Raw genomic sequence first — 144,179 nt, 5'->3', positions numbered from 1 at the left:
TTATGTGATGTTTATCACGCGATTAGATCCTCTAAAGAGCCTGCTGGTGTCTTTTTTTTTATTTATGCCTAAGACGGGGGACACGGGGCTTCCGCTAGACGTATAGTGCCTCCTTCATGCCTCATTCAAGAGCTGTTTGGTCACATCTGACGCTCCGGCCTCTGCTGTATGTGCTGATGGATCCGGGTGTCCTCATATCGTAGGTTCAGGTTTACAAAACTGTGTCTGTATCTGTGTGTGTGTGTGTGTGTGTCTGTTCGCAAGGTCATGGTGGAGCCACACGGTCATTAGAAGTTGACGTGTTTACCTACGCTCGCACGTCATCCAGGACGGGTTACAGTATTTTGATGTGGAATCGTGCAGGAAGTCCCACCTGTAATTGGACTGTATTGAGACGTAAGGTCATATCTAGATAGGAGAGCTGCTATCTAAGCAGCTGTTTGGACCCCAGGTTCTCTTTTATCTAGGTTCCCTGTCTTTAGGTTTGAGGTATCGTAATGGTATCTAGAAATCATGTGCGTGCTTCTGTCTATCACACCGAGGACTTGGTAATCACCTAGACTCCTAAACCATCATCTGATCACCCGGGCATCTAATAATAATCTGAGCAGCATCTGGGTATCGTAAGATCACATTCTGACCCGTAGGTTTCAACTAGGTGGTCAGGGGATTAATCCACGCACAGACTTCAAACTAACCCAACTGTCCCCCCCCCCCCCCTCTCTCTCTCTCTCTCTCTCTCTCTCTCTCTCTCTCTCTCTCTCTCTCTCTCTCTCTCTCTCTCTCTCTCTCTGGTCAGCCATACTCAGACAAACTTGCTTTTCTTTACCGCCCGCGGGGCAGTCCCCGACAAGAACACATCCCCCAGCAGAGGGAATCCTTGTGTGACGCGCTGGTCAGCGTACCAACATTACAGATAAGGTCACGTTTCTATACTCATCATCCTTGTAGAAAACCATAACCCCCAAGACCCCCTGGTTGTCTGACATAACACCAAAAAGTTAATTTAAACAGAAAAATCTGAAGATGATATGAGATACAGACGAAACTTGACGTGAAACTTGGATCAAGTGAATTGACGAAGAATATGTGAGAGAGATATTGAGGAATGTTAAAACCACTTTTACTGTACTCGAAAGGCATGCAAAGACGCTGGTAAAAGGCAAGTGCCCTGGTGAAATGCGAGACCCCCTTTTAAGAGTCAAAGATCTTTGTGACTCCCAGGATAGAGAAGCTCGCCGAAATTCAGTAAGAAAGAGGAGGCTGGAACATGTGTTTTAAGAGACGCAGTTCCTCTTTGAGCGCCCGGAGTCGCCGACTTTGGCCAGGAGATGAGGATGTGTGTCGGAGGTTGGCGTACCATCTTCTCGTTTCGTCTTCGTTTTCTGGATGGGATATTTCACGGAGTTATTTTGTGTGGGTGATGTTCCGCGGTCGTTAGTGCAGTGAGTATGTTGCCAGTGACGTGCTCACGGCTTGCTTACGAGAACGACCTTATGAACATAGGAGGTTAAAGCACATCTGGTATATATATATATATATATATATATATATATATATATATATATATATATATATATATATATATATATATATATATATATATATATATATATATATATATATATATATATATTGTCCCTGGGGATAGGGGAGAAAGAATACTTCCCACGTATTCCCTGCGTGTCGTAGAAGGCGACTAAAAGGGAAGGGAGCGGGGGGTTGGAAATCCTCCCCTCTCGGTTTTTTTAATTTTCCAAAAGAAGAGACAGAGAAGGGGGCCAGGTGAGGACATTCCCTCAGAGGCCCAGTCCTCTGTTCTTAACGCTACCTTGCTAACGCGGGAAATGGCGAATAGTTTGAAGAAAAGAAAGAAAAGATTATATATATATATATATATACATATATATATATATATATATATATATATATATATATATATATATATATATATATATATATATATATATATTGTGTGTGTGTGTAATTGATAGGGTTCTAAGAAGAGCAAACAAGATGGTACCTGAATCAAGAGTCCTGAGCAACAGGGAAAGGTTGAAGGTTGCAGATCAGTCCACCGTGGGGGAGAGAAGAGACAGGGTGACCTGATTAACAGCTTTCCAGTTCATAGATCAGCTTTTCACAAGGTGCAGTACCAAGATATCTAGAAGACACGATCTTCCCCTGAGGGAAAAGGCTGATCAGGGAGGAGGGTGCAAGGATAAACTAGTTCAGCGTAAGGGTGGTAGATGGGGGGAAACGTGTGAGCAAGGAAATGGTGGACACCAGCAGCTTTAAAAAAGATTAATCTGTCTTTTTGATGGTATAGAAAATACATGAATCTCTCTCTCTCTCTCTCTCTCTCTCTCTCTCTCTCTCTCTCTCTCTCTCTCTCTCTCTCTCTCTCTCTCTCTCTCTCTCTCTCTCTGCTCGTAATGTGTGACTAGGTAATTACAGAATGGTAATTATGCAACGTATGTATTTATAAGGTTTTTGTACAAACGAATCTTTGAGATGGCTCAAGCAAGCATAGTGCGTCGTGGTAATCCAGGATCATTAACGATGTAAAAAAAAAAAAAAAAAAAAAAATAGGAACAAGACGAGTGTTTGGGAGACTCAAAAGTAAGTCAAGTTCGGAAGGTTGATACGCCTCCCGCTGACGCTGGACAGAATCACGCACCTCTCGAGGATGTCGAAAGAAACTGTGTAGAAAAAGAAAATAAACCTCATCCGTCTCAGAATGTAGATAACCTGAATAATGAACTTCTCTCTCTCTCTCTCTCTCTCTCTCTCTCTCTCTCTCTCTCTCTCTCTCTCTCTCTCTCTCTCTCTCTCTCTCTCTCTCTCTCCCCTCTCCGTGGAGAAGGAGAGTGTGCGAGGTGCCCTCCGGCGTTTGGCTCACGGCTCACGACGGTAAGTTTCCAGTCGCTGGCTGGCTAGCTGGAAGCCGAGGAATGTTGGTTTCTGGAGTGGCTCTTGTGTGGCAGCCCAAAGGTGAACTGCGGGTCCTGAGAGCACGGCTGTCTGCAGGGACTGGCTGGAGGGAGGGAGTGAGGGAGGAGAGATGATAACTGACTGACTGGCTGACTGACTGACTGGGGAGCACAGGGAGAGGCACCGCTTGACTGGAGAGTGTTGAGAGGAGGCAACACACAAGAATTGTAACCGACACTGTCGTACAAGTAGGGAAGGAACTGGAAAGGACAGGGACGTCTGTGATTATGAAGCGATTGATAATGCTTACTGATGTCCATGTGAAATGGCTTATTGGACTGCAAGAGAAACATGATGAATACGTTAGAAATGACACCACTGAAGTATATGTGTCACTTGTCCTATGGATAAAGTATGTGGAAACATCCTTGAATGATTTTGTGTTCACGTAAAACACAGACGTCATGCTTAAGCAAGATCGAAAATGTGCCGAACCTGCGTTGTGTTAGAGTTCCTTATTTCGCCCTCGTCCTCTCGCTACTTCTGCTGTGCTTACCACTTCCCCTCACACCCACTTCCTCTGCATCAACCACTTCTTCTCCATTACTCAGTTTCTTTCCATCACCCACTTCGCGGCCAACCTCTCCTTCTCTGGCTCCTTTGTCTTTGTCATTGGCGGAGATGTTTCCGTAATCTTCATTTTCATCAGTTTTATATTACTATTGCGCCATCGTTACTGTCATCTCTTATCATTTCTGTCGCTTCTATCTTCGCTGTCATTGCTCTGCGATCATCACCTTTTCTCGTCGCTCTGTTAATCATTTCTCTCATCTTTATTCCCTCACCAATTCGACCCCACCTCCCTACTGTGCCGTGGGTCCCACATACCTACCTCCTCGACCCAGATAGGAACCATTGACGTGGAAATTGAGCTGCCGAATGAGTATGATAAATGGGTTTATGGTGCCTTCGGTGAATGAGACTTGAGAACCACTTGTCTAAGGTGCCGCTGGGGAAGCTCGGTGGACAGAACAACTCGGAGACAGACTCAGGCCTAGCCAGAGAGTAGGCTGTGTGTGTCTTATGTGTTCGTATGTGTTTGTATACGTACGAAAGTATGTCTGTCTGTCTGTGTGTCTGCGGACGTTTTCATATTGCGTGCATGACCACTCACACGTTATTCTTTCCCTCACCCGTATGTCTGTTTTCATCTGTGTTTGCAGTGCACCAAATACTCGGGCATTTGTTGTTTTCCCACCACTTTGAGAATGCGAGTCAGTTCATTAATTGTTTTGAATTTGGTTCAGTACATATACACAGCTGGTGGGTGAAACACGTGTGTGTAACAAAAGTGTTTATGGGGGGGAAAAAATGAAAAAGAAAGAAAGGCAAATACTTCACGATTTAGTTTACGAATACTTTGTATTCGTATAACGTAAACAGCAGCAACGAATGAGCTCTCTCAGCCAATATATATATATACACACACACACTTGAAATAGGCAGTTGTATACACAATGATCCACAATAAACAATAACGTAAGAACAGTTAAGTTACACCAGCGTCTAGCGAGTGGTTGCATTACACTAAGTTCCTTTTTTTTTTTTCCTCTTCACTAATACCATCGCGTCACATCACCAGTGGAGTCCATCCAATGTTGTCTCCTTGGTTACTGCTGCCACTATCCACAGGGTGTGTGTGTGTGTGTGTGTGTGTGTGTGTGTGTGTGTGTGTGTGTGTGTGTGTGTGTCGCATCCCCTTAATAAGGCAGTCCTCGCTGTCGACATTTGTGTTCTCGTTGCGACTTCCTGGGATTTATTGTCATCACTGAAGTCTCTTGGCGACGTAGACGACGGCGACTTGGAGCCCCAACGCTGAGGCACCCACCACCAGGTCCACCGCCACTACAAGGGTGTCGCACAGCACCAGGGCGCCCATTACGTTGTGGCTTAAGTAACGCATGTCTTCCCCAAGACACACCATGTAAGCCGATAGTCCCAGCCATAGGGTTATCGCTGAGGTGGCCACGCAGGCGCAGTGCAAGGCAAATGACTTGAACCGGGTTGCTATTATGCCGCACAACCCTGAGAGCGCGGCAGCAATGCCCGTAGTCATCACCGGGGTGTAGCCGAAGGTGTCGTAATAGCTGATGCTGGCCGCTCCCAGGATGAACACCAGGGTCCCGGACAGGATTCGAGCGAGGTGGCACTTCATGATGAGGCGCTGAAGAGTATCAGGGAGCACAGCGTTATTGAGGTTCATCGGCTCCATGTCTCCGGTGAGGCAGAGGTGCGCGGCGCCTTCTGGTTCGGCAGGCTTTGGAGTGGGCGTGTGTCTGTCTCCCGGGAAGGAGTGAGGTGCGGCAGAGGAGGACGGAGTCGCTTCCGTCGGCTTTTATACCCGGGGGTGTAGTGTCTCGCCCAGTGCTCTCATGGCAGAGATAACGTTGCTGATACAAGTCTTTTTTTTTATATTCATAAGTACCGTCATCGACGGCAGGACATTCCACACGGTATGCAGGTATCTGTCTACAACCGGCCGTTATCATCATAAGGACCTTTCTAAGCCGATCCCTCTGGTCAGGACGAGGACTGTAGAAGAGGATGACACGAAACACGGAAGGTGTTCCCGGTCGAGTCATCATTCTCAGATTTTACGCGGTCGTTTTGACACGGCTGTTCTTAGCAAGTCATTTTTTATTTATCTTTTTGTCCATTTCTGCATTTATTCATTCAAAAGATGACTCTCAGTGGTCATGTTTCCCCCATCGATGGTAATGTTGTCTCCCGCTGAATTTGTAGTTATGTACTGTGGAGAGGCGGTAGGAGAGAGAGGAAGACTGAACACTGTGGCAAGTCCGGAGTCTAAGGAAAAATCTTTTGTCTCACTGGGATTAAAATGTTGAATGGGATCCATCATTACTTGCAGGTCTTAGTCGTTCTCGTAATTTATTGATCAACATGTTATTTATTGATTGAAACACGATATTTTTTGCTTCTCGGGAAGTAAAGGTCATTCATTCACGGCGTGTGTGTGTGTGTGTGTGTGTGTGTGTGTGTGTGTGTGTGTGTGTGTGTGTGTGTTTGTGTGTGTGAGTGTGTGTGTGTGTGTGTGTGTGTGTGTGTGTGTGTGTGTGTGTGTGTGTGTGTGTGTGTGTGTGTGTGTGTGTAACGCTGTAAAAAGAGATTTCACATCAGGAATATCTTCTGGGATATCATGTCTGTAAAGTTGTTCTGGCTGGATTATTTCGTTCCTAAGCTATCAGACTTTTGATATCCAATGAAGGTCGCCCCTGGACATCAGCACTCATCAACAAGCAGATTTGCTGCTGGGGTAAAACCTTTATGAAGAATAAATTAATTTCATCGTTTTTTCGAATTATATCAAAGCTTTCTCTTGACATAGCTAGGCTGCCCCTGTAGGGTAGGCTGACCCAACAACCTCCCATGTTACCAGTTAGCCTTGAGGAAGCAGCTGTCCTCCGACGTCAGTGTTCGTCGTGGATGACCTGGTGTCTGGCTGGTGAAGTAGTACGTACTTCGAGCAGTCAGCCAAGTGTGCCATACGTTCTCCCTCCTCTCCCTTCCTTCCTCTCCCACGGGATGCTGTCGCCGCTACGACTTTCGGATACCCTTTAAATCAGGGCAAGACAAGTAATCCAGCGATAGCAGTTATCTGAAGCTAAGCTTCTTCGAGAAGGAGAAACGTAGAATAACGTTTTAACTCTCAAGTTTAACTTTTTGCCTCCCCCCCCCAACCCCACCTTCATAGTTGAGCCTCCTACCTGGAGAATTCCTCGATGATTAGCGATGTAAAGTGGTTTTCTCCATTCACCTTATTACTATAAAATCTATAAAATGTTGGTATACCGTCTGCTTCTCAACCCTCATTCTTAATTCATTTCTCCGCCGGCCGTTCAACTCTTTGAGGGAGTGAGTGGGTGGGGTGGTGCCCTCTGCTTCATCAACGTGTTTCCGTCACAGATGGATCAGGAAATTAGGATACTGTGTCGATCCTCCTCGTTATCAGGGTTCCTGTTATCAGACCTTCACACATACTCCCATCTATTGTCTCACCCCCCAGCAGATAACCTCGTCATATACCACCAGGTCTCGTGTTATCGGTCCTTCTGTGCATTGCCGCCACCCCCTTCTCATGGTCTAATCTTGAAGTTTTATCGTGAGGAAAGAGGTGATAAGTGAACCCGAGTCACACACACACACACACACACACACACACACACACACACACACACACACACACACACACACACACCACAGGATGACCCTACCCAACGGTTCACGAGGGACACACCCAAAATGTAACATAATTTTTGATATTTATGGTGTTACCGTGATTGGCCCCAGTCGCAGGCAGCGTGCTTAACAAGACTGGGTCTTAAAGAGAAAGACTGAAAGGAAAATGGATGTTTTACGAGTTTCCGTGTGCTGACGTCATGCGTTTGTACGATGATGTATGACAGGTAACGATGTATCACGGGTGTATGATGGTGCTGTCAGTCACAGCATCCTTTATCATCCCCAGGTCTTTGCATGTCTACTGGTGGGTGTGTTATCTAAACACAGGACGTCAACAGTCACACGTAGCGACGCCCATGGTGATAAGTTGGCGCTCACGCTCCGCGCGTTACCAGAAGGGCGTCTCTGTCGCCATCAGAGGCTTAGAAGGCGAGAGTACAATGCACGTAATACGAGTAATTTTTGACTTCATTTTGATTTTCATACGATATCGTTCCGTGTGTCATTTACGTTTACTCTCTAAACACACGAGGCAACTACCTCGGGTATGCGTGCGTGACTTAACCCGACCCCTTGATTAAAGGTGTTAGCGCCATCACGCTCAAGGGTTGGCTGTGAAGTGGCGATTGATAACTCTGTTGTGGATGGTTGATTGGCCGTCGGAAGACACCGCACGTTGCTGGTGATGATACTTCCGTCAGATATCGGTTTTAACATTTCTGGCTCCCAAGTGGAACGTAAAGTTAATCCAACGCCGCCTTTGAGAATGGGTTTCTTGTGGATATTTCCTTCGAGTAGCTGTTCAGAATTGTCCCATACGGAGGGAGAGATGCTTCAACGCCCGCATAGCCTTTTGTCTCGCCTCTTGATCTCGCCTTCGTGGACGGATAGCCTCAGCCTCACACACAAGAAGCATCTGTCTCACAGTTACCCTCTCTCGTGCCTGGGAGGCGCCTTATTTGCACGTGCGAATTTGCGTGCGTCTCATGTGCACGTAGCATCTGTCCCTCACACTTGAGCGTGGTGGCCCCGTCGTCCCCCCCCCCCCCCCCCCCCCCACACACACACACACACACACACACACACACACCCACCGCCCACATTAGTGGTCATCCGGAGATCGTCGGCCGAGGCACTCGTTGCCCAAGAGCCTGCCAGGACAGGAGGAGGAGGAGGATATGGTGACGAGTGCGACCGAGGGACAATGGCACTGCGTGACCCCCTGGGGGTGGGCGTTGACGGCCACCCTCGTCCAAGCACGCTCGGATAACATTCATTGTAAACAATGCGTATCGTGGGGGTGTAGGTGACGCCCTAGGCATCTGGCACCGATAACGCTTATCACGTCACTCTCTGCTGCATTGCTCGCGCCGCCATCTACTTTCCCTACACACACACACACACACACACACACACACACACACACACACACACACACACACACACTTGTAAACCAGTGGCCGTGGTCTCAGTGGTCTCAGGTTGAATTAGAACCGAAATAGATATATCTGTGTGAAGGAAAACCACAACTCTCTGATGTGCGAGTCATTACGTATCTATCTGTTAGATTCAGCAAAACTACCACAGTCTTTTCCATAACTCAGGACTGCAGGTATCCCGCTGAAGGCCTTCCTCGGAAGTTAAGATCGGGGCGTCGAAGCCTATGACTCTCGAGACACGAGCGTCGCATGTAGCTTAACTCTGGGACACAGTTGATGAAGACTTCTCCCCGCTGGCTGGCGTGGCTATATCGCATCTCCCCTGAGCGGCGGGGGGGAAGTGTTGCCAGGCATTTCCCCGCCTGTGCCGGGATGTGAGAACGTGCGAAGCGAATCAGGATTCAATTATGTAAATATGACAGGCAGGAGAACCATTGTTACGATGGCTGGGTGAGGCGAATGAGAATCAGGCATAAGGAAATGTAAGGTCAGGAAAGATTACGTACGAGCAAGTGTGGTAGGAAAGATTATCATCATAAATGTGTACGAGGCAAAAATAGACTGAAGAATGTTTGAGAAATCGGGGAATAAGGTTTAGGAGTGGGTGAGAAAACTGAGAACGAGTGAAGATGATGTGTGAAAAAATGAGTGATAACAATTAGGACTGCCTTAGCATGCATCATATCTTCATTATATCATACGTAGATGATATATTTTAGATGTATGGATACTTATTTCCAGTGTAGCATTACATTTTACATATCCCCTCTCACCCTCTCTGCCTCTTCCATCTTATTTTTCAGTGAATTTTAAAATCTGTGTATTATTGAAATAAATATCTTTCCTCTCGGAGGAGCTTATTGCTTATTATGTGAGGGATGGGTAAGTCGGCTTGGGAGATTGAGTTGGGCCGAGATATGAGGCCCGCCCTTCTGTAAACATACCTCTCTCGGCCGCCTCACCTGGAGCCAGCGGCCGTGCAAGGGGTGCCCGCCCTCTCCAGGCGCATCACATTGCGCCTCCAGCCATGTGCATTCAGGTCGCGCGAGGAGGATGAGAACCACCAACATGGGATCAGATTAACTCGACAACAGATGGCGGATTCTTCAAAGATGCCCGAGCACGTTGGAAGAGACACCAGGCGCTCCTCCACATCACGGAAGCTCTCCCTCAGTCGACACAAATGACCCACAGTCAGCCCGCAAAACACCAGACGAGAAACTCTTCAGCAATCAGAGGTGAGATCTTTAGTAGACTGACAGTGTTCTACATCAGCTGCTTGCCCGACGCCAGCTGCTTGCCCGACGCCAGCTGCTTGCCCACCACCAGCTGCTTGCCCGACGCTGCCACTTTCGCGTCCGCTTAGCGAGATGATAGGGGCTGTAGGAAAAATCCATAGACTATCGATAAAAAGGAGTTATTCCCTCGCTGTTTTACTAAACACACACACACACACACACACACACACACACACAGTGCTTCATATACGACGGCTGGCAGAGTTAGGAGAGCGGGCAGCACCTTGAGTAAACAGGAATATTAATATTCCCTCCTGCAGCCGTTGGCCCGCGCCTCGCCCGTGTCAGGAGGCGATGATGATATGCAAATAAGTGTGTGTGGTCTGACGTGCTGGGAACACACACAAACGGTCTTACCGACTGCATTGTTGAGGCAGATAGCTATAAATCCCGTTACTGTTGACTCCTCGGCTATATAAACATATTCCTTTCTTAAGGGGTCTTCTGGCGTTGTGGCCTAGTGACCATGGCATGCCTAGAGCACAGCGGAAACATTCATCTCCGTACGTTCAGTGAACTCAGAAGTAGACGAGCAAGCACAGACCACCTCCCCTCCTCCTCACTCCAGTCTTCTGTGAGCTGCTGAGACTTGCTTGTACCCCCTCACATGATACGTGACGTACGTGTTGCGTCACTCTGAGTTGGTGGGCCTCGCCCCGTACACCGGCTCACATCTGTGACGTGACTCACATGCCGCGTTATCTTGTGAGGTTATGAGTCATTATCATAACAGCTCGCGTAGGACACGGTCGTTTGTGAGTTGCGACCATGGCGGCTCACAAATGGTACCAGCGCCGTCCAGCGGTGCCAGTTTCATCAGGTGATGTCATCACTCCGCGTTTGTAGTCGTTGTAACGTTGTTGTGACAGAAGAGGTACGTCACAGGCCAGAACGCTGTTACTATCAGTCTGCGTTACGAGACAAGCAGTGGGTAGGTAACATCCAGTAACCCACGGTCAGACTCCGGCCGTCAGGTCTCAACGATATAGGGTCAGGTATGATTCTGATACACACACAACAGAATACGGAGTCAGTCATACGTTTAGTCATGAGAGGACCGGAGACATTCTGGGAGATGTCTCAAATATCCTACCACCTAGCAGCATGAAGTCAGATATTCTTCTACCACCTAGCTACGTGAAGTCAAATATTCTTCTACCACCTAGCTACATAATCTCAAATATTCTACCACCTAGCAGCATGAAGTCAGATTTTCTTCTACCACCTAGCTACGTGAAGTCAAATATTCTTCTACCACCTAGCTACATAATCTCAAATATTCTACCACCTAGCTACATTATCTCAAATATTCTACCACCTAGCAGCATGAAGTCAGATTTTCTTCTACCACCTAGCTACGTGAAGTCAAATATTCTTCTACCACCTAGCTACATAATCTCAAATATTCTACCACCTAGCTACATAATCTCAAATATTCTACCACCTAGCTACATAATCTCAAATATTCTACCACCTAGCAGCATGAAGTCAGATATTCTTCTACCACCTAGCTACGTGTCAAATATTCTTCTACCACCTAGCTACATGATGTCAAATATTCTACCAACTACGTACATGTCAAATAATCTTCTACCACCTAGCTACATAATCTTAAATATTCTACCACTTAGCTACATGAAGTCAAATATTCTGCCAACTAACTACATGATGTCAAATATTCTACCACCTAGCTTACATGATGTTCAATATTCTTTTACCACCGAGCTATATGACAGAGTCAGTCATATACTTAGTCATGAGAGAACCGTAGATATTCTGGGAGATATACCATACACGAGGAAATGTATAACCGTTCTGACGATATTCAGATATTCTCATAATATCAACGACACGAGATATGATCAGCTTATCTATAATTTTTTTTCTTAAAGGGGCGTAGATATTGGCCAAGGGCAACCTGATACAAGTGCGAGCGCTAATGATGTCAGACTATTTAATGATTTAATGTATTTATCATTATCAATTAATCCCAAGGCGGCATAGTCGGGGGTCAAAGAAACATCGTCATTTTGTTCAGGATTGAACATGTATCAGCAGCCACTGGGACATGCCTGCAGGTGCCATCGCTCGACTTACAGTGAGTAAGCCAAAGCTTGTGTGATCCAGAGGAGGCAGGACGACACTCCTCCTCCACCCTCCCACGTCCTCGTCCTCCACCCTCCCACGTCCTCGCCTCCTGAGGGCATTTCAGGCACCTGGATTTGTCTGCCTGCCTCGAGCAGGGTCAATGTGCCTGGCGGGGTTGGTATGTATGGGTCAAGGTTCAGTAGAGATCTGTCACCGGATGTCCGCTCCGTTCTTTGTGGTGGGCGCTGTGGTGTCCTTGGCGACACACACACACACACACACACACACACACACACACACACACATTTCTCCCATCTTTGTTCATACGAAATCAAAACCTTTTTTTCCCCTATAATGAATTGTTTCATATTTCTTGTTGTTTCACGTAACTTACAAACACAACGACCTTCTCTACGGGATTTTCACATTTTCTATGAATTGTTGTATTGGTCCATAGTTTCATTAGGAAAGGGGGGAAAAAAAGACGTATTGGGAATATATCCTCCACGGCGTGTCGTAAAATTCAAGGCCTGTACGTCATTCTGAATTAAAGAATTATAGAAAAAAAAAAAAAGAAAACGGGCCGCGCCATAACTTTATCTTCTTTTTTTTTTTTTTTTTTACATAATTTCAAGAAAACGGATTGAGATCAGATGTTTCTCGCCGTAGTTTTTTCCAGATCATTCGAGAGAGAGAGAGAGAGAGGAGGGGGGGCTGCTGGGCTGTCGTGGCGTGTGTGGGGAGGTCACAGACGATGATTCGACCACCAAGCCGGCCGGCACATGACGTACTAGCCTCCTCCCGGATCGCTCAGTCTCCTCACGGGTCTTCTTAACACCGTGGTGGCCGGTGTCGTGTGGTGATGGGTTCCCTGCCACCTGAGCATCCCACACACACACACACACACACACACACGTCAGGCGAGGGTGTGTGTGGGAGGGCCAGGCTAAAGCTGCTTACTTAACTAGATTAAAGAAAGAAAAAAAAGAGATGGAAAGTGGGAGGGACATGAGGTTTTAGGATAGTTCTTTTTGTGTGTGTGTGTGTGTGGGTGTTTGTATGCGCGTGCGTTCTGGTGTGTTCTTAGGATATATATATATATATATATATATATATATATATATATATATATATATATATATATATATATATATATATATAGATAGATAGATAGATATATTTGCGCCATATACCTAACTCTAAAGGAGGGGAAGGGGGTGTGAAGACGGTCATATAGATATTCAGCCGTCATGAGCTGGTCTCCGGCCACGTACACACCCGCGTACACTCCCCCACTGTACACTCCTCTTTGTCCCTGACGCACATAACCCCCCTCCCCCTCCTCCTCCCCTCCCCTCCCCCCGGTAGAGCGGTAAAGACTGAGGACGAATTGAAAAAGGAAGGAGTGAGGGTTAGGGAAGCGAAGGGTTGATGAGGACGAGATCGGCATGTTGGACTCCGTCGTTGTCATGTGTGGCCAACTGTGTGGCATCCCTCCGCTCTCTATGGCTGGGTCAGGGAGTCTCCGTCTTCCTGACCGAGGAGTTCCCGAAGGCCTGGCGGAGCCCTGTGGGTTGTGGATTTCTAAGCCTCGCTACGAAAGCTCGGTGTGTCAAGTGGTTTCTATATGCCCTTCGAGCCGGGTGGTCTGTTCTTTGGATCTTCCAGACCCTGGTGTTCTCTCCACGGGCCAGCGTAAATTTAGAGGTTCTTCAAAGCAAAGGGGAAACCCTTAGAAAATCTTCTTGAAATTGAGCGGAACTTTACAGCCCAGCACAGTTGGTGGGTGACCTTCCCTGACAAGATGAGGTAGAGCATCGACACCAGTAGATCCTCAACACACATGCCTGACGAACGCCGAGGTGGACAAGTGCTGTCGCACCCCAGCACAAGCTAGGGGGCGCGGGACTGTTGCGACGGCTATTGACAATTTCGCTGCAGAATAAAAAAAAAAAAAAAGAATAAAAAAAAGAAGAAAACGGGATCCATGGAATAGAATAAAGCAATAGAAAGACAGAGTAATGCGGTTAGTTGCTGCACCTGCCTCTCAGCTTGGTTGGCACACAAACAGGGACACGCGAACAAAGGCCCAAAGAGAGATACTGAAATACGCTTTACTACAAGGGAAGATCAATGGAAGAGCTGCCTGCCGCTCATAGATACGAATCTAAATGTGGTGATGGGATGGGACGAGAGGCGTTGGTGGAATATTCATATTGTCTTTGGTGCATTTGAAAAAGCAGACCCAGAGATGACGGTGTTTACCTCCGTGCCGTTTCAGTGATGGAAATTAACGTCCCAGTTCATTGTCCTGCGGTGAAATGATGCCACTGGAAGCAGAGGGTCTGGTGCGTCTGATCTACGCTTCTGAGCGGACCCAGAGGCACACAGCTGACGGCCAGTACGTCGCCCCTCGCAGCTCAGCTGTCCTCCTCCTCCTCCCCCAGATGGGGCGAGGTGGGCGTGGGGTTAAGCTTAGGCTGAAGGAAAGGGAGGGCTTGCGTCACCGAGAGACGAAACCATAAAAAAAAGAATATCAGCAAAAAACATAAATACTTCCACCAGGTGTAAGAATATTCACCGCTCATTCATATCTCGGTAAAAATAACAAAAGATAATCCAGTATAGTTGCTGGGACTGATAATATTGATATTATTATATGTAGGTCCATATCTTCGCGACTTATCTATATACTTTACTGATCGGTAAACCTTGTAAACATTTTCTGCATAGGGATGTTATACCATATATATATATATATATATATATATATATATATATATATATATATATATATATATATTATATTTTTCTATGCATATTTGCCATTTCCCGCGTTAGAGAGGTAGCGTTAAGAACAGAGGACTGAGCCTAAGAGGGAAATATCCTCACTTGGCCCCCTTCTCTGTTCCTTCTTTTGGAAAAGTAAAAGCTGGAGGGGAGGATTTCCAGCCCCCCGCTCCCTCCCCTTTATGTCGCCTTTTACGACACGCAGGGAATACGTGGAAAGTAAGTATTCTTTCTCCCCTATCCTCAGGGATGATATATATATATATTTTTTTTTTTTTTTTTTTTTTTTTATACTTTGTCGCTGTCTCCCGCGTTTGCGAGGTAGCGCGAGGAAACAGACGAAAGAAATGGCCCAACCCCCATACACACGTACATACACACGTCCACACACGCAAATATACATACCTACACAGCTTTCCATGGTTTACCCCAGACGCTTCACATGCCTTGATTCAATCCACTGACAGCACGTCAACCCCTGTATACCACATCGCTCCAATTCACTCTATTCCTTGCCCTCCTTTCACCCTCCTGCATGTTCAGGCCCCGATCACACAAAATCTTTTTCACTCCATCTTTCCACCTCCAATTTGGTCTCCCTCTTCTCCTCGTTCCCTCCACCTCCGACACATATATCCTCTTGGTCAATCTTTCCTCACTCATTCTCTCCATGTGCCCAAACCATTTCAAAACACCCTCTTCTGCTCTCTCAACCACGCTCTTTTTATTTCCACACATCTCTCTTACCCTTACGTTACTTACTCGATCAAACCACCTCACACCACACATTGTCCTCAAACATCTCATTTCCAGCACATCCATCCTCCTGCGCACAACTCTATCCATAGCCCACGCCTCGCAACCATACAACATTGTTGGAACCACTATTCCTTCAAACATACCCATTTTTGCTTTCCGAGATAATGTTCTCGACTTCCACACATTTTTCAAGGCTCCCAAAATTTTCGCCCCCTCCCCCACCCTATGATCCACTTCCGCTTCCATGGTTCCATCCGCTGACAGATCCACTCCCAGATATCTAAAACACTTCACTTCCTCCAGTTTTTCTCCATTCAAACTCACCTCCCAATTGACTTGACCCTCAACCCTACTGTACCTAATAACCTTGCTCTTATTCACATTTACTCTTAACTTTCTTCTTCCACACACTTTACCAAACTCAGTCACCAGCTTCTGCAGTTTCTCACATGAATCAGCCACCAGCGCTGTATCATCAGCGAACAACAACTGACTCACTTCCCAAGCTCTCTCATCCCCAACAGACTTCATACTTGCCCCTCTTTCCAGGACTCTTGCATTTACCTCCCTAACAACCCCATCCATAAACAAATTAAACAACCATGGAGACATCACACACCCCTGCCGCAAACCTACATTCACTGAGAACCAATCACTTTCCTCTCTTCCTACACGTACACATGCCTTACATCCTCGATAAAAACTTTTCACTGCTTCTAACAACTTGCCTCCCACACCATATATTCTTAATACCTTCCACAGAGCATCTCTATCAACTCTATCATATGCCTTCTCCAGATCCATAAATGCTACATACAAATCCATTTGCTTTTCTAAGTATTTCTCACATACATTCTTCAAAGCAAACACCTGATCCACACATCCTCTACCACTTCTGAAACCGCACTGCTCTTCCCCAATCTGATGCTCTGTACATGCCTTCACCCTCTCAATCAATACCCTCCCATATAGTTTACCAGGAATACTCAACAAACTTATACCTCTGTAATTTGAGCACTCACTCTTATCCCCTTTGCCTTTGTACAATGGCACTATGCACGCATTCCGCCAATCCTCAGGCACCTCACCATGAGTCATACATACATTAAATAACCTTACCAACCAGTCAACAATACAGTCACCCCCTTTTTTAATAAATTCCACTGCAATACCATCCAAACCTGCTGCCTTGCCGGCTTTCATCTTCCGCAAAGCTTTTACTACCTCTTCTCTGTTTACCAAATCATTTTCCCTAACCCTCTCACTTTGCACACCACCACGACCAAAACACCCTATATCTGCCACTCTGTCATCAGACACATTCAACAAACCTTCAAAATACTCATTCCATCTCCTTCTCACATCACCACTACTTGTTATCACCTCCCCATTTACGCCCTTCACTGAAGTTCCCATTTGCTCCCTTGTCTTACGCACCCTATTTACCTCCTTCCAGAACATCTTTTTATTCTCCCTAAAATTTACTGATAGTCTCTCACCCCAACTCTCATTTGCCCTTTTTTTCACCTCTTGCACCTTTCTCTTGACCTCCTGTCTCTTTCTTTTATACTTCTCCCACTCAATTGCATTTTTTCCCTGCAAAAATCGTCCAAATGCCTCTCTCTTCTCTTTCACTAATACTCTTACTTCTTCATCCCACCACTCACTACCCTTTCTAAACAGCCCACCTCCCACTCTTCTCATGCCACAAGCATCTTTTGCGCAATCCATCACTGATTCCCTAAATACATCCCATTCCTCCCCCACTCCCCTTACTTCCACTGTTCTCACCTTTTTCCATTCTGTACACAGTCTCTCCTGGTACTTCCCCACACAGGTCTCCTTCCCAAGCTCACTTACTCTCACCACCTTCTTCACCCCAACATTCACTCCTCTTTTCTGAAAACCCTTACTAATCTTCACCTTAGCCTCCACAAGATAATGATCAGACATCCCTCCAGTTGCACCTCTCAGCACATTAACATCCAAAAGTCTCTCTTTCGCACGCCTGTCAATTAACACGTAATCCAATAACGCTCTCTGGCCATCTCTCCTGCTTACATAAGTATATATATATATATATATATATATATATATATATATATATATATATATATATATATATATATATATATATATATATATATTCCTACTTTAGAACGTGATAATACAGGAGTAGAGGATTTCTGAAACTCAGCTCCCACCCATTTTAGTCGCCTTGTCGAAACTCATTATCAATTTTACTGCCAGGAATAATGATAATTATGAATAGATACATGGATAGAGTGACTGACAGACAGGTATATACAGTATTAAAAGTTGCATTGAATTAATCAAGATTATTACTTGATAAAGAGCTGATAAAGGAAGGAGAGAATGTAACTTTAATTGAAAGTTAGTTATCATATGATAAAAGTTATGTCAACAGAATTAAAACTTTTAATGACATCAGAGTCTTATATAATTAATAGATTAAAACTCTTGATGGCAAACTGACAAAAAAAAGAGCCTTTTTTTGTTCATAATGTTAGAATTTTGCTGAGGTAGAGTACTTTCATTTTCAGTTACACTGGTTATACCATATATATATATATATATATATATATATATATATATATATATATATATATATATATATATATATATATATAATCAAGAATGTAGGACACGATGTGAATTCCTGACTCATTTATTCAGTGATGTGTCTATTACTGTCGCTTTAGAGGCGCCGGTATGTAAATTAGCTCTAACCTCGTTACTTCTGTTAATCATTTCGACTAATATGTGGAGGGGCAAGGCCAGGGTAGGTGAGGTGGAAGGAGAGGCAGGGAAATGCCAGTATGTTTACCTCTTGGCCTCCTCATATGATACTGTGTATGTGTGCTGTGTGTGTGTGTGTGTGTGTGTGTGTGTGTGTGTGTGTGTGTGTGTGTGTGTGTCTGTGTGTGCGTAAGGGGACGTACATGCAGTATCCCGCGTGAATACCGTCTACTTACATTACTTACGACTTGAGAGAACGGTCGGTAAGTGATCAGAATGAGTCAAGCGGTCGACAGTATCCCCCCCCCCAAAAAAAAAAAAAAGAAAAAAAAAAAGACCCTCGCAAGGAAAAAATGAATAGATCTCATATGGAGAAAAAGGAGAAAAGAAAAATCTCTCCTTCCTTCGAAATCCCTTATTTACCTGAGAAGTGCCGTCTCCCCCCCTCCCTTTGGCGGCCTCAGGGACACCGGGCGACGCACCTCCTGAACAAAACCCGGAGATGAAACATTTTTTTTTTCCAGAGAGAGAGAGAGAGAGAGAGAGAGAGAGAGAGAGAGAGAGAGAGCAAGCACCACGGCTGCTGCTGATGCGGCGCTGAACTGGCGAGGCCGACATGAAAGGCTGGCTAGCTGGCTGGCTGGCTGGCGACACACGCACGACAACACCGGCGTAAGAATGGCGGCCGCTTCATCTTTTGAGACGGGAAGAAGCTGGGGAGAGGGAGAGTTCATTATGGCGGAGGGGTCGTGGTGGCTGGCTAGCTGGCTGGCACCTGCCTCGCGTACAGCATCAGGCGGCTCGTGTGGCGCGCGCTTCTGATACCTGCCTGGCCTACTGCAAGCAGTCTGTGTGTGTGTCGCGAGATGGCACGTTTCTGACGCCTGTCTTTTCTCTCTTTTTTGTACCGCAGGCGGCTCTTGTGTCACAAAGCGGTGTTACAACCTCTGACAACTGCTTGTCGTAGCGCAAGCTGGTCTTGTGTCCTGACGCGGCTGGCGGAGCTCTGTCGTCAGGAGGGAAAATTGGCCCTGCAGGAGTTAACCAGAGCCGGGTAGTGTAGCTGAGGGCACAGCACAGCTTACATCCGAATGACGAAACAGCAGATCACATGTGAATATCATTTACATGCAGAGGAAGATCTCTTACTGAAGTGTGTAAACTCCAGTTCTGAGCGTGATGGGGACCTCGCTTCTCACTCGAGTGCATGATGATGCAAGAGGACGCTTCTAAGATCAGGATCTGTTGGCTATGTCGGCACTTGTCCATCACAAGGCATGAACACGCTTAGCGGTTAGGAGTAACACATCTTCTGTTATTCCCGACACCTACCGTTCGATAGATGTAGGTGCCGTTATCACCCGTGGTGAAATGCTTCCTTGACCTTTAAATCCCTCATCCGGTCAAGCCTGGAGGGTCAAGTACATAATTCTCTTTGTTCGCTTTGTTTAAACTTGTGGATGAGACGCACAGGATATTGCGTGAGTCACAACATCATGGCCTGGCGACGCTCAGACGCTAGTGCAACTGTTGTCAGGACGAAAACATTCTCCTGCTCGGCAGTGCACTGGCTGTGTGGATGTTCATGGTGGACATTTGACTTGCGTTAGCTCAACCCCGCCTGGACGCATGGGTAAACCGAACAGGCATCGGCTTTATGCGCAACAAATTAAATAGTAGTAGAACTAGTAGTAGCAGTAATGATAACGATGATGATGATTATGATGATGATGATGATGATGATATCAATTGGCGGTATCTATAATCGTTGCAGTCGTAGTTTGAAGATATACGGTAAAAGAAATGCAGTATAGACAGGGGTTTAAAAAGTTGGGGAGGCGCGGGGGGTTAAAACAGACATCGAGGTGTCAGTATACTGGTGATGTTCGCACCAGCTGGGATGGAGCTGTTCTTATACCGGGCAGTGCGAGTTCGCATGGGTTAGTTGCTGTTGTGGTGTCGAGGTACAGTTCGGGGACGAGGATCTCAGGTGGCAGGAGGTGAAGGTGGCGAGAGCCATACAGTACCTTCATCCAGCACAGTTAGATGAGGTCCGGGAGAGGGTTTAGGGGGACTGCTGTGTTGAGACTAGCTCGACAGGTGGTGGAGGAGGGACCGTGGATGATCACACGCAACCTCATTATGCACCTTTTCGTTTTGCTCCTCTTCTGTGGCGGATGAGGAGGAGTACCATGCGGGAGAAGCACGGGTGAATTTGGAAAACACGAAAGTGTTGTTGAGAGGCTTCGTTTCAGGCGTAGGGAGTCCAGGTACTGGGTCCTCGGAGAATGTAGAGAGAACGGCTGCAGCATCGTTTGATGATGTGGCTGACGTGTTACCCTCCAGCTTAGTTTATCGTCCTGAGTGACACCGGTAAAACTAGGTGGACTGAACAGCCCGGAGGTGTTTTAAACCTGGTAATGTAGTAGTGAGGTGGTGTGTGTGTGTGTGTGTGTGTGTGTGTGCTCCATGGGACAAGGTAGTCGGAGGAGATATTGTCGAGGTCGACACCAGTGTTAGAGTGGTCAACGTACTTCCCTCGAGCACACACATCCATCAAGGGTTCATTGATGAGGATGGGGAATCACAGAGGGGGGGAGGAGGGCCCTATATTCGTACCCTGTTTGAGGCACGTGTGAGAGACTGGAAGGTGGATTCCTCCCACGAAGCACACAACCTGAAGACTCCCACTTGAGGAAGTCTGCACGCCATGGAATGAGACTTGGCAACCTAAGGCTGATGGTGATGATTGCGTGTCATCTTTCGCGAGTTCGAAGGTTACAAAGTCAACGGTGAGACCTTTAGAGGTCTCTCGCCCGTCTGTTGTGGCATATCATTGCTAGGAATTTGACGAAGCGGTAGTGGGTAGAGATCGTCATATTACCCAACTTCTGAGGGACTACGGAACTTGTAGTGTCTGTGTAAACCTAATTAACCAAAACTTTCTCAGAGTTAGCCGAGGACCTGGCTGATGGCAGTGGATCGTAATTTAGAGATTGTAGGCGTGTTGACTTCGGCATGGGAGAGACATATGAAGTCCTGCCAGGCGTTTTAACTAATGGATGAAACAGAGTTGGGATGGCTGGCTCAGGTGAGAATTCCCTGAAGATTTTCGTAGTTAAAGTCTGTTGGTATCGTGAATGTCTTGTAACCGTCTTTCGACTTGTAAAATCACGTAATAAGAAGAGTGTTTGGGGCTGAAAGGCATTGAATGTGTGTGTGTGTGTGTGTGTGTGTGTGTGTGTGTAATTCTACAACTCGGAGTAGATGTAGCTGGTTCCTCGGGTCTATGGCGGTGTTGACTTCAATATGGCATACGGGTACCTCTGACTTTGAGGATGTTATAAGTGTTCCGAAGATGGTTTTCACCAGTGTACCACCGTCGTTGGGGGAGCAGGTGGGCGATACGCTATACGATTCCCCACCAACGCTACCTCCTGCCTTGTCCACTAGCATCACCCACACACCCGCACTAATGACGACATACGAACGGCAGACGTACTTCCGTGAGACAGAACGGGACTGTGTCCCCACCACACGCCCATTGGTCCTCCATTCACTATGTCTCAGGAAAATAACCAACCGGGACTCAGTCATGGCAGTAAGGGCGACCAGCCTCAACAGACGTGATATAGTAACGAGCTGGTTCATCCTGGTTGAGAGAGACGGTATGTTTGATAGAAGCGCCGGCAGGCCACACCACGGTCGGGGAAGTTTAGTGATGATGAGGTTCAATGGCTCTGCGTGAGTCAACTCATGTGGGGACCAAAGGGTGACTGGCTGCACAGGGTGTAAGGTTAACAGTTAGACTGTTATACGCAACGGTAAACTAACAGATAACTGTTGTGGGCATTGGAATTGAGGGTTATGGGCTGCACGAGTCAACTGACCCGTTTGTCGGCTATACGTATATTCAAACTGAACTGTTTGTCTTACTATCATCAAACTGTAGATATTCAGTTTAGAGATGAGATTCGGAGACAATCACGCTCTTCACTGTTTCACTTAAGGCCCTTGAGCACGACTGGAGGACCTTTGGGCGTGACTGTCACTGCACTGAGGGTTTCGAACCATCGTCCTCAGGATACGTCCCGTCGTGCGCCAGGATCGCACCTCCTCGCCCAAATGGGGTTCATCTCAACGGCTTCCAGGGAGTAAAGAAAAAAAAATGATGCAGGAGGTGGTGGGTCTTGGTGGCCTCATATACCTAGCGGAGGGAGGTAGGTGTCAGGCCTGGGGCCAGGCAGGAGAATAACAGCGAGTGCAGGAGGACGCGGCCCGGGCTCCTCCGACTCGCACAATGGAAACACCAGACGAATATCTTTGTTCTCCTGAATTCGGAGTTTGGTAAAGGTTGTCCTTTGTTGTGAGGGGCCGTGTCCTGGGGTTTTGTTTTCTGGATATTTTGCATCTGTTTGTTTGGCTTTCTTATGTAGCGCTTTTTGTTTTGTTTTTCTTTGTAGCGTTCTTTAACGTGTTCTCTCTCTCTCTCTCTCTCTCTCTCTCTCTCTCTCTCTCTCTCTCTCTCTCTCTCTCTCTCTCTCTCTCTCTCTCTCTCTCTCGTTTCTGTACCCTTTCATATACTTTTAATTGTCAATTTCTTTATCATCTTGTTGCGCCTTGAGGAGCAAATGCTTCACTTTGTATTATATTGTGTACCCATGTTGAGGGCTGTGGCAGCACATGCGCGTAGTGTTACACTGATGGATGGTGTATGTTGGCGCGTCGTGCCAACCCATTTTGCCGTCCACATTAAGTAAAGAAGAGAGCCTCTCTCACTGGTGAAAATAACATGCTTGATATCCTCTCTCTCTCTCTCTCTCTCTCTCTCTCTCTCTCTCTCTCTCTCTCTCTCTCTCTCTCTCTCTCTCTCTGATCCGATGATGTAATGATGACGATCACCAAAGCCATAAACTTCCCTGAGAGCCGTACTCCCAATAACTTCAGCAGACCTGTGCCAGTATTGGCCATCATCGTTACGTGTATTTGACTTCTTCTAACTTCTTGTACATGACGTTGCAGTTGTCAGTGATAGCCATATATATATATATATATATATATATATATATATATATATATATATATATATATATATATATATATATATATATATATATGGAGAGTTCCCTGTGACCATTTACGTTCATTGATTTTTGCCCTGAAATATAGTAACTTAACCGAACGTAGCATGACGCACTGTGAGTCGCTCTTTAAGACACGCTTAAGACCAGAAGACTCGGTAATGTGAGCGCTTATGGAAGGAGGAGTTTTTTAGGGGGGGGCAACATGAGTTTTGAAATCATGTGTATCATCCTTCAGGAACTGTAGGGCGGTAGGTTAAACAAGATGTTGGTAGCGTTGACTTTGGTTAGTCAGACCTCAGAAATACGTATGTGGAGTCCAACATCTCTCACTCCCTCCCCCAGCTTGATGGATGGTTGGTTGGACGTTTGAACCTTTTTCCTATCGACTGCCAGGGGTCATTAACGCCGTCACCGTTAAGGTACAACCACCTATAAAAAAAGCCTTCAAGAGTTCAAGTTCGCACGACATGCCTCACCTAGCTTGTTTATCCCATGCCATTTTGCCGTTTAACTGAAGCAGTTCCACTGTGTTTCAACTAAAACCCTTGAACACGTCGGTATAATCTGCGGGTGTGATATCGTGAACTTTGACCTGACCTTTGAAGGTCAGGTTAGAGGCCAGGCTACCATACCCAAGAGTCATACAGTCGTGCCCAAGGCTCGCATCGTCGTGCTTAAAATGTATTTAAGTTTTATCTATTTTACTATAGTTATACTTAAAACTTCAGTTATTTTCTATATTTCTACTTCAGAAAATGTGTAAGGTAGACTCATGTAAGGTGTACTGGTGAGAGTGTCGACATGGGAGCCTATATTGAAAAACAAATTGATAGAAACACATGAAAGTTAGTATGAATATATCTCTAAAAGAGAAAGAGAATTGATAATCACCGAAGCAAGGCTTGTTGCAGCCAGTGCCATCCATCTCATGCTTCTATGATAAACTATGTACATTAGACGTGGATGAAATGTTTAAAACTGTCTCTTTAGATAAGTTTCTTGCCCGACAAGGCACTAAAAGTAGACATTACCCCATTCTTGGGACACGCCCGTAGGAGAACGAAAGACTGGACTCGTAGATTTATTCCAGAAATTTGGGATCAGAAGGACAGACGAAGAATGGGATACAAATAAGTGACTGGAAGGTACAAATAAAGGGAAACAGAGAGGGGAAGAGAAGGCATGAGTGGTGCTGACGGTACGTGAGATTCGTAGAATACTTCCATATGCACTTTCGTGCATCAGCTTGTAGGTACAAACAATAGGATTTGGTTGTTAATCATCCGCTTTTGTTGTTCATCGCCTGTGGGAAATGAGGAACAGAAATCATACAGGGAAACTCTCTGTTGGTTAGTTATTTTTTATTCGAACAAAATGTGTGAAACGAACGGTAATACAGATTTCTAATTATGGTCCTTAATAATTGCATGGTCGGAGCCAGATAGATAGCAACAAGGAAGCCGATTTTTGGTCATGTCATTTATCTTTAAGCAATGCGAATAGGCAATATTTTTGAGTTGTTGCATAATTTTTCATATATATATATATATATATATATATATATATATATATATATATATATATATATATATATATATATATATATTTCTTTTTCAAGAGAAACAAGCTAACATGGAACAGACGTTATAGTTAGATCATTAAACACAACTCGACATTCATCCTACTTGGAAAAACTAGACTTCCTCATGTTTCACAGCGTAGGCACGGTTACATGCGAAGGAAATAATAACGGTGGTATCAGTGTGCCTCCACGGAGCAATAGCCGGATAACGTAGGTGTTAGTTATTGATAGCTCTTGGCTGTCGTGGCGAGCACTCGGGCCGTCTCCTCCGTTCCATGGTCCTATGGTATACAGCAGACCGTGTATGACGAACAGGCAATGTCGAGGTGTATGTTTACCAAAGGGCAGTTGATCGCTTCGGTGCAGAAGCCACCTGCGTCCTCACATTCCGATTGCGAACCTGCGTTGGAGGAAAAAGGTAGTTGAAAGATATTCACGATTTGGACGCGTTTTTTTTTTTTTTTTCATCTTCTTCGCCAGAGGACATGAAAATATCCGAGAGAATCAGACAATCCCTGGACATATCCCATAATAATAAAGGGCTGTGGCAGCGAACCATATTTACACAATGCCTCACACTGCCTAGACCAAGGTTGGTGCATTTCAGACAACCAGAGGTTATTGGTGTGTCGTCAGGATGAACATATAGATGACTGGTGGTACACTACAGGTGGTGAAATGTGCCAGTGATACAGAAGGCTCCCAGCTGGTGTGGAGCCTAGGTCCACTCCTCACTGCATCTGTCTGACTATTCTATCTGATCTCTCCCTGAACCAGCTGTTCCCCAATTCCTAAGCCAGGAGTCCTCCCTTCCTCCTTAACCAGCAACCCCATCTTTCCAAGGTCACTGTGACCCTAACAAAGGTCATCAGAGAGTAAAGGTCCCATGACCTAATGCGACCATTTACAAAGGTCATCAGAAACTAGGGTTTACCCTGTGCTAATGTTACCTACCATAAGCTCATGACATCATATGCCTCGGTCGCTATATGCCAAGATCATCTTCCATTAAAAATCACCATGCAGTAAAGGTCATTAAGGTCAACGTGGAGTCCGGTCAAGATGCACCACAAACCCCACATACTTACATATGTACTAAAGTCTCTGCAAGATAAGGTGGATCTAACACCATTCACTAAGCACTGGCGTCTCCATACGTTCATGCCGCTCACCATACAGAAGCCTCACTATGTAGGAAGGTCACGGCATACGAAAATCACCATTGGTCACTGTTTGCTAAGGTCATCTTTGACCTGCATCGCCATATAACGGTCAGTGTATTAGTATTTGACGTATAAAGGCCGCCCTAAGGTTAGGTTACAAATATTCTACGCATAAAAGGCTACCCTTGTTAGCTGTTAAGGATAAGTTATGGTGAAAAGGTCACACCGCGTACGAAACTTGTGATGACCTTAGGTCACCATTTGCAGACTACTACCGTTCACCAAGTTCAGTGGAAACTTTGCACTTTCGCCATACTCAGAGCACTCACCATTATTACCAGTATTTGAATCATTCACCAGGCGGCGAGGTTACGATGTACATGGATCTCCTTGTACGAGGATCAGACACCGAGTAATAAGATCCTTTTCCAAGTTATAAGATCAATTTATTTTTTTTTTTTTTAACTAAGATAACTTTAGGAAGTACCAAAGTCACCATCCACTGACGTGGCTCGGGAGAAAACAAGGCTCCTCTATTCGGATTACCACGAACAAAAGCCGACTTTAGTAGACCAAGATGGTCCTCATAACACTGGTCATTCACCATACACGGAGGTATTCACCGAGCACAAAAACTCCCATCATTTACTCTACTCTTAAACCCTGGTCCTGTAAATAATTAAGGTCGTTAGTCCCCTTGGTATTAAGGTCCAGGGGAACATTAAAAGGCATACTAACCCTGCACGAAGGTCGCCATGAGCAACACCAGCACCAGCAGCGTCAGCAAAACGATGCACTTGTTCTCCATCTCCTCACGAGCTGTTGAAGGTGGCGATGCGGACGACTTCACGAACGAACCAACGGCTTTCCAGACAAAAAGATGCCTTCGCTCGGTTTCTGTTTACGTGAGAGGAAGAGGTAACGGTGAGAGATGATCCAAGGTACAGCATGGGGATCGGAGGGACTCAGGGTTACATACTACACACACACACACACACACACACACACACACACACACTCTGTAACTAACAAGATTTTCATAATACATAGTTCAGTACATTTCCAGTTTATTTGTTTTGATTGTCAAGGAGGCTCTGTTATGTGGGTTCCATTATGGTATGCAGCTGATGATGATGATGATGTGTGCTAATTGAGTCATTCTCAGTTCGTTTCATATTTTTCTCTGTTTTGAGTTGTTATTTTTTTTCTATGTCAATAGGGGAAAATCCTACCATTCTGTCATTGGGTGAAATCAAAGTAATCATTAGCTGATAATTATTTCTGAACCACCGGTTCTAACCGGTTGGCTTACCGGGAGTGACGATAAATGAAAACTAATCTCTACATACAGCGAGAAAGGAGTCGACGGTTCTCAAGTTGCAGACTCTTGGTTTAGATCCGCTTATTTGAATTTAGTAGTATCTTGGGCCATCATCCCGCTACTTTACTAATGGGAATGTATTCAGTACAGCAGGAAACTACTTCTATTCCAGACCAGTTCTTCATAATATATATATATATATATATATATATATATATATATATATATATATATATATATATATATATATTATTGTCGCTGTCTTCCGCGTTAGCGAGGTAGCGCAAGGAAACAGACGAAAGAATGACCCTACCCACCCACATGCACATGTATATACATACACGCCCACACTCGCACATATACATACCTATACATTTCAACGTATATATACATGTATATACACAGACATATACATATATACACATGTACATATTCATACTTGCTGCCTTCATCCATTTCCGTCGCCACCCCGCCGAAACCACAGCTCCCTTTCCACATCCAGGGCCCACAAAACCTTCCATGGTTTACCCTAGACGCTTCACATGCCCTGGTTCAATCCATTGACAGCACGTCGACCCCAGTATACCACGTCGTTCCATTTCACTCTATTTCTTGCACGCCTTTCACCCTTTTGTATGCTCAGGCCCTGATCGCTCAAAATCTTTTTCACTCCATCCTTTCACCTCCAATTTGGTCTCCCACGTCTCGTTCCCTCCACCTCTGACACACACATCTTCTTTGTCAATTTTTCCTCACTCATTCTCTCCATATGTCCAATCCATTTCAGTATACCTTCCTCTACTTTCTCAACCACACTCGTTTTATTACCATACATCGCTCTTACCCTTTCTTTATTTACTCTATCAAACCACCTCACCCCACATACTGTCCTCAAACATCTCATTTCCAACACATCCACCCTCCTCCGCACAACTCTATCTATAGCCCACGCCTCATAGGCTCCTAGATACATTTTCCTGTACTGCTTGATAGAGATCTTGCTAAGGCCCTTAAGGGTATCACTAAGTATTAAATGAAAAGTTTTTTACCAATATGTGAGCAACAGGCACATTATGATCCGTTTTTGTACCTTTGGACGTATAGTACGGGTTCTGGCTTAGTGACCAGTTAGTTGATAGTAAATCCACCACACAGCTAAATTGAACCCTACTTGGCATTAGAGCACCAGGTTCAAGGACGGGGATACATAACCGTCCTACTCCCCCGCCCCGCCCAACCCTCTCGTGATCACAGTCCTAAAAACCAACAAACTTCTTCACAGGCCAATCAGCTCCTGAAATCCGATATCAGGATGATCATTTATAGCTTTTGCTGTAGTCACCAGGAACTGGAAAGTTTCCACATTAATTTGTTCATTAATGTTTACTGTGTCTGTAAGTCACCATCGTCGGAGGTCAGAAAAATTGTATCTACATATAAGATCATCCCTAGCGTAGCTCTGATCACGCAGAACTGAAGTATAGGCAGACGCTGCATCATCGAAATACCTGATGTTCAGTCAAGCCGATTAAAGGAGGTTGTAAGACTTTCAATTGAATATCAAAAGCAGGATCTCCAAATGTAAGTAGTAACTCTAGTTTTCGCTGAACCAAGATTATACAATTTCGTAAATGCAAATGGAACCTTCCACGTGTAACTCCTAAAAACTCAAGTAAAGCACGTCCAACTTAACACTCGTGAAGTTAAGGAACACGGATTTACACATTTTTCCCAAGTCTAATTATATTTTCCTCTCTTGAGCTCGACCATGCAACCCTTGGGAACTGTGGTGTTGATCTTCGACCTGATTTGTAAAGGTGTGGTCATAGGCCAGGTCATTATCCTCATAGGTTCGTATCGTCGTGCTCAAGGGTCGTACCATAGTGCTTATGGGACAAAGTGACGTACCTTTGTGATGCGTGTTGTTGTAAGTTTGGCAGGGTAGCGACAGAGCGGTAGGCGGAGGAACCGCTCCCATTATTGAGTCAGGCTGTGTTGACATGTGAGCATATCCACTTCTTTATTATAAACTGTATTATGTGACATTTTGCGTTAAAAGAAAATCTCGCAACTCGGGAAAAGAATTTAATATTTTGTCTCCCTGAATTCCATGCTTGAAGATTGTATAATTCCTGTGAATTATAGTTAACATAGAATTAATTATCCTAGGTGGTACGTGGCATCAGTATCCTGTGATATGAGACTGACATTACTGTACATTTGTTCTAGTATGTTCTAGTAATCCTAAGAACTGATACCACGCCGCGCTGACTCACACAGTCAGCATAATATCTCTCTCTCTCTCTCTCTCTCTCTCTCTCTCTCTCTCTCTCTCTCTCTCTCTCTCTCTCTCTCACACACACACATATGGCTAGGACGCCATTTGGTAAACATGTTTACCAGATGGCGTCCTAGCTTCGTCTCTTCGATGTATTATCAACTGACTGTTATATCTCTCTCTTGTGTCTCCCCTGATGTGATTATTACACGAAAGTGCACTTGGGAACTTTTCGTGTTTCATTTTCCCCGTGGACTCATAGGAATATATATATATATATATATATATATATATATATATATATATATATATATATATATATATATAATTATCATGTATTTATTTATAGTTATCTATTATACTTAACTGCCGTCTCCCGCGTTAGCGAGGTAACGCAAGGAAACAGACGAGGTAAGACCCATCCCACACGCACAAATATATACATATACATTTCAGTGGATGCATACATATACATACACAGACATATACATATATACACATGTACATATCCATACTTGCTGCCTTCATCCATTCGTCGCCACCCCGCCGCACACAAAATAAATCACCCCCCCCCCCCCTTCCCTCCCTCCAGCGAGGCAGCGCCAGGAACAGACAAAAAAGGCCACATTCGTTCACACTCAGTCTCTTGCTGTCATGTGTTATGCATCGAGACCACAGCTCCCTTTCCACATCCAGGCCCCACAAAACTTTCTATGGTTTACCCGAGTTGCTTCACATGCCCTGGTTCAATCCATTGACAGCACGTCGACCCCAGTATACCACATCATTCCGGTTCACTCTATTTCTTGCACGCCTTTAACCCTCCTGTATGTTCAGGCCCCGATCGCTCAAAATCTTTTTCATTGTACCCTTCCACCTCCAATTTGGTCTCCCGTTTCTCCCCCCCTCCACCTCCAACACATATATCCTAAAGCTTTGTCACTCTTTCCTCAATCATTCTCTCCATGTGTCCAAACCACTTCAACACACCCTCTTCTGCTCTCTCATCCACACTCTTTAGATTACCTTGCATCTCTCTTACCCTTTCATTACTTACTCGATCAAACTACCTCACACCGCGTATTGTCCTCAAACATTTCATTTAAACACATCCACCCTCCGCACAATCCTATCTATAGCCCATACCTCTTTGTCAACTTTTCCTCCCTCATTCTTTCCATATGTCCAGACGATTTCAACACACCCTCTTCTACTCTCTCGAAAGTCTTTTTATTTCCACACATCTCTCTTACCCTTTCATTACTTACTTGATCAAACCACCTCACACCACATATTGTCTTCTAACATTTCATTTCCAATACATCCACCCTCCTCCATACAACCCTATCTGTAGCCTATGCCTTGTAACCATATCATATTGTTGGAACTGCTATTCCTTCAAACATACCTATTTCTGCTTTCCGAGATAACGTTCTCTCCTTCCACACATTCTTCAGTGCTCCCAGAACCTTTGCCCCTTCCCCCATTCTGTGACTCACTTCTGCTTCCATAGTTCCATTCAGTGCTAAGTCCACTCCTAGATATATATATATATATGAGTGTGTGTGTGTGTGTGTGTGTGTGTATAATAACCATAACCTCCCCTCCTACTCACTCATTGTATTATCACAGACTGTAACAGCTGGCTTCTTTCATTGGTTGTTATTGTGCAGATTTCTTCCTCTCTTTACTTTAATATTCACTCTTTACACATTTCATCCTATCATGTCACTGTTCACCACAATCAAGACAGAATTGATGCAAGTAAGAGATAAAGATCTCCAACAAACAGCATGACTTACTGCTGTCAGATTAGAGGGTAAATTCATAAAATCTTATGGCCTCTTCAACATATTTGTGGGTTGATCTAAAGGATTCAAGTGATTTCTAAGACCATATTACATATTACTTTATCCAAGCTCCAACTCACCACCACCCTTGACCACCACATCCACCTATGCCTGCAAATCTGCTCCTGGTGAATGTTTGTTACCAAAGTACTGTTTGTACAATTAGAAATGAGTGATAAAACTAGGTCTTGGGGTGGGTGGGTTGCAAGTCAGGAACTTGTATCCCAGTGTTATAGTGCTGGACAGCTTTTAAATCAAACTTAAATGCAATACTCTTTGTCCTATTTTTGTTTGAATAATTTAATTGATAATGTTCCTAAATTTTACTTTTGTTTCTTGACATGTTATTCACATTTTTGTATGAAAATTAGGTTAGATATCTCCTCAGGAATGTAGTTCCTTATCCCAATGATCTCATAGTAAAGTGTGATTCACAATCAATTTGTGTTCTCCAGAAACAACCCCAGTGTTGAGTTGAAACTAAGTGAAATGATGTCATCATGAAAAAGCATCACAATACCTGTATGTAAATGAAAAGCATCTTTATTTGGTAAAGTGTATTATTGATTTTTTCTAGTTGCAAAAAAATAGTGAGATATATTAAAGAAGATACAGAAGATAATACTTAATTCCATTTCATGAAAAAGATACTATGACACTGATGTAATTAAGAAAATAAGACAAAAGTTATGATGATAATATCAAACTGGATGTGAACTGCTTAATCTTATGCCTTTCATTGAGAAGCTCCCCAGAATTACCTTCCCCAATGCAAAAAGAAAATTCCTCAAAAACATGTCTGTATCGTTTCTCATTGAATGAAATACCTAAAAAAGTAGTATCCTTTCTTCTCTATGTTGATGTGAGTGCTGAGTGAACAGATGGCAGATTATGTCACACTATAATTTTTATTCAGGGATGATTTCACACTTCCCATATGTACAATTTATGTATTTTTTACATGTACTTTTTTATTAATAATATTCATTATTTATGTTTTTATATGTTTATTTACATGAATGAATGAAGGCAGGAGCCAATAAAATGTCACTTGACTTGGTGCAGTAGTACTATAACTTATATGATGCATGGAGCAGTGAAAGCGTTAACATGCCTTGCATGACCTCTTCAGTCTCATATCGGCATCAGTGCTGACTGACATCAATAGTTCAGTATATATTTTGTATTATAAAGATAGAAAAGGAAATGCTCAGATAAGACACCAAGTGCTCAGCTGCTTCCTAGTACTGTATTACAAAATATTTAATGCAAACAAATGTATTTTGAAATTTCATAATCTTTAATTTCCAATATAGATAACTATTCCACCAAAAATAATGCAATTCATATTTTTTCTGTATGTGTTAGCCTTTTTCTGCCTCAGTGAAGTAATATTTAATGTATACGTTAGCCTTTTTCTGCCTCAGTGAAGTAATATAAAGAACATACGACTAAAAGAAAAGGAAACATCCTCACTTGCTTCATCATCTGTCCAAGTTTTAGAAAGAGATATGGAAAGGAGAATCTCCAGTCTTGCCATTTCCACACTTAGTAAATGTAACATGCTGGATATACATGGGTAATGTCATTATCCCCATTCCCTGAGAACAGGGTGCAGACTCAGATGTATTGAAAATTTTTCCTGTCACCATTCTGTGTGATGTCCCTTGGAAATTAAATGTATCTTCCATGATGATGTTAAGACCTCTGAAGAGAAAGAAGCTTGCTAAAACCAATGAGTGATGATACCAGACCAAGGAATCCAACCTGTTGGGAGAATGTGAATATAATGAAATATGTAATTTACAGTTCAATGGATAGAATATGAAACATATGAAAGACAGATTGCCAAATGAAATGCTCAGATAAATGAAGGCAATGGCTATCTCTACATACCCTTTCCCTATAAGCTTTAGCAATGGTTCATACCTATGAACAAATTAGTGGTGTAGATCACAAGTGCAAAAGCACATCCAGTTTATGTTATACCTGTGCATGCACAGTCTGTTTTTTCTTTTCTGTAGTAATAAAATATCCAACCAGAACTAGTGGTGAGCACGTAAAAATAAAGATTGCAGTTGTCAGAGCTGTTATTCTCTTTCTGTTATCACATAATATAAGGAGATCCAATACCTAAGTAGTCAGCTTACCTTCCATAGAGGAAAAGGCTGATGATGCCAAGGCTTCCACGTGCATAGTGACCTTACCTGCCACACAGGAAAAGATTTCTTCCATGGCCTATGCGGGAGCCAGTTTAAGGCATTCAGAAGGTCTGCTGCTTGCATAATCACTGTTAACAGCTCTGCTCTGTACAGTGCTTCCACTTTTTCCCTATGGAAATCAAAACTCAGTTTAAAATCATTTTCACCAAACAGCAAAATGTGAACATTCATTAATATATTCTTAAACCACTATGTGAATTTTCATATCTGTGTCATCTGTAGCACTTAAAGTATCTGCTGAAAAACTGTGTATCATTGTGTGACAACTGTAACAGTGACCTTTCGTTTACATGACAACCATACACATCACTAAGTTATTTCCAGTGTGATTAAGTTGATAATGCCTTTTCAATATTAAAATGCTTTATGATTATTCACTACACACATTAAGCAGAGTAATTAAGGGAAACTATAGCTCTAAGAACCTTCCACTCATGCAGACAAAATAATCCATTACACACAGTCACAATCATTCATACTGCATTCTCACTTGCACTGTAATTCATCCCAAGAAAATGGACAGGGTATTACACACATCATGGAACATTCAATTGTAATTCCATTATTCTTGCTTGAATTAGAAAAAAAATTTAATTTCCACAACAATTAATTCTTCTTCATGTGATTTTGTTTAATTTTTCCTTCATTTGTTTTATATCCATACAGCAGCATTAGTTGCCCAATCTAATCATTGTCATTTAATAAACAATAAAGGCAGTGATAATATTGTGGTGCAAATATGAATGCAAAAGTTTCAGCTTAGACAAAAACTTTAGTTAAAACAGGTATTTAAAATTCACATCTAACCATTACTCTATCCATATCCCAAAACACGTAGTTTGATACCTTTGCTAGTTGAGTACCAGCATATGTGAAAAGTATCAAATTGTCCATCTTTCTGATTCCACAGTGTATCTCAATGATTTTTCACTCTATGAAGCTGGTTCAAATGCAATCAGTTATAAGGAAGGTGTGCCTTTTGGTATCTCTTTGTCCCATTTCAACAGATGTGGATGGAGTTTGAGTTGGAAGATACTTGTGGCTCAGCCTGGCTAGATGGCACTCTAGCACCATTTTGCCTTTGTGCTGTTGAGCAGACAGGAAGATGGCTGCAACCTCAGCATGTTACATTCTTTAGTTCCTTCTTTCTTCAGTAATCATGTTTAATATATACATGTACAAATGAAACAGAAATAAGTCAGGTAAAACATTCAACAAATGTAAGGAAATTGGTTGTATGCCATGTCTTATTAACTGAACATCTCCAGCATTGACAGTATCATACAAGGATGATCTCTCTATATGGTACTTTCAATCCTATGTCACCTTACATTTATTAAATGTTTTTATGATGAGTATAAACAAACACACACAAATAAATTTACAGTATATGTAGACAAAGATGTATAAGCAGACTGATGCATTCTCAAAGCCAGTACTAGGCATGCCATTTAGGTATAAGTCAGTCACAGTGTGTGAAAGCAAACTGCACATCCTTTCTTGTTTAATGACTCAAATCTCAGGAATCATAATGTGTAAAAAGAAAATCTTACTTTTCTTTAGTGGAAGCTCTTGCAGTTGGTTGCTTCATCAGAAATATATGACGTAAAGACCTGCAAGTAAATACTGTACAGGTTAATGAGCTTGATATAAAAATTACTTTCATAGTGTACATGGATGTGGATGTATGGTTAGGTAAGTGAGCAAAGGGGTTTATGTGGGATGGGAGGAGGCAAACATACAGATGAAGAGTGTTTGCATATGTAATCAATTATCCATTTATCTGTGTGTAAAGTACAGGGCATTTACAGTTTCGTCATAGTTTATTCCAACCATCTATCACCCTTACATTAAAAGTATTTCTCCATTTCCTTTTTTTAACATTTTCTTGCCTAGCATCTTCTCATGGTTATCGTGACATTGCACGTCACAAAAAATTGCACACAAACAACAGTGAACACATTCAGAATCTTGAAGGTTGTAATCAGATCACCTCTAACCCTTTTCTCACCTTTTGTGGGTAAATATGTAGTCTTCAACTTCTTATTGTATCTAAACTCTCTGCAGTCAGGTACCATTGTAGTTGCTCTTGTTTGGGCTCTTTTGATTTCATATATGTATTTCTTTAAGTTTGGTGACTAAACCTTAGAAGCATAGTCCTAATTTGGTCTATCACATGTTGCGAATACATTAATGAACATTTCAAATATTTGCCAGCACTCAGTTTCACAGTCCATGTGTATTTGCTTGTTGAATTTACCAATTTCTTCACAACATGGAAGCAGTGTTACACTTTATAGATTCCTTCTTTTACATATCTGTACTTGCACATAACTTATATATTTTAAAACTCTGTATGTATTTTTCATCCCTTGACTTATACCATTCATTGACCACTCTTTTACTATTCAAAGAAAAGTTTCTAACTCATACTTTGTTTAATTTCTTGTGACATTTAATTTTTACTCTGATTAAAAACCAAGTCACTGCTTTAATATTCAAACCAGTTTTCAATCTTTAAAGTTTTTATAATAATCTTCTTGGCTGGGTGAAAGCAGTCTCTGTTCTGTTGAATACTGTTATGGCAATAGGAATGAGAGTAAAAGTATCTGCAAGATCTGAGGGAAAGAAGCCATCTTACTGTGACACATATGTTGTATTACTAAACTGTGATTATTGCACAGATAACAGAATCCTTTTGAAGGAAAAAAAAAAAATGGAAAACATGAAGATGGTCAAGGGAATGTAGTTAAGATTTTTGCTTTTGAGCATTATTAAGAATAACGTTGGTAAGATGACAGTGTGGGTGAATGGGATGACTTTAAATATAGAGTGCACAAGAAGTTTGTATGGTGAAAAACACATCACAAATCTGATATGTGGATTCAAAACCCTAGTTTGTGTAGATCAGGATAGGTGAAACAATAAGACCAAAGCAGATGGATATTCTATCCTGCATAATTTAGTTAGAATCAGGATCATACTGTAACATAAAGAGTGAAGATATGAAGATAAGAAAGATATAGAGTAAATAAATCATAAGAAATATGCATGGATGAATGTCACATAAAGTGAATCATAGATACAGGGATGGTCATGAATGAATGCAGAATGCAGCTGAAAGTACATGGAGATGAGGTAGACACCTGAAGAGATAGTTGGTGTATGGGAGTTGATTATGGCTAAAGGTATTTAAGATGAAGTTAGAGGAACGATTTGTGATTAAATTCAATGGCGTGTGTAATAGTGGAAATGTGAATGAAGGCTTTAGTCTCAAGTGGTGAATTCAATTAGTATTTAACAAAAAAGGGACAAGAATGTCTTATACTGGTGAGGATGATGATGATGATTCACTTTAGCACATTGAACATAGGTTCTGTGTGGATATGTGCAAATAAACTGAGAGGTTGTATGCAATTTATTCACTCAAGTATACAGGAACAGAGATAAAAGATATTAGATAAACAAAGTATTGTCATCAGTAGTTAACATGAATTATCATAATAAAATATATAACTTATTCACTTAAGCAAATACACATATTGAAAAAGTGAAAACAAGTAAAGCTTAGAGTATATGTCAATTGCACTTCAGCAAAGACAGCAAAGTGCGACGGCACAATGTCATGCTAATATACTTTATGAAGCCTAGAGGATTTCTTCTTTATCATTAATCATAAAATTAGCATCTAATTTATCAAACAGAAGATAATGTAGGAAAATATTTATCAATTAAACAAGCATTTGCAATATTCAGTTAGGGACTAAATGCTGATTTAACATATATTGAACTTACTGCTCCTTTATCACAGTTGTAGTTAAGTACAAAATAATTTTCTCTTGGTGGCAAAATTATATGAACGTTAGGCTGATATTAAATGGGGAGTATGTGCAACTTCACAAAGAAATAATTATATCAGGTTTGACCTGATTTAAGATCTAAGCACCTAGATTTAAAATCTAAGCTTCTAGCATCTTGTCAGTCTCCTTGTTTAATATCTGTTCTAATATATAGGAGGTACCAAGTTGTGTGTAGACCATGGGCATTGACCATACAAGAAAAGTGTGGATGACATATTTTCTTATGTAATCACTTATATTGTTTCTATGACTGAATATCAGCTAGCCTTATATATATATATTATGATTGTCAAAGAGAGTGAAATGCTCACACACACCCTTTTGATCCTCTATGAGCAAGTTTTCTCTCCCATGCTTACAAGGCTCAGTGTGAAGGAAAGATAATCCTTTTTTATGGGCAAAAACCACAAATTTTGATAATTTTATTACATTTAGTCATAAACTGACATTTTATTATATTCAATCCTATCTCATTTATTAATGATGATGCCTCTCATCACAGGCTGGACTACTAGCAGAACAGAAGCAGGCTATTTTATCTCCATCTTTTATATTGTGTGAGTGAGATGGGCTTATGGAAGGTGCTTAAAAAATTTATGATTAGTCTGTCCAGTCACAGCATTTTACTAGGACCTTTACTAGGAAAGGGAGCTGTGGTTTCGGTGCATTATTACATGACAGCTAGAGACTGAGTGTGAATGAATGTGGCCTTTGTTGTCTTTTTCTAGCGCTACCTCATGCACATTTGGGGGGGAGGGGGTTGTTATTTCATGTGTGGCGGGGTGGCGATGGGAATGAATCAGGGCAGACAGTATGAATTATGTACATGTGTATATATGTATATGTCTGTGTGTGTATATATATGTATACGTTGAGATGTATAGGTATATATATTTGCGTGTGTGAACGTGTATGTATATACATGTGTATGTGGGTGGGTTGCGCCATTTCTTTTGTCTGTTTCCTTGCGCTACCTCGCTAACGCGGGAGACAGCGACAAAGCAAAATAAATAAATAAATAATAAATAAATACAATACAAATGCAACATTTTATGGATAGGCCTAGGACTCCTATCATGAAATTTGAGGGAAACTCTGGATACATTGAATCTCAGCCAACAATGGGAATATATGTTCCCCCATTCCTCACTGATCGATGTCCATGGTTCACACATTACTTTTGATTTACTTCTGATTTCTTGGATAACCTCTAAGGTGTTACCATGCATTTTCTCACATAAAAGTGAATGTGCAAACTTTCCATTTCCCTATAATCTCACTGAAGCTGAAAACAGATACATACCTTAATATTGTTAAAACTAGGGAAAGCCCCCACAGGAGTACAGAGACATTCCAAAGTGTCTTAGAACTCCCCCTGAGTACTTTAATATCTCGAGCCCAGGCAATATGTTCCACAGGAAAGTAAAGCTGGTCCACCAAAGTGTTCACCACCTCGAGATACTTCAGAATTCTGTCTTTACCCTAAAAGTAATATCTTAAGTTATCTACTATCTATAACATCTATCCATGATTCTATTAATCTAAGTTTATTATGTTTCACTACAGAGCAAGGAGTCAAATATAATTTTTTTTAAACATTGTCCTCACTATTGCTCTCTCCACATATATCTTGTTTTACTCATGTGCCTAAAACATCCCTTGTGTAGGATTATTTACTCTTATTTGAATTGATGTAGTGTACAAAGTAGTAGGAGGTATATATATATATATATACTATTATATACTATTATATATATTTATCCCTGGGGATAGGGGAGAAAGAATACTTCCCACGTATTCCCTGCGTGTCGTAGAAGGCAACTAAAAGGGGAGGGAGCGGGGGGCTGGAAATCCTTCCCTCTTGCTTTTTTTTTTTTAATTTTCCAAAAGAGGGAACAGAGAAGGGGGCCACGTGAGGATATTCCCTCAAAGGCCCAGTCCTCTGTTCTCAACGCTACCTCGCTAATGCGAGAAATGGCGAATAGTATGAAAGAAATATATATATATATATATATATATATATATATATATATATATATATATATATATATATATATATATATGACATAAATGATGACATTAAAAATGTGTGTGTGTGTGTGTGTGTGTGTATTACCATGTGGAAGTTACCTTTGGTGTGTCCAGTTATGTTAAAGACCTTTACATTTCAAAGGAATCACCATTTCTCTGCTACTGAAAGTAGTACAACCCTGAGCTGCACGAGTCTCTGGAAGGAGATCCTGGATAACACTTGGACTCTTTCTTAGCAAAAGAGATAGATAGATAGATAGATAGATAGATAGGCAGATGGACAGACAGACATAGAGAGAAAGGCATGTATGCAGTGTGTAAATGGTTAGGGATGGGAGGTTTGGGAGGGAGTCAGTTGTTGTGTTTTGATGTCATGGTGCTGGTGGCATATTTGAGTAAGACACTGCAGAAGCTGGTGTCTGAGTTTGGGAGAGTCTGTGAAAAGAGAAAGTTATGAGTAAATGTGTATAAAAGTAAGATTATTAGGTTTCACAGTGAAAAGAGACTGGCTAGAGCATGTGAAAAGAGAAACTTATGAGTAAATGTTTATAAAAGCAAGGTAATAATCTTTCAGTGAAAAGATACAGGTTAGTTGGAGTGAGTTTGAATAGAGAGTACCTGAGGGATGTGGTATGTTTGAGAATGTGGCAGCAAATTTTAGCTGAAGTGAACCATAGAGTGAATGAAGGGGACCTAAGGTCCCATGCATATTTATGAGTGTAAGGAAAGAGAAATTAGAGCAAAATTTAGGTACATTTAATGATACAGTAGTCCTGGGGCTTGTATGAATGTGAGGCATGAGCTCTAGACAGAATTATAAAAGAAGATGAATATGTTTGAAATGAAATGTGGTATATGGAGGGGTGATCAAGTAAGAAATGATAAGATCCAAGAAATGTATGGTAATAAGGAGAGTATGGGTGAGAGAGCTGAAGATGGTGTACTGAAATGGTTTGGACATATGGAGAGGATGAGTAAGGAGTTGTTGACAGAGTACATGTGTCAGAAGTAAAGGGGACAAGAAAAAGGGGAAAACTGAGTTGGAGATAGATGTATGGAGTGAAAAAGGTTTTGAGTACTCAGGATGTGAACATGCAGGATGGTGTAAAGTGTTCATGAGATAAAGGGAATTAAAGTGATTTGGTATATAGGAGCAATACACTGCCAATGGACTCAACAAGAGCATATGATACAGTCAGAAGAAATAATAGAAAGGTCTGTAGGGCTTGGTTGTAGACATAGGGCTGCACTTTAGGTGCCATTTGTGGAAGATATATGTACGTGTGTGTGTGTGTGTGTTACTAGACTCTACTTGCTTGAGCTTACACTGCAAGTGAAAAGTCACCTTTGATGAGGCCTTATCATTGTCATTTGACAAATAAGCATACAGTCTCATGAAAGAACTTCTCACTTCAAGGGATTCTGCCTGTCCCTGTTACTTGGCCAGCTTTTTGAGTGCTGCAGAAGGTAAAGGGTTCCTAGGACAAGAAAGTAAGTAAATGTACAGCATGATGAAGCAGAATTCATGTTAATTGATTTAATGTGCATAGTCTCATTGGGAGTTATTCAGATAATCAGGATCAGGATGATCAAGCATTTGGATGTACAGAATTATGGTGTGCACAAGTGGGAATTGTGAACACTGTTTCATATACAGTGGACAGCAAAAAAAGAAAAAAAAAAAAAGCTATAACATCATTCAATTCAAATCTGTATATCAGAAATCTAAGTTTAAAGTCCCTCTGTACTTATTGATAAGTGAAACTAATAAGAGGGTATAAATTGTGAAGAGGTAGATGAAAAATTGCAAAATGGCATTAAGATATGAGAACATTTTAGGCCTCATGAGTGGCATTTATTATTTATAAATAAATACATATGGTGATTTGTAAACAACCTTCTGAAAAAGAATATCATAAACTGAATATGAACACACCTTACTGTTCCTGATACAACTTAGGGAATACTGAAGCATAGGTAGATCATCAAAAAGTCTTAAGATGACTCTAGCAACACCCAGTTGAGAACTAACAGTCTGAAGTGCCTTTCTGAAAGGAAAACAAGTATGTTGATATTGACTGCTCAATGGATTTAAGTTCCATGTAAGTATAGAGAGACTTTTTCACTTTTGACATGGCTTAACTGACAGAATTCTATGACATTGTTACTGCTTCAGGGTTAAGGTTTCCAGCAAATTTTTTATATGTATATGTAATATAGGGACAAGAGTTTTTGCAGATTCTGAATTATCAACCTTTTTCAGCTATAAAAATACCTTGGCGAGTAAACATATATAAATTTTTTACCATTTTGCAGGTTATCATGAAGGGAATCAGGCATATATTCAGGATTTTGTCAAGAGGCAACTTATGAACTTGCCAAGATACAATATTGTACGGAGAATTTTGGACATATCTATGAAATCTACTTTAATGGGATTGGTTAACGAGTACAATTTGCAGAAAGTAAAGACAGAAGATCTGAAAACCATACCTAACATTTTCCTTGGCGAGTGGGGTAACAAAGAGTAGGCCATATTGCACTGTGCGCATTGTTTTTTCACGGCCCCTGTAGGTTTCTAGGACAGTTACAATATCCTGTAGTGTCATGACTGATTTTTTCCAGTTTATCTGTACCTGAAAGAGGAGGAATAATTTACACTCTCAATTCAAAGTGACCCACATATGATGGAGTATAAAGGATTCATATCATTAACTAATGATTAGAATGTTATGGCATTGCATGTGAATGAAAAGAAACTCTTCCTAAAACTAGAAAGTAAAAGTACTCCCTTAGAGTCAATTCCTTTAGTGTAGTTTTGTGGGGTAGCTTACCCTAACCTGGATAGTCTGTATATAATAAATAGTATGCTTTGGCATTATATCACTTTTAGAATCAGAAAGTAAAGGCAGAATGGCAAAGATAATAAGTAGTATCTATTAGTAAGTATTCTTTCTATAAGCATGAGACACATTATGAATAATGAAAGGGCACATGATTTTACTTGTTTCATGGCTACATGTCTAATTTCATTTGAACATAATGCTTGAAGAAAAACACCAAAGTGGAACTCAACTAAATGAAAGATAGTTATACTTCCAGGATATGAAAATAGGGGTAAAGGCATGAAAAAATTTCATCTGTGGATAAATATAATAATTATGGTTATTAACTCTATGGCCAGGAGACTTGCAAGTTACCTTACTTGCAGTTGCCAATCATCATTGTTTTTCCTCAATTGGAGGTCTAGTAGGTTGCAGCCCACTCATTAGGTTAAGGTAGATTATATTCATTAAATAGATGTAAAAAAATATGAAGGTTTTCATGATTATCATAGCTATGTCAAGTCTTGCCCAATCCTGTACTGACCCTCCAACCCTGTCATCCATCCATGGCTTACCTACTCTTCCTGTCAAGCATCATTCCCGTCTTCAAGAAGCCCAGTATGAAACTTAACATAAAAATTACATTCCTAAACCTCTAGCATCGGTTCCGCAGAGATTATTCCCAAAAGCATTTGCAGACTTGTAATAATACATAAAATCTATGTCATTAATCTTTCATGTACTTACAAGTAAGAGGCTAATGGTCTGACCGTTACTGATCAAGCATTATCTCTTTTTGGTAATATCAGTACTCGGCAAGGTGCATTGCATGAGCTGAGCATTCATGAATTCCCAGTATATCCCTTGTCAGGCCTGTCTGCTTTCAGTGTCTCGCCTAATTTTATGCAAAACCTTTATTACTCTAACGTCATATATATATATACTAATTACATGTAATCAGATGTTGTAGAGCCTGTTCTTAGTTAAGATACAGCAGAAATAATGTCTAGCCAAATATCAAACATTGTCTAGGTTTGTTTAGACAATATCAGCTGATTCGAGGTGCGCTTCGACGAGATAACTGCATTAGGATTCAGATGAAAGTAAATGATGGCCAATGTTGAGAGATCGCCTTGATAGGTGATGTGCAATCACATGTTCTGATTTTTTTTTTCCTTTAGGGAAGTGGATCAATGGAGATGACTGTAACCCATGACCGTCATCACTTACTTAGTAGTGATATCTTGAATTAGATGATATTTAGGGAATATAGTGTTAATAACTGACTAAAAGATCCAGTGATTTTATGTGTGTGTTTCCCTTGAAGATTGGGAAGAAAGAATGCTGCCCATGTGTTTCTTATGTGTTGTAGAAGACAAAAGGGGGCAGAAAGGGACTGGAAATCCTCCCCTCATGCATTCTTTCCACTTATCTTGCCTAACTTCCAACCTTTGCTTCCAACTATGCGTTCTTGTTCTGCATTCTGTGGTAAATAACTTCAAAGAACTGCTTTGTCATCGTCGTCGTAGCTTCTAAGGAATTTATATTTATTTATTTTGTATCCCCTTGTCTTTCTAGATCGAAAGATTACCTTCTCTTATTGCAATTTATTTCAATAATTTCTTGTATCATCCTTGCAGCTTTCTCTTGAACTGCTTCAAGCTGCTCTATTTGGCAAAGGTTAGGAGATCACATAGTGGGGGTATTCTGCATTACACCTTCAACTAAATTTTACAAAGTAGTGCAGTTATAAAGTTAAGTGATGGGGTCCGAGTGATTAACACCCACACTACTGTGCAATTGTTATTTCATATGGGGCCTTGATGCACATATTGCATGACAGTGAAGAAATCTCTTTCATCATTCTAATGTTCAGTGAAAATGCTGAACGGGAAAATGAAAGGACAACGAAACAAAAACCAATTACAGTTAATGTTACAGCAGAAGGGGAAATCCTGTCCTTCTTCAGATTGAGCACATTTCCTTTCCTGAACATTGCCCTTACTCCGCCTCCCATCCTACCTGCCTCAAGAAAGTAAAATATATGTTAATGAAATTGTTAGGTTGTTTCTGTTTGTGGAGTTTACCAAGTTAAGCTTTGAAAAACAAAAAAGAATTAAGTGTAACAAAACAGCGGAAGTCGAACTAACCTTTTAAGAATTCAAAATAAGACTATAGAACAATGGTTTGAACATGGTAAAAAGGTTAGATAATATCAATGGTAACCACTCTAATGTCAGCTGAAAAAAGCCAAAGATTACAGTAATAAGAAACTGTCGTTTTTTAACTTAGGTCGAATCCGGATTCATGGTTGTTGTCTTAGGGGGAGGGCGACTGTGGCACTCTCCAGCTGGCCCTTGTTAGCCAGAGTGAAGGTATGTGGTAAGATATTTTAGGTGACTTGATTTCCATTGAATGGCTGATGGTAGGTACGTCATTTTGATTTCATCGGTTTTCCCTGATGCATATTGAGTACATTAAAAGCCCGTGGTGTCGTGCATGTGAGCAGGGGTGTAGCTTAAGAGGTGATGATGGAACCTAGTGTTGCATTTGTTGAGTGGAAGGGGGAGCCATGTTAAGAGGTGGGGTTATATAAATAACGTACTGGTAATACATATCGAGAAAATTTCCACCTCTTGAGTAAACCTAGGCTGTATATGTTTACAACATCTCTATTTTATTTTTCCATTTCTCAGCATCTTTCACCCCAGAACAAACCCAACCCACTTGTAAAAAAAAACTATGTGGTTAATAAAAGTTACGGTAGGAAAAGTTTGGAAGGCAATGTCGTATTTTCATAAATATGTAGTTTTAGGACAACATAGAAATAACCTATTTGAAAGAAAGTCATATCAGTACACTCCTAACATTTATACGTGCTGCAGAAGAGTGCTGACTTGGCAAATGACATGCAATCTTTTGATGAATAAGATAGTGGGGAGGTCTACGAATATTAAGAAAAATGATTATTATAAAAGTCATAAACAATCATGGAAATCAATAGTACGACTGGAAACCTCACGTCTCTTAGCAGCCATGATTTACCCAGATTTTCGATGGTGGCCAAAATTAAACAGTCATTAGTGATGTATCTTGCTTCCATCCATATGGTGAAAAATGTTCATTGGGATAGTGTAAGCTTGGCTGGATATCAAAAGATTCCCCACTCCCACTGCCCACACATACTTCTTAAGATGGCCCCTCTGGCAGCACATAATCAATGTCACACGTGCACAGGTAGTGGTCAAAGTCTAGTTTAGCTCCGCATTACTATTAGATTTGAATATTAAGTAACTAGGAAAGAGAATTTTTTTTTTTCTGCTGTAGTAGCATACTTTTAAGACACTACAGTGACAATGTGAAGTCATGAAGCACACAAAATATTAGTGTAAATATTGTAGATAGAATTAGGTAAAATTCTTTAGCTCTGCATCAGTTTGGCTTTGGATACTGAGTGGTTTTACTCTTCAGTGCTTCTTCAGTGTTTAGAAAGTAGACTGACATATGCCGGCGAGAAGAAAGCACAAAAGGTCCAAGGTTAGAACGATTAAGACGAGCATTAGACAGGTTGCAGACTTTAAAGAAAAAAATGCCATAACTTATTCGGTAAAGATGAAATATGTCAAATAAACTGAAGGACAAATGTCAATAACTCAAAATATCATACGGAAGTGGAAATGGAAGAAGAGGAGGAATGGGCGAAGAAACAACGCATGACGGCTGATAAAGAATCGATCGATGTTGCGAACGAGCCGAGCTATAAAGGCAAGCTTAAGCTCAACAGACTTCGAAGACCTTAAGCTAATGCTCGTTTCCTTGAATTGCTGAGGACGTTAACCTGATGTGAGCATTATTTCCCTCAAATGTGCAAATTACGAGGTCACATGCAAGGTGTGTTTATTTTTAGATAAAACCTTTTTTTTTTTTTTTTTTAAGAGTGTAACGTAACTCACCATATGTAATGATTTGCACTAGCATTTAGCCAAGTTTTTTTTTTTATTTTATTTCACAACCAGCATATTTGTTTAGTGATCATATATGATTTACAGCTAACATGTACTAAATCTTCGTGTGTGTGTGTATATATATATATATATATATATATATATATATATATATATATATATATATATATATATATATATTATCTTTATGAGGCATGTAAGTCACAACATATGTTAAACTTCACGGCTATCGAGTGTTCATTTTGTCACTAAAGTATGAATTGTGCATACAAATTAAACATACCTGTTTCCTAAAAATGATAATGTTCTATAGCTTATGACTTGGCTGTTGGAACCGTACCACTAAACTGGCCGTTGTGGCTTCCAAAGCTATCTGCCATGGATAACGTGCTCAAGGAATTTGTAAAAGATAAGGTGCTCAGGCTGCGTGTCGCACAGCAGTGAATTTGAAGGAGGCTGTACGTCTTGCATTAGTATTCACCTCTCCAGCTGTGTTTTGTAAACTGTCGCCGTAAAACATGTTGGCGCATTACTCTGTGATAAGGAGACGGTACCCACGGACGGAATTAATCAGGGAACACGATGTTGCAAATGACCTTGTGATCAATGTAAGAATGTGACTGGTAATGTTATTTTGAGAAATACGGATTCAGTATTTCCGCTTTCCAGTGGGTGAGACCAGAAGATGACGATAGTGAGACTGTGCAATTTATATAGTATATGTAATATTGAACTGTGTTTCTTCGTGTAAATTATTCGCTTAAATTTTTCATTTCCTTCACATGTGAAATAGCAGTAGTTTATTGAGTAGATGTTAAGGTCTTAATGAATATCAGTGGCTATGATTAGATTATCTGTAGATGTAAAAGTATGGCAGTATTATTGTATTCCCGGCGATATTTAGGTAAGCGTCAGTATTATTATTGTCTAGTCAGTTTATGGTTAGTATTGGTGATGTTTACAGGTTGACTGATGGTGTCAAGTGGGCAACACTAGCGATATTGTCTTTCCCTGTGTATATGGTACTGGTATATATATATATATATATATATATATATATATATATATATATATATATATATATATATATATATATATACTGGTATATATATATATATATATATACTGGTATATATATATATATATATATATATATATATATATATATATATATATATATATATATATATATATATATATATGGGGATGAGAGAGCTTGGGAAGTGAGTCAGTTGTTGTTCGCTGATGATACAGCGCTGGTGGCGGATTCATGTGAGAAACTGCAGAAGCTGGTGACGGAGTTTGGTAAAGTGTGTGGAAGAAGAAAGTTAAGAGTAAATGTGAATAAGAGCAAGGTTATTAGGTACAGTAGGGTTGAGGGTCAAGTCAATTGGGAGGTGAGTTTGAATGGTGAAAAACTGGAGGAAGTGAAGTGTTTTAGATATTTGGGAGTGGATCTGTCAGCGGATGGAACCATGGAAGCGGAAGTGGATCATAGGGTGGGGGAGGGGGCGAAAATTTTGGGAGCCTTGAAAAATGTGTGGAAGTCGAGAACATTATCCCGGAAAGCAAAAATGGGTATGTTTGAAGGAATAGTAGTTTCAACAATGTTGTATGGTTGCGAGGCGTGGGCTATGGATAGAGTTGTGCGCAGGAGGATGGATGTGCTGGAAATGAGATGTTTGAGGACAATGTGTGGTGTGAGGTGGTTTGATCGAGTAAGTAACGTAAGGGTAAGAGAGATGTGTGGAAATAAAAAGAGCGTGGTTGAGAGAGCAGAAGAGGGTGTTTTAAAATGGTTTGGGCACATGGAGAGAATGAGTGAGGAAAGATTGACCAAGAGGATATATGTGTCGGAGGTGGAGGGAACGAGGAGAAGAGGGAGACCAAATTGGAGGTGGAAAGATGGAGTGAAAAAGATTTTGTGTGATCGGGGCCTGAACATGCAGGAGGGTGAAAGGAGGGCAAGGAATAGAGTGAATTGGAGCGATGTGGTATACAGGGGTTGACGTGCTGTCAGTGGATTGAATCAAGGCATGTGAAGCGTCCGGGGTAAACCATGGAAAGCTGTGTAGGTATGTATATTTGTGTGTGTGGACGTGTGTATGTACATGTGTATGGGGGGGGTTGGGCCATTTCTTTCGTCTGTTTCCTTGCGCTACCTCGCAAACGCGGGAGACAGCGACAAAGTATAAAAAAAAAAAAAAAAAATATATATATATATATATATATATATATATATATATATATATATATATATATATATATAGGCTTCTTTGGAAGTAGAAGTTCTTTGACGAGACTATGCTTTTCAGACAGCCTCGTCACACGTACCATAGATGGTATGTGTGGGTTGGACCGGGATGGTCTATCAGCCGCCCTTTCCCTCCCAGTCTGGCGGGGTAGAGGAAGAAGAAAAAAAAGGGGGGGGGGGTAGGGGAGGAGGGGTTAGCGGAGTCACACTCCTGTCCCAGAGACAATAGAGACACTGGCTGTCACGGAACGTCCCAAGGGCATCACCTGTGGCGGACTACGTTCAGAGGTTGTCTGGTGCAGATCTCTCGCGGAATGGTCACCACCCCCTCAAAGATCCCACCCCACCCAGGCATAGAGGTCAAGCCGACACTGGCGGCGGTATGAACCGTTAATAAGAATGGACCCGTTTATGCTGTGAATGCCACATACCTTTTGTATGTTCTTGTATTGTGATGAAGAATGGCAAGGGTAACATCTTTGTTCAATATAATTACTTGTTATTTAACAGGCTTCGTCATGAAGTGAACTCGACCGCTTAGTAGATATCTTTGCTGCGATGTCAAATATTTTTCGTACACACACACACACACATTATATGAATTTTATGTATATATATATATATATATATATATATATATATATATATATATATATATATATATATATACTCAATATTGCTGTATAACTGCTGTGGCAAAAGTCATCTAGGATATCATTTATATAGAATGTACATTAGTCATTTATGTTATTGTAATAAGTGGATAAAGACATTTTGTCAGTTCATTTTGGCGAAATTCACACCGAATATGGTTCTTACGAACTTCTCACCGGAAGAAAAACTGTAGTGACAATGAAACAAAAAAAACGATCATTCATATAAAACCTATATTATGTATATCAAGGAGCGACATAAGATTCGCATATGTTTTGCGCAGTTTCCGAGATAAGGATATTAAATGTTCGCCATTATATATATATATATATATATATATATATATATATATATATATATATATATATATATATATATATATATATATTTAAATATTTATATATATTTTTTTTCCCAAAGGAAGGAACAGAAAAGGGGGCTGGATGAGGATGTTTCCTCAGAGGCCCAGTCCTCTGTTCTTAACGCTACCTCGCTGACGCGGGAAATGGCTAATAGTATGAAAGAAAAAGAAAAGATATATATATATATATATATATATATATATATATATATATATATATATATATATTCAGTTTTAGTAGAATATACGAAGTAGACAAGCTGACTGTGGAAGCCAGGAAAAAGGTAATCAAGGTTTAAATAGCGCTTCTTCCCGCTAGCGAACAGTTCCAACTGACATACGGAATGATATATGCTGCGAACACTTGAGCTGGTGCTTGGTTGGATCACGTTAATTTATAGTCTGGTACTTGGTAGCATTGGTCTGTATGAGGTACAGGTGTGCTGTTCCTGTCGCGTGTAGGGTGTGATGTTTAGGGTGGATTGCGCAAGGTTGGCAGCAGGTGTTCACCAGAGACGTGCTGAAAAGATGCGAAAGGATCCTGGTTCATGAAAGGTTTTTCTCTGTACGTCTGACTGACGCCCGTTCCCTGCGGGAACTTCATCATGGGGGATACGTAGGTCTGATGGAGTGCAACTTGACGACCCACAGAAGTGATGGCTCACCACGCAGCTGTCACTAAACCCTCCAGTACCCGGTAATATTTTTCTTGCCCCATAATGCACAAAGGGGAGGGAGGGAACGATGGTAGGAATTAACGTGCGACCATGTCAGTGTGTCGCAGAGTGGGTGAGATAGACCATGATTTTTCATTTGAGAGTCAGGCGGCTTCATTGAAGTAAGTGCTGACGTCACGGACCTTTGTTGCCAAGCGAGTGTAAGTCGAGCATTTTCTCCCAGATAAAAGGAAGGTTTGAATGCATATCCCCCCCCCCCCCCCGTCACTTTGTTTTTATGATGAACTATTTTATTTTTGTCTTGGGTCTGCTGCACATCTAGCCCGGACGGAGAATGGCTTTCCGTTGACGTACGAATGCCACGAATCCGCTCTACTCACCCTGGTCGGGTGGATCGCACACCCAACCAGTTTACATATTGAGCCCTGAGCTGCGGACTCTATAAACGGGGGAAATTCGCCTTCAGTAGGTGACATTCATGATGTAGGAATAATTTGAGGGGGAGGTGTGAGCGAGATTAAAAAACTATATCGCTGTGTTCATATATTACATACGGAAATGATGTTTTTATATTGGTGTGTGTGTGGGTATACCATAGATGTAATTAATAATTAAGGTGAGGGAGTTTCACATATGTAGGACATATATGCGTGCGTGCATGCACGTAGTACAGTCGCCGACGTATAATTTATTGGTTGCTTTTGTGATGTGACAACTGATCCTTCATAATATTAAAAAGAATAATTACTGCGGTTGGTGAACATGTTAAGTAGACGTCCAAACCAAGTTTGATCTGGAACCTGTGGTATCCTTGGGCCGAACTTATCATAACATGCAGCAGAATAAGGTGATTAAATCTTTATCACAGTATCTGAGCGACGGTTTGCGATGTCAGGCCTCATCAGGCGTACCAACTGAGACAAAGGCGTCAGGCAGATGCGCGTCGGAGGGTTTTGATTTCTTCCATCAATAGAGAGAAAAGGGAGGGAAAGGACTCATGGCGCCGACAGTTGGTGTGTATGTATGTTTGGTGCATGCGTTCATGCATATGTGCTTTGAGTAAAGACATTTACTATGCCTGTGAACATGCACGTGTAAAGATCTTCACATTTGTGCTTGTAATTACCTATTTGTATAATAGTCGGTAGAGTATTGGGAAAGTTTTGCTCTCGTAGCAGCCTGTCTGTTGAATTTTTTGTACCTGTAATAAGGTTTTACTGTTAGATAGGGTTAGGGCGTGTCGTTCACAGGAAGGAAATTAAGAGTTAGGATTGGAAAGTCGTGTAAGTTAGATGCTGTGTTGTGTTTTGTGTCTGTATATGCCATTACGTGCATACAAGAGCACTGATATGTGAACGTCGAATTTTTGTGAATAGTTGTAACGATTTTTATGATTCATACATTATTCGGTTTGGATGTTATGTTGTCTGCGGTTTTAACGTTTGGTCAAAGTTCCGCAGACAAGTTCAAGTCATCAGGCAATCGCTTATTTTCATAATTTCCTGTTTTAAGGAGCTCTAGAAGTCCTCTTGCTGTTTAATGCAATGTCCGTATTTAACGGCATGTTGCTGGTGCCAGGCACTCAGCCGTTGTATCAGGTTGATGACAGGACAACGTGTATCTGTGCCACTTCAGTCAGCGTATTCTTTTCTTGGACTTCCCTTGACTTTTATTTTTTTTTTCTTTTCTTTTGATGTTAAAGGCCCCAGTGACGGACAAAAGTCCACACGAGGCCGGGCTTTGACTGAAATACAGAGAGGAATGTGAAAGGGAAAAAGGAGAAACAAGGAAGAATAATTTAATAAGTTTAGAGGAGGTGGACTTTACACGTGTGTACATTACAATTTGAAGATGCTTTCCAGTAAATTTACTATTTTTTTCGGGATATTTTTTTTTATCCCTAAGAAGACATGTTGATGGCTTACAGCGAACGCATGACCGATGGCGACCCTTGAGGCTTAGTCGCCGCGCCACTGTATCTAAGGGTCGTACCGTCATGCTGAATAGAGAGAGAGTTTCATCACGAACATATTGAATCTGTCTGAGACGTGTTTTTGGGCTTTGCTTCACAGATGCACTCCGTCATGTAAGACTGGTATGGTGTGTTTCTCACTCCGTCGAACAGAGGTACGCGAAATGTTCTTAACGCTCTTTAATAGTGCGTAGTGCAGCATTTTTAAAAGGATCCCGATCCTAATGTGAACTATTGAAAGTAATTTGCTTGAAATATCGGGGTTACGCAAAGTATACAGATTATTTCGAATTCATAATCCCTTTCTCTGAATCATTAAATTAAAGGAAGCCAATACATATGATTCTGTATTTACAGTTTTCACATGTCTTTTTAATGCTTGTAGTGATGATCGGCCTTTGATTGAACATGGACCACTCCATTTATTCCGTTGAATTCTTTATTTATCATGTAAGTAACTGCAATGATTTTCTTAGAAAAGAAATGATGTTTTCTGAAAGGTATGCGTCTTTGGCTGCCGGAAACTCTCGGCTTCCTATTTGATAATGTTTGTAAAATTAGAATATCTTAGGAAATCACGTCTTGACGGCTGTCGGAAACTTACCGAGATCCACCAGCGCTAACTGAACGGAAACCAGAGATGATAACGGTGAACGTGATAAAAGAGCTTACCACCGAGTTAATATATATATATATATATATATATATATATATATATATATATATATATATATATATATATATATATATATATATATATATATATATATATTATGTGTGGGTGTTGCTGGATTCCACCTGCATGAGGTTGCACGTCGAGTGACAAGAAGTCCACCTTTAGCGAGCAGTATCATGTCGGCGAAAGACTATCACAAGACCGTGGCTTCAAACGTATTCAGCTTATCATTGATATTAGTATAGCGCATCCTGGGAGCTAAAGGGACCCCTGAAATGGGGGTGTCTGAGTCGCGTGATAATGATAGCAATGATGATAGTAATTATAGTGTGTATGTGCGTTAGTAGTCGACATAGTACGAGAAACCGTCTGTCCTAATATTAATAATCCATTTGCGATGAAGGGTTAAAACACCCAGTCTGTCTTAGTATAATCCATTTGCGTTGAAAGGGTAAAACACGGAGTTTATTAGATAAGGCAAACTTCCACGGGAATGAAGTTGAAACTCGGATTTTTTGCATTTTGGCATCTGTAAGACGATTAATACAAGCGAACATGGGACAGCAACAGCTAAATTGCAAGAGGCTGTTGTGAATTAGAAGCTTTTGTGTAAATCTGCTAAATGCATTTCTTGTTCTATGTTGGAAGAAAAAAAAATAGCTTTGGTGAGATGGGAGACGCGGATTGGATCTGATGGATACAAGTACAGATATTTTAATGCATACGAAGGAATTTGGATCCTGCTTTTCTAACCACCGAACCTCACTGGTATGCCTTTGATTGGCAGGTATATTGTCTAGTCTATGGCCGTCATAGACTGGAAACACATGTTCGGCTCAGATACACAAGATTATTTCGGTGCGCGGAACCTGTGGCTGGATGTTAAGGGGAGGGGGGAATATTCTCCACGTGGGAATTCCTCTTGAGGGAGGAGGGAGGGGGGTGCTGCGTGAGTGGAAACGTTGTCTTGATGCCTGGGAATTTCCCCCAAGCTGTCGCGGCGCACGTATGAAAGTGTACGTGTGTATGTGAGTGTGCTTGTATGTAAAATATGCTCATTCTCCAAGAGGAGGGAGTTCTGCACTTGCGGGGGGGGGGGGGGGGGGTCCTCATCCCTTGGACTTTTTCCTCAATTATACAACGTTTTTTAAGCTCGTTTATGCTGTCAGTATATACAGTATACTTTGCTCTCTCTCTCTCTCTCTCTCTCTCTCTCTCTCTCTCTCTCTCTCTCTCTCTCTCTCTCTCTCTCTCTCTCTCTCTCTCTCTCTCTCTCTGTGCGTGTGTGTCGTATGCCTGCTGGGGGTGATCTGTGTACGTGACACAGGCAAGGCAAGACTCCTTGCCCCGGGGATGCCCCGTTGCCTGCTGGAGTTTCCTCTGAAGAATCTCGCAGTAATGTAAGACAAGGGAATGTCCTGGGCCAGCCAAACCTCCCCTCCCACCCTCCCTCTCTTTCACTCTCATTCTACCTGATTCTTTTTTCTTTTTTTATGTTCTTGCACCACTGATATTCTCTCATGTTAGTCACACATACACACACACACACACACACATATATATATATATATATATATATATATATATATATATATATATATATATATATATATATATATATAATGTTTTCAGTAGTTTGGCCAAGACTTTTCATTTTTACCTGTTTGTATGAGCTCGTGTGGTGCCGAACTCTAACGCTGGAACGAAGTAAGGCAGGTGGAAGGAGGTGCGAGCTGACGAGGCTGCTGCATAAGTTCATCCCGAACTCAGATGTGGTCCAGCTGATGGGTAGAGACAATGGAGGATCACGTAGAGTATTAATCGCCTTTAATATGGGATTAGGAGGGACCGATGATGATGTAGATGCATTTTTATTCCTGGCTGCCCCCCCCCCCCCCCCCCCCACTCTCGTGTGGTGGTAATGGGGGAATAACTGGCTGGAGGAGATTTGGGTGAGTTTATGAAGTTCGAAAGTCGTGTAGATTGGTGAGGGTTCAGGTTGACTAAGAACGCCAGACACAGTAAGGTGAAGGATTTGATTATGGGGCTGGCGTGTCTCTCCCGGCTTTGTGTTGACGCCCAGAGTGACAGTGGGAAGCTGACGAGGCAGCGATTGGTGGAGATCTGAACACCACTAGACTACTGGGGGTCAGTTGAAGCTGTGTGTTGTAGGTCAGTTAAAAACCACGTTCGCAAAAGAGGTCGGGGATCAGGGTGACGGCAGTTGATCCAATGATCATATAGGTGTTGGAGAGACGAGATTTCCTCTGATCAACGGAGCTCTGTGATTGCTAGAGGAGAGCGATGGTGATAGCGCAGAAGGGCAACACTCCTAGTAGAGTTTTAGAGCCGAAAGCAGTTGGTTACGGAGCAGCACCTTACCTCAGTGTACCTAGCTCTCTGGCGATGTAGATTCATGGTCTGACCTGGAGAGGGTGAGGAAGGGCTAGACATATTGTTTTGTTTTCCTGAGACTCAAGTCGCGGACAAACGTCCACATCAAGGTTGGGTCTTAATGAGAGATAAAAGTAGAAATGTGGGAAGAATTCTTTATGAATTTTGGAGAAAGTGGAAAACCCGGCTTTTTAAATGGGTCAGGTCATAATTGTGAGGAAAGATGTGGCGAAGTAAAGTGTTCCGAAACTTCGAGGTTTACCAAGGAAAAGAATCAGGTATCGAAACTGCTCAGTCTTAAGTTGCCACCGGCTACACACTAATTATGTGACGCAGTGGTTTATGGAGTATTACGTGGTCTTGCTAATGGTAGGGGCACACAAGCAGCCGGCTTTCGGGAGTAGAAATCATATCAGTATCCGTAGAAGAGGAAAAGTGAACCTACATTGCGGCGCAGGGCAAGTGGAGTAGTGTAGATTCGTTAGCGTATGAGCGCATTTTGTTATCTGTTAAAGAAAGAAAGCTGTTGATAAAAAAGGAAGATGAGTGTAGGAGACAGAGCAGAACCTTGAGGGACGCTTGACAGGGAAAGGGAGAAAGGTTGATTTGTCTAACAGCGACGGAGATCGATCGACATAACGCAATCCACCTCCTTGTACCAGACTGTTTCCTCGTACTGTACATCCTGTGGGAAGAAGGTATGGCAAGATGTTCTTCCATGGTGGTGCCGGTGTAAACTTCCCCATCCCCCCACCGTCATCAACGCCTTCCAGGATGAGGCAAGTGGCAGTCTCTGATGATAGGTCGTGGTGATGTCCTTGACGTGGCCAGCCAGTCATACTTCCATGAAGCGTCTTGTAAGTGAGGGATGTGGGGGGGGGGGAGAGGTTAAGATCAAATCCTTGGGGCAAAGTTCGACCACCCAGGAGAATGGCACGGACTCTCGTGTGTGTGTGTGCGTGTGTGTGTCAGTGTGTGTTTGTGTGTGTGTGTGTGTGTGTGTGTGTGTGTGTCAGTGTGTGTGTGTGTGTGTGTGTGTGTGTGTGTGTGTGTGTGTGTGTGTGTGTTTTAGCGCAAGTGTACTTCCTTTCCGATTGTGTGCGTTTTTGCTCTTGTGCCTCTTGCGTTTACATATTAGTTCATGTCCAAGTTTTTCGTCATGTGCTCCGTCAGTGGCGAGGAAGTATTGTGCATGATAAACATACTGTGACTGTATTGTAGAGACATGGGAAGAACATGTAACAAAAGGTCTGATGCTCCATGACGTGGTTATCTGCCGGAGGGCACTAAGCTTCCTACATATCCTAATCAGTGTAGATGAAGATGGAGACAGGATAGTGAAGCACAGGGCTCTTCCCCACCCATCAGTGTAGATGGAGACAGGACAGTAAAGAAGAGGGCTTCTCTCCACCCATCATAATATATGGAGACAGCTCAGGAAAGCAGAAGGTTCCTCCCCACCCACCACTATGCATGAGGACAGGACAGCAAAGCAGAAGGCTCCTCCCCACCCACCACTATGCATGAAGACAGGACAGTAAAGCAGAAGGTTCCTCCCCACCCACCACTATGCATGGAGACAGCTCAGGAAAGCAGAAGGTTCCTCCCCACCCACCACTATGCATGAGGACAGGACAGCAAAGCACAAGGCTCCTCCCCACCCACCACTATGCATGAAGACAGGACAGTAAAGCAGAAGGTTCCTCCCCACCCACCACTATGCATGAAGACAGGACAGTAAAGCAGAAGGTTCCTCCCCACCCACCACTATGCATGAAGACAGGACAGTAAAGCAGAAGGTTCCTCCCCACCCACCACTATGCATGAAGACAGGACAGTAAAGCAGAAGGCTCCTCCCCACCCACCACTATGCATGAAGACAGGACAGTAAAGCAGAAGGTTCCTCCCCACCCACCACTATGCATGAAGACAGGACAGTAAAGCAGAAGGCTCCTCCCCCACACGTATAAAGGAACGGTGAGCGTTTAGTGTGGGAAAGGTTGCTGCGTGTGGCTCACCATATACCGCCGAGTATAGTTTAGCATTACGTGAGTACGTGACGTAAATAGAGTTCCGGAGTTCTTACTGGGCGACGTGAGGCTCACATCGTATCTCCAAGCCCCTCCGTTACGGTCTGGAAATTACTACAAACACACACAAAGATATGACGTTGAAAGGAAAGACTGGGAAGTTTTATCCTCATTTTGCGGGGATTACCAGTGTTTTTTTGGGTAGCTAAGAAACGGGCATGACACGGATACGTATATGCACGCAAATACATTATATATATATATATATATATATATATATATATATATATATATATATATATATATATATATATATTTATATAGCCACATTGAAAATAAAGCACGAAGATCCGAGCGCTGTCGTGATAATACATATCTCCACCTCTGTATCCTGTGAGATGTTAGTTATTTGGAAAGTTCTTGGATCTTCGTTTTTCATTTTCCCCTCCCGTTTTTCATTTTCCAAAAGAAGGAACAGAGGATGGGGCCAAGTGAGGATATTCCCCCTAAGGCTCACTCCTCTTTTCTTAACGCTACCTCGCTAACGCGGGAAATGGCAAGTATATATATATATATATATATATATATATATATATATATATATATATATATATATATATATATATATATATTGTTCGGAACACTCGGTTATATAAAGAGGATATTTGCAGATATTGAGTCTTGTAGAGTACTGAACTTGGGCATGACCTGGAGCAAGACTTGGGTGCGCCCAGTTGGCTAATGTTACAGGAATTTGTATCGGTAGTGTAGGAAACTGTGTTCTCCAGTGATGGTGCCCTTGGCAGTCCAGTCTCTTTTCTCTTGGGGAAGAGAGAGAGAGAGAGAGAGAGAGAGAGAGAGAGAGAGAGAGAGAGAGAGAGAGAGAGAGAGAGAGAGAGAGAGAGAGAATATCTCATTGAATTATTGTATTTTTTTTTCATCACAACCATCATACCCAAGGTTGTATGAATTAATTGTACTGAGAAAGAGTAAACGTCTAAGTTCCTGGGTCATGTCGGTAATTTTTGCCGTGGCATTTAAGGAATTTTTTTTTTTTAATAGAATTCTGTGAGAAGCTGAGACGCTTATATATATATATATATATATATATATATATATATATATATATATATATATATATATATATATATATATATATATATATCTCATTTTGCAATATTTTGAGGGTGAGGCCACTAGTCGTTATTGGTGATCTGTTCAGCAGAGTTTCTTGAGTCATACTTCCATGAAACATGGGCGGAGAAGGAAATGTTTAGATGAAGTCCGTGTGATCCTTTTGGCCTCGCCCAGGTGATGAATGGTTTGGCCTCCATACTCAGTAGTTGGCCACCATTAGACAGATATGTTGGAAGCGAAGACGTTTTAAGATTATTTTTGCAACCTTCGTTGATGTGGAGAGAGAGAGAGAGAGAGAGAGAGAGAGAGAGAGAGAGAGAGAGAGAGAGAGAGAGAGAGAGAGAGAGAGAGAGAGAGAGAGAGAATTAGGGTAGTTTTCATCCCTTCGAATAGCTTCAGCTTTTTCACTCATTATATGTGAATAGATCAGAAACGAATCCTGTATATATCATTTTCGTAAGATTGACTTGACATGCTTCAAGTGTCGTGGGTAGTAGTGGATAAGTGTAAGCGCATAGACGCGGTTGAAAAGGGAAATATAAGTTTTTGACATTTCCCGGCAATGCTTGGGTGGTTGGTGTGTGTTTGGGAGCCTCGCATACTAAGAAATATGAATCTAAACAGTTGATACTGGGTCAAGACCTCCCACCTTTACAAACTAAATTTTTTTTTTTTTTAGGTAACCAAATTGTTTTACATGTCATCCCTTCCAAGGCATCTTTAAAAGATTTGAGCCTTAAAGAACTTAAATACCGTTGCTGGCAACATGTGTAAGATGATGAACCTGATCTAGGAGTAGGGTTTATCTTTGTGGTTGATAATGATGTCATTTTATGCCTCGTTGGGTGTCTTTGGCATTTTACGACACTCTTTAGTCATGTTGCACGTTTCTTTTCGTATTATCCATTTATTCTTTTCGTGCCTCTCTTCAATTCTTGAACAGAAAATGTGGGTCGTTGTACGTAGAGCGAGATCACTTCAAGTGGTCTGTTTGTTTTGAAAATAAGCGAAGTTTAAAGATAGTGTTGCTCTTTGTGTTTGAAAGGGCGTTGAAGTACATGAAGTGGATAATAGATATCTCGGATTTTTTTTTTGTATTTTGTATTTTGTATCCCCTTTGCTTTGGACACAAAGTGTGTTACGGTATTTAATGCGGAGACGTTGCTAACCTCCGTTGTTCTAGATGCGTTACTTTCATATGATCATAAGTGCTTTGTCTTCGTATAATCAGAGCCTTTTAAAAAATGATTAAGTTAATCATATCACCACTCCTGAAAACTCGGCCACGTAAGCATTCCACTCCTTTATCTTAAGCTTTCTGGTCTCCACGTCTTCATCCCTCCTCTGTCAATGTATCCGGCTCCAACGAGACCACATTTCACTATTGCCTTCAGTCTGGCGTTTGACCTTTCAATCCAACCCACCATCGCGCCAGCCACCCCACTGTAATGATGGGTCCGTGTCTTGACCTTTTGTTCGTACTTCCCTAACTCCCACTCCCACGCAGTTGTGTAGGGTAGGATAGTATTATGTAGTTAAGAGAATGTTAATGAGAAGGGGCTTGGGTTAAACTAGCGCATACTTCAAAGAATTTTAACGTAATATCTCTCAACGAAAGTATATATATATATATATATATATATATATATATATATATATATATATATATATATATATATATATATATATATATGGATATATGCATGTGTATATATGTATATGTATGTATACGTTGAAATGTTTAGGTATGTGTATGTGGATGGGTTGAGCCATTCTTTCGTGTTTCTTTGCGCTACCTGGCTAACGCAGGAGACAGCGACTAAGTATAAAAAAAAGAATATATATATATATATATATATATATATATATATATATATATATATATATATATATATATATTATATATTATATATATTATATATATATATATATATATATATATATATATATATATATATATATATATATATATATATATATATATATATATATATGGGTTGGTGTCGGAAATCAGTCATTTGGTTTCGTGGATTTCAGAGATCTGGTATATATTTTAGTGACCCGTCTTGCATGCATAAGATTGCTTAGTTAGGTGTGGATGTTCAGCTAGCATGCAAGGCATTGACAGGACTAAGAATGTTTTCACATATTTGATATGTTTTTGATATGTCCGTTAGCATGTTTATATGAACTCTGCTTTTATCTGATGTTCCTAACAGAAAGGCAGATAAACTAGGTGGTGGCATTCTTTTAGCGTGTTTACATTGGCAGCTTTCTCCGTGGCGGCCGAACCGAACGCGGTTATTTGTTTAGCCTCGTGACCTCTCTAGATGTGCAGGGTTCGTTCTAAGTGATAACCCAGACATGATTTGGCGGTGGAGTAGGTGTAACTTGATTAATAATGCGTAGGGTTGGTTTATGCATGTGTGTGTGTGTGTGTGTGTGTGTGTGTGTGTGTGATAGTTGGTTTAACCGAATAAACCTGGCGATACCACCACCCTTAGGTATGATGATTCTGACCATTCAGGTTGTGGTCAGAAACCAATCCCTCATGTCCATGTGTCGTGCTAGAAGATTGTACTATTGCTGGAATTAACAAGTGGCTTCAGAATGGAGAAACTAGTGAAATTATGGAACGATTCCAGCTTTCAGGTCGCTGCATAACTGGGAACAAAGATTTATACTTAGAATGTTATTATTTTCTTTTTGTTGGAGTCAGATGTTGCTGTTTTATTTTCAAATGTCACTTAGACTTGAAGAAATATGTTCTTAACTTCACAGGCGGACATATGGTGCTTCATGTAGCTCTGGGAACGGATTTGTAAGAAAAAGGCTTCGGAGGAAAGCATAAAGCTGCTGATCAGTGGGTATATTCGAGGTTCTTGGTGATGTAAAGTATTAGGTGTAGAAAAGCACACCGATGACAGGGTAGAGCACCAGTAAACTTGTATGCATAAACGGAAACGCAAGTAGTCAGTCATGGACATTGAACAGTAGTATTCGCCTAGCCTAAATGTTAAACATATCCATGTTGAAAAAAAGTAGCTTGCGTCTAGTGTGTTTATTCTCCAGACTACCATCATCCTCATTGCAGTTTAAAGTCAAGATATTCTGCAAAAGAATGTTTACTTAGTGTTGTAATGCATCATTTATTGATTTTTGGTATTGTTGATGGCTTTTACTCGGACGTGTTATGCAGGGATGTATGTTAATGTATGTGGTCTAACTATAGCAGGACTCAGTTGTGCCAGAAAGTGGCTGAAGTCACCGTATTTCACTTTATAAGAAACTTTCCATATATTTGGAACATTCGAGGTGCTGATATGGAATCGTGTCATTGCTGGTCGCTGTAAAGGTTTTGCCATGGACCAGTCCTCGAAATTCGGTTTTATGTACTCTATTTCCTGTTGACCGTAAATTGGACATTTTTAGTCGTATTAGCTATTCCAAACTTGATAGATTCGTGTGCTTTCGTGTCGTGTTGTAAGTTTTATGGTTGTAAGATTGATGTGTGGAGACGAAACTTGGCAACCCTTGTTTCAAGGAGTCCGGGAGACGGCTTACATCACGAAGTCCAGCCAGTATCCGGAAGGGTAGGCGAGTCATGAGGTTGTGTAACTTTACCACGTAGTGTTGAATTTCCCCGTGCTCTATCCTGTCTTAATTTGCTATATATACCTGGGGTTGTGGTGAAAGGAGTTCAGTATTCACCCAGCAGCTAAGGGTAAGTGACGTAGTGATTTAAAAGTACACGGAGTATGGACAGTTTTCTTTTATCATTTTTATGCTGTGAATATAATTTAGTTTTATGTAATTAGTGCGAAATCATCAGCTTTAATTTGCATGAAGAGGTATTATGATAAACACTGATTCTGTACTGTCAATAGGTGAACGTTGATTGAACTTGCACAGTACTCGAAAAGAGAAACTTCGATAATTTCTGCAGTGGATTTGATCATTACATTGTGGAATTGAAACGTTTTCATTTTTACATTAAAACTGATTTTTTCCCCCAGTGAATTTGCTTGATTTTGAAACTAGAAATGTTCTTGTAGGAATTGAGTACTTACAGTTGAGAAGTGGAATACCAGTGACGTTCCACACGCACTTGCTCTAATTTATTGACTGTGCTTTATAATTTGACAACATATTGGTCTCTAGGATGAACATCATCTTGTATAATTATTCCGATCTTTCATATTTAGGATTTTTTCCGGAAACATTCACTCAGGTTATGATCATGAGACTAAAATTTATGATCGATCAATCTATGTCGGTCACTATTTTAGCAGGGTATGTTGTATGCGAATCTACATTATTGATCTTCTTATAAGAAAATATATTATGATAATTTTAGTTGATCAAACAAGGACTCTACTTATAGGGTTATTGATTATAAGTGGTTTGATTTTTTTACCAACTTGAAAAAGGACTGCTCATTTTTTCAGGGTTAATTTTTTTTAGGCTCTTTTGTGCTTCATTTGATTTGGAAATATGTAGTTGTTGATCGTTAGATTGCAGTAGTAAATAATAGCACATATGATTTGCGGTAATAACTTGGTGTAGTAATACACAATTGCTCTAAGATATTCCATCATCCTTTTATGCACGATTTTCAGTTGATAGGACTGTTTACATAGGCTATTTTAGGACCTAGTCCAAATGTTTTTGAAATACTATAATCCGAAACGTATTGTATTTCTGTATAAGGTGGCTTTACAGTAGTTAAAGAGCTAAACTGTTACATTGTGTTTCCTTTAAATCATCTTAAATAAGCTGACATACGCATGGGGAAGCTGGCCTGCTTCCAATCCCTGAAGTGCACTTTGGCTTTTTTTTTTTTTTTTTGTCATAAGCGCTTCAATTTTTTTTTTTCTCATTCTCTGTCTCGCCTTTATGCATTCCTCCCCATTGATTATACCCTGCATGGTACTGCTAACATTTATCTTATCTTGTCCTCCCCAGCAGCCACTGACTGTGCGGGTACATGCGAGGATGAGTCTGTCTGTAATGCTCCCCAGCTGGCCCTGGCTGGTGACAGGGGCCCTAACGGGCTTTGTTGCCTATTGTAACATGCCTTTGTACTGGAGAGGGAATCCAGAGGAAGCTACAACAGGTTAGTATGGATTATTTTTTATTTTTAAATCAGGGAGGAAATATGTCTTCTGCAAAACTTGATATCTCTGTTAAGCGTCTTTGATTACATGATTTTCTTTTCTATAGTCAGTTCAGTAGCTTAATTACATGATTTTCATTTCTATAGTCAGTTCAGGAGCTTGATTACATGATTTTTCCTTTTTTTTTAGTACAGATCAGTAGCTGTATGATAAAGTTGCTCCCTTGAATTATTCTTTAATTCATAATGTATGTAGTTGTTTTTAGTTAACATCCTGCATCTTAAGTTTTTGAAGACATAACAATAGCTTCTTGCTCCAGCATTATCAAAGCAGTTGCTAACTGATTGTACAGAATAATGTACATGGAGAAATGAGAAATAGGGGTGCCTCATAATTAAGGAAAGATGAAGAGATGGAAGTAAGGACAACATTTTAAAAGAAGGGGCATAGGAAATGGTAATCTTTGAATAATATTGTAAGACATTTTGTGTGTCAGACCACAAGGTAGGCTACAATATGAATTGGGCCTAAAGGGAGACCATTAGTAGGTGTGAGAGAACCCCTTCCCTCCTTTACATGACAATGTATTTGAGGCCAACTAGTCAGTTGCTGTGTTATTATTTTACAAGATATCATGAATCAAGGTATTTCCAAGATATAACTATAGACCTGTCCCATTGATGGTGAAACATAGGGATGGTATATGTGCATTTTGGTTAATTATTGATTTTAGTGAGTATATCATTGGGTTATTTGCAGCCCATCTTATTTTGGTTATATGAATTGATTGTTATGAAGTATTAAAGTATATATTTTTTTCAGAAACTGTAAATACTTGGAATAAAAAAAGTGTGCTTGATCAAGATATGGGTGAGTAGGTACAGGGGAAAGTAGAATGACTGATAGAAAGAAAGCATGAGGGCATACACCAGCATTCAAATAATCTTGTTTGTCAATAAACTGGCACCCTAGTAGTCTGACATTTCTTACTTGTGAATGAAGGTCTTTATGTAGAGTCTGGCAATCCACTTAGATGATCCAGCACTGTGTAACAAATATTCAGGCAGCTGGTCACCCAAAGACCAAAGCTATTTTGAGCCTGCTTATGCTGGCCAAAGGGTTCTGCTGCAAATGAGCTGAGCTGTAGCTTCCCAGATGTCTTCTGCATAGTATTAACTTTGGGGGTATGCCAATGTAGTGTTGCATACCATATTTTGAGGGGTAAATGTTAAATTGGAATGAGTTGTGTCAGACTGATCAGAAGTTGCTGTATGTAGGGAAGAGGGGATTGAATGTGGAAATGTGGAGAAATAGATGGTTACTGTTTGTTCAAAGGTATTTCATTTCCTACATAACCTTCCTCTTCCTGTCCTTTGTATTCATGACCTAATACTTGCAACCATACAACACTGTTGATACTACTTTACCTTCATCTGTACTTATCTTTGCCCTTGTAGTTGCCAACCTCTCTTTTCTCATGGGAACAGGCATCAGATATATATATCTGATGCCTGTATATATATATATATATATATATATATATATATATATATATATATATATATATTCTTTCTTTCTTTTAAACTATTCGCCATTTCCCGCGTTAGCGAGTTAGTGTTAAGAACAGAGGACTGGGCCTTTTTTGGAATATCCTCACCTGGCCCCCTCTGTTCCTTCTTTTGGAAAATTAAAAAAAAAAAGAGAGGGGAGGATTTCCAGCCCCCCGCTCCCTCCCCTTTTAGTCGCCTTCTACGACACGCAGGGAATACGTGGGAAGTATTCTTAATCCCCTATCCCCAGGGATAATATATATATATATATATATATATATATATATATATATATATATATATATATATAGATAGATAGATAGATAGATAGATAGATAGATAGGTGACTTATTTGTTGCTTTTTATATGCAGTTGGAAATTAATTTTTGATGCAACACTAACATTGTCAGAGTCTTTATATTCATATTTATAAGCTATGCAACTTAATGTTTGTGTACTTTTTTCAAAAAATTTAGTAGTTTCACCTAGATTTGGGTAACACTTCTTATTTTATTTGTTCCATATTAGAATGGTTAGCTGGAGCACCACTGAAACGACTTGATGAGTCAGAAGCATTATTGTCAGGTGCAGATTTGTGGCGGGAAAATGGTGCTGTCATCATGGCAGTGAGGCGACCTGGATGATCTTTGTGTAGGGAGGTGAGTATTTTTTGACAAGAATGGGAGATTAATGAATGTAGTATGTAGATACTACAGGCTGTTCATATAATAGATTGTATGGCAAATATATTTTATTTTTGGGCTTTGAATATTAACTCGTTCCAGTAAAGAGATAAAGCTAATCTACTAAATGTGTATTTTTGAGACTTAACAAGGGTCTTTATGCTAACATGCTGTGAAATAAAGAATTACTCTATTATGAACTTCAATTAAACTTAGTATAGTAATGAAATAAGGGTGGATCTTGTTTCGTGTTCAGCACATTCCCTAGGAAGGCAATTAATGTGAGTTTGATTTCTGGTGGTCATCATTACGTTTCATTCATTGGAGGACTCTTGTGTGGAGCTGATAGCAATGCATGTGTTTCTAAGGTACCAATTGAAGTGAGAAAATGGTATTAGAAACACATTTATACTACAGAGGTGAAGAATAAGACTGCTGGCAAATAGTTAAAAAGACTGGATTTGAGGGAGCAGCAGAAGTTACAGAAAAAATTGTAGGAATTGGAACTTTCCATAAATAAAGAATAATTTTTGCAAGTATATGTGAGAGAGTTTGGATTAGACTAGCAGGATTGGTCTGAAACAGTTGATGAGGGGAAAGGCATCTTGTGTTAAGGCTGTAAGAGGAAATTTGTTTGTGAACTCCAAGACTTCAGAGGGAGATACTGTTAAAAAGATGGGACATTGTAATGTGTTTATCAAGTACATTGGTGTATTGTCAGAGAAAAAGTGATGTGGGAGGCATAACTGTGCAAGTATGGTGAGTAACTTTGAACATCCTGGGATATGAAAAGAATATTTAGTGAAAGACAATGTTAATGCAAGTGATTAGTGTAGTGTGAAAGGGAAAAAATTCTGTTATGTATCATCCTTCCAGTTTTGATGAAAAAGTATCATATTCTTATTGTAATTGTGTGATGTTACTTAGAGAATATTCAGATATTAATGGTTTTTAATGACAAATATTTTCTCATGGATGAATTTGTTTGACATTATTGACATGCTCCCTAAAGATGTTCCTCACAACTTAAGGCTTTATTTTAGATATGTTAGCAACTTTAAGTCTGTGTTTAACTCTGTAAAATGATCTGGTACTTGTTGCCTGAGACAGTCCAGAGCAAAGTTTAAAGATTCTGCTTGAACCACCCCTCTCTGAAGGCAAGAAATGAAAGTATGTTATGCTGTGGTAAGAGAAATTGTGTTAATGTATTGTCATTTCTGATTGCTGAGCTTATTTGGTATTTGTTTATCCTTTGACAGGAGGCACAGGCGCTCTCCAGCCTCAAGAAACATTTTGAGGCTAAGAATGTGTCACTCTATGGCCTCCTCCATGAAGAACTGGGAGCTAAGGAATTCTCCAAGTACTTCCAGGGTGAGCTACTGCTTGATAAGAGCGACGGTTTTATGGTCCTCAGGAACGCCGTATGCTGTTGACAGGGATGTTAAGATGGAGTGTATGGAGCAATATTATGAGAGCCAATAAGAAGGGCGTTGATGGTGATTTCAAAGGGGATGGATCATTGCTTGGAAGTGAGTTTTGATACAGTACTGTTGATTTCATATTTTTGCATTTCCTCTTGTCTACTTTAAAACTGTATGTCCATTTTACATCAAGGTTTTCCAAGAACATGAGTCAATATTTGAACTGATTTTTTGTGGATCACTCCATGTCTTTTCCACATTTAATCTTAATTTGATAATAAGGGACCATCAAAAATTGCCAACATTTTCATAGACGTGTAAACCATACAATGAGTGTATTTGTGTTGCCTGTCACTTTGATTTGCTGTACATGCTATTTGGAAATTTCAATTTTATTATTTACTATTAAAGAAAAAGAATTGTAAAGTACTGATTAAAGGGAGGGAATGCCCTTATAATACTGTACCATGATGCTAATAATTTTGGATGGTTCCCAAGTGAACATTTTCATCATGATCATTGACACCTATTGAAAGCATTGATCTCCACATATTGTGAACACTGTCTTTGTGTAAGAAACATTAAACTTTTTGTTCATACATTAAGTGACACAGGAAGCAAAACTGTGCCAAAAAAGAGGACTGCCTGCATTTTTCATACCATTCAAAGATTTCATCTGTTAGTTCACCATATACTTTCTGCTTAACATGGCTGTTTTGCAATTTTTTTTCCCTGGATTTCTTCGTATAATATTTTTCAGCCTATCCCTTCCATATCCCACAACACTCCAAATCATACCCTGCAGTAAATACTTGTTCTCCAGAATGTTAATGCTATCTTACCTCTCATAAGCCCATAGCTTAGGTGTAGGTAAAGAGTAAATAGATTTTCCCATTCTGGATGTGGAACTTTTTTACTTAGGGTTACATTTTGTGATCAGCTTTTACATTTATCATTCCAGTTTTCAAACATTGATTTTTTTGTGATGGTAGTAAATTGGTTCTTCCATTCTCTGTCTTTTTCCATGTCTTAGTGATTGTGAGGGTCTTTTGAAAATGGTTAATTATAGGAATATGAATGGTGTTTGTGTTCTAATTTATAACTAACTTTCCATTTGCAGGTGTTTTTGTGCTTGGTCCAGGGAACCAGGGAATATTGTATGAACATCGAGAGATGGAGTTTGGAGACCACTATGATGGCCCTCTGCTTTTGAAAGCTCTAGATAAGATCCCATTGGCAACTAAGGAAACATAATTTAGTAGTAAGGTGTGTTAGGTATGTAAATATGTCTATGGGCAGTTATGTAAATAAATGTAAGTTTGGGCTGTGATACTGGAATTGGATAAGTACTGTTCATTTTTATCTAGTGTTGCTGAATTTGGAGAGAAATGAAGTGTTTATCCATAACCTTATAAACAAACAATACCAGCAGCTTTCTTGTAATTGCTGTTTTTACCTTTGAGTATTGAGAAAAAACATATGTAGATTCTACACCATAGACACTATTCTTGGATGGTTAATGTGTAGATACATTTAAATTAGTAAATAGTGTTAAACCATTAGTTATGCATGGAAAATGGTAGTTTGAAACAGCAATGTACCTATTGTATGCACAGCATTTCCACAGTTATTTCATGGGTGTCTGTGCTATGGTATTTAGTGAGATTAGAAAGAATTTTTGAAAGGATTTCATAACGATACTTTCTGACTTTTGTTAGTTATAGTTGAGAAGCTAATGTTTAGTTTGTACCTCTGTTGTAGGCCACAAATATTAAACTTTAGATAATAAGAGAGTTTGTTTCAGGGTTGTATTTAGTAACTGATAATGTTGGAATGTCTCATAAGGAAAAGATTGTTTTTTTAATTTCATTTGTGAATAATGTTGGAAAAGTTATAGATACTTTGTTAAACCAAATTTAAGGTTTTCTTGTTTGTTCTGTTGTACTCTGTATATGAAATAGCATACATAGGTACATTTAGTAATTTGTAATGAAGTGATCGATGTACTGTGAAAATAATTTACGGATATTAAGTATAAGTGTTGAGGATTGATCATCTGACAAATACAGAGCTTAAAATGATGGTATGTGCCTAAACTCTGGTTGAGTAGCATAAACCGGATGATGCGAATGCTTTGCACATGACAGTTGTATCAATCCTTGTGCTTATGCTAAATATTATATGTTATTGTTTTGCCTTAAGTTGCAGTATTCAGGGATTATGTTGACTAGTTGTAATTTATTTATAAAAACTTTTCTCAGGTTTATGTAGACTATGATTTCCCTTATGGTTAGTTTAAGTGTTTTTTGTGAGTTCATAAGAAGAGTATGGCTGAGAGAGCTAAAGATGATTTGCTGAAATGGTTTGGACATATGAAGAAGTTAACAGTGAGGATATGTGTGTCAAAAGTGAAGGGGACAAGGAGAAAGGTAAGACCAAATTGGAGATGAAGGGATTGATTGAATGAGGTTTTGAGTACTTGCAGCATGAACATGTAGGATGGTAAAAGTATGCATGGGATAGAGTGAATAGAAGCAGTATGCTACAAAGGGGACAATGTTCTGTCAATGACCACAGTACTAGTACTCTTTAATGACTAGCATTGGACCATACTTCTGTTGGACCTCTCTTCTATTCTCATTGCCTTATTCTATGCTTAGCAAGTTACCATTCTCTTGGTACTGTACCATTACAAGTTTTGGTAACAAATTTTAGCTAACTCACTCAACTGTCTCACATCCACATCATGAATATTACTTATTATACTTTCTTAACAAAAACATAGCATTTGATCTTTCTATCCAGTCTTCCCAGTGTCTGTAATGTGTGCATTTATGAGTCCATTTTGAAATATTTTTAGTACTCATGCTTGTTGAAAACAATTTGCATATTCTTATCCAGTTGTCATTTATACCAGGGACTTTGTGAACAAAGCACCAGCTAGCTGACCACTTAAGAGCCTAATAAGAAACACACAGCTAGGTAACCACTTAAGAGCCTAGTTAGAAGCATACAGTTAGGCAACCACTTCAGAGCCTAAAAAAAGCACACAAAAAGGCAACTCATGGGAGTAGGAAGCAAAGTACCAGTTATAGATGAAAGGCTACCGTCAACTTGATGTAGGGGAAGTTGAATATGTGGCCAGACTGCGAGAGGTAAGTTGAATTCCTTTAAACTTTGTTAAGTAGAACTTTAGCTGCCCAGATGTGTGAGCATTATTACATACAGAGACCAGTCATTCCTTTAAATTAATGGAGAAAACAATCAGGAGAGCTTTGGGCATCTGAGCAAGACCCAGAATTTAAAGGCATGCAGCTCCTTGTGTATGTGGTAATTGAGGTAGATGTTACTAACATGAATTTATTACATTGAACTTTAAAACCATGGAGTCATCAAATGTTGAGCTTTGTAAGGAAAAAAAAGTCTTAGAGATGTCATTTTACTGGTTTACATCTGACTTACTGGGAATTGCTATTCAAACCTGAATGAATAGATGTGCTGTGAGAAGAAATATGGATGGAGTAAGTGAAGTATGAGTTGATGTGTAAGAAGTGGAAAGATGGAGAAATGTCTTCAGTTTATAAGGGAATTGGGTAATTCAAATGAAGTTAGGTTGCTAAAAGTAGGAGGAAGAGAATGGAAGACAGGACAACTCTGAGAAGCACTATAATGGAGGAGAGTTTTATGCATTATCAGAAATGGACTAACTAGAAGTATTGTGAATGCTAACATTTTTGTGTCAATAAAGTGTTTCTTTACTTATCCTAACCAATGCCTGGGGTTTGATGAAAAGTAGCATTGTGCTGCATAGAGTTTCATCAACATTAGTTGATACAGAATGTATTAACATCAAAATATTTCCATTTTTTGGAAACTTCTGGCCCCTCTAGAAGACTAAATGTGGTTTTCACAAAGGTATCAGCGTTATGTGGAAAATATGAATTGCATTTCTGGTGGGATGGAGATTAAGACTGAGTTGGGAGGGTGACTTTTAGTGTTTGATGTTTTTTTCATTATGTATGTCTTCTTTCATTATCCCTGGGGATAGGGGAGAAAGAATACTTCCCACGTATTCCCTGTGTGTCGTAGAAGGCGACTAAAAGGGAAGGGAGTGGGGGGCTGAAAATCCTCCCCCCTCGTTTTTAATTTTCCAAAAGAAGGAACAGAGAAGGGGGCCAAGTGGGGATTTCCCTCAAAGGCTCAGTCCTCTGTTCTTAATGTTACCTCGCTGATGTGGGAAATGGCGAATTGTATGAAAAAAAAAATGTCTTCTTTCAGTGTTTTATGATTGGGGTAGGGTGATATGTGAGAGGTTGATGAAGTGTGAGACAGGTTAACTTTTACTTCCGGTTGGGGGCTGGTGGTAAGTTACTGCCCAGAGGTGAGTGCCAATCATGTTTAGGCGGGATTGTATTAGGAGAGTCTTCATTTCATTGGTAGGTATACAGTGTGTGTGTGATGGCTAGGCAGCTAGTGGTTGCTCTGAGAGCACTGTCTTTGGTTTGCACATTTGTATGAAAAAATCAAGATTGCACTTTTTAATTTTTTTTCTTATGGATGAGATTTACATGTGTTCCTTTTTCATGAAATATTGGGTAAACCCCTCATTAGATCCATAAGATTTTTGCTGAGTAAAGTAATCATAGCTATGTGAGTGATATTTTGTCAGGAAAAACATTAAGGATCTAAACAAACCTGTAAAGAAATTGAATTTAATTTGGATCAGTGGGTCCTCTCTGAGCGACAATACCCGTGTTTTAAGAGGCTGTGTATGGATTATTTTTCAAGGGTTGATTGCTTCTGCATGCTTTCCAGAACTAGGGCAGATCCTGATAGCTCTCTATGACCTTTCCATATCAAGTATTGACTACACAATAAAAGTAGGAATTCTTAAGACTTGGTAACCTTCATCTCTCCTGGCTGGTACATAGCAGAAAATGTAGTGCAGGACTCCCACAAGATTTTTAGTTTTCCATACAGCATGGTCATTCTTAAATGCTTTAAGCAAAGTGAGGATAGTATATATATTTTTTTTTTTTTGCTTTGTCGCTGTCTCCCGCGTTTGCGAGGTAGCGCAAAGAAACAGACGAAAGAAATGGCCCAACCCACCCCCATACACAATGTATATACATACACGTCCACACACGCAAATATACATACCTATACATCTCAATGTACACGTATATACACACACTGACTCATACATATATACCCATGCACACAATCCACACTGTCTGCCTTTATTCATTCCCATCGCCACCTCGCCACACATGGAATACCATCCCCCTCCCCCCTCATGCATGCGAGGTAGCACTAGGAAAAGACAACAAAGGCCCCACTCGTTCACACTCAGTCTCTAGCTGTCATGCAATAATGCCCGAAACCACAGCTCCCTTTCCACAATCAGGCCCCTCACAACTTTCCATGGTTTACCCCATACGCTTCACATGCCCTGATTCAATCCACTGACAGCACATCAACCCCGGTATACCACATCGATCCAATTCACTCTATTCCTTGCCCTCCTTTCACCCTCCTGCATGTTCAGGCCCCGATCACACAAAATCTTTTTCACTCCATCTTTCCACCTCCAACTTGGTCTCCCACTTCTCGTTCCCTCCACCTCCGACACATATATCCTCTTGGTCAATCTTTCCTCACTCATTCTCTCAATGTGCCCAAACCATTTCAAAACACCCTCTTCTGCTCTCTCAACCACGCTCTTTTTTATTTCCACACATCTCTCTTACCCTTACATTACTTACTCGATCAAACCACCTCACACCACACATTGTCCTCAAACATCTCATTTCCAGCACATCCACCCTCCTGCGCACAACTCTTATCCATAGCCCACGCCTCGCAACCATACAACATTGTTGGAACCACTATTCCTTAAAACATACCCATATATATATATATATATATATATATATATATATATATATATATATATATATATATATATATATATATATATATATATATATATATATATATATATATATTTCCCTGGGGATAGGGGAGAAAGAATACTTCCCACATATTCCCTGCTTGTCGTATAAGGCGACTAAAAGGGAAGGGAGCGGGGGGCTGGAAATCCTCCCCCTTTTTTTTTTTTTTTTTTTCTCCAAAGGAAAGAACAGAGAAGGCGGCTGGATGAGGATGTTTCCTCAGAGGCCCAGTCCACTGTTCTTAACGCTACCTCGCTGACGCGGGAAATGGCGAATAGTATGAAAGAAAAAGGAAAGATTTATATATATATATATATATATATATATATATATATATATATATATATATATATATATATATATATATATATATATATATATATATATGATAATACTATTTTCTTTTACATGGAAAACGTAGCATTTCCCTAAAACTAAATACTTGTACAAAGTATCTCGTATTTTTTCGAGCATTTCTGTCTATGCAAAATCGCCACCCGGAATACACTGGTTGTGGATATTTCACTTGAAATCCATAAATCAAAATTGAAGCAGAGTCACAGATTATGAATGATCGGTCTTATGGAATGATGTTGCCAAATATGCTCTGGTGATTGCATCACAAAATACCACGCACGGCTGTGCACGTAAAAGATTCGCCAAGACAACTTGACTGGCTCTTGTCACAGGAAGCCCGCTGTCGGCTGTGCCATTATTGGCACAGCGCGTATGTGCTCGGAGTTCTATTACTGTTGCTGGGCGGCCCATATGAATGATCCTGTAGGGTAACGGGCTCTTAAATGAATGTGAGTGGTGTCATTTGTGATGAATTGCTTCATCCTAAATATGACCAATTCGTGACCATTAATGATCCTCACAGCTTCCAGGGTTTATAGTTTTGAGTTTTTATGAAGGTTCCTTTGGCTTCCCATAATGCATCATCTATAAATACATATATTTTATAGGACTTAAGGTTCCTGAAGCAAATTTTACTAACTACACATTGATCCAACTTATAAGAAGTATATAGATTATTTCGTTATAATACTTAATATTAAATGAACCGTATATTTTAAAACGGGTAAGACACTATTTTATCTTGTAATAGATATTGTTCGTGGAAAATTCTAATGTTTTTTAGCAAATATACCCACAAAGACTTGCATTATTTAGATTCAGACATATAAGCCACTTTAACCATTTGTTTCGTCAGGACGAAATATGTCGTCACACACTTATTTCCGTGAATTAGGACAAACAGCCCTACTCCATTGGCTTTAAATAACCCCCCTTCCCCCTTCTCCCTAACCTACATCTTTGAAAAGCCCGCCATATGTCCGTGTTTACCCCCTGTAGGAGGCTGGTGCTTCCGTCAACATCGAACGTAATGTATGTAAACAAATACCTTATGACCGGCCACTTGGTAAGACCGCTAACAATTTTTCTTTTTCAACGGTTTTGCCTTTGAAGTGGCGTTTAATAATTCACTGGTAAATGTTACATGTTATATATGATATTATAGTTGAAACTTTGATATCCTATTTTATGTATGGTACTTTGTGATAAGCTTCAAAAGTGACTACTCGTCGTGTTTACATTTTTTCCAGGTGGTGTATGATGATTGGGCTTGCATTTTCCAGCTTGGCAAGTTACAGAATACTCAGTGTTCTGTGATATTCAAGGAGATGGTTTATATCCTTTCATAAGGAGTATTAATCAAGTTACGATCGGTGTAAGCTGTGCAGCGTTTAGTGTTTATGCTAATTCGAACATGGGACTGATTATACGGTGAGTTGGTAGCTATTTAAGTCTCGTGTCGTATAATTAGTTATGGTTACGATGATATTGAAATATTAGTTTACCAAGTATTGACTACTGTACAACTGTCTTTCTATACTTTACCATGCATGGTATGGTACAAATTACAGTATGAAATCCTAAACTATGATTGTGGTTATTTCCAAAATGTTTCATTATGATAGCCTGTTTTTTGTTTTTTTTAGAAAACGCACGCTACCTCGTTAGATAATAAGATTCTACGAGATATCTGCAAATCTATATTATTAATGTGTAGAGATGATAAAGGTTTAGGATTTTAGGTGTAACATCTATAACTCCATCTGTTTGGATTTTTTGTAAAGTGGGCAGGGCTTTGAAGTAAAGGAAATTGCAAGTGATGCACTAGTAACTAGTTGAAATTTTGCTCATAGTAAACAAACAGAAGGTACACTTTTGGCATACCAACATCATTCCATGATGTTCTAGTGCTGTGCGCAAGGACTTTAGAATGGAGTGACATCCTGCACATGGCTGGTAATAAAACATACACTTTTTGCATGTTTGGATTCTGTAAAGCTGTATTTAGTTTGTATGTCAAGATACAAAGGGAATGAGACTGTAATGAGTTAAGAAATCTAGTCTATTAAGTTACAAAATGTTTCACTGGCAACTTTACTTCATCCATCAACTCACTTCCATTTCTAATTAGACTACCTTTGAGCTTTTGCATGCTACATGCATGTCTTGCACATGCCAGTACTGTTTTCCTAAATGTTTAGTTTCTTCATACTTTTGTAATATAACCATGTTGTTTTGTACATGCTGAATGAGGGCATATGAAGCAGTTAGGGGAAACCACAGAAAGGTTTGTGTGGCCGGATTTTTGATAGAGGAATGTAGTTTTGGTGCATTACACAAACATGCTACCTGGAGAATGGATATGAGTAAGTGAGGCCTTTATTGCTAATACAGGAAACTGCAAGTAAATATGAAATATGTGTAGTGGGTAGCAATGCAGTTTCCTGTGGGGCAGGCTAGCAACAAAAATGCTTGTAGGCGAGCTGGTCTGAATATGTACATTTGTGTGTATGTATATAATGTCTGCCTATGTGTTTATGAATATGTATATGTAAGTATGTGTGTGTGTATGGGCATTTTTGTATGTATATATATATATATATATATATATATATATATATATATATATATATATATATCTTTCTTTTAAACTATTCGCCATTTCCTGCGTTAGCGAGGTAGCGTTAGGAACAGAGGACTGGGCCTTTTTTGGAATATCCTCACCTGGCCCCCTCTGTTCCTTCTTTTGGAAAAAAAAAAAAAAAGAGAGGGGAGGATTTCCAGCCCCCCGCTCCCTCCCCTTTTAGTCGCCTTCTACGACACGCAGGGAATACGTGAGAAGTATTCTTAATCCCCTATCCCCAGGGATAATATATATATATATATATATATATATATATATATATATATATATATATATATATATATATATATATCCCTGGGGATAGGGGAGAAAGAATACTTCCCACATATTCCCTGCGTGTCGTAGAAGACGACTAAAAGGGGAGGGAGCGGGTGGCTGGAAATCCTCCCCTCTCGTTTTTTTTTTTTTTTTTTTTAATTTTCCAAAAGAAGGAACAGAGAAGGGGGCCAGGTGAGGATATTCCCTGTAAGGCCCAGTCCTCTGTTCTTAACGCTACCTCGCTAATGCGGGAAATGGCGAATAGTATGAAAGAAAAAAGATATATATATATATATATATATATATATATATATATATATATACATGAAATGACAACCCCCTCACCCCGCATGCGTGCAAGGTAGCGCTAAGAAAATATAACAAAGGCCACATTCGTTCACACTCAGTCTCTAGCTGTCGTGTATAATGAATGCACTGAAACCACAGCTCCTTTTCCACATCCAGGCCCCACTAAACTTTACATGCTTTACCCAAGATGCTTCACATGTCCTGGTTCAATCCATTGACAGCATGTCGGCCCCGGTATACCACATCGTTCCAGTTCACTCTATTCCTTGCATGCCTTTCACCCTTCTGCATATTCAGGCCCCGATCACTCAAAATCTTTTTCACTCCATCTTTCCACCTCCAATTTGGTCTCCCACCACTTCTCCTCGTTCCCTACACCTATGACACATCCTCTTTGTCAATCTTTCCTCACTTAATCTCTCCATGTGACCAAACCATTTCAATACACCCTCTTCTGCTCTCTCAACCACACTCTTATTATTACCACACATCTCTCTTACCGTATTATTACTTACTTGATCAAACCACCTCACACCACATACTGTCCTCAAACATCTCATTTCCAACACATCCACCCTCCTCTGCACAACTCTATCTATAGCCCAGACCCCACTATCATATAACATTGTTGGAACCACTATTCCTTCAAACATACCCATTTTTGCTTTCCGAGATAATGTTCTTGCCTTTACACATTTTTCAACGCTCCCAGAACTTTCACCCCCTCCCCCACCCTGTGACTCACCTCCACTTCCATGGTTCCATCTGCTGCCAAATCCACTCCTAGATATCTAAAACTTCGTTTCCTTCAGTTTTTCTCCATTCAAACTTACCTCCCAGTTGACTTGTTCCTCAGCCCTACTGTACCTAATAACCTTGCTGTTATTCACATTTTCTCTCAGCTTTCTTCTTTCTCACACTTTACCAAACTCAGTCACCAGCTTCTGCAGTTTCTCACCCGAATCAGCAACCTGCACTGTATCATCAGCGAACAGCAATTGACTCACTTCCCAAGTTCTCTCATCCACAACAGACATCATACTTGCCCCTCCAAAACTTTTGCATTCACCTCCCTAACAACCCCATCCATAAACAAATTGAACAACCATGGAGACATCACGCATCCCTGCCGCAAACAGACATTCACTGAGAACCAATCACTTTCCTCTCTTCCCACTCGCTTACATGCCTTAAATCCTCAATAAAAACTTTTCACTGCTTCTAACAACTTGCCTCCCACACCATATATTCTTAATACCTTCCACAGAGCATCTCTATCAGCACCATCAAATGCCTTCTCCAGATCCATAAATGAATGGTACATACAAATCCATCTGCTTTTCTAAGTATTTCTCACATACACTCTTCAAAGTAAACACCTGATCCACACATCCTCTACCACTTCTGAAACCACACTGCTCTTCCCCAATCTGATGCTCTGTACATGCCTTCACCCTCTCAATCAGTACCCTCCCATATAATTTCCCAGAAATACTCTACAAACTTATACCTCTGTAATTTGAGCACTCACTTTTATCCCCTTTGCCTTTGTACAATGGCACTATGCATGCATTCCGCCAATCCTCAGGCACCTCACCATGAGTCATACATACATTAAATAACCTTACCAACCAGTCAACAATACAGTCACCCCCTTTTTTAATAAATTCCACTGCAACACCATCCCAACCCGCTGCCTTGCTGGCTTTCATCTTCCGCAAAGCTTTTACTACCTCTTCTCTGTTTACCAAATCATTCTCCCTAATCCTCTCACATTGCAAACGACCTCGACCAAAACACTCTATATCTGCCACTCTATCATCAAACACATTCAACAAACCTTTAAAATACTCACTCCATCTCCTTCTCACATCACCATATATGGGAATATATGGGGATAGGGGAGAAAGAATACTGCCCATGCATTCCTCATGTGTCGTAGAAGGTGACTAAAGGGGATGGGAGCGGAGGGATAGAAACCCTCCCCTCTCTGTCTTTTAACTTTCTAAAAGGGAAAACAGAAGAAGGAGTCACGTGGGGAGTGCTCATCCTCCTTGAAGGCTCAGATTGGGTTGTCTAAATGTGTTTGGATGTACCCAAGATAAGAAAAAAGGAGATATAGGTAGTATGTTTGAGGAAAGGAACCTGAATGTTTTGGCTATAATTAGTTGAGTGATTAACATATGAATATTATCATAATCAATCCAAGTGCTCAATAAACACTTAATATTATGAAATGCAGTGTTTTGACTACAGATACTTAATCACCATATAGAATAACTTCCATACAAGGCTGTAGCCTTGGATTTTTCTTGAATTTTTTGAAAAATTGATTTTCTTTGAAATTTCAGCATAGATGCTTTTAAGTATGGTGAATATGAATCTGAGGATAAAACTTTAAAATTCGTATTATTAGTTGAGTTTTAGCATATGAATATTATTATAATTAATCCATGTGCTAATTAAATGCTGAATATTATGAAATGCAGTGTTTTGACTCTAAATACTGGATCACCACAAACAAAAACATCTGTATACAGCTTTTCATTAAAATCTGAGGAAGTTGGAAATCTGACCAAAATGCAAGGCTATAGCCTTGGATTTTTCTTGAATTTTTTGAAGAAGTGGATTTTCTTCCAAGTTTCAGCATAGGTGCTTTTAAGTATTGTGAATATGAATCTGTGGTCAAAACCTAAAAATTCCAATAATTAGTTGAGTAATTAGCATATGAATATTATTATAATTAATCCAAGTGCTAATCAAATGCTTAATATTATGAAATGCAGTGTTTTGACTCCAGATACTGAATCACCACATACAAAAACATCTATACACAGCTTTTCATTCAAATCTGAGGAAGTTGGAAATTTGAGGAAAATGCAAGGCTATATACTATAGCCTTGGATTTTTCTTGAATTTTTTGAAAAAATGGATTTTCTTCAAAATTCCATGATATATGCTTTTAAGTATGATGAATATGAATCTGTGGTCAAAACCTAAAAATTTGTATAATTAGTCGAGTAATTAGCATATGAATATTATCATTAATGTAAGTGCTAATTAAATGCATAATATTTTGAAATGCAGCGTTTTGACTCCAGATACTTGATTGATAGTGCCATTGTACAAAGGCAAAGGGGATAAGAGTGAGTGCTCAAATTACAGAGGTATAAGTTTGTTGAGCATTCCTGGTAAATTATATGGGAGGGTATTGATTGAGAGGGTGAAGGCATGTACAGAGCATCAGATTGGGGAAGAGCAGTGTGGTTTCAGAAGTGGTAGAGGATGTGTGGATCAGGTGTTTGCGTTGAAGAATGTATGTGAGAAATACTTAAAAAAACAAATGGATTTGTATGTAGCATTTATGGATCTGGAGAAGGCATATGATAGAGTTGATAGAGATGCTCTGTTGAAGGTTTTAAGAATATATGGTGTGGGAGGCAAGTTGTTAGAAGCAGTGAGAAGTTTTTATCGAGGGTGTGAGGCATGTGTACGTGTAGGAAGAGAGGAAAGTGATTGGTTCTCATTGAATGTAGATTTGCAGAAGGGGTGTGTGATGTCTCCATGGTTGCTTAATTTGTTTATGGATGGGGTTGTTAGGGAGGTGAATGCAAGAGTTTTGGAAAGAGGGGCAAGTATGCAGTCTGTTGTGGATGAGAGAGCTTGGGAAGTCAGTCGGTTGTTGTTCGCTGATGATACAGCGCTGGTGGCTGATTCATGTAAGAAACTTCAGAAGCTGGTGACTGAGTTTGGTAAAGTGTGTGAAAGAAGAAAGTTAAGAGTAAATGTGAATAAGAGCAAGGTTATTAGGTACAGTAGGGTTGAGGGTCAAGTCAATTGGGAGGTAAGTTTGAATGGAGGAAAACTGGAGGAAGTGAAGTGTTTTAGATATCTGGGAGTGGATCTGGCAGCGGATGGAACCATGGAAGCGGAAGTGAATCATAGGGTGGAGGAGGGGGCAAAAATTCTGGGAGCATTGAAGAATGTTTGGAAGTCGAGAACATTATCTCGGAAAGCAAAAATGGGTATGTTTGAAGGAATAGTGGTTCCAACAATGTTGTATGGTTGCGAGGCGTGGGCTATGGATAGAGTTGTGCGCAGGAGGGTGGATGTGCTGGAAATGAGATGTTTGAGGACAATATGTGGTGTGAGGTGGTTTGATTGAGTAAGTAATGTAAGGGTAAGAGAGGAAATGTGTGGAAATAAAAAGAGTGTGGTTGAGAGAGCAGAAGAGGGTGTTTTAAAATGGTTTGGTCACATGGAGAGAATGAGTGAGGAAAGATTGACAAAGAGGATATATGTGTCAGAGGTGGAGGGAACGAGGAGAAGTGGGAGACCAAATTTTAGGTGGAAGGATGGAGTGAAAAAGATTTTGAGTGATCGGGGCCTGAACATGCAGAAGGGTGAAAGGCGTGCAAGGAATAGAGTGAATTGGAACGATGTGGTATACCGGGGTCGACGTGCTGTCAGTGGATTGAACCAGGACATGTGAAGCATCTGGGGTAAACCATTGAAAGTTGTGTGGGGCCTGGATGTGGAAAGGGAGCTGTGGTTTCGGGCATTATTACATGACAGCTAGAAACTGAGTGTGAACGAATGGGGCCTTTGGTGTCTTTTCCTAGCGCTACCTCGAACACATGAGGGGGAAGGGGGTTGTTATTCCATGTGTGGCGGGGTGGCGATGGGAACAAATAAAGGCAGACAGTATGAATTATGTACATGTGTATATGTCTGTGTGTGTATATATATGTGTACATTGAGATGTATAGGTATGTATATTTGCGTGTGTGGACGTGTATGTATATACATGTGTATGTGGGCGGGTTGGGCCATTCTTTCGTCTGTTTCCTTGCGCTACCTCGCTAACGCAGGAGACAGCGACAAAGCAAAATAAATAAATAAATAAATACTTAATTACCACATGGAATACCATCTATACACAGATTTTCATTAAAATCTGAGTAAGTTGAAAATCTTAGAAAAATGCCTTCGATTTTTCTTGAATTATTTAGGAAAATGGATTTTCTTCCAAATTTCAGCATAGATGCTTTTAAGTGTAGTGAATATGAATCTGTGGTTAAACCTAAATTTTCGTATAGTTGAGCATATGAATATTATTATAATTAATCCAAGTCCTAAGTAAATGCTTAATATCTCGAAATGCAGTGTTTTGACTCCAGATACTGAATTACCACATATAAAAACATATATACACAGCTTTTCATTAAAATCTGAGGAAGTTGGAAATCTGAGGAAAATGCAATTTTTTTAAAAAAATGGATTTTCTTCAAAATTCAACGATATATGCTTTTAAGTATGATGAATATGAATCTGTAGTCAAAACCTAAAAATTCCTATAATTAGTCAAGTAATTAACATGAATATTATTATAATTAATGGAAGTGCTAATTAAACGCTTAATATTATGAAATGCAGTGTTTTGAATCCGGATACTTAATCACCACATAGAATGACATCTATACACAGATTTTTATTAAAATCAGAGGAAGTTGAAAATGTAAGGAAAATACAAGGCTATAGCCTTGGATTTTTCTTGAATTTCTTGAAAAAATGGATTTTTTTCCAAATTTCAGCATAGACGCTTTTAAGTATGGTGAATATGAATCTGTGATCAGAACCTAAAAATTCGTATAATTAGTCAAGTAATTAGCATATGAATGTTATAATTAATGGAAGTGCTAATTGAACGCTCAATATTATGAAATGCAGCATTTTGACTCCAGATACTTAATCACCACATGGAATACCATCTATACACAAGATTTTCATTAAAATCAGAGGAAGCTGAAAATCTAAGGAAAATGTGAATTTTTTGAGAAAATAGATTATCTTGAAAATTGCAGAATATATGCTTTTAAGTATGATGAATATGAATCTGTGGTGAAAACCTAAAAAATCCTGTAATTAGTCGAATAACTAACATGAATATTATTATAATTAATGGAAGTGCTAATTAAATGCTTAATATTATGAAATGCAATGTTTTGACTCCAGATACTTAATCACCAGATAGAATAACATCTATACACAGATTTTCATTAAAATCTGAGGAAGTTGGAAATCTTATCAAAATGCAAGGCTATATATAGCCTTAGATTTTTCTTGAATTTTTTGAAGAAATAGATTTTCTCCAAAATTTCAGCCTAGATGCTTTTAAGTATGCTGAATATGAATATGTGGTCAAAACCTAAAAATTCGTTTAATTAGTGGAGTAATTAGCATATGAATAGTATTATAATTAATCCAAGTGCTAATTAGATGCTTAATATTATGAAATGCAGTGTTTTGACTCCAGATACTGAATCACCACATATAAAAACAATTATACACAGATTTTCATTAAAATCTGAGGAAGTTAAAAGCATAAAGAAAATGCAAGGCTATAGCCTTTGATTTTCTTGAATTTTTTGAAAAAGTGGATTTTCTTCCAAATTTCAGCATAGATGCTTTTAAGTATGGTGAATATGAATGTGTGGTGAAAACCTAAAAATTTGTATAATTAGTCGAGTAATTAGCATATGAATATTATCATTATTGTAAGTGCTAATATGCATAGTAGTATGAAATGCAGCGTGTTGACAACAGATACTTAATTGCCATATGGAGTACCATCTATACACAGATTTTAATCAAAATCTGAGGAAGTTGAAAATCTAAGAAAAATACCTTGGATTTTTCTTGAATTTTTTAGGAAATGGATTTTCTTCCAAATTTCAGCATAGATGCTTTTAAGTGTGGTGAATATGAATCTGTGGTTAAAGCCTAAATTTTCATATAATTACTTTAGTAATTAGCATATGAATATTATTAGAGTTAATCCAAGAGCTAATTGAATGCTTAATATCACGAAATGCAGTGTTTTGACTACAGATACTGAATCACCACATATAAAAACATATATGCACTGATTTTCATTAAAATCTAAGGAAGTTGGAAATCTGAGCAAAATGCTAGTAGTATGTAGCCTTGGATTTTTCTTGAATTTTTCGAAAAAATGGATTTTCTTCCAAATTTCAGGATAGATGCTTTTAAATGTGGTGAATATGAATCTGTAGTTAAAACCTAAATTTTCGTATAATTAGTTGAGTAATTAGCATATTTCTATCCATGGGGATAGGGGAGAAAGAATACTTCCCACGTATTCCCTGCGTGTCGTAGAAGGCGACTAAAAGGGAAGGGAGCGGGGGGGCTGGAAATCCTCCCCTCTCATTTTTTTTAATTTTCCAAAAGATGGAACAGAGAAAGGGGCCAGGTGAGGATATTCCCTCAAAGGCCTAGTCCTATGTTCTTAACTCTACCTCGCTAATGCGGGAAAGGGCGAATAGTATGAAAAAAAATTAGCATATGAACCTAATTAACCTAAGTTCTAATTAAATGCTTAATATTGTGAAATGCATTGTTTGACAACAGACACTGAATCACCAAGTACAAAAACACCTATACACAGATTTTCTTTTAAGTCTGAGGAAGTTGGAAATCTGAGGAAAATGCAAGGCTTATAGCCTTGGACTGTTCTTGAATCATTTGAAAAATGGATTTTCTTCAAAATTCCATGATATATGCTTTCAAGTATGATGAATATGAATCTGTGGTCAAAACTTAAAAATTCCTATAATTAGTCGAGTAATTAACATGAATATTATTATAATTAATGGAAGTGCTAATACTTATTTATTATTTATTTTGCTTTGTCGCTGTCTCCCGCGTTTGCGAGGTAGCGCAAGGAAACAGATGAAAGAAATGGCCCAACCCATCCCCATACGCATGTATATACATACACGTCCACACACGCAAATATACATACCTATACATCTCAATGTACACATATATATACATACAATTCACACTGTCTGCCTTTATTCATTCCCATCGCCACCTCGCCACACATGGAATACCATCCCCCTCCCCCCTCATGTGTGCGAGGTAGCACTAGGAAAAGACAACAAAGGCTCCATTCGTTCACACTCAGTCTCTAGCTGTCATGCAATAATGCCCGAAACCACAGCTCCCTTTTCACATCCAGGCCTCACACAACTTTCCATGGTTTACCCCAGATGCTTCACATGCCCTGACTCAATCCACTGACAACACGTCAACCCCGGTATACCACATCGATCCAATTCACTCTATTCCTTGCCCGCCTTTCACCTTCCTGCATGTTCAGGCCCCGATCACTCAAAATCTTTTTCACTCCATCGTTCCACCTCCAATTTGGTCTCCCACTTCTCGTTCCCTCCACCTCCGACACAGATATCCTCTTGGACAATCTTTCCTCACTCATTCTCTCCATGTGCCCAAACCATTTCAAAACACCCTCTTCTGCTCTCTCAACCACGCTCTTTTTATTTCCACATATCTCTCTTACCCTTACATTACTTACTTGATCAAACCACTTCACACCACACATTGTCCTCAAACATCTCATTTCCAGCACATCCACCCTCCAGCGCACAACTCTATCCATAGCCCATGCCTGGCAACCATACAACATTGTTGGAACCACTATTCCTTCAAACATACCCATTTTTGCTTTCCGAGATAATGTTCTCGACTTCCACACATTCTTCAAGGCTCCCAGGATTTTCGCCCCGTCCCCCACCCTATGATTCACTTCCGCTTCCATGGTTCCATCCGCTGCCAGATCCACTCCCAGATATCTAAAACACTTTACTTCCTCCAGTTTTTCTCCATTCAAACTTACCTCCCAGTTGACTTGACCCTCAATCCTACTGTACCTAATAACCTTGCTCTTATTCACATTTACTCTTAACTTCTTCTTTCATACACTTTACCAAACTCAGTCACCAGCTTCTGCAGTTTCTCACATGAATCAGCCACCAGCGCTGTATCATCAGCGAACAACAACCGACTCACTTCCCAAGCTCTCATCCACAACAGACTTCATACTTGCCCCTCTTTCCAAAACTCTTGCATTCACCTCCCTAACAACCCCATCCTTAAACAAATTAAACAACCATGGAGACATCACACACCCCTGCCGCAAACCTACATTCACTGAGAACCAATCACTTTCCTCTCTTCCTACACGTACACATGCCTTACATCCTCGATAAAAACTTTTCACTGCTTCTAACAACTTGCCTCCCACACCATATATTCTTAATACCTTCCACAGAGCATCTCTATCAACTCTATCATATGCCTTCTCCAGATCCACAAATGCTACATACAAATCCATTTGCTTCTCTAAGTATTTCTCACATACATTCTTCAAAGCAAACACCTGATCCACACATCCTCTACCACTTCTGAAACCACACTGCTCTTCCCCAATTTGATGCTCTGTACATGCCTTCACCCTCTCAATCAATACCCTCCCATATAATTTACCAGGAATATTCAACAAACTTATACCTCTGTAATTTGAGCACTCACTCTTATCCCCTTTGCCTTTGTACAATGGCACTATGCACGCATTCCGCCAATCCTCAGGCACCTCACCATGAGTCATACATACATTAAATAACCTTACCAACCAGTCAACAATACAGTCACCCCCTTTTTTAATAGATTCCACTGCAATACCATCCAAACCTGCTGCCTTGCCGGCTTTCATCTTCTGCAAAGCTTTTACTACCGCTTCTCTGTTTACCAAATCATTTTCCCTAACCCTCTCACTTTGCACACCACCTCAACCAAAACACCCTATATCTGCCACTCTATCATCAAACACATTCAACAAACCTTCAAAATACTCACTCCATCTCCTTCTCACATCACCACTACTTGTTATCACCTCCCCATTAGCGCCCTTCACTGAAGTTCCCATTTGCTCCCTTGTCTTACGCACTTTATTTACCTCCTTCCAGAACATCTTTTTATTCTCCCTAAAATTTAATGATACTCTCTCACCCCAACTCGCATTTGTCCTCTTTTTCACCTCTTGCACCTTTCTCTTGACCTCCTGTCTCTTTCTTTTATACATCTCCCACTCAATCGCATTTTTTCCCTGCAAAAATCGTCCAAATGCCTCTCTCTTCTCTTTCACTAATAATCTTACTTCTTCATCCCACCACTCACTACCCTTTCTAATCAACCCACCTCCCACGCTTCTCATGCCACAAGCATCTTTTGCGCACTCCATCACTGATTCCCTAAATACATCCCATTCCTCCCCCACTCCCCTTACTTCCATTGTTCTCACCTTTTTCCATTCTGTACTCAGTCTCTCCTGGTACTTCCTCACTCAAGTCTCCTTCCCAAGCTCACTTACTCTCACCACCCTCTTCACCCCAACATTCACTCTTCTTTTCTAAAAACCCATACAAATCTTCACCTTAGCCTCCACAAGATAATGATCAGACATCCCTCCAGTTGCACCTCTCAGCACATTAACATCCAAAAGTCTCTCTTTCGCACGCCTGTCAATTAACACGTAATCCAATAACGCTCTCTGGCCATCTCTCCTACTTACATAGGTATACTTATTTATATCTCGCTTTTTAAACCAGGTATTCCCAATCACCAGTCCTTTTTCAGCACATAAATCTACAAGCTCTTCATTTCCATTTACAACACTGAACACCCCATGTATACCAATTATTCCCTCAACTGCCACGTTACTCACCTTTGCATTCAAATCACCCATCACTATAACCCGGTCTTGTGCATCAAAACCACTAACACACTCATTCAGCTGCTCCCAAAACACTTGCCTCTCATGATCTTTCTTCTCATGCCCAGGTGCATATGCACCAATAATCACCCATCTCTCTCCATCAACTTCCAGTTTTACCCATATTAATCGAGAATTTACTTTCTTACATTCTATCACATACTCCCACAACTCCTGTTTCAGGAGTACTGCTACTCCTTCCCTCGCTCTTGTCCTCTCACTAACCCCTGACTTTACTCCCAAGACATTCCCAAACCACTCTTCCCCTTTACCCTTGAGCTTCGTTTCACTCAGAGCCAAAACATCCAGGTTCCTTTCTTCAAACATACTACCTATCTCTCCTTTTTTACACATCTTGGTTACATCCACACACATTTAGACACCCCAATCTAAGTCTACGAGGAGGATGAGCACTCCCCGCGTGACTCCTTCTGTTTCCCATTTTTAGAAAGTTAAAATACAAGGAGGGGAGGATTTCTGGCCCCCCCCGCTCCCGTCCTGCTAATAAGCGCTTAATATTATGAAATGCCGTGTTTTAAATTCAGATACCTAGTCACCACATAGAATAACATCTATACACAGATTTTTATTAAAATCTAAGGAAGTTGAAAATGTAAGGAAAATTGAAGGCTATATAGCCTTGGATTTTTCTTGAATTTCTAGAAAAAATGGATTTTTTTTTTTTCAAATTTCAGCATAGATGCTTTTAAGTATGGTGAATATGAATCTGTGATCAAAACCTAAAAATTCGTATAATTAGTCAAGTAATTAGCATATAAATATAATAATTAATGTAAATGCTAATTAAATGCTTCATATTATGAAATGCAGCGTTTTGACTCCAGATACTTAATCACCACATGGAGTATCATCTATACACAGATTTTCATTAAAATCTGAGGAAGTTGAAAATCTAAGGAAAATGCCTAGGATTTTTCTTGAATTTTTTGAGAAAATGGATTATATTGAAAATTCCAGAATATATGCTTTTAAGTATGATGAATATGAATCTGTGGTCAAAACCTAAAACATCCTGTAATTAGTTGAGTAATTACCATATGAATATTATTATAATTAATGGAAGTGCTAATTTTAGTGAATGGGGCCTTTGTTGTTTTTTCCTGGCACTGCCTCGCGCACATGAGGGGGGAGGGGGATGTTATTCCGTGTGTGGCAGGGTGGCAATGGGGGAGAGTAGGGGCAGACAGTGTGAATTGTGTGCATGTGTGTATATGTGTGTGTCTGTGTGTGCATATATGTGTATACGTTGGGATGTGTGGGTGTGTATGTTTGCGTGTGTGGACGTGTGTGTGTGTGTGCATGTGTGTGGGGGTGGGTTGGGCCATTTCTTTCGTCTGTTTCCTTGCACTACCTCGCAGGCGCGGGAGACAGCAACAAAGCAAAATAATAATATAATAATATTATGATTAATCCAAGTGTTAATTAAATGCTTAATATTACGAAATGCAGTGTTTTGACTCCAGATACTGAATCACCAGATATAAAAGCGCATATACACAGATTTTCATTAAGATCTGAGGAAGTTGGAAATCTGAGCAAAATGCAAGGCTGTAGCCTTGGATTTTTCTTGAATTTTTCGAAAAAATGGATTTTCTTCCAACTTTCAGCATAGATGCTTTTAAGTATGGTGAATATAAATCTGTGGTCAAAACCTAAAAATTCGTATAATCAATTGAGTAATTAGCATATGAATATTATAAGTAATACAAATGCTAATTAAATGCTTAATATTATGAAATGCAGTGTTTTGACCACAGATACTGAATCACCGCATACAAAAACATCTATACACAGCTTTTCATTAAAATCTAAGGAAGTTGGAAATCTGAGGAAAATGCATTTTTTGAGAAAATGGATTATGTTGAAAATTCCAGAAAATATGCTTTTAAGTATGATGAATATGAATCTGTGGTCAAAACCTAAAAATTCCTATAATTAGTCGAGTAATTAACATATATTATTATAATTAATGGAAGTGCTAATTAAACACTTAATATTATGAAATGCAATGTTTTGACTCCAGATACTTAATCACCAGATAGAATAACATCTATACACTGATTTTCCTTAAAATCTGAGGAAGTTGGAAATTGAGCAAAATGCAAGGCTATAGCCTTGGATTTTTCTTGAATTTTTTGAAGAAATAGATTTTCTCCAAAATTTCAGCCTAGATGCTTTTAAGTATGCTGAATATGAATCTGTGGTCAAAACTTAGAAATTTGTATAATTAGTTGAGTAATTAGCATATGAATATCATAGTTAATCCAAGTGCTAATTAAATGCTTAATATTACGAAATGCAGTGTTTTGACTACAGATACTGAATCACCACATATAAAAACATCTATACACAAATTTTCATTAAATTCTAAGGAAGTTGAAAATCTGGGGAAAATGCTGGCTATAGCCTCGGATTTTTCTTGAATTTTTTGAAGAAGTGGATTTTGTTTTAAATTTCAGCATAGATGCTTTTAAGTATGGTGAATATGAATCTGTGGTCAAAACCTAAAAATTCGAATAATTAGTCAAGTAATTAGCATATGCATATCATAAGTAATCCAATTCCTAATTAAACGCTTAACATTACGAAATGCAGTGTTTTGACTCCAGATACTGAATCACCAGATATAAAAACATATATACACAGATTTTCATTTATATCTGAGGAAGTTGGAAATCTGAGCAAAATGCAAGGCTGTAGCCTTGGATTTTTCTTGAATTTTTCGAAAAAGTGGATTTTCTTCCAAATTTCAGCATAGATGCTTTTAAGTATGTTGAATATAAATCTGTGGTCAAAACCTAAAAATTCGTATAATTAATTGAGTAATTAGCATATGAATATTATTGTAATTAATCCAAGTGCTAATTAAATGCTTAATATTATGAAATTCAGTGTTTTGACTACAGATACTGAATCACCACATACAAAAACATCTATATACAGCTTTTCATTAAAATCTGAGGAAGTTGGAAATCTGAGGAAAATGCATTTTTTGAGAAAATTGATTATGTTGAAAATTCCAGAATATATACTTTTAAGTATGATGACTGTGAATCTGTGGTCAAAACCTAAAAATACCTATAATTAGTCGAGTAATTAACATATGAATATTATAATTAATGGAAGTGCTAATTAAATGCTTAATATTATGAAATGCAATGTTTTGACTCCAGATACTTAATCAGCACATAGAATAACATGTATACACAGATTTTCCTTAAAATCTGAGGAAGTTGGAAATCTGAGCAAAATATTTTTGCCTTGGATGTACCTGAATTTTTTGAAAAAATAGATTTTCTCCAAAATTTCAGCCTAGATGCTTTTAAGTATGCTGAATATGAATCTGTGGTCAAAACCTAGAAATTCTTATAATTGATAGAGTAATTAGCGTATGAATATTATTATAATTAATCGAAGTGATAATTAAACGCTTGATATTACGAAATACAGTGTTTTGACTCCAGATACTGAATCACTAGATATAAAAACATCTATACACAAATTTTCATTAAATTCTGAGGAAGTTGAAAATCTGAGGAAAATGTTGGCTATAGATAGCCTTGGATTTTTCTTGAATTTTTTTGAAAAACTGGAGTTTGTTCCAAATTTCAGCATAGATGCTTTTAAGTATGGTGAATGTGAATCTGCGGTCAAAACCTAAAAATTTGAATAATTATCCGAGTAATTAGCATATGTATATTATAATTAATCCAAGTCTTAATTAAACGCTTAATATTATGAAATGCAGTGTTTTGACTCCAGATACTGAATCACCAGATATAAAAACATATATACACAGATTTTCATTTATATCTGAGGAAGTTGGAAATCTGAGCAAAATGCAAGGCTATAGCCTTGGATTTTTCTTGAGTTTTTCGAAAAAATGGATTTTCTTCCAAGTTTCAGCATAGATGCTTTTAAGTATGGTGAATATAAATCTGTGGTCAAAACCTAAAAATTCGTATAATTAATTGAGTAAATAGCATATGAATATTATTGTAATTAATCCAAGTACTAATTAAACGCATAATGTTATGAAATGCAGTGTTTTGACTACAGATACTGAATCACCGCTTACAAAAACATCTATACACAGCTTTTCATTAAAATCTGAGTAAGTTGGAAATCTAAGGAAAATGCATTTTTTGAGAAAATGGATTACGTTGAAAATTCCAGAATATATGCTTTTAAGTATGATGAACATGAATCTGTGGTCAAAACCTAAAAATTCCTATAATTAGTCGAGTAATTAACATGAATATTATTATAATTAATGGAAGTGCTGATTAAATGCTTAATATTATGAAATGCAACGTTTTGACTCCAGACACTTAATCACCACATAGAATAACATGTATACACAGATTTTCTTAAAATCTGAGGAAGTTGGAAATCTGAGGAAAATTCAAGGCTATATAGCCTCGGATTTTTCTTAAATTTTTTGAAAAAATGGATTTTCTCCAAAACTTCAGCCTAGATGCTTTTAAGTATGCTAAATATGAATCTGTGGTCAAAACCTAGAAATTCATATAATTAGTAGAGTAATTAGCATATGAATATTATTATAATTAATCCAAGTGCTAATAGAACGCTTAATATTACGAAATGCAGTGTTTTGACTCCAGATACTGAATCACCACATATAAAAACAACTATACACAAATTTTCATTAAATTCTGAGGAAGTTGAAAATCTGAGGAAAATGCTGGCTATAGCCTTGGATTTTTCTGGAATTTTTTGAAAAATGGATTTTCTTCCAAATTTCAGCATAGATGCTTTTAAGTATGTTGAATATAAATCTGTGGTCAAAACCTAAAAATTCGTATAAATAATTGAGTATTTAGCATATGAATATTATTATAATTAATCCAAGTGCTAATTAAATGCTTAATATTATGAAATGCAGTGTTTTGACTCCAGATACTGAATCACCACATATAAAAACATGTATACACAAATTTTCATTAAATTCTGAGGAAGTTGAAAATCTGAGGAAAATGCTGGCTATAGCCTTGGATTTTTGTTGAATTTTTTTTGAGAAAGTGGATTTTGTTCCAAATTTCAGTATAGATGCTTTTAAATATGGTGAATATGAATCTGTGGTCAAAACCTAAAAATTCGAATCATTAGTCGAGTAATTAGCATATGTTTATTATAATTAATCCAAGTGTTAATTAAACGCTTAATATAACGAAATGCAGTGTTTTGACCCCAGATACTGAATCACCAGATATAAAAACATATATACACAGATTTTCATTAAGATCTGAGGAAGTTGGAAATCTGAGCAAAATGCAAGGCTTTAGCCTTGGATTTTTCTTGAATTTTTCAAAGAAATGGATTTTCTTCCAAATTTCAGCATAGATACTTTTTAGTATGGTGAATATAAATCTGTGGTCAAAATCTAAAAATTCGTATAATTAATTGAGTAATTAGTCAAAATCTTTTTCACTCCATCCTTCCACCTCCATTTTGGTCTCCCTCCTCTCGTTCCCTCCACCTCACTCATTCTCTCCATGTAACCAAACCATTTCAATACACCCTCTTCTGCTCTCTCAACCACACTCTTGATATTACCACACATCTCTCTTACCCTTTCATTACTTAATCAAACCACCTCACACCATATGTTGTCCTCAAACATCTCATTTTCAACACATCCACTCTCCATACAACCCTCTCTATAGCCCTCGCATCGCTACCATATAACATTGTTGGGACCACTATCCCTTCAAACCTCCCCATTTTTGCTTTCCAAGATAATGTTCTCGCCTTCCACACATTTTCTAATGCTCTGAGAACTTTCCCCCCCTCCTCCACTCTGTTCTTCACTTCCACTTCCATGGTTCCATCTGCTGCCAAATCCACTCCCAGATATCAAAAACACTTCACTTTCTCCAGTTTTTCTCCATTCAAACTTACCTCCCAATTGACTTGTCCCTCCCTGGGGACAGGGGAGAAAGAATATTTCCCACACATTTCCCGCGTGTCGTAGAAGGCGACTAAAGGCAGCAAGTATGAATTATGTACATGTGTATATATGTATATATCTGTGTATGTATATAAATGTTGAAATGTATAGGTGTGTATATGTGCGTTTGTGGACTTGTATGTATATACATGTGTAGGTGGGTGGGTTGGGCAATTCTTTTGTCTGTTTCCTTGTGCTAACTTGCTAACGCTGGAGACAACAGCAAAGTATAACATATAAAATAATAATGTATATATATATATATATTTTTTTATTATACTTTGTCGCTGTCTCCCGCATTAGCGAGGTAGCGCAAGGAAACAGATGAAAGAATGGCCCAACCCACCCACATACACATGTATATACATACACGTCCACACACGCACATATACATACCTATACATCTCAACGTATACATATATATACACACAGACATATGCATATATACACATGTACATAATTCATACTGTCTGCCCTTTATTCATTCCTGTTGCCACCCCGCCACACATGAAATGACAACTCCTTCCCCCCGCATGTGCGCAAGGTAGTGCTACGAAAAGACAACAAAGGCCACATTCGTTCACACTCAGTCTCTAGCTGTTATGTATAATGCACTGAAACCACAGCTCCCATATATATATATATATATATATATATATATATATATATATATATATATATATATATATATATATATATATATCCCTGGGGATAGGGGATTAAGAATACTTCCCACGTATTCCCTGCGTGTCGTAGAAGGCGACTAAAAGGGGAGGGAGCGGGGAGCTGGAAATCCTCCCCTCTCGTTTTTTTTTTTTTCCAAAAGAAGGAACAGAAAATTGGGCCAGGTGAGGGTATTCCCTCAAAGGCCCAGTCCTCTGTTCTTAACGCTACCTCGCTAATGCGGGAAATGGCGAATAGTTTGAAAGAAAAGAATATATATATATATATATATATATATATATATATATATATATATATATATATTATTTACTATTATTACTATTATACTTTGTCGCTGTCTCCCGCGTTTGCGAGGTAGCGCAAGGAAACAGACGAAAGAAATGGCCCAACCCCCCCCCCATACACATGTATATACATACGTCCACACACGCAAATATACATACCTACACAGCTTTCCATGGTTTACCCCAGACGCTTCACATGCCCTGCTTCAATCCACTGACAGCACGTCAACCCCGGTATACCACATCGCTCCAATTCACTCTATTCCTTGCCCTCCTTTCACCCTCCTGCATGTTCAGGCCCCGATCACACAAAATCTTTTTCACTCCATCTTTCCACCTCCAATTTGGTCTCCCTCTTCTCCTTGTTCCCTCCACCTCCGACACATATATCCTCTTGGTCAATCTTTCCTCACTCATCCTCTCCATGTGCCCAAACCACTTCAAAACACCCTCTTCTGCTCTCTCAACCACGCTCTTTTTATTTCCACACATCTCTCTTACCCTTACGTTACTCACTCGATCAAACCACCTCACACCACACATTGTCCTCAAACATCTCATTTCCAGCACATCCATCCTCCTGCGCACAACTCTATCCATAGCCCACGCCTCGCAACCATACAACATTGTTGGAACCACTATTCCTTCAAACATACCCATTTTTGCTTTCCGAGATAATGTTCTCGACTTCCACACATTCTTCAAGGCCCCCAGAATTTTCGCCCCCTCCCCCACCCTATGATCCACTTCCGCTTCCATGGTTCCATCCGCTGCCAGATCCACTCCCAGATATCTAAAACACTTCACTTCCTCCAGTTTTTCTCCATTCAAACTCACCTCCCAATTGAATTGACCCTCAACCCTACTGTACCTAATAACCTTGCTCTTATTCACATTTACTCTTAACTTTCTTCTTCCACACACTTTTCCAAACTCAGTCACCAGCTTCTGCAGTTTCTCACATGAATCAGCCACCAGCGCTGTATCATCAGCGAACAACAACTGACTCACTTCGCAAGCTCTCTCATCCCCAACAGACTTCATACTTGCCCCTCTTTCCAAAACTCTTGCATTTACCTCCCTAACAACCCCATCCATAAACAAATTAAACAACCATGGAGACATCACACACCCCTGCCGCAAACCTACATTCACTGAGAACCAATCACTTTCCTCTCTTCCTACACGTACACATGCCTTACATCCTCCATAAAAACTTTTCACTGCTTCTAACAACTTTCCTCCCACACCATATATTCTTAATACCTTCCACAGAGCATCTCTATCAACTCTATCATATGCCTTCTCCAGATCCATAAATGCTACATACAAATCCATTTGCTTTTCTAAGTATTTCTCACATACATTCTTCAAAGCAAACACCTGATCCACACATCCTCTACCACTTCTGAAACCACACTGCTCTTCCCCAATCTGATGCTCTGTACATGCCTTCACCCTCTCAATCAATACCCTCCCATATAATTTACCAGGAATACTCAACAAACTTATACCTCTGTAATTTGAGCACTCACTCTTATCCCCTTTGCCTTTGTACAATGGCACTATGCACGCATTCCGCCAATCCTCAGGCACCTCACCATGAGTCATACATACATTAAATAACCTTACCAACCAGTCAACAATACACTCACCCCCTTTTTTAATAAATTCCACTGCAATACCATCCAAACCTGCTGCCTTGCCGGCTTTCATCTTCCGCAAAGCTTTCACTACCTCTTCTCTGTTTACCAAATCATTTTCCCTAACCCTCTCACTTTGCACACCACCTCGACCAAAACACCCTATATCTGCCACTCTATCATCAAACACATTCAACAAACCTTCAAAATACTCACTCCATCTCCTTCTCACATCACCACTACTTGTTATCACCTCCCCACTTGCGCCCTTCACCGAAGTTCCCATTTGCTCCCTTGTCTTACGCATGTATTCCCTGCGTGTCGTAGAAGGCGACTAAAAGGGGAGGGAGCGGGGGGCTGGAAATCCTCCCTTCTCTTTTTTTTTTTTTTTTTTTTTTTTTTTTTCCAAAAGAAGGAACAGAGAATTGGGCCAGGTGAGGGTATTCCCTCAAAGGCCCAGTCCTCTGTTCTTAACGCTACCTCGCTAATGCAGGAAATGGCGAATAGTTTGAAAGAAAAAGAAAGATATATATATATATATATATATATATGTATACCGTGGTCGATGTGCTGTCAATGGATTGAACCAGGGCATGTGGAGCGTCTGGGGTAAACCATGGAAAGTTCGAACCCAGGATCCCTGTGCAACAGGTAGAAATTGGTATAAGTTTTATGTTGGGCAGACAGGTAAGGACCTTTCTGTTAGACTTAAGCAACATAAATATAGTATAAGAACGGGACAAGAATCAAATGCCTTGTTTGATCACATTAGAAACTACGATCATTGTATTGACTGGAGTAATGCCATCTTTATTATCAATACTAACTCCAGTACCACAAGAAATATCATTGAATCTTCTATTATTAAATACACAAAGAATTATAACCTTAATATTAGTAAAGGTCTATACAAATTGGATAGCTTATTGTTTATAAAATTTGTAAACAATTCCCCTTCTTGTCCACATAATAAGTTTATGATACGCTTGTTGTCTGTCTTGGACAATCACGTGTTTACCAAATGGCGTCCTAGCTACGTCTCTTCATTGTATAGCAGCTGACTTATATTTCTTTCTTGTATCTCCCCTGATGATGTATTTATTACACAAAAGTGCACTTGGGAACTTATCATGCTTCATTTTTCCCCGTGGACTCAGGAATATATATATATATATATATATATATATATATATATATATATATATATATATATATATATATATATATATTTCATCATTCATTCATTCAAACTATTCGCCATTTCCCGCATTAGCAAGGTAGCGTTAAGAACAGAGGACTGGGCCTTTGAGGGAATACCCTCACCTGGCCCAATTCTCTGTTCCTTCTTTTGGAAAATTAAAAAAAAAAACGAGAGGGGAGGATTTCCAGCCCCCCGCTCCCTCCCCTTTTAGTCGCCTTCTACGACACGCAGGGAATACGTGGGAAGTATTCTTAATCCCCTATCCCCAGGGATTTTGTGTCCAAGACCTCTGCATCATCACAGCAAAGTTCTTCTTCTTCCTCCTCACCTGCCACCCATTGTTGGCACATCTCTGTGTTGCCCCTGTACTGTTTCTACTACTGCTACTTCTTTTTCTGTGCTGCTGCTGATGCTGTCGTATGACATGCATACACGCATGCAGGCAGGGCTGTAGTAGTCGTGGACAAGGTGCAGGCAAGCAAGGCAGTAGTAATGTGTCTGCGTCTTTGGTGTGGTTGCCTAAGGTGAAGGAAGGAAGGGTGTGGAATTTTGTGATGCACGGCTTGTCACTGATGATACCGATAGTAATAATAATATATATATATATATATATATATATATATATATGAGAAGAAAGATCATGAGAGGCAAGTGTTTTGGGAGCAGCTAAATGAGTGTGTTAGCGGTTTTGATGCACGAGACCGGGTTATAGTGATGGGTGATTTGAATGCAAAGGTGAGTAATGTGGCAGTTGAGGGAATAATTGGTATGCATGGGGTGTTCAGTGTTGTAAATGGAAATGGTGAAGAGCTTGTAGATTTATGTGCTGAAAAAGGACTGATGATTGGGAATACCTGGTTTAAAAAGCGAGATATACATAAGTATACTTATGTAAGTAGGAGAGATGGCCAGAGAGCGTTATTGGATTACGTGTTAATTGACAAGCGTGCGAAAGAGAGACTTTTGGATGTTAATGTGCTGAGAGGTGCAACTGGAGGGATGTCTGATCATTATCTTGTGGAGGCTAAGGTGAAGATTAGTATGGGTTTTCAGAAAAGAGGAGTGAATGTTGGGGTGAAGAAGGTGGTGAGAGTAAGTGAGCTTGGGAAGGAGACCTGTGTGGGGAAGTACCAGGAGAGACTGTGTACAGAATGGAAAAAGGTGAGAACAATGGAAGTAAGGGGAGTCGGGGAGGAATGGGATGTATTTAGGGAATCAGTGATGGATTGCGCAAAAGATGCTTGTGGCATGAGAAGAGTGGGAGGTGGGCTGTTTAGAAAGGGTAGTGTGTGGTGGGATGAAGAAGTAAGAGTATTAGTGAAAGAGAAGAGAGAGGCATTTGGACGATTTTTGCAGGGAAAAAATGCAATTGAGTGGGAGAAGTATAAAAGAAAGAGACAGGAGGTCAAGAGAAAGGTGCAAGAGGTGAAAAAAAGGGCAAATGAGAGTTGGGGTGAGAGACTATCAGTAAATTTTAGGGAGAATAAAAAGATGTTCTGGAAGGAGGTAAATAGGGTGCGTAAGACAAGGGAGCAAATGGGAACTTCAGTGAAGGGCGTAAATGGGGAGGTGATAACAAGTAGCGGTGATGTGAGAAGGAGATGGAATGAGTATTTTGAAGGTTTGTTGAATGTGTCTGATGACAGAGTGGCAGATATAGGGTGTTTTGGTCGAGGTGGTGTGCAAAGTGAGAGGGTTAGGGAAAATGATTTGGTAAACAGAGAAGAGGTAGTAAAAGCTTTGCGGAAGATGAAAGCCGGCAAGGCAGCAGGTTTGGATGGTATTGCAGTGGAATTTATTAAGAAAGGGGGTGACTGTATTGTTGACTGGTTGGTAAGGTTATTTAATGTATGTATGACTCATGGTGAGGTGCCTGAGGATTGGCGGAATGCGTGCATAGTGCCATTGTACAAAGGCAAAGGGGATAAGAGTGAGTGCTCAAATTACAGAGGTATAAGTTTGTTGAGTATTCCTGGTAAATTATATGGGAGGGTATTGATTGAGAGGGTGAAGGCATGTACAGAGCATCAGATTGGGGAAGAGCAGTGCGGTTTCAGAAGTGGTAGAGGATGTGTGGATCAGGTGTTTGCTTTGAAGAATGTATGTGAGAAATACTTAGAAAAGCAAAGGGATTTGTATGTAGCATTTATGGATCTGGAGAAGGCATATGATAGAGTTGATAGAGATGCTCTGTGGAAGGTATTAAGAATATATGGTGTGGGAGGCAAGTTGTTAGAAGCAGTGAAAAGTTTTTATCGAGGATGTAAGGCATGTGTACGTGTAGGAAGAGAGGAAAGTGATTGGTTCTCAGTGAATGTAGGTTTGCGGCAGGGGTGTGTGATGTCTCCATGGTTGTTTAATTTGTTTATGGATGGGGTTGTAAAGGAGGTAAATGCAAGAGTCCTGGAAAGAGGGGCAAGTATGAAGTCTGTTGGGGATGAGAGAGCTTGGGAAGTGAGTCAATTGTTGTTCGCTGATGATACAGCGCTGGTGGCTGATTCATGTGAGAAACTGCAGAAGCTGGTGACTGAGTTTGGTAAAGTGTGTGGAAGAAGAAAGTTGAGAGTAAATGTGAATAAGAGCAAGGTTATTAGGTACAGTAGGGGTGAGGGTCAAGTCAATTGGGAGGTGAGTTTGAATGGAGAAAAACTGGAGGAAGTGAAGTGTTTTAGATATCTGGGAGTGGATCTGTCAGCGGATGGAACCATGGAAGCGGAAGTGGATCATAGGGTGGGGGAGGGGGCGAAAATTTTGGGAGCCTTGAAAAATGTGTGGAAGTCGAGAACATTATCTCGGAAAGCAAAAATGGGTATGTTTGAGGGAATAGTGGTACCAACAATGCTGTATGGTTGCGAGGCGTGGGCTATGGATAGAGATGTGCGCAGGAGGATGGATGTGCTGGAAATGAGATGTTTGAGGACAATGTGTGGTGTGAGGTGGTTTGAGCGAGTAAGTAACGTAAGGGTAAGAGAGATGTGTGGAAATAAAAAGAGCGTGGTTGAGAGAGCAGAAGAGGGTGTTTTGAAATGGTTTGGGCACATGGAGAGAATGAGTGAGGAGAGATTGACCAAGAGGATATATGTGTCGGAGGTGGAGGGAACGAGGAGAAGAGGGAGACCAAATTGGAGGTGGAAAGATGGAGTGAAAAAGATTTTGTGTGATCGGGGCCTGAACATGCAGGAGGGTGAAAGGAGGGCAAGAAATAGAGTGAATTGGAGTCATGTGGTATACAGGGGTTGACGTGCTGTCAGTGGATTGAAGCAAGGCATGTGAAGCGTCTGGGGTAAACCATGGAAAGCTGTGTAGGTATGTATATTTGCGTGTGTGGACGTGTGTATGTACATGTGTATGGGGGGGGGGGGCCATTTCTTTCGTCTGTTTCCTTGCGCTACCTCGCAAACGCGGGAGACAGCGACAAAGTATAAAAAAAAAAAAAAAAAAAAAAAATATATATATATATATATATATATATAAGATAAAGTAGTGACCATGTATTATTTTTATCTTTTCAGTGGTGATTGTGCATACGTCTCCATGTTGAAGGTTCCGTGCATATGTACGATGGAGAAGGTGTGCTGTTTTCATTGCCTTGCTTTGTACCAGACCTGCCATGACCAAGATACCCCATCAGGAGGGCCACATCTTTTAACAAGCAGAACCGCAAAAGTGTGGAGAGTGAACCTTACCCATATATTCAAATGAGACAGACTAGACTATCGAGGCGCCTCATCTACCTACAGAATGGAACCATCAAGAGCCATTACATCACTGTATAACTCCTGCCAGATTCAAGACCTGGATGAGAACAGGAAGATTGTAGACAGAACGAGACCCCTCTCTGTCTCTTGTTCCTAGAGGAATAAGAGCATGGTTATTAGGTACAGTAGGGTTGAGGGACAAATTAATTGGGAAGTAAGTTTGAATGGAGAAAAACTGGGTGAAGTGAAGTGTTTTAGATATCTGGGAGTGGATTTGGCAGCGGATGGAAGCGGAAGTGAATCATAGGGTGGGGGAGGGGGCGAAAGTTCTGGGAGCGTTGAAAAATGTGTGGAAGCCGAGAACGTTATCTTGGAAAGCAAAATTGGGTATGTTTGAAGGAATAGTGGTTCCAACAATGTTATATGGTTTTGAGGCATGAGCTATAGATAGAGTTGTGCGGAGGAGGATGGACGTGCTAGAAATGAGATGTTTGAGGACAAAATGTGGTGTGAGGTTGTTTGATTGAATAAGTAATGAAAGGGTAAGAGAGATGTGCGGTAATAAAAAGAGTGTGGTTGAGAGAACAGAAGAGGGTGTTTTGAAATGGTTTGGTCACATGGAGAGAATGAGTGAGGAAAGATTGTCAAAGAGGATATATTTGTCAGAGGTGGAGGGAACGAGGAGAAGTGGGAGACCAAATTGGAGGTGGAAAGATGGGGTGAAAAAGATTCTGAGTGATTGGGGCCTGAACATGCAGGAGGGTGAAAGGCGTGCAAGGAATAGAGTGAATTGGAACGATGTAGTATACCAGGGTCGAATTGCTGTCAATGGTTTGAACCAGGGCATGTGAAGCATCTGGGGTAAACCATGAAAAGTTTTGTGGTGCCTGGATATGGAAAGGGAGCTGTGGTTTTGGTGCATTATACATGACAGCTGGAGACTGAGTGTGAATGAATGTGGTCTATGTCTTTTCCTAGCGCTACCTTGCGCACATGCGAGGGAAGGGGGTTTTCATGTGGTGTGGGGTGGCGATGGGAATGAATGGGGGCAGACAGTATGAATTATGTACATGTGTATATATGTATATGTCTGTGTGTGTATATACAAGTATACGTTGAGATGTATAGGTATGTATATGTGCGTGTGTGGACGTTTATTTATGTACATATGTATGTGGGTGGGTTGGCCCATTTATTTGCCTTCTACAACATGCATGGGATTCCTGTGAAGTATTATCTTTCCAATCCCTTGGGATGTATATATATACATATATATATATATATATACTTATCCATGGGGATAGGGGAGAAAGAATACTTCCCATGTATTCCCTGCGTGTCGTAGAAGGCGACTAAAAGGGAAGGGAGCGGGGGGCTGGAAATCCTCCCCCTCTTGTTTTTTTTTTTTTTTTTTTCAATTTTCCAAAAGAAGGAGCGGAGAGGGGGGCCGGATGGGGATATTCCCTCGTAGGTCTGGTCCTCTGTTTTTGGCGCTGCCTCGCTAGTGCGGGAAGTGGTGAATAGTATGAAAGAACGATGTATATACTTGCTTTTCCAAAAGGAACAGAGAAGGGCCAAGTGTGGATTTTTCCCTCAAAGGTGGGAAATCGCAAATATACGTGTGTGTGGGGGGGGGGGTGCTTTTTAATGTTAAAATCACTGAGAATGATTATTTTTTTTTCTCTGTAGTGTTTTGATGGCACTGTGTTTTATTTCTTATATATTCCTGAGGCTTATATAGGGAAGAAAGAATACTTACCATATTTTCCCTGTGTGTCGTAGAAGGCGACTACAAGGGGAGGGAGTGGGAGGCTGGAAATTCTTCCTTCCTGTTTTAATTTTTGCAAAAGTAGGAACAGAAGGGGGCCAAGTGAGGATATTCACTCTAAGGCTCAGTCCTCTGCTCTTAACGCTACCTTGCTAATGCGGGAAATGGCGAATATGTATGGGGAAAAAAAATATACATTGTTGCACCCATTTACTTCAGCATCATATACAAATATATACAAAGTTATATAAAAAGATACCCTCTTGGTTAAAAACTAAAACGACCAATTTAAGCTAAATTTTAAACTACAGGACACTGGGAGGTCAAATGAACTGCTTTGCTAATGAACCTTGACCGGTATAACTTAAAAAGCATACATTTCTGAAACCTAAGAGACACTTTGGCTCGCAGTATACCTAGCTGGATCTAGCATGTTCTTTGTTACAAATAATTGATGTGTACAGGTATTTTACATTCAGAGAACTAATGTGTAAAAAGTACTTGAATTCAAAGCATTTTAGAATGCAATTTAAATGCTAGATGCCATGGCATGTTTTCAGGAGTTTAAGCGACTCTTGTTAGAGGAAGCCATATCTAAAACTCTATCATTCATTAGTCTGTGCCAATATATATATATATATATATAATTCATTTTAATGTTTAAAATATTCCTATCACAATGTTGAGAAAATTTTTTAACATAAATGCTTAAGGTGTGGAACATGATGCGAGATTTACAGATATAGGAATGTTACAGAGCACTGAATTGAGCATATTATGTCCCCGATAGCATTTGCAGCTGATTAATACAATACTTGCATTAGTATGAAATTGGTCATCTATTTAACATCCTAATATAAAACCACACTTGGAATATAAGGGTGTCATCTGCATCTGCAAGACTACATCATCCATTAATGTGTGAAAATATATATATCACCAGACCATAAACCTAAAATGCAGAAAGAAACTTTTGCATGCACATGATACATGGTAATTCAGATATTGTTCTGAATGTTCAAGAAATGGGAAGATATACAAAAGACCTCCCTTAGAACACTTAAAGTATTAAAGTCAAAACTGTAAACCTATTTTTTTTTTACTAAAATATAGAATAGAATACAGTAAATGGAAAATTATATTACTGCCATTAAAAAAGATTCTTTGGCATTAGTGTGAATGATTTACTGTACAGTTTAATGAAAGATCAGCATCTGAGTAATTCACTTGCACAATTACCAGTTACTGTAACATTAAATAAACATCTTAGGAGTCTCGGATTATTAAAGATAAAAAATGGAAGTGACGACAGTCTCTTTCATTCCTTACAAAAATGAATGAATATGTAAGACTTGTGAATCTTGATGGCTAAACTACATTTATAGCAATACATTTTTGTCAGTTAACAAAACGTGTCACATCCAAGGGCTGCACTTTTCACATACAAAAAACAGACCATCTCTTATTGCATAGGATACAGTGATGGAGTAAATCAATTGAAGGAAACAAAATACAATGTGCAGACCTGAAAAGCATTCAACCTTTGGTTTTGATACAAATAAGCTTTATACTGTACTGTATACACATTTCTGCATGTAATTTAGGATGCATTCAAAAACTAGAGTTATCACTTACTCTTTACCAATAGTTTCACATTTAGCAAACTATTTTAATGAAGTTGTTACCTAAGTCTAAAGTTGCCCCTAAAAAAATGCACTTTCAAATTGCCTTAAACAATTGATGCTTACAATAACATTTAAATCCCACTGTAATACTGAATGAAGCTTTTGCTTCACTGATAAATATCAACTTACCTAGCATAAAAAAGATACTTAATATTATGGCATATTCTGCTCAATATTTCATTCATACTAGACACATGGCGATGTCTTTAAGCAGAACAGCTACATGTTATGTTTTTCTCGTACTTTTCCATAAAATCTACTATTATGTAGGCTCCTAGGCAAAATTTTGAGTGAGACAGCCATGGCATTTTCTAACCACAGTATATTATTTTGGCTCAGTTGCAGATAAATTGGTATAATTAACTGTTCATAAATTATTTTTTGAGCCAAAGTGATTTAATGCTTCACTTTTCAGTTCATCACAGTAGCCAGGTCCACATCATGTCCCAAAGAAACCCCAGTTATTCGATCTTTAAATTTCACAATAAAAAAAACATTGGATGCACATTACACCTAAACAGCATGCTAGATTAGACATGGATAACTTATGTACATGATGTGGTATTTTTCTATATGTCAGCTGTTTGAAGATGGCGGCCCTGAAATGTAATCTCAGCATACTGGGTCTTATTTTGTGGATTACGTTGCTCTCCACGTCTCATGGAACCGTTGTTAGATGCACGTGGAAGCTGGAGCTCTGCATATACTACACCACTATTTGGTCTCCTATGATTGTTGCCACCAATCATTAATTTATCTTGAAAATGTGAACTAGTGTGCTCAGGGTTTGGCTGATAAACTGGTACATAATGAGGACCCTTGAAACTTTTTGGTCTATCTCTCGCTTCTTCCTGCTGTTTTTCTCTCCCCTTAAAAGTTTGCATGTCACCCTGCCTATATCCGGTGTTATTTGAACCACCTTGTTCCCCATGTTCATTCGCTGATGTCTCTTCTTCCTCCACTTCACCTGTCTCTCCTGTTGTCATTGAGAGCTCATCTCTTTTCAGCCGACTGCTGTTGCTGCTGCAACTGCTGCTGCTTCTCGTTTCCTGAGACAAGTTTGGTATTACCATTTGTGTTGGCATTATCTGTAAAACAAAAAAAATTAACATTCAGATGCTAATGCAAGAAAAAAAGAATTAATTCCACTAACCACCAAATAGTTTTCTCTCCATAACTGTAAGACTTTTTTTTTCATGACAAAAATGTACTTATTATTACAGAATGAAACAAAAAAATAACATAAAATCCAGACAGGTTCTGCATCCAGTAATATTCATGTAGGTAGTAGTTGGTAAGCTAACACCAATGAGGGAGGTATATTACCGTCATTGCCTGCATGGGTATCGGGTGGGTTTGAGGCAACTGCGTAGTAAGCCAGGAGCATATGTAAAAGTAGTAGGTTGGAACATTAGGTAGTAGTAGTTGGTATTACATTAAATAGGAGCTGCTGGAAACACTGCAATACAGTTGCCCACTGATAGTGGCACTAAAGGCCAAGAAACAGCACTGGAGTTGATTTCTTCCCCCCCCCCCCACTATTGCCAGTTAGTAGTGTGAAGTGAGGGAAGGTCTATCTAAAGGTGCTGTGCTGGGATGTTTGTTTGTCAGCAAACCGACCTATCTACATGTTGATAGTGAAAGAAGTTGTTAATTGGAGAAAGTGTATGGACACTATAAGAGGAAGATTGAAGATCAGAAAGCTGATAGCATAGTTAGAAATAAGTTAGGAGATGGCAGTTAGATGATGTTTCGGATACAATTGGATCTCCGACTTGGACACAGCGACCTTCCAGTGCGGCCTGTCGCACGGGAGCAGTGGGCAACCCTGCCAAGGCGTCCACCACCCCGCCCGACAACCCGACCTCAGGAAGTGGTACCTGCCATTGATGACTCTTCTACCATGGCCATCCCCTTGGAGGGAATGGGCATCACAGATATAGACTTGTTATGGGGTTAAGTGAAGATATTCCCTCTAAGGCTCAGGCTCAGTCATCTAATCTTAATGCTACCTTGCTAATGATGGAAATGGCAAATGTGTATGATAAGTATATATATATATATATGTATATGGGGGGGCTGGAAATCCTCCCTTCTTGTTTTCAATTTTCCAAAAGAAGAAACAGAGAAGGGGGCCAAGTGAGATATTCCCACTAAGGTTCAGTCCTCTGTTCTTGACACTACCTTGCTTACACAGGAAATAGCAAATATGTATGATCAAGAAAAAACTATATATATATATATATATATATATATATATATATATATTGTCAAGTCAATTGGGAGGTGAGTTTGAATGGAGTAAAACTGGAGGAAGTGAAGTGTTTTAGATATCTGGGAGTGGATCTGGCAGCGGATGGAACCATGGAAGCGGAAGTGGATCATAGGGTGGGGGAGGGGGCGAAAATTCTGGGGGCCTTGAAGAATGTGTGGAAGTCGAGAACATTATCTCGGAAAGCAAAAATGGGTATGTTTGAAGGAATAGTGGTTCCAACAATGTTGTATGGTTGCGAGGCGTGGGCTATGGATAGAGTTGTGCGCAGGAGGATGGATGTGCTGGAAATGAGATGTTTGAGGACAATGTGTGGTGTGAGGTGGTTTGATCGAGTGAGTAACGTAAGGGTAAGAGAGATGTGTGGAAATAAAAAGAGCGTGGTTGAGAGAGCAGAAGAGGGTGTTTTGAAGTGGTTTGGGCACATGGAGAGAATGAGTGAGGAAAGATTGACCAAGAGGATATATGTGTCGGAGGTGGAGGGAACGAGGAGAAGAGGGAGACCAAATTGGAGGTGGAAAGATGGAGTGAAAAAGATTTTGTGTGATCGGGGCCTGAACATGCAGGAGGGTGAAAGGAGGGCAAGGAATAGAGTGAATTGGAGCGATGTGGTATACCGGGGTTGACGTGCTGTCAGTGGATTGAATCAAGGCATGTGAAGCGTCTGGGGTAAACCATGGAAAGTTGTGTAGGTATGTATATTTGCGTGTGTGGATGTATGTATATACATGTGTATGGGGGGGGGTTGGGCCATTTCTTTCGTCTGTTTCCTTGCGCTACCTCGCAAACGCGGGAGACAGCGACAAAGTATAATAAAAAAAAAATATATATATATATATATATATATATATATATATATATATATATATATATATATATGGTATACTAGTGTTGACTTGCTGTCAATGGATTGAGCCAGGGCATGTGAAGTGTCTGGGTTAAACCATGGAAAGTTTTATGGGGCCTGGATGTGGAAAGGGAGCTGTGGTTTCAGTTCATTATACATAACAGCTAGAGACTGAGTGTGACCTTTGTTGTCTTTTTCCAGCACTACCTCGCTTGAGTGTGGGGGGAGTGGGGTGTCATTTCATGTGCGGTGGGATGGCAAACCGGAATGAGTAAAGGCAGCAAGTATGAATTATGAACACGTACATATGTCTGTTTATGTATGTATATGTATATGATGAAATGTATAGGTATGTATATGTGTGTGTGTGGATGTGCATGTATATACATGTGTATGTGGATGGGTTGGGCCATTCTTTCGTCTGTTTCCTTGCGCTACCTCGGGAGACCGACAAAGTATAAGAAATAAAATATGAATAAATATATATTCTAAATACTGTTTCCTGCGTCAGCGAATTAGTGCCAGGAAACAGATGAAGAATGGCCCATCCTCTCATATACACACATATTTTATTATTTATTTATTATACTTTGTCGCTGTCTCCTGCGTTAGCAAGGTAGCGCAAGGAAACAGACAAAGGAATGGCCCAACCCACCCACATACACAAGTATATACACACACGCATATATACATACCTATACATCTCAACGTATACATATATAATACACACACAGACATATACATATACTGTATACACATGTACATAATCCATACTGTCTGCCCTTATTCATTCCCATCGCTACCCTGCCACACATGAAATAACAACCCCCTTCCCCCACATGTGCGTGAGGTAGCGCTAGGAGAAGACAACAAAGGCCACATTTATTCACACTCAGTCTCTACCTGTCATGTAATACTGCACCGTAACCACAGCTCCCTTTCCACATCCAGTCCCCACAGAACTTTCCATGATCTGGTTCAATCCATTGACAGCACGTCGACCCCGGTATACCACATTGTTCCAATTCACTCTATTCCTTGCACACCTTTCACCCTCCTGCATGTTCAGGCCCCAATCACTCAAAATCTTTTTCAATCCATCTTTCCACCTCCAGTTTGGTCTCCCACTTCTCATTCCCTCCACCTCTGACACATATATCCTCTTTGTCAATCTTTCCTCACTCATTCTCTCCATGTGACCAAACCATTTCAAAATACCCTCTTCTGCTCTCTCAACCACACTCTTTTTATTACCAAACATCTCTCTTACCCTATTATTACTTACTCGTTCAAACCACCTCACACCACATATTGTCCTCAAACATCTCATTTCCAGCACATCCACCCTCCTGCGCACAACTGCCCACGCCTCGCAACCATACAACATTGTTGGAACCACTATTCCTTCAAACATACCCATTTTTACTTTCCGAGATAATGTTCTCGACTTCCACACACTCTTCAACGCTCCCAGAATTTTCGCCCCCTCCCCCACCTTATGATTCACTTCTGCTTCCAAGGTTCCATCCACTGCCAAATCCACTCCCAGATATCTAAAACACTTCACTTTCTCCAGTTTTTCTCCATTCAAACTTACCTCCCAATTGACTTGACCCTCAACCCTACTGTACCTAATAACCTTGCTCTTATTCACATTTACTCTCAACTTTCTTCTTTCACACACTTTACCAAACTCAGTCACCAGCTTCTGCAGTTTCTCACATGAATCAGCCACCAGTACTGTATCATCAGCGAACAACAACTGACTCACTTCCCAAGCTCTCTCATCCAGAACAGACTGCATACTTGCCCCTCTTTCCAAAACTCTTTTATTCACCTCTATAACAACCCCATCCATAAACAGAACAACCATGGAGACATCACACACCCCTGCTGCAAACCTACATTCACTGAGAACCAATCACTTTCCTCTTCCTACACGTACACATGCCTTACATCCTCGATAAAAACTTTTCACTGCTTCTAACAACTTGCCTCCCAGACCATATATTCTTAATACCTTCCACAGAGCATCTCTATCATATGCCTTCTCCAGATCCATAAATGCTACATACAAATCCATTTGCTTTTCCAAGTATTTCTCATACATTCTTCAAAGCAAACACCTGATCCACACATCCTCTACCACTTCTGAAACCACACTGCTCTTCCTCAATCTGAAGCTCTGTACATGCCTTCACCCTCTCAATCAATGCCCTCCCATATAATTTCCCAGGAATACTCAACAAACTTATACCTCTGTAATTTGAGCACTCACTTTTATCCCCTTTGCCTTTGCACAATGGCACTATGCACGCATTCCGCCAATCCTCAGGCACCTCACCATGAGGTGCCTGAGGATTGGCGGAATGCGTGCATAGTGCCATTGTACAAAGGCAAAGGGGATAAGAGTGAGTGCTCAAATTACAGAGGTACAAGTTTGTTGAGTATTCCTGAGAAATTATATGGGAGGGCATTGATTGAGAGGGTGAAGGCATGTACAGAGCATCAGATTGAGGAAGAGCAGTGTGGTTTCAGAAGTGGTAGAGGATGTGTGGATCAGGTGTTTGCTTTGAAGAATGTATGAGAAATACTTGGAAAAGCAAATGGATTGGTATGTAGCATTTATGGATCTGGAGAAGGCATATGATAGAGATGCTCTGTGGAAGGTATTAAGAATATATGGTGTGGGAGGCAAGTTGTTAGAAGCAGTGAAAAGTTTTTATCGAGGATGTAAGGCATGTGTAAGTGTAGGAAGAGAGGAAAGTGATTGGTTCTCAGTGAATGTAGGTTTGCGGCAGGGGTGTGTGATGTCTCCATGGTTGTTTAATTTGTTTATGGATGGGGTTGTTAGGGAGGTGAATGCAAGAGTTTTGGAAAGAGGGGCAAGTATGAAGTCTGTTGGGGATGAGAGAGCTTGAGAAGTGAGTCAGTTGTTGTTCACTGATGATACAGCGCTGGTGGCTGATTCATGTGAGAAACTGCAGAAGCTGGTGACTGAGTTTGGTAAAGTGTGTGAAAGAAGAAAGTTAAGAGTAAATGTGAATAAGAGCAAGGTAATTAGGTACAGTAGGGTTGAGGGTCAAGTCAATTGGGAGGTACGTTTGAATGGAGAAAAACTGGAGGAAGTAAAGTGTTTTAGATATCTGGGAGTGGATCTTGCAGTGGATGGAACCATGGAAGCAGAAGTGGATCATAGGGTGGGGGAGGGGGCGAAAATCCTGGGAGCCTTGAAGAACGTGTGGAAGTCGAGAACATTATCTCAGAAAGCAAAAATGGGTATGTTTGAAGGAATAGTGGTTCCAACAATGTTGTATGGTTGCGAGGCGTGGGCTATGGATAGAGTTGTGCGCAGGAGGATGGATGTGCTGGAAATGAGATGTTTGAGGACAATGTGTGGTGTGAGGTGGTTTGATCGAGTAAGTAACGTAAGGGTAAGAGAGATGTGTGGAAATAAAAAAAGCGTGGTTGAGAGAGCAGAAGAGGGTGTTTTGAAATGGTTTGGGCACATGGAGAGAATGAGTGAGGAAAGATTGACCAAGAGGATATATGTGTCAGAGGTGGAGGGAACGAGGAGAAGTGGGAGACCAAATTGGAGGTGGAAAGATGGAGTGAAAAAGATTTTGTGTGATCGGGGCCTGAACATGCAGGAGGGTGAAAGGCGGGCAAGGAATAGAGTGAATTGGATCGATGTGGTATACCGGGGTTGACGTGCTGTCAGTGGATTGAACCAGGGCATGTGAAGCGTCTGGGGTAAACCATGGAAAGCTGTGTAGGTATGTATATTTGCGTGTGTGGACGTATGTATATACATGTGTATGGGGGTGGGTTGGGCCATTTCTTTCGTCTGTTTCCTTGCGCTACCTCGCAAACGCGGGAGACAGCGACAAAGCAAAAAATATATATATATATATATATATATATATATATATATATATATATATATATATATATATATATACCTCGCAAACGCGGGAGACAGCGACAAAGCAAAAAAAAAAAAAAAAATATATATATATATATATATATATATATATATATATATATTGGTGGAATGGTTAAGGGGTTAAATATCCAGGACATAAAAATTAATGAGAAAATTCAAGCAAAATTTGGCTTTTGATAAGTACAACATTTTAAAAAGTTATGTGAACTGCCCTTTTGTCCCCTAATCCTGACTTGAATAACCATTATGTTCTTTTGAGAACTGTCGTTTGAAGGCTTTGAATGGACACAATATGATTAGCTAATTCTGACATCATCATTGTATTACTAGAGCACTATAGTTACTGCCACAAAACAATTTCCTAACATGCCCATGTAAATTTCATAGTAATGATTTTCTTACTTTGTTGAATATATGAATATTCAGGATAAAGTGAACTATAAATTTATACATATGGCTACACTGAAGCCAAAGTTAAGGATGTTGTAAGGAAAGGTGTATCATTAACTAAAATACTGCTTGAATAATGCTAAAATAATATGCAACAGTGGTTTTCTAATACTACTGTGCAAAAGCTTTAGTATGTGTAATGTTAGTGCTAACTTGCTGTAGTCAGGAAATATATATATATATATAATCTGAATATTTCAAAATGTATTAAAAATTACAGTAATTTGATATTAAAATTCAGCAATTTTTTCTCAGGATTGATCCTCTATAATCCATTACAAGTGGAGGAAAAGAAAGAACAAGCATTCTAAGGCAGTGCAGTGCTTTCTCATACTGATGTATGTACAGATGGTCATCTGTGAACGACCTAGTGATGTGAACTGCTGACTTGTGTGACCCGGGACAGATGAAGACGATGCCTCGGGATATTAAGCCACAGACAATGAGGGCTGCAGAGCTTGGACAGTACCTAGGGTAAGCATGGAAGGCACATGAAGATGGCAACAGTGTGTCTGATTTGGTGTTTTTAATGAATCATAAATTGGGAATACGTTAACAAGTTCATTTAGATCATATCAGGTACTTGAAAGATTTTAGACAAAACACTGCTTCCTACTTTCATATGCCTCCGACATGGGCCACCACTAGCCTCAGAATGTCCTTTTCAGCTCATGGCATACTCTAGTCTCACCTTCAAGTTCTCATACTCATGGTCAGGTTTAGAGGACAGAGTGGACACACTGGTGTGCTTGGAAGCTGATGTATAAAGTGCATCAGGGGGAATGGAGGTGAGGGAACTGGTAACCACTGTGGTCTTGCCCCCATTCCTACCAGCACCTGATACTGAGGCAGAATATTGATGCCTACCATTATTTCCCTTCTGGCTCTCAATGTCACTCTTGTCACTGCAAAAGGAGAAAGATATATGCAGATTAACCAAAGGGCACAGAGTTTCTGGAAAAGATAGTTTTAGAACTGCTTTGGTTACATGCTAAACATGATGCTCCATGTTTAGTTTTTGGAATAATAGCTTTTTTGGGTTTATATTCCACTAGATGGGCATAATGCACACTTAATGGCAGTATTTCAGTAGTTATTCAACATCTTATCAATACATTATGTAAAATGATTTTTTTTAAGTAAATGTAATACTACAGTGTCTGCAAAAAACATTATCCATTCCCCATATTTTTCAAAGGCAATACATAGCTAAGTTTTACAGTGGGCAAAAGCATATAATGCTTTCAAGGTGAAATAATTGCACAACTGGTAGATAAGACTAGTTGTCTCTGATGGTGTGAGCACCAGCAACCTGCCTCAGTGTGCTCTTGGCTTTTTTGAGGAAATGATTTTCTTTCTTCAGTCTTCAAGGCTGCCTCAACAATTTGAGAATTTAGCTCCTTGGCACTATATTTCTTCCACCTGTGCTTCAAGATGGTTGGCTCTAACCTTTCTAATTAGGAGTAAGCCCTAATTCTTACATGGAAGCAAGAACATGAGGGTACACCTCAGATTTCTAGGTGCGCTGGGCACTCACAATGCAGGATCAAGCTGCCACTTCCTGCAACATTTCATCAGTACCTTGCCTCATTCAAGATATCAAGATCCTTTAAACCCAAAACATGGACCTAGAGTACTTCAGGAACCTTGTCAGTTCCATGCCCAGATGACTGCAGATGGTAATCATGGCCAAAGTTGAAATGAGAGAGTACTAAACCGTAAGTGTGACATCACCTTTCAAAATGTATGGGGAGGCAGACAAGGTTTTTTGTTTACACTGTATATACAGATCATGGTGAAATGCATTTACCTTTCCAGATCAGTGGGCTTGAAGTCTCCTCGTTCTATGTATTAAAAAAAAAGAGGATTAGGTATTTTTAAAATTCAAATATATATATATATATATATATAAGTTCAATGTCAAAATATATCTACACATTATGATCAGATTTCTTCTCATTTTAAGAATATCTAAACAGAAAGTAGCAAAACTTATGTCAACAACCATAAAGCATAAAAGAAGGGAGTAACTAATAATTACTAAACAGGTTAACCTTGTCAAGTGAATAAATAGCCATAGAGCTTGAAAAACTCCTCATTCATCACTATATTCTAATTCTACTGGTTGCCAAACAGGATGACCAATAAGAAAATGGAGCATCTTATGATGAGCACCAAACTGACAGTAAGTAATGGATTATCTTTTATTAAGCTGAATGTCTCAAGCTTTTTTACACAAAATTACTACTAGCTTTTCTGAAAGATGAGGAAAACCTGATAAGTATGAGAATATTGGGGACAAAAATTGTCATCATTCATTTGTGGTCGGTTAGTCTAGTGTATTTCATACTGTGTTACTTGAAATGCAAGAAAAACAGGTAATATCCCTGCAAAGGCCTGACTTAAAGAATTAAATTATTAATTGTTCCAGTATTAGCCAACCACAACATGATAACAAATCTCTACTTCAAAGACTCACATTGTGTCAGGCGCCACCTACATGCAGAAGACGATAAAAGTTTGTAGAAGTAGATACCATACTCTACCCAACACCAGTTAATCTATAAATGAAGTTGCAAATTGTTCTTTGCTTGACCTACATTAATTCATGTTCCATATAATATGCAAGATCATGAGTTACAGAGTCATGGGTAGAGACCATACACAGTAGTCAAATGACTAGCTTTTCTTCCATGTACATAAGTTATTACTTGCTCCATATTCATAAAGCAATAAGCAATGCATAGTTTACAAGACTCGGCATCATAATGATGTAACTAGCAAAGAAAAACAAATCACTGAAAATTTTAACAATAAGCTGAGGTTGAGAATGCTAATGAATGAAGTTTCTAATTGCACAGCATAAAATGTTACATGGCTACATGAATATGAGTGCAATATAACTGATGCATAACTACTTAGTTTCACTGACACTTAAAAAGTCTCTTAATTTTCTAGTCTTGGTTCTTATAGTTTTTATACTGCAACACAAATCAAGAGGTAAAGTGAAATCTTACAATTTTAAAACATTTATTTCATACAAAAATTTGCATCTATTAAATTAAGAGCTAATCTTACTCTAGATGATGATGGAGAATGAGTTAACTTTTGGGCATTATTAGATAAATGTATTCACCTTGCAGACACATCATAAACAGCACTTTACTAATTGTGTTGTAAACTATCACCTTTATTATACATCCAGAATAAATTAATTAACTTGTTTACATAAACTAATTTTTTATGGGAACAGGGTACTTGAATCAGCATTTGTACCTTTGCTAGCCTCTGGGATTGGGGCTAGATGCCCCAGCTTGGTAAAATTTCCTACAATGGGTATACATTACCTCAGACAGAGGATGTATGCACTTGATCCAGCCCTTCTTAAAGGGAACAAAATCAAACAGTTAACACTGACAGCAACAAAAATTTATATATGACGTAAATTTTAGGTTTTAATGACATTTTTTAACTCCCCAATTATCACTTTGATTTGTGAAGGATGGGGTGAATTCTGTTTAATGAATAGGTAATATGATTTCTTAAATGCTGACATTCCCTCTTATAAATACCTTGAATGTCCCTTGACGTCCATGAACATTTCTAAGAACAACATTTTGGTAATTAACCTATAATGGAGGATATTGTCTGAAATTGAAGTTCAGCCAGTGTGCAAGAAAATAATAAAATCTAAAAGTTCTTTTTCCCTTACAGGACATGTCAATATGTTATTAAGGAAAATAACCCAAAAAGTACAATGCTTTCCTCTATATAGATGTGACAAGTTGTAAGTTGATGGGAAGGGTCCTGGTTAGTGGCATAGATGTTCCTTTTTATGAAACTATACCAAGACTATGGTTTACTTCTGGGTGTAATTTCATTCTACATACTCCTAAGTACATTACATATCATGCTTTTTATCCATGAACGATTTCACACACACCATATGTATCATTTACCTGTTTTATTTTTTCCATCTATATTTTTATATATTATATGCATTATTTATGCATAATCATATTCTTTACACACGCAACATTATGTACATGAATAAATGTAAGAATAACTATGAGGGAAACTGTATATTTCATTATAAAATTTACTAGGATAGTTAGCATATAAATCTGGCTTCTTGCCAGGATGACTCACTCACACTCTATGAAAATTTTAGGTCACTCATGTAAGATATTTTTTTCCGGCTGTGTTGTTAGGATTTTAATGACACCTATGGACAAGAGATGGAATCATACACCTGCTGGGTATGTAATCAGATGTGGGGAAAAGTTGGAACATCAATTGATGTTGGCAGCAGTTTCTTATACAACATCAGTTGATGTTGGACGCTGTATAAGGGGAAGAAGAGTTGGCTGCTGTTGTTGGGTAAATGGCCAACAACTGGGTGCCAAAATGGAAAACCTGTATTTACCTGACCACTGGTCCAATACCATTCAATTTTCAGATCACATTTCCATTAGAACTGTGAAATCTAATAGCAGTATACTTCACTTCAGATGATAATAAACCCAAATAATGATAGCTAATAATTAACAGGTTGAAATTAATTAATGTAGTTATCTATTTGTAGAGTATAGACTTGTAGTTCTGTATTTAATAAGCCCCTGCTGTTGACCTTTTTCTTGTATCTTACAACCTTGTATCTTACAACTTTTGTACATGGTCAGCATTCACAATTTCATGTGTATTCCTGTTATCAATCAACAGAGTCCCCAGTATTGTTTCAGAACACCAAGATTTTGCTGGCAAACACAGTGAACTTAAGTACTGAACAATGGACACAGACTTATTCAGTCATACACAAGTATCCATTGCTTTTTTTTTTTCTTTTAAATGAAAACCACATTTTCCCAATCCAACATACAGTAAAGACAATGTGATATTTGGTATTGTCAGTTTGAGATTAATCAGGATCTAAACATTTGTCACTGCTGTATCCAAGAGGGTTTACATCTAGAACAGTTCTACCCTTTTCACAGCCTGCTTTGGTTAATCACAATCCACAAAGAACACAAAGGACCACTCATCATAAAGCTTCTAGGATGTAGGGGGATCACACCCATGTGCCAGTCTCTTTTAGGGATGCCAGTCATTTTTCTCAGTTGCAGCAGCATCTACATATCTTTGTATTACAATACAAAATACTGAGTATTCATTACAGATGGACAGAAAAGGTTTAGTCTATGGTGGTGTTGGCAATAAATATGTAATGACAGCTAGAAAAAGAATAACATTTCTAAGCCACCTAAATGCAGGTAGAAGTGCATTGTCCATTAGCCAATCTTTTGATATTATTGAATCTGTGTGGTGTACCCCACGGTTACAATGCCCTGTCCACCGTGACACAAACACAGCTGATGGACTCATCAACTGACAGCAGCCTAAAAGCTCCTGAACAGGGAGCTTGATTTCCAGCATTCTGGATTATGGCAGCCAATGGATATCCCTCTTAAAAAAGCAGTCAAGTTTTTATTGCCTTTCAAATACAATTTACCTTTGTGAGTCAGGATTATCAATTGTTAATGTTCCACACTAAAGAAGAGGAACAAACTAAGATCAACTTTGTCACTCTCCATGTCAGCCTTTCTCCAAGGTCACCCAGCTTGGATCTGATTATCTCAGAAAAAGCCCAAGTGTCTCACTAAGGATGAGCCCTCTCTTGTCCGCAACAATGTTTTTCATTCCTACGGGCTGTTCACACACTATGGTCATGACTGAATTGTGACAGAAAAACAGTAATGTGAATCTACTGAACATATGTTTTTCCTTTAATGATATTTTTTTTTAATGTTCAGAATGTAATATCAGCAAACAGATGCACTGAAAGAACTTAATTCTGTGGTGGGCCCTGACCATTTTGACACACACCTGAATTACAAAAAGGTTGGCAACCCCTGCATTTAAGTAGCTGTACATCTTTAAATATTCACCAAACAACTTAAAAAAAATTCCAATGTATAAAAAATCTAAAGATGAATGTTTACTAAGAGAGGAAAGTGGAAATTTAAGGTACATTCATTCTCAAAAACTCAGTCACATCACACCACACACTTCCATGCTCTCCTGTTGGCAAAACTTCCTATGATAACACCCAATCTAGAGTATTTGCTACTAATGTCACAAGTGTATCACATACCATTCCTATAAAATTTGTACAGTATCATCTGGTTTCATATCATAATGTGGGACTTAGAAAAAAAATTACTTTTTTCATGAAAAGATTTTCTTAATTTAGGAGCTATTTAATATCTAGTGAATCAATAATAGTTACACAAAATGCTATCATAATATAACTTATCAATCATGCTGAATCTGATTGACACTGAAAAATATAAAATTTCATCCATTCCATTCTTGATGAATAGGAAGCAATTATCATCCTTTTTATCTAGAATGCTGTATAAATTACTTTTATATATTATCAAGCATGCTGAACACCTAACAGATGATACTCTAATTTCTGATTCATTACCTGTGCTGAAGATATAAATAAATTAAAGTTTATCTTTGGCAGTTAAAAAATGCATATTCATAAAAAAACTATTAATTTCTCATTTCTCATACCTAGTACCACACAGTAAGATGGATTAAAAGCTAGTAAATATTCTTTCAGTTCTATTGAAAATCAAAAGAATTTTCACAAAAAGAATGATGTAGCTGGATAACAGAATAACCGTTGTAACGACTTATTAGTACAGCTGATCCAGTCTTGGCTTTGATCACTTCCATCAATCCTGTCTAGTATAAATACAATCTAAAGATTTTTCATACAATAGTCTTGATTCCCATGTTTATATGACCTATATGGATTTTTTTTTTTTTTTTTTTTTGGTCTCCTATGGTTGTTTCATTTGATAGTATTTGGGTCTTCAAGTAACCATCCAAAAATGACTAGTAAATAACCATTGTTTTCAATGTTTCTGAGTATACATGCCATTGAAAAATCTTCTTGTGCAGCTTCTGTCCCAGCCCCACACCTCTGGTTTATCTTAATAATATCTGTCGTGGTCCAAGTCATAAGCTCGCAGTGGCGATACCTTGCTTGGGGGCTGCACCGATCCCAATTTGGTTCCTAAGGTAAGGGGAATGACTCATATATATTTCAGTAAAATTTTTCCACTATGATCTACCTATCACTCTACCTATCACAATTTTGAGAGGGATATCTGAGGAAGGGGATGCTGAATTATGTGGTTCTAGGTAGCCTGGGGATATTCACTGTGGTTAGGCCAGGGAAGCTACTGGATGGAAGTGGGTCCTCATCAATCCTTGAATCTGCATGCAGTACAATATATAACATGGATGGGGATATAATCTTGCACGTTCCTCCTTCTAGCTGGTATACATGCAATGCACTAGCTTCGATATGCACATGTAGCACACCCAGGAGTGCCTCATGTTTCATGGTGCTACATATTTTTCTAGTGAGCACCACTTTTGTGTGTCTGGTGTGATTTTGTTTCTCCTGGGTTGACTCCACTTGCAGTTCCTCTTGTTTTTCTCTGTTTTAAGTTTATAAAACTTTTAATAGCAAGTACTAAAAGTAATATTACAGAGGACAAAACAATTAGTTTCTCAGATGCAGTGTATCAAACCATGCAGAGTAACTACGAATGTTTGTAATCCAAGGTGCAGAACACTTCATCTCAGCCTTTGAAAAACTGTGTAGTCATAGTTTTGTAGTTCCCATAAAACACAAATGGGTTTTCCTTTGGTAGCACTTTTTAAAGTTCCATTTTCATGTAGAACCTCGAACTGTCTTGACATCAACACTATGAATACGTAACTGTCGAGAATCTGAAAGCCAAAGTGTTCACATGGATGTCAAAAAAGCAGTGCAAATTGTCAAACAATCATTGATGTAGTCAGGCCAAACAAATGTGAAGCCAGCAGAGGATGAAGATAAGAGATAATTCAATGTAAAACTGACAACATTTTGAGCATTCACAATGTACAAGAGGTTTAATGGGCAAATTCTGAATAAAAATTTCAAGTGTGACACCAGGATCCTTTCTTAGAAAAGGATCCTAATGCTACTATCAATAATCAAAAGAATAAAAAATTTCTATACATTTATTTATCTATTTATTTATTATACTTTGTAGGAGATGGAGTGAGTATTTTGAAGGTTTGTTGAATGTGTTTGATGATAGAGTGGCAGATATAGGGTGTTTTGGTCGAGGTGGTGTGCAAAGTGAGAGGGTTAGGGAAAATGATTTGTTAAACAGAGAAGAGGTAGTGAAAGCTTTGCGGAAGATGAAAGCCGGCAAGGAAGCACGTTTGGATGGTATTGCAGTGGAATTTATTAAAAAAGGGGGTGACTGTATTGTTGACTGGTTGGTAAGGTTATTTAATGTATGTATGACTCATGGTGAGGTGCCTGAGGATTGGCGGAATGCGTGCATAGTGCCATTGTACAAAGGCAAAGGGGATAAGAGTGAGTGCTCAAATTACAGAGGTATAAGTTTGTTGAGTATTCCTGGTAAATTATATGGGAGGGTATTGATTGAGAGGGTGAAGGCATGTACAGAGCATCAGATTGGGGAAGAGCAGTGTGGTTTCAGAAGTGGTAGAGGATGTGTGGATCAGGTGTTTGCTTTGAAGAATGTATGTGAGAAATACTTAGAAAAGCAAATGGATTTGTATGTAGCATTTATGGATCTGGAGAAGGCATATGATAGAGTTGATAGAGATGCTCTGTGGAAGGTTTTAAGAATATATGGTGTGGGAGGAAAGTTGTTAGAAGCAGTGAAAAGTTTTTATCGAGGATGTAAGGCATGTGTACGTGTAGGAAGAGAGGAAAGTGATTGGTTCTCAGTGAATGTAGGTTTGCGGCAGGGGTGTGTGATGTCTCCATGGTTGTTTAATTTGTTTATGGATGGGGTTGTTAGGGAGGTAAATGCAAGAGTTTTGGAAAGAGGGGCAAGTATGAAGTCTGTTGGGGATGAGAGAGCTTGGGAAGTGAGTCAGTTGTTGTTCGCTGATGATACAGCGCTGGTGGCTGATTCATGTGAGAAACTGCAGAAGCTGGTGACTGAGTTTGGTAAAGTGTGTGGAAGAAGAAAGTTAAGAGTAAATGTGAATAAGAGCAAGGTTATTAGGTACAGTAGGGTTGAGGGTCAAGTCAATTGGGAGGTGAGTTTGAATGGAGAAAAACTGGAGGAAGTGAAGTGTTTTAGATATCTGGGAGTGGATCTGGCAGCGGATGGAACCATGGAAGCGGAAGTGGATCATAGGGTGGGGGAGGGGGCGAAAATTCTGGGGGCCTTGAAGAATGTGTGGAAGTCGAGAACATTATCTCGGAAAGCAAAAATGGGTATGTTTGAAGGAATAGTGGTTCCAACAATGTTGTATGGTTGCGAGGCGTGGGCTATGGATAGAGTTGTGCGCAGGAGGATGGATGTGCTGGAAATGAGATGTTTGAGGACAATGTGTGGTGTGAGGTGGTTTGATCGAGTGAGTAACGTAAGGGTAAGAGAGATGTGTGGAAATAAAAAGAGCGTGGTTGAGAGAGCAGAAGAGGGTGTTTTGAAGTGGTTTGGGCACATGGAGAGAATGAGTGAGGAAAGATTGACCAAGAGGATATATGTGTCGGAGGTGGAGGGAACGAGGAGACGAGGGAGACCAAATTGGAGGTGGAAAGATGGAGTGAAAAAGATTTTGTGTGATCGGGGCCTGAACATGCAGGAGAGTGAAAGGAGGGCAAGGAATAGAGTGAATTGGAGCGATGTGGTATACCGGGGTTGACGTGCTGTCAGTGGATTGAATCAAGGCATGTGAAGCGTCTGGGGTAAACCATGGAAAGCTGTGTAGGTATGTATATTTGCGTGTGTGGACGTATGTATATACATGTGTATGGGGGGGGGGGGGGGGGGGTTGGGCCATTTCTTTCGTCTGTTTCCTTGCGCTACCTCGCAAACGCGGGAGACAGCGACAAAGTATAATCAAAAAAATAAAATACATAATAAATCGCGGACAAGTGTGATCATCATATATATATATATATATATATATATATATCCCTGGGGATAGGGGAGAAAGCATACTTCCCACGCATTCCTCACATGCCGTAGAAGGCGACTAAAGGGGACAGGAGCAGGGGGCTAGAAACCCTCCCCTCCTTGTATTTTGACTTTCTAAAGGGGGAAACAGAAGAAGGAGTCACGCGGGGAGTGCTCATCCTCTTCGTAGACTCAGATAGGGGTGTCTAAATGTGTGTGGATGTAACCAAGATGAGAAAAAGGAGAGATAGGTAATATGTTTGAGGAAAGGAACCTGGATGTTTTGGCTCTGAGTGAAATGAAGCTCAAGGGTAAAGGGGAAGAGTGGTTTGGGAATGTCTTAGGAGTAAAGTCAGGAGTTAGTGAGAGGACAAGAGCAAGGGAAGGAGTAGCACTACTCCTGAAACTGGAGTGGTGGGAGTATGTGATAGAGTGTAAGAAAGGAAACTCTAGATTGATATGGGTAAAACTGAAAGTTGATGGAGAGAGATGTGTGATTATTGGTGCATATACACCTGGGCATGAGAAGAAAGATCATGAGAGGCAAGTGTTTTGGGAGCAGCTGAATGAGTGTGTTAGTAGTTTTGATGCACGAGACCGGGTTATAGAGATGGGTGATTTAAATGCAAAGGTGAGTAAATGTGGCAGTTGAAGGAATAATTAGTATACATGGGGTGTTCAGTGTTGTAAATGGAAATGGTGAAGAGCTTGTAGATTTAAGTGCTGAAAAAGGACTGGTGATTAGGAATACCTGGTTTAAAAAGAGAGATATACATAAGTATACATATGTTAGTAGGAGAGATGGCCAGAGAGTGTTATTGGATTACGTGTTAATTGATAGGCGCGCGAAAGAGAGACTTTTGGATGTTAATGTGCTGAGAGGTGCAACTGGAGGGATGTCTGATCATTATCTTGTGGAGGCTAAGGTGAAGATTTGTGGGGGTTTTCAGAAAAGAAGAATGTTGGGGTGAAGAGAGTGGTGAGAGTAAGTGAGCTTGGGAAGGAGACTTGAGTGAGGAAGTACCAGAAGAGATTGAGTACAGAATGGAAAAAGGTGAGAACAAAGGAGGTAAGGGGAGTGGGGGAGGAATGGGATGTATTTAGGGAAGCAGTGATGGCTTGTGCAAAAGATGCTTGTGGCATGAGAAGTGTGGGAGGTGGGTTGATTAGAAAAGGTAGTGAGTGGTGGGATGAAGAAGTAAGATTATTAGTGAAAGAAAAGAGAGAGGCATTTGGACGATTTTTGCAGGGAAAAAATGCAAATGAGTGGGAGAGGTATAAAAGAAAGAGGCAGGAGGTCAAGAGAAAGGTGCAAGAGGTGAAAAAGAGGGCAAATGAGAGTTGGGGTGAGAGAGTATCATTAAATTTCAGGGAAAATAAAAAGATGTTTTGGAAGGAGGTAAATAAAGTGCGTAAGACAAGGGAGCAAATGGGAACTTCAGTGAAGGGGGCTGATGGGGAGGTGATAAGTAGTGGTGATGTGAGAAGGAGATGGAGTGAGTATTTTGAAGGTTTGTTGAATGTGTTTGATGATAGAGTGGCAGATATAGGGTGTTTTGGTCGAGGTGGTGTGCAAAGCAAGAGGGTTAGGGAAAATGATTCGGTAAGTAGAGAAGAGGTAGTAAAAGCTTTACGGAAGATGAAAGCCGGCAAGGCAGCAGGTTTGGATGGTATTACAGTGGAATTTATTAAAAAAAGGGGGTGAATGTATTGTTGACTGGTTGGTAAGGTAATTTAATGTATGTATGATTCATGGTGAGGTGCCTGAGGATTGGCGGAATACTTGCATAGTGCCATTGTACAAAGGCAAAGGGGATAAGAGTGAGTGCTCAAATTACAGAGGTATAAGTTTGTTGAGTATTCCTGGTAAATTATATGGGAGGGTATTGATTGAGAGTGTGAAGGCATGTACAGAGCATCAGATTGGGGAAGACCAGTGTGGTTTCATAAGTGGTAGAGGATGTGTGGATCAGGTGTTTGCTTTGAAGAATGTATATGAGAAATACTTAGAAAAACAAATGGATTTGTATGTAGCATTTATGGATCTGGAGAAGGCATATAATAGAGTTGATAGAGATGCTCTGTGGAAGGTTTTAAGAATATATGGTGTGGGAGGCAAGTTGTTAGAAGCAGTGAAAAGTTTTTATCGAGGATGTAAGGCATGTGTACGGGTAGGAAGAGAGGAAAGTGATTGGTTCTCAGTGAATGTAGGTTTGCGGCAGGGGTGTGTGATGTCTCCATGGTTGTTTAATTTGTTTATGGATGGGGTTGTTAGGGAGGTGAATGCAAGAGTTTTGGAAAGAGGGGCAAGTATGCAGTCTGTTGTGGATGAGAGAGCTTGGGAAGTGAGTCAGTTGTTGTTCGCTGATGATACAGCGCTGGTGGCTGATTCATATAAGAAACTGCAGAAGCGGGTGACTGAGTTTGGTAAAGTGTATGAAAGAAGAAAGTTAAGAGTAAATGTGAATAAGAACAAGGTTATTAGGTACAGTAGGGTTGAGGGTCAAGTCAATTGGGAGGTAAGTTTGAATGGAGAAAAACTGGAGGAAGTAAAGTGTTTTAGATATCTGGGAGTGGATCTGGCAGCAATGGAACCATGGAAGCGGAAGTGAATCATAGGGTGGGGGAGGGGGCGAAAATTCTGGGAGCCTTGAAGAATGTTTGGAAGTCGAGAACTTTATCTCGGGAAGCAAAAATGGGTATGTTTGAAGAAATAGTGGTTCCAACAATGTTGTATGGTTGCGAGGTGTGGGCTATGGATAGAGTTGTGCGCAGGAGGATGGATGTGCTGGAAATGAGATGTTTGAGGACAATGTGTGGTGTGAGGTGGTTTGATCGAGTAAGTAACGTAAGGGTAAGAGAGATGTGTGGAAATAAAAAGAGCGTGGTTGAGAGGGCAGAAGAAGGTGTTTTGAAATGGTTTGGGCACATGGAGAGAATGAGTGAGGAAAGATTGACCAAGAGGATATATGTGTCGGAGGTGGAGGGAACGAGGAGAAGTGGGAGACCAAATTGGAGGTGGAAAGATGGAGTGAAAAAGATTTTGTGTGATCAGGGCCTGAACATGCAGGAGGGCAAGGAATAGAGTGAATTGGATCGATGTGGTATACCGGGGTTGACGTGCTGTCAGTGGATTGAATCAAGGCATGTGAAGCGTCTGGGGTAAACCATGGAAAGCTGTGTAGGTATGTATATTTGCGTGTGTGGACGTATGTATATACATGTGTATGGGGGGGGGTTGGGCCATTTCTTTCGTCTATTTCCTTGCGCTACCTCGCAAACGCGGGAGACAGCGACAAAGTATAATAAAATAAAATAAATAATATATATATATATTCATTTATTTTGCTTTGTCGCTGTCTCCCGCGTTAGTGAGGTAGCGCAAGGAAACAGACGAAAGAATGGCCCAACCCACCCACATACACATGTATATACATACACATCCACACACGCAGAATATACATACCTAGACATCTCAATGTATACGTTTATATACACACAGACATATACATATATACACATGTACATAATTCATACTATCTGCCTTTATGTATTCCCATCGCCACCTCACCACACATGGAATAACAACCCCCTCCCCCCTCATGTGTGCGAGGTAGCGCTAGGAAAAGACAACAAAGGCCCCCTTCGTTCACACTCAGTCTCTAGCTGTCATGTAATAATGCACTGAAACCACAGCTCCCTTTCCACATCCAGGCCCCACAGAACTTTCCATGGTTTACCCTAGATGCTTCACATGCCCTGGTTCAATCCATTGACAGCACATCGACCCTGGTATACCACATCGTTCCAATTCACTCTATTCCTTGCACACCTTTCACCCTCCTGCATGTTCAGGCCCCGATCACTCAAAATTTTTTTTTCACTCCATCTTTCCACCTCCAATTTGGTCTCACACTTCTCCTCGTTCCCTCCACCTCTGACACATATATCCTCTTTGTCAATCTTTCCTCACTCATTCTCTCCATGTGACCAAACCACTTCAAAACACCCTCTTTTGCTCTCCCAACCACACTCTTTTTATTTCCACACATCTCTATTACCCTTACATTACTTACTCGATCAAACCACATCACACCACATATTGTCCTCAAACACCTCATTTCCAGCACATCCACCCTCCTGCGCACAACTCTATCCATCGCCCATGCCTCGCAACCATACAACATTGTTGTAACCACTATTTCTTCAAACATACCCATTTTTTTTCCTAGATAATGTTCTCGACTTCCAAGCATTCTTCAAGGCTCCCAGAATTTTCGCCCCCTCCCCTCATTTCCAGCACATCCACCCTCCTCCGCACAACTCTATCTATAGCCCACACCTCGCAACCATATTACATTGTTAGAAGCACTATTCCTTCAAACATACCCATTTTTGCTTTCCAAGATAACATTCTCGACTTCCACACATTTTTCAACGCTCCAAGAACTTTCGCCCCCTCCCCCACCCTATGATTCACTTCCGCTTCCATCTGCTGCCAAATCCACTCCCAGATATCTAGAACACTTCACTTCCTCCAGTGTTTCTCCATTCAAACTTACCTCCCAATTGACTTGTCCCTCAACCCTACTGTACCTAATAACCTTGCTCTTATTCACATTTACTCTTAGCTTTCTTTTTTCACACACTTTACCAAACTCAGTCACCAGCTTCTGCAGTTTCTCATCGGAATCAGCCACCAGTGCTGTATCATCAGCGAACAACAACTGACTCACTTCCCAAGCTCTCTCATCCCCAACAGACTGCATACTTGCCCCTCTTTCCAAAACTCTTGCATTCACCTCCCTAACAACCCCATCGATAAACAAATCAAACAACCATGAAGACATCAAGCACCCCTGACGCAAACCAACATTCACTGAGAACCAATCACTAAACCAACATTCACTGAGAACCAATCACTTTCCTCTATTCCTACACATACACATGCCTTACATCCTCGATAAAGACTTTTCACTGCTTCTAACAACTTACCTCCCACACCATATATTCTTAATACCTTCCACAGAGCATCTCTATCAAGTCTATCATATGCCTTCTCCAGATCCATAAATGCTACATACAAATCCATTTGCTTTTCTAAGTATTTCTCACATATATTTTTCAAAGCAAACACCTGATCCACACATCCTCTACCACTTCTGAAACCACACTGCTCTTCCCCAATCTGATATTCGGTACATGCCTTCACCCTCTCAATCAATGCCCTCCCATATAATTTCCCAGGAATACTCAACAAACTTATACCTCTGTAATTTGAGCACTCACTCTTATCCCCTTCGCCTTTGTATAATGGCACTATGCAAGCATTCCACCAGTCCTCAGGCATATATATAAAAGAAAGAGGCAGGAGGTCAAGAGAAAGGTGCAAGAGGTGAAAAAGAGGGCAAATGAGAGTTGGGGTGAGAGAGTATCATTAAATTTTAGGGAGAATAAAAGGATGTTTTGGAAGGAGGTAAATAAAGTGCGTGAGACAAGAGAACAAATGGGAACATCGGTGAAGGGGTCTAATGGGGAGGTAATAACAAGTAGTGGTGATGTGAGAAGGAGATGGGGTGAGTATTTTGAAAGTTTGTTAAATGTGTTAGAGGATAGAGTAATGTGAATAAAAGCAAGGTTATTAGGTTCAGCAGGATTGAGGGACTAGTTAGTTGGGATGTAAGTTTGAATGGAGAAAAACTTGTGGAAGTGTGTGTTTTAGATATCTGGGAGAGGACTTAGCAGCAAATGGAAACATAGAAGTGGAAGTGAGTCAGGGTGGGGAGGGGCCAAAGGTTCTAGGAGCAATGAAGAATGTGTGTAGAGAGAACCTCATCTCAGACAGCAAAAATGGGTATGTCTGAAGGAATAGCATGGGCTACAGATGAGGAGGAGAGTGGATGTGCTGGAAATGAAATATTTGAGGACAATATGTGGTGTGAGGTGGTTTAATAAAGTAAGTAATGAAAGGGTAAAAGAGATGTGTGGTAATAAAGATTGTGGTTGAGAGAGCAGAAGAGCGTGCATTGAAATAGTCTGGACATAAGGAGAGAATATGCAAGGAAAGATTGATAAAGAGGATATATATATGTCAGAGGTGGAGGGAACAAGGAGAAGCAGGAGACCAAATTGGAGGTGGAAGGATGGAGTGAAAAAGATTTTGAGCAATCGAGGCCTTAACATGTGAGAGGCGAGCAAGGAATAGAGTGAATTTGAATGATGTGGTATACCAGGGTTGATGTGCTGTCAATGGACTGAACCAGGGCATGCGAAACGTCTAGGGTAAACCATAGAAAGGTCTTTGGGGGCCTGGATGTGGACAGGGAGCTGTGGATTTGGTGCATTACACATGACAGCGAGAGACTGAGTGTGAATGAAAGAGGCCTTTTTCATCTGTTTTCCTGGTGCTACCTTGCTGACATAGGGGGTGGCGATGCTGTTTCCTGTGAGGCAGGGTGGCACCGGGAATGGATGGAGGCAAGTAAGTATGAATATAGATATATGCATATGGTTGTGTATGTGTATGTATGTATATGTACATGTATGTTTGTTTATGTATATGTGTGTGTATAGGCGTGGATGGGTCTTCATCTGTTTTCTAGTGCTACCTCACTGATGCAGGGAATGGCAATCATGTATAATAATAATATCAATAATCATACAGTGTTACAGAATTTTGCCTGCTAGTTGTTGCACCATGAGAGAGAAATCTCCTTTGGGGAGGCTGTATCATCATCAATCGACAAAATACATGTATAGCCTCACCAAGGACCTTCTTACTCCAAATGAGTCCTCATATCCTTGCCCATGAATGGAATGCAGTCTTGAAGCTGCATAAATCGGTTGGGGTTACATAATGCTAATGATAATATATGTATATTTTCTTTTAGCTGAATGAGGTGACAAAAATTACATCTAAAGAAGTGCCAAATCCAATTGCATGTTGAAGATAAACAATCCACAACTTTGAATCTCCTTTCCATAATTCACAATCAGTTCATCTGCAACCCATTAAGCCTCAAAAGGTTTGACATGATATTTGCAATATGGTAATATATATAGAACATGATAAGCCTTAGATTAATCCATCCCTTATTGCCTCCAAGGTTAACTGGAAATAGGTCTGCATATATGTAATTATCCTTTTCATGAATTTCAACTAAAAACAACTTTTTAAACTTCTACAAACAGTCAGCATTTACAATTTCCTCATAAAGTTTCTTTCATGCAAAGGATGGAAAAGATAAAGCACTGACTACATAAAATATTCCCATCTTTCATTCTATGTGTTTCATACCAGGTAAGGCTCATTTCTCTTTCAAATCCATATATCACCTTAATAAACTTATTGTTTTATGGAACAATTTTCCTTTCCGATAGCCTTTTTAGTAAAATGTTCTCAAACAATCCTAATAATTTCTTGCAACTTTTTCCAAGTTTTTAAAAGCTGTATTGATTTTCTTTCCAACACTCAAATGGTTACTATTTGAGTGAAACAACTGCACCTTCTCTCACTCTAGCATATATGATCTTTTTAAATATGGATCCAAAAATTGAAGTGTGAGCAACTTGATAGATGTCTCTCGTTTGGCTAGCTGCATATGCACAATGCCAAAGTAAACACAATTCCAAAGTAAACAGTGATATGAAAGACAGGTGTATACTTCTTGAAATCCCAAACATGTTAAAAAAATATGAACAAATTCAAACAAATTTGGAGGGAAAACAAAATGCACAATAAAAAATATATTCCCACTGAAAAAGTTATAGCAGTAAAAGAGGAAAACCACAGTAGATCTTTTCTCAAATCCATAACAACAGCCAGAAAGTCAGATAAAGGACTACATTTATAAAGACATTAAAGAAGTGGTGGACATTATCAAAATTCAAACAGTTGCTGACTACATAAAGCTACCCTTTTTTGTTTCTCACTATTCTTGTAGCACAGTATTACCGTAAAGCTATGTGCAGTCACATATGATATACATGAATGACTGATGAAAGGGAATATTAGACAGAACTCTTATTATGAAAGTATATACAGTATAATGATTAAAATATCTAATATATCTGTGCACTGAGCATATCTGAAAGAGTTTTCACAAAGATACGTGTTTGTAGCATGTATCGGTGAGGAGAGTAAAGGTTTCCGTAATTACCTCCACGCACTTCCAGTTTATCCACCTTCACTGACTGTAACTGAAAAAAGCTGGTAAATCAATTTTTAAGCAATTATCTACTTTTTCTGAAATAACCAATTAACAGGAAGGAATGACATCTTTAATAATGAAGTATTTCATATACAATGTATTCCTAATTTTAGAAATGAAGAGTGGACACAATGATACTAAAGCTTATTATTACCCTTTCGGTAAATTACCGAGAAAGATAGCTACAAACAGTAACAGGATTGTCAACCATTACTGATACGTGTGACATCGATTAACAAGCTGCTAACTCAGTCAGTGATTTACCAGATGAATTTCATATACCTGAGGAGCTTTGTGTGATAAACTTATGATAAAGAGGAGGGCCATGGCATGGTAATTTACTTCTTACTTACTATCCTCCCTCTGTTATTTGGACTGCTTGAGTGAGTGAATCGTTATCGTACCACTCTAGATTTATTTTCAGAAGAAAAAAAAAAAATATTTTCCTGCTGAATTATATACATTTGATGAGCTTTGTGTGATATGCTATGATGGAAAGGAGGGCTTGGCATTCCAAAGTTTATCCTTATTAAATCATAATTACCATCAGAGGGGATTATGCTAATGGCAATGTGCCAATACATTCATTATTGATGGGTATACAATTAAACATTGCAAGAGAAGCTTCATGGCTTGAAAATTAGGCTGTAATTAAGGATAAAAGGCTGGGTAGGCTGACAGCGAGAGACCTATCAGAGGAAAAGAAAAACGTGCATTAGAAGATTGTATCCCAGAACCTGCCTAGTCAAGACATTATTTAGCAGAAAACATGTTCAAGATGTATTTACACATGAGAAAAAAAAAAAAAATGCAAAATTATTACTTAAGTAGATAATAAAGTATTCTTGCTAAAGTGAGGTTTCTTTTAGAATCATGTAAGTTTGGATTACTTAATGCCCCAGCATGCCAAAGGAGGACTTTGACAACAAATATCTGAAGCCACAACTAACTCGACTGATTACTAAGCAACCAACAATTGGCCCAGTAAAAGGTTGATATATCCCACTGGAAATTCCCGAGTGATGCCACCAGCTAACCTTATCTCCGATGATACTCCCACATACTCTAAAATGCAGCAAAGACCAGCTGAAGAGGTGCTCACGGAAAGGATGTATATCTCGGTTCTCTTTATTAACCCAAAGATACTCCAGAAAAGTCTCTCGAGCAAGATATTCCCAATGTTTAAGTGATGCTAAATTCTCAAACACTGGAAAATCTTTCCATACTAACAGCCAGAAAAATATATCAAACAATCTGTAGTCTGTCTAAAACACTTTACACCATTTTTAATGAAAAATGAGGTTACAGGAGAGGTAACTTTACGTAAAACACAACAACTTTGACCAAGGAGTAAGTAAACATATAACACTGAAATATATCAGACAAAAACTAATGCCTTGCAAAAGTTGAGCTATTAATCTTCATGAAAAGCTAAAGATGTTGCCATTTAACAACTATGTTTGTGTGAATTTTTAGGTTTGGAGAAGGATCAAATTACCAAATCGATCTGCATACCAAACATGTACTTCTTATATAATATCACTGATGATAGTGGGTCTCACAATAATAACTGTGAAGCTGTCTCATCAATGGTACTTTAATCGATGAATATGTAACATCTCTCAAACATGAAGAAAATGCCTCTTTGATGAAAAAAAAAAAAATTCTGTTAAATAGCTTCCCTTCCAGCTGTTCTGAGGTTAAGTAAGCATTCAGTTTTGCCACTAACTACAGCCACTTTACTCTGCAACTCTTGTTATTCTGTGAGTTGCAGCATAAGAGGTTTTGGAAGAACCAAAAGATTTACCATGAAATCTCAAATTTCTTCATGGATCCATGAAAGAAAATAAAAATATTTTGTAGAAAAAAATTCTCAAACATGAGAAATATTGAAGTATAACAGGTAAAACCAAGACCCACTACCTGACAAATACCTTGAAAATATTTTACCTTTTTGGCCCCTAAACAGCATAAAGAATCGGAAAGAAACTGTATGAGAGTTAAGAAGTTGTACTAGGTTACTTCTGCTGGATGAGGTTAAAGATGGGAATGCATATTTGAAAGGCCAATGGTTCCACTCCAGAAAGTGAATTTATTTTAATTCCAAAGAATATGAATATACTGAAGCAGTAAAAAAGCTGAAAACAGTTTTCAGTATTAAATAGAACCACCTGAGACTTAAATAATCTAAGATTAAAAGAAAAACTTGTGCTTCAAATTCTACTTTATAGGAAAATTTTGGAACTTGAAAAATGGTCTAGCAGACCATTTAGGTTGCTTCAACACCAGCAGGAAACAAGATCTAGCAGAGTACTTAGTTTGCTTCAGTGTGAACACAAAACAAGGTATCTCAATCTTTATTTGCAAAAGGAACCAAAGTTATCTACAGAAGATGTAGAGTTAAACAGCTTATTTGTCTATTAGAACAAGTATGTGCACTGCTGAACTGGCAAAAAGCTGCAGTGTCAGAAACAATGCTAACACCTTCACTGCTTGAAATGTGCTCTCTGAATATGAAATCCAAGAAAATCACTCCCATGATGATGCATACAAGTTCCAGAGCTTTATATAAATGCATGTCTTCCAACATAGCCTTGAAAGCTGAGAACTGATGAAACTTAGATTGCATCAAAATGAAGCAATGGGGCAAAAGAACTGTGGAAAGCCACTGAAGACTAAATGAATCCTTGTGAAGTATGTCTAAAACTTTCTTTGCCTGGAAATAGGGATACTAAGAATACTTAGATTTGAGTAAACCCTAACCTCAACACCTAATTTTGAGGGAAAATCTGGTGAGATTTTTTCCCAACAGGTAGGCCACTGCAACTTTTAAAGTTTCCAACAAAAATCTCACAAATATAAGATTTTTCAGTACAACATACATGCCCATGTTTAGCTTAATTCCTGTTCCAACACACTGGAAACATTTCTGACTTGTTGAAATTAAACCATGAAAAGAAAAAAAAACACACTGACTTAACAAAGTATGGAAGCTAAGAGAATCTGTAACCATTTTCAAACTTGACTCTGAAAACTATCTAGAGTTAATCAGGCAAGACTGAGCAGTGAATCAAAATGCTCCAATACCCAACATGAAAATGTTAAGACTTTTTACAAGAAGCTATAAATAACTTTTCTTTCTAAGAAAACTTTATACATGCACCCATGATCATTCAGAAAAGCACCTACCATGTCCCTGCAGGAAACGTCAGTTAGATTTGATAGGAAAGTAGCTATATTTTCAGACCAGTATATATATCTATCAAACTTCATTCTCAGTTTTCATAAGATAGATCAAATACATAGAATCTAGAATAATCACTTACAAATCTTTCACTTATGTGCCACTAATGACCTTAGCTGTTAATGCAGTAAAAAATCATACAGAAGATCAACAATCTTTAACACGTCAAGTATGCTAAGTGAAACTTAGAGCCTTGTCCTTATAACACAAAAGCTTCTGATTTTTTCACTTTGCACACTAAGCTGATCAGTCAAGAACAACATCTCCTTACACAACAAAGCCATACACAAAAGGTAGGATTTCATAAGGCAGAACTTCACCCTCCAGCACGATGAAGCCCTGAGCAATCAAAATTATTTTCACCCCATCCTACTGTCACTTCTGGCATTATCAGTTGCTACAATAGTTGTGAGTTAATTAGGCTAACATAACCGCACATTTCACTTTTCCTACGTATTTCATGGCTTGTCCACAACAAAGCAAAATTTCATGAAATGTTACAGCTATCACAGTACACTTCAACAATGCAATTCTAAAGAGAGCATTACAATAACTAGTCTGCTCTGTAAAATAGTTATAGCTATTAGTCTAAATGCTTATCTGTTAGGTCTATCTTTTGTATCTCTGATGCCTGTTCCCTCTAGGCACACCCATCAGGAGGATGGCTACATCGAAAGTCTACACTTATCCCTGTCCTTACAAGTCTCCCTCGCATGGATCTTCTCTGCAATATTATGCCAAACTGGAATGTCACTGCAAGGAAGAGGATGCTGATCTAGAATGTCCACCCCTTCCTACTTTTTTTTTTTATCAAGTAAGGCACAGTGCCCACATCAGGGAAAAGCTACATGTAACTAACACACAATTATCAACCATGAACACGAAAATGGAAATCAAAGGCTAATAATCCTAGGTCCATTAATGAACCCTCCCAAATAATCCTTCAACTTTAGTAGTGAAGTAATGATATAAACAAAATAGGTATAATCCAACACTGATCAGACTTAAAACCTATGACATAGGTTAAAGATCTACCGACTGCTGATCTGGCGTATGTATTGGTAGACATAAGAGCAATCTTTTTGATGATGCCACATCAAGACTTCAGAAAAAAGAATTGATAAAGAAGTTTGAAACCATCTTATAAACACTACTGCTTACAAATTATTGGCTACAATGCAAATAGTTCACATTCTTTAAGAGAAATGCATGATATTTTTTCCATGATAACACATCATTTGTTTACAGTGGGTAATGCAAGGCATCAACATCATTTTAAACCACCAGTGCATTTAAAACGGTACCAAAATACAGCACATCCAAGCCAGCCACGATGGTTAATTCTCTCCCCTTTCACAATCCAATTTTTTTTCAGTATAAAATGAGAAATATTGGTTCCTATGCTGAGTCCAATAAAATGCAACTGAATGGACAGTAACAGGAAAAAATTCAAGATTAAGCTGTTGGCTGACAGTGAGAATAAAGTGACACCTAGCAGTCTCTATGAAGCATCACCCAATCACTTCTGATGCACATGGCAACTGATGGTAATGGTGGCATAGACTAAATCCAACCTGCCAACTCCACAATCAAGTATATATATAAATGTAAACTCAACTCCACTGACTTAAGCTTCCTCTGAGCATCTTTTACTTACAGAACAATGCCAATCTGCAACATAAGTGTGAAGTGAAAAACACTGATGCAGAAAAATTACCGAGTTGAAGTAAAAAGTGCTTCTGGAGTAACAGTCATCAAAAAGAATTTTTAACCGAAGTGGATACCCTGATTTATGATCCTGTTGTCAGAACAAGTGCAGTCTATGTTCCTATATAAAATCTTAGTAATTTCCAGAAAAAGCACTTTTATAAAAAGGATAAACTTCCACAAAAGGAAGCTATAACACTAAATGGAGAACTAGGCAAGAAGAACCTGTTAGCCTAGCCATGTTTGTAGCATGAAGAGTTGGAATATTCAGGATATAATCAGATTGGGACACTACCAATGGAAATATGTGGTAGTATTATGAAAAGTCTGCCTCTGATAAGCTGGGGTACATATCTGCTGGTTACTGGCTGATTTCTATAACTATCTTGGCAAATGTTAACCAGCAATTCCTCACTTAAGCAAGATAATACATTCAGTCTTCCTAGCAAAAACAGTCCAATAAAAAAACTATCAACTTATACTGGTACTTTATATACATATAGAATACTGAAAATTAGTTTTTCTCAAAATCCTTAAACTTTCAAACTTCTGTGGTCCAGTGCATTCAAGACTACAGTCGACTTGGAACATGAGTTTCATGTAAATAATTTCAGTGACTATATCAAATAAACAACGTTTATTTAGAGATATTACAAACTGAAACTTTAAACCTGTATTAGGTATCCATAAAATTTTGATAATCTTAGTAAGTTTTGCAAAAGAGAGACAATGTGAGTAAGTGAGTTTGCAAATATGTGACAATAACCACATCAAAAAATTTTATATTTCAAAGACATAAATATCCTTAAGAAACTAAAGCACATAACTCAGAGGAAACTTCATCAATGAAAAAAAAATTATTGTGGAATAAGGAGGAACATGATTGAACAAAAACAAATAAACTGAAATTAATTTTTTCTCAGGCAATCAAACAGGACAAACACAAGTACCTAAACTAAGAAAATGAATGACAGAAATACAGTGCTATTAGTGTTAAAGTATCAGCCATGATTCTGGGATATGGGTCAAAGGGGTTAGTAAGGCCAAGGAACTAAGAAAATATCCATATTCTAAATTCAATGTGGTTTGGTTGTTTTTGTAAGTTCTCTGACTGCAATTATCTAAATATTTTGGGCTATGTTGTCAGCCATCAAAACACATCTAAATTTTGTGCAGACACTTCCCAATTACTGAACAAATGCTAGCTGGTGTGGAGTATATATTATTCATTATATTCTCAGTTTACACAAAGTAGTATAATAACAGGTACTGAGATCATCTTGTAGCTGCCATGAGGAATACCATCAAAACACTACCAACCTACTTATTAGATCCAACAAATTCCTTAGAACTATGTATACACCTGTCTTCAATACCAAATGTCTGCTTAGAATCAAGTATAATTCTCAGTATTAACCTTTAATTTCTGACTCCAAGACCTAATGAATACTTCTCAAACAAAAATCTGCAAGTTTCAGGGTTAGTACTTTCTGTTCAGAGTAATCAAATTCTGCTGAACCAAAATCAAAATTATTTCATCCATCCTCCTGGTCACAAAAGTGCAAAATCACAATGGACAAGTTAAGTAATACCAATCACATTTCTGTTGCTCCTTCCCTCAAACTGTTGCTTTTCCTAACTTGTATGAATTTTTTTTTTTAATGAAGATGTCAAGAAAGCCAAATGGTTGGCATACAATAAAATAATGGAAGCAATACATATTAATTTGCAAAACTTGCAAAAGTCAAAATCTATTTTCACTCTACTCCAATGATGTAAACTATTTAAGATCTTTTTTGCCAAAACTTTTACAGAATGCTTTGTCATTAGAACCTCTCTCCATCGAAAAGAGGATCTAACACAGAAGCTTTAAAGTGTGACAATTAAGCTGATAATCATACAAAATTATTAAGAATGACAAGATTTTGTCATGACTTTACCCAATGAGAGACTTTCAGTTAAAACACAGATGAAACTCGCTGCTCTTCAGTCACAGCACTACTCACCTACCCAAGTTTGTTTTAGTTAATATGCTGCAAGGAAGATGCACCTGTAAGGAGTAACAGACTAAGATGCAGCAGACACTCTTATCCATGAGTGGAGCTTGCTTTGCCCTCTACATACCTTACAGGAGATAAAATAACAACCTGTAAACAGTATGTTATGCAAGGGCACTATCTAAAAAAATCATGTTTTAAACAGAAGGAAAAATCTGTTCAAGAAGACAGGTCTACCAGTGGGTGGGAGAAATTAAGAATAAGAAGGGAGGAGAATATTCAAGCATAAACAGTTGAAAATAGTGACAGTGTATTGGTGACAAGCAATGTAGTACTTAGCACAGCATCAGAATGATGTGGTAAGTGATACACAGAGGAATTCAAACAGCAACAGACCACTGGGTCTTTTTAAAGACGTTTGAAAATGAAAGAAATCAGAGACAGAAATTAGAGCGGATTGGATGAAAGAGAGAGACAATTTAAAAAGAAATACCTGAAAATCTTCCATTGCAAGTAAGATGGCACAAATAATTTCAGTTGTGGAGTTGAAGGTAAGTTCTGAAGAATCTAAAATGTATCTATGGTGCTGCTTTCAACTTCTCTAATTAGGAAATCATTCTTTCTTTCTTTTTCTTTCATACTATTCGCCATTTCCCGCGATAGCGAGGTAGCGTTAAGAACAGAGGACTGGGCCTTTGAGGGAATATCCTCACCTGACCCCCTTCTCTGTTCCTTCTTTTGGAAAAAAAAAAAAAAGAAAAAAAGAAAAACGAGAGGGGAGGATTTCCAGCCCCCCGCTCCCTTCCCTTTTAGTCGTCTTCTACGACACGCAGGGAATACGTGGGAAGTATTCTTTCTCCCCCTATTTGTTAAAAATCTATTGAGGAAAAGGACTTTGCCTAATTCCAGTTACAATGCTTGCACACAAGTTTGTATCCATTACTATAAGTGGCCTTAAATAGCTTCTTCAGACGATTTTGATCAAAGCCTTTGTTGATAATTCTGAATACCTGTATCAATGTCTCTTAACCCTTTCTTTTCTATGCTAAACGAGTTGTCTAGCCACCTCTCATAGGATTTATTTCTCAGTCTGGGAATAATAATGATTGCTCCCGTCTGTACTATCGCCATTCTGTCTGTTTGTTTTCAAGAAGTGACCATGACTGAACACAGGGTTGAAGGTGGGGAAGCAGAAGCAAATTGTAATGTGAAACTTCATAGACATATTCAAAAGCCATGGATCCAAGAATCTTATTAATCTTTTCTGGTGTTTTGTGCACCGCTTACTTGGCTTTAGCTTATCATAGATTATCATACAAGTACTTTTCTTTATTTACCTTTTGCAGCTAAACAGAATTCATGGTGTCTTGCTCTCTTTACCTGCACTTTGATGGCAGTATTCATTTGCCATTTATAAGCTTATAAGCCTTGTAGTTTGTCTGTCAGTATGAAAGTGAAGACATTCAACTGGATTTATTTCCCACCTTATATCTTATATTGTGGTCCATTATCAATTACCTTTATTTATAGCCAGTCAACCACTTTTCTATCAAATGAAGTACAGATCTATCTACACTATATGCAAACTTTTGCTATTAATCTTTGATAATGCAGTTTATTGTTTTCTTAAAATTCAAAAGGACTTCAACCACATTACTTTCTTTCATGATACTGTACATGTGGATTATATCATAAATCAAGATGTGTCAGACGTGAAAAATTTTGTCAAAAACCATAATGAGAATTTTTATTAAGAGGTAATCCTCTAAACATTTCACAATCTTGTCCCAAATGATGATTTCCATTACCTTTTTAAACATTAGTGTTATTCTGAAGATAGCAGTCAAGGGCTTTATCACAACTTTTCCTTCCATCACTGTTCTCAAATAAAACTTATCTGGGTCTGCCATTTCATTTCCTTCATTCCATTTAGTGCTAAAAGTATATCTTTAACATGTGTGCATATCAGTATGTTCTGCAATGTTTTCTTTTCCTAGCAGAGGAACTGCATCTGGGGCATTATTTGTTTTCAAAGGTAAAGCCAGATAAAAAACATCATTTACAATTTTTGCCATGGCTTTACTGTTTTGAACCAAGTTACAGTTTTCCTTCGATAACAGACCAATTGAACATGTAATGATTCTTTCACTTCTAACATAACTTCAAATTCTATAGGGTTTCTTTTGCTATTTTCAGGAACATAAAATTCAAACTTATGTTCACTGTCACATATAAATATCTTAATTTTTCTGTGCAGATTTATATGATTCACTCTATTGTACAGTTCTTTATTTCACCACTCCATCATTATGTCTTAGTTACGGAAACTGACAGTTTGCTACTCACTGATGAACATGCTCCCCCTACCACTTTTCCATGATACATCCTTATAATTTTCGATGATGATATCATCACAGATTTGCTAACCAAATCTACAAGTCTAAAATCTGATATTTTTTCACCTTTCATGTTGACCAGCTTTATTACCAGTGTTAAAAGTTACATTAAACTAATTTGTTAGTGATCACTTGTACGAAGCTTTTCTCCAACTTCAACATTATAGATAACATCTGCATTTGTTCTATATCTTTGTCTAGTATGTTCAAAATGTGAGCAGGTTTCTCAATGAATTATATTGGGGTACTATTAGGCTTAGATACCAATATGTTACAGTTTCCCACCATAAATGAATCATGTTTATTACAAATTTATGGTAACTAGTTATAAAATCTTTCATGTACCTCTTGTATCTGTACAATGGGCCCATAAACTAATTCTAGTCTTATTTTCTTATGATGCCTTCTTTTAATTTCCACAAAATTAGCATCATCATCATCAATAACTACATTTTTTGACAAACGATAAACTAACTGAACAAAACATCATTGACTACTTTCTTTCCCCTATCATTGTTAATTTGGGTGTACCTCATGAATCTGATCAGATATCTGACAATGGAAGTTGCAGAAGAGTAAGAAAGGTGGGGAATTAAAATATTGGAAATGAAGAGGAGAGATGCTCAGAAGTTTCCAGCCATTCATAAAGGGCACATCTGAAGACTACAATATGATGAAAAGAAACGACGAAGATACCCTTTCACAGATGTGCATATACTGCTACCAACAGCATCAGTAAAATATTTGTAAGGATGGACAATTGGCAGGATGGAAGAAATAAGGCAAATATAATTACAAACATTTTGACGTGCTACCTCCAACATATAATGTCACAGTGCAAGAAAAATTGTGTATGAAGCAATTGCAATATACAAAATTTACTATATTGTTTGAATAAAATGAGATTCCAAAAGCAAAGAAATTATAGGTGTTTCATCACTAAGATCAGATACTGAAATAAAAAAGTGCTTCTATCTTAAAACAAAATTAAAAGAGTTTAGAAGCACTTAAGTTATAAGTGTCAGACAACCAAGGTGTGATACAAGAAAGGACGTGACATATACGAGGTATGCATGGAAATGAGTTGGCCTGTTAGCATGGTGATAACATTGTGTAAAGACTGGTGTCTAGCATATGCAATTTTGTACAGTGTGGCCAGTGGAAGGTTAATAACATGTAAAAGAATATATACATATATCATCATGAAACCCATCCCCATTTCCAGTGGGTGGACCATGATCACAACTATATACAGGCTTGCACCGTTTGCTGGAATAAATTTTGCAGAACTTGGGTTACCGGACTCTGCATGCAAGAGGCTACAACGCGAGTGAGAAGTCACTTTTTGCAAGGTTATATCACTGGGAGTACAGTCTCATCAGAAAACTTTTTATTCCAAAGGAGTCTAAACTTCTTTGCTACTGGAAGTAGTGCAGCCTTAGGTGGCAGGAACCTTCAGAAAGGTCCTGGGTAACACTAGGACTCTTTCATGGAAACTGCAGCTTCAAGGCATTACTTCACCTGGGAGCTAGGTGAGTTAGCTCCTTAAAGTCAAAAAAGTCATCAAAGACACATTACTCTTTACCTGCCATTCAATAATACAATATTGTTGTCTTGCTTGTGGTGTTTTCACTTGGAGGCAAAGTCCGCTAACACCTAACGGAATTGTGCATAAAGTATTATAGAGAAATTAATTACTGACAAATTAATAACATAACTGAACAAGTATTTGCAGGTCTTGGCTGGCTGTACATGCAATGTTCACCTTGGGGAAACAGCGAAAGTCACCCATTTGTTTGTGTATAAGTCAATCAATGTCATCAAAGCACTTGGTACTGTTTCTGACACGTCATCATGCAATGATACTTGACACTACCCTCAAAAAACATGACTAAATAATTTGATAATTTTACACCTGTCAGCCTCAACCCTAGTCATTCACAAGGGTTTCACTTATCTAACCTTCTTCGATCTCTCCCTACATGACCACCCATCACAGTGTTGTATTCTTCTACAGTGTGAATGCTTTCACAATCACATCATAACACCCTGACACTACTCAAGCAACAATAGAGGTACAATACTACATCACATATGTAGAATACTGGTTCAATCAAAATAGATTGCTTGCATACCCACAAAAAAACATCACTACCCTCTTCAAGCCCTGACAGACATGAATCCAACCTGCACCCTCCTTGAATGGTGAATCACTCTTACTCACAAATTTTTTACCATATTACAGTAGGTATCATAAAATGCACAAAGTACTCCCTCTTGGAACACTTCCTGACACCAGTTTTTAGACATGGAAAAGAATCTATATATCTTTTGTAAAGCATATGCTCCTCTCTCAACTATGCCTCATCTGCTTGGTCAACCACTCTGTCAAAATCAAAGAAAACAAAGTAGCAAACCACTCAAAACAAAGAACTCAGAGCAACTACCTTCAGCTTAATATAATCTAATCTCACTATGTTCAGTACTCAGTCTTTTGCAACAGCACTAAACTTCTACCAAAGTACTTCATACCCAACAACCATTTTCCATATGGAAATAAAAAGCTTATCCCTGCTTCACACTTCAAGATCTTACATGTGCAGATCCCCATTCCCCCAATACACAAGAAACTGACAAAATATATACACACTGTAATTACTCAACAGGTACAAGTATCCTCCCAAACCAGTAATAAATTCCATTCCACAAGATATAAACACATCTGAAACTAAACTCTTCAGAAATGAATAAGTTATGCTTCCTTGTCTATGTTCTGGATACCTATCTCTCCAATATTACAGATGCTAAATCAAAATATCACAAGATCCCTTGTGCCCAAATTTGCAACTTTCATACTCAAGACACTGAAAATATACTCCTCAATTTGTTCTGCAATTACCCCCAAAAAATATACAAAAAACTCCACTACACTGACACTGCCAGACTCCTAAGTGCTGTGAGAGATCCATAAAAGTGAATCCTGAGGCACAAAGGTAATGTAAGTTAATGTATAAGCATATATATATATATCTTTTTCATACATATTTGCCATTTCCCACGTTAGCGGGTAGCATTAAGAACAGAGGACTGAACCTCAAAGGGAGTATCCTCATTTGGCTCCCTTCTCTGTTCCTTCTTTTGGAAAATGAAAAACAGGAGGGGAAGATTATATATACCATCCTGCTCTGTAGGAAACAGTATTGCTACCCCCTGCGTCAGCAAGGTAGTGCCAGGAAAACTGACAAAAAAAGGCCACAGTCATTCACACTCAGTCTCTAGCTGTTATGTGTAATGCACTGAAACCACAGCTCCCACATCCAAGCCCCTGAGACCTTTCCGTGGTTTAACCCACACATTTCACATGCCTTGGTTCAGTCCATTGACAGCATGTCAACCCCGGTATACCATATCATTCCAATACCCTCTATTCCTTGCACACCTCTCACTCTCTTGTATGTTCAGGTCCCACTCACTCAAAATCTTTCTCACTCCACCCTTCCATCTCCAATTTGGTCTCCCACTTCTCCTTATTCCCTCCACCTCTGACACCAATATCCTCTTTATCAACCTTTCCTCACTCATTCTCTCCATATGTCCCAGCCATCTTAACTCACCCTCTTCTGCTCTCTCAACCTTGCTCTTTTTATTACTACACACCTCCCTTACCCTTTCATACTTACTCGAACCACCTTACACCACATATTATCCTTAAACTTTTCATTTCCATTACATCCATCCTCCTCTGCGCAATCCCATCTATAGAACATGCCTTGCAACCGAAAAAGTATTGATGGAACAGTTGTTTGCTGATGATACAGCACTGGAGGCAGATTTGAGTGAGAAACTCCAGAAGCTGGGGGACTGCATTTGGAAGTGTGTGTGTGAATAAAAGCAAGGTTATTAGGTTCAGCAGGGTTGAGGGACAAGTTTGTTCCGATGTTAGTCTGAATGGAAAAAAATTGGAGGAAGTAAAGTGCCTTAGATATGTACGTGAACATGGTATCGAAGTGGAAGTGAGTCATAGGGTGGGGGAGGTGGCAAAGTTTCTGGGAGTGCTGAAGAATGTAAGGAAAGAGAGAACATTATGTAGGAGGGCAAAAGCTGGTGTGTTTGAAGGAATAGTAGTCCCAATAGTATTATATGGTTGTGAGGCATGAGCTATAAGAAGGGTTGTATGGAGGAGGGTGTAAGAGTTGAAAATTAAATATTTGAGGCCAATATGTGGTGTGTGGTTATTTGACCGAGTAAGTAATGAAAGGGCAAGAGAGCTGTTTGGTAATAAAAAGGGTGTTGTTGAGAGAGCAGAAGAGGTGTGTTGAAATAGTTTGGACATATGGAAAGAATGAAAGAGGAAAGATTGACAAAGAAAATATGCGTGTCATAAGTGGAGAGAACAACGAGAATGGGGAGATCAAACCGGAGGTGGATGGATTGATCGAAAAAAGATTTTGAACAATTGGGGCCTGAACACAAAGGAGGGTGAAAGGCATGCACGGAAAAGAGTGAATTGGAACAATGTGGTATA

General features: G+C 39.5%; 2 protein-coding genes, 1 long non-coding RNA gene and 1 pseudogene across 13 annotated transcripts in view; 1 reads left to right on the top strand and 3 right to left on the bottom strand.

Moving 5' to 3' along the window:
* Positions 1-24,758: 24,758 nt before the first annotated feature.
* LOC139746744 (uncharacterized) lies at positions 24,759-29,513 on the bottom strand. The gene is made up of 3 exons (XR_011712217.1): positions 29,387-29,513; positions 26,896-27,054; positions 24,759-25,394 (listed from the first exon to the last, which is right to left on the bottom strand). It is a non-coding gene; the product is annotated as an uncharacterized lncRNA (long non-coding RNA).
* A 2,635-nt stretch (positions 29,514-32,148) lies between these two features.
* Positions 32,149-46,943, bottom strand: LOC139746919 (peroxisomal membrane protein 11C-like). 11 transcript variants are annotated; one of them, XM_071658593.1, is made up of 7 exons: positions 46,793-46,941; positions 42,213-42,355; positions 41,656-41,767; positions 38,992-39,170; positions 35,382-35,441; positions 33,757-33,937; positions 32,149-33,373 (listed from the first exon to the last, which is right to left on the bottom strand). In XM_071658593.1, exons 2-7 carry the CDS (start codon positions 42,326-42,328, stop codon positions 33,305-33,307), a joined length of 717 nt encoding a protein of 238 aa, XP_071514694.1. In that variant the 5' UTR covers positions 42,329-42,355; positions 46,793-46,941; the 3' UTR covers positions 32,149-33,304. The 11 variants fall into 11 exon arrangements, with proteins under 11 accessions (XP_071514694.1, XP_071514701.1, XP_071514697.1 ...); XM_071658600.1 differs by having other exon boundaries at positions 33,814-33,937; positions 46,793-46,938; XM_071658596.1 differs by lacking the exon at positions 46,793-46,941 and adding an exon at positions 45,590-45,731.
* Positions 46,944-47,012: 69 nt separating this feature from the next.
* On the top strand, positions 47,013-69,699 carry LOC139746918 (peroxiredoxin-like 2A; annotated as a pseudogene).
* A 32,810-nt stretch (positions 69,700-102,509) lies between these two features.
* Positions 102,510-144,179, bottom strand: part of LOC139746816 (kin of IRRE-like protein 1) — a 668,931-nt gene continuing 627,261 nt past the window's right edge. Inside the window, exons 10-12 of the mRNA XM_071658392.1 lie at positions 113,895-113,928; positions 112,776-112,989; positions 102,510-105,657 (exon numbers count right to left, since the gene is read on the bottom strand). Of these exons, the coding sequence (XP_071514493.1) occupies positions 105,139-105,657; positions 112,776-112,989; positions 113,895-113,928 (767 nt within the window). The 3' untranslated portion in view covers positions 102,510-105,138. The remainder of the gene's footprint in view (positions 105,658-112,775; positions 112,990-113,894; positions 113,929-144,179) is intronic.

Source organism: Panulirus ornatus, chromosome 66 (genome assembly GCF_036320965.1).
Source record: "Panulirus ornatus isolate Po-2019 chromosome 66, ASM3632096v1, whole genome shotgun sequence".
Classification (NCBI taxonomy): Eukaryota; Metazoa; Arthropoda; class Malacostraca; order Decapoda; family Palinuridae; genus Panulirus; species Panulirus ornatus.
This window is presented reverse-complemented; position numbering and strand designations above follow the sequence as displayed.

Excerpts from the sequence above, each read along its gene's own strand:
- LOC139746919 (XM_071658593.1), bottom strand. The coding sequence starts at position 42,328 with ATGACACTACAGGATATTGTAACTGTCCTAGAAACCTACAGGGGCCGT. Across the intron at positions 39,171-41,655 it reads GTTGTATCAGGAACAGTAAG|GGTAAAGACAGAATTCTGAA; the intron begins GTGTGTTCATAT and ends TATTACTTTTAG. Across the intron at positions 35,442-38,991 it reads CTAGTTTTAACAATATTAAG|GTCTTTACGTCATATATTTC; the intron begins GTATGTATCTGT and ends ATTTACTTGCAG.